Source organism: Panthera pardus, unplaced genomic scaffold (assembly GCF_024362965.1).
Source record: "Panthera pardus isolate Hobbes unplaced genomic scaffold, ASM2436296v1 HiC_scaffold_13, whole genome shotgun sequence".
Lineage (NCBI taxonomy): Eukaryota > Metazoa > Chordata > Mammalia > Carnivora > Felidae > Panthera > Panthera pardus.
This window is the reverse complement of record NW_026526688.1, coordinates 119,033,857-119,178,035: the sequence shown is the minus strand read 5'-3', so window position 1 is coordinate 119,178,035 and position 144,179 is coordinate 119,033,857. Positions and strand designations below refer to the sequence as shown.

Genomic DNA, 144,179 nt, shown 5'->3' with positions numbered 1-144,179 from the left:
TCACAAGATTCAACTGTACTTTAAAGGAAAATTAGAAATAGTTATTGTAATATTGTTGATACAACAAATTACTACAAATTTAGTGGCTTAAAAAAAGTTATCTTAGATATTTGGAGGTCAGAAGTCTGAAATGGGTCCTACTGTTCTAAAATCAAGGTATAAGCAGAGTTGGTTGCTTTCTTGAGATTCTGAGGCAGAATCTCTTTTCTTGCCCTTTCCACCTTCTAGAGGCTGCCGGCACCTTGGTTCATGGTTCCCTTCCATCTTCAAAGCCGGAAGTGGCTGGTTAGTCTTTTTCACATCACATTAATCTGACACACTTGTCTGCCTCCTTTCATTTATAAGGATCTTTATGATTATATTGGGCCTACATGGATAATCGAGGAAAATCTACCTACTTGAAGGCCAGATGATTAGCTACCTTAATTCCATCCACAACCTTAATTCCCCCTTGCTATATAACATAACATATTCAAAGGTTCCAGGGAAACTGGGATGTAAACATCTTCAGTGGGAGTAGAAGATCATGGGGAGGCATTATTCTGGCTACTACAACTATTTATAATTCCTTGGGTACTCAAGTTTAAAAGCAACTTTTCCCTTCCTTCCATCCATTCCTACTTTGTTCTTCTAAATATATTTGACTACTACTCAAAATCTGAAGTGTGAAATGGTACAGGAAGTTAAATATACTAAAGGTTAGGAACTTGTCAACTACATTTTGTCACTGATGACTCAATTTTATTGAGGTAGTGTTGACATAATTTATATTTAAGCGTGTTGTGAAGTGAATGGAAAATGAAAAAGTGCAGAGCATGGCCATGAGAAGAAATTAGAAGATAGAGTATTAGCTTAGAGTAACTCAGGGTCAAAGGAGGATATTTTTTTAGAATGGGAGAGGTTTGAGTATATTTATAGTCTGGAGGAAATCCTGAGAGAGATGAGATGTAGAACAGAGAGATTAATAGATGAAGTCATTTTCTTCACAAGAGATGACTGTGGGTCAAAAAATTGAGTATTTGATTTTGAACAATGGGTAAACATCAGAGTCTAGAGGGAAGAAGATTAGAATGGGTAAAAACAAAGATAATTTTAAATGGAAAGACGCAGGAAGTTAACCATTAATACTCAGTTTTCTCAACTTAATTGGAAGGAGGGCTTTATCCATTCATCTATTGATGAACACTCAGGTGCTTCCATATCTTAGCTATTGTATATAATGCTACAATAAACAGCATTGTGTAATCTTTTCAAATTAGTGTTTTTATTTTCCTGAGTAAATACCCAGAAGTGGAATTACTGCATCATATGGTATTTCTATTTTTAATTTTTGGAGAAATCTCCATACTGTTTTCCATAGTTGTTGTACCAATTTACATTCCCACCAAGAAAATGGTTCCCTGTGGTGCCTGGGTGGCTCTGTCAGTTAAGCATCCGACTCATGGTTTCAGCTGAGGTCATGATCTTGAGGTTCGTGAGTTCGAGTCCCACATCAGACTCTAAGTGTCTGTGTGGAGTCTGTTTGGGATTCTCTCTCTACTTTCTCTCTGCCCGCCCCCCCCCCCCGCCCCCGCCACTCGCAGAGTACCAACAAGATTATAAACCTAAACCTGTCTCTCTCAAAATCAAATTAACTTTAAAAATCCTTAAAAAATTTAAAAAAAGAAATCCGTCCCCTTTTTTCCACATTTTTGCCAACGCTTAGTATTTCTTGTCTTTTTGATACTAGCCATTCTGACTGCTATGAGTTGATGTCTTACTGTGGTTTTGATTTGCATTTCCTTGATGATTATTGATGTTGATCATCTTTTCATATGTCTATTGGCCATCTGTATGTCTTCAGCAAAGTGCCTATTCAGGTCCTCTATTTTTAAATTTTATTATTATTATTACTATTATTATTATGTTGAATTGTTTGTGTTCTTTTTACATTTTGGATATTAACTCCTTCGCAGATATGTCCTTTACAAATATCTTCTCTCATTCAGTAGGTTGCCTTTTTGTCTTCTTGGTGGTTTCCTTTGCTTTACAAAAGCTTTTTAGTTTGATGTAGTACAAGTTGTTTATTTTTGCTTTTGTTTCTCTTGCCTGAGGAGACAGATCCAGAAAAATATTGTTTAAGTCCGAGTTTACTACCTATGGTTTCTTTTAGGAATTTTATGATTTCAGGTCTTATGTTTAAGTCTTTAATCCATTTTGCATTATTTTTGTGTATATTGTTAAGAAAGTGGTCCAGTTCCATTCTTTTGCATTTAACTGTCCAGGTTTCCCAACACCATTTATTGAAGAGACTATCTTTTCCCCAGTGTATATTTTTGCCTCCTTTGTTTTAGATTAATTAACCATATAAGCGTGGATTTATTTCTGGGCTCTATTCCTCTCTATTGATTCTCTGTGTTCATTTTTGTGCTAGTACCATATTCTTTTGATTATTATAGCTTTGTAGTACAGTTTGAAACTGGGATTGTGATACCTCTGGCTTTGTTCTTTTTTCTCAAGATTACTTTGGCTATTTGAGGTCTTTTGTGGTTACACCCAAATTTAAGGATTGTTTGTTCTAGTTCTGTAAAAAATACTGCTGGTATTTTGATAGAGATTTCATTGAATCTGTAGATTGCTTTGGAAAGTATGGGCATTTTAAGAATATTAATTCTTCCAATCCATGAGCACAGAACATCTTTCTATTTATTTGTGCCTTATCCATATAATTTGCAGAGTACGCTTCTTTTATCTCCTTGGTTAAATTCATTCATAGGTATTTTATTCTTTTTTTTTGATGCAGTTGTCAGTGGGATTGTTTTCTTAATTTGTCTTTCTCATGGTTTGTTCTAAGTGTATAGAAATGTGGCAGATTTCTGTATATTGTTTCTGTATCCAGCAACTTTACTGACTCCATTCATTAGTTCTAATAGCGTTTTGGTGAAGTCTTTAGGGTTTTCAATATGTAGTGTCAGGTCATCTGCAAATAGTGAAAGTTTTACTTCTTCCTTACCAATTTGGATACCTTTTATTTATTTTTCTTATCTGATTGCTGTGGCTAGGACTTGTAGTATTATGTTGAATAAATGTGGTGAGAGTGGACATCCTTGTCTTGTTCCTGATCTTAGAGGAACGCTTTTAGCCTTTCACTGCTGAATATGATGTTAGATGTGGATTTTTCCAATATGGCATTTATTTTGTTGATGTATGTTCTCTCTAAACTCACTTTGTTGAGAGTGTTTATAATGAATAGATGTTGAGTTTTGACCAGGGCTTTTTCTGCATTTTTTGAAATGATCATGATTTTTATCCTTCATATTGTTAATGTGGCATATCATGTTGATTGATTTGCAGGTATTGAACCTGTAATCCCCAACATAAATCCTACTTGATTGTGGTGAATGATCCTTTTAACATATTGTTGAATTTGGTTTGTTAAATTTTGTTGAGGATTTTTGCATCTATGTTCATTAGGAATATTGGTCTGTACTTCTTTTTTTGTAGTGTCTTTGGTTTTGTTACCAGGATAATTGTTGCTTCATAGAATAAATTTGGAAGCATTCAATCCTCATCTATATTTTGGAATAGTTTGAGAAGGATAGGCATCAGTTCTTTGAATGTTTCGTAGAATTCAGGGCACCTGGGTGGCTCAGTAGGTTAAGCGTCTGACTCTTGGTTTTGGCTCAGGTCATGATCTCACTGTTCATTAGTTTAAGCCCCACATCGGGCTTAGTGCCGACAGGGCAGAACCTGCTTGGGATTGTTTCTCTCCCTCTCCGCCCCTTCCCCACTCGTGTGCACATGTGCGTATGTGCTGTCTCTCTTTCAAAATAAATAAATAAATAAACTTTAAATGTTTGGTAGAATTCACCTGTGAAGCCATTTGATCCTGGACTTTTGTTTGTTGGGAATTTTTTTTATTACTGATCCCATTTTCTTAGTAGTAATCAGATTTTCTCCTCCTTCAGTCTCAGGAGACTGTATGTTTCTAGTAATTTATCCATTTCTTCTAGGTTGTCCAATTTGTTGGCATATAATTTTTCATAGTAGTCTCAATCCTTTGTAGTTCTGTGGTGTCAGTTGAAACATCCCCTTTGTTTCTCATATTGAGTTCTTTCTCTTTTTTTCTTGATGAGTCTGGCTAAAGGTTTTTAGCTTTTCAGAGAACCAGCTCTTTCTTCTTTTTTTAAAAAAAATTTTTTTTTTGACATTTATTTATTTTGAGACAGAGACAGAGCATGAATGGGGGAGGGTCAGAGAGAGAGGGAGACACAGAATCTGAAGCAGGCTCCAGGCTCTGAGCTGTCAGCACAGAGCCCGACGCGGGGCTCAAACTCACGGACCACGAGATCATGACCTGAGCTGAAGTCAGACGCTTAACCAACTGAGCCACCCAGGCGCCCCCAGCTCTTTCTTTATAATTGATCTACTACCATTACTATGTGTTTGTTTTTACAAGTGGAATTTTTTCCTTTTACAATTTTCTTCTAGTTGTGGCCTTTTCTTATTTGCTTATGGAATTCCCTTTAACATTTCTTGTAAGGCTGGTTTAGTGGTGCTGAACTTTAACTTTTGTTTATCTGAGAAACTCTTTATCTCTCCTTCAATTCTGAATGATAACCTTGCCCAGTAGAGTCTTCATGGTTATAGGTTTTTTCCTTTGAGCACTTTGAATATATAGTGCTGCTCCCTTCTGGCCTGCAAATTTTTGCTGACAAGCCAAGTAATAGCCTTATGAGATTTCCCTGGTATGTAACTATTTGCTTTTCTCTTGCTGCTTTTAAGATTCTCTGTTTTTAATTTTGGACATTTTATTTATTTATTTGAGAGAGAGTGCATGCATGTGCCTGAGTGGGTGAGGAACAGAGGAAGAGGGAGACAGAGAATATTAAGCAGGCTCCATGCCAGCATATAGTCCAGTGCAGGGCTCAGTCTCATAACTCTGAGATCATGATCTGAGCTGACATCAAGAGTCAGACGCTTAACTTACTGAGCCACCCAGGTGTCCCAAATTTTGGACATTTTAATTATGTGTCTTGGTGTGGACTGCCTTGCGCTCACTTGTTTGAGGTTTTCTGTATAGCCTAGACCTGGGTGTCTGTTTTCATCCCCCTTAAACTTAAGGAGGCTTTCAGCTGTTGTTTTCTCAAATTGTTTTCTGCCCCTTTCTCTTTTTCTGGGGCCTGTATAATATGAATGTTAGTATACTTGATGTTGTCCTAGAAGTCCATTAACCTATCTTTTTTTTTTTTTTTCCTTAAATCTCTTTTGTTTTTACTGTTCGGCTTGGGTGCTTTCCATTACTCTGTCTTCCAGATCACTGATCCATTTTTCTGTATTCTCTAATCTGCTGTTGATTTCCTCTAGTGTATTTTTCATTTCAGTTATTGTATTCTTTAGCTCTGATTGATTTTTTTGAAGTTTTTGTTAAAGTTCTCACTGAGCTCATATACTTCTCTCAAATCTGGTTAGCATCTTTATGAGCATTATTTTGAACTCTTTATCAGATAGATTCCTTATCTCTATTTTGTTTAGTTCTCTTTCTCAGGTTTTGCCTTATTCTTTTGTTTGGAACATATTCCTCTATCTCCTGATCTTGAAAGTAGTGGCCTTATGTTGAAGGTGTCCTGTGGGGCCCAGTAGCACAATCCTCTCTGGTCACCAGAACCAGGTAATCCAAGGATGTCTCCTCTGTGGACTGCATTCACCCTCCTGTTGTGACTTGGCATGACTGCCGCAGGCATGCTAGTGGGCAGGTCTGGCCTCCAGCCTGGCTGGCTGCAGTGATTAGCCATGACTACTTATGGGTGTACTGGTGGGTAGGGGTGGACCCCTGTGCAGTTATGAGATCTGGCTGTAGTGGGTGTGCTGGTAGATAGGGTTAGTTCCAGTGTAGAAGTCTAAGAGTCTCACCTCCACCTTTGGTGGGCATGCTGGTGGGTGGGGCTAGCACTCCACCTCCCTGGGGCAGAAGTTGCTCTGGAAGGGCATTGGTAGTTGGTGGAGCATGTGACTTGACCTAGGGGTTGTGAGTTCAAGCCCCATGTTGGGTATAGAGTTACCCAAATAAAATCTTAAAAACCAACCACAAACCAACCAACCAATTAACAAACCCCAAAAAACAACTGAGGCTGCTTGCCAGATGTGGTGCAGATTGGACCGGACAGGTCTGTAGGGAAATGCTGGGGAGGAGCAAGTAGTTTTCTCAGGACAGATGGAGAGTATCAGAACTGGCTCACACAACCGTCTGTCCAGCTAAGCGGAAAGAGGGCAAGAAAAATGGTGCCCACCAGTACTGCCCTGCCCCTCCAGAACACCCTAAAATTAGATTTCCTTCATGTATAACCCAGGTGCTTTCCAAACTGCTGCCCCTGTGCTGGGTCTCAGACTAAGTGATCTAGTGCTCTGGCCTTATGAGTGGCGTCTTTGTTTCTTATTGCCTTCTGGCTCTCTTAGAGTTATGGTGGTCCTACTGATCTTCAAAGGCAGATTTTATGGGGATTTATCTTCCCTGTGCAGGTCCCCACAGCCAGAGGTGCCTGATGTGGAGCCTGATCTCTTCGTTCCTTAGAGAGGAACTCCTATGATATCTTATGATATCCCTCCTACTTGTGGGTTGCCAGGTCAGGGGTTTTGGTTCTTGACTGAGTCTCTGCCCCTCCTACTGTAATGAATGTGGCTTTTTCTTTATATCAGTAGCTGTGGAAAAGTTGTTCTGCTAGTCTTCAGGTCGTTTTCAGAGTGAGTTATATTAAATGTAGTTGCAGTGTGGGTGTGTCTGGCGGGGGTGGGGGGTGGAGGTGAGCTCAGGATCCTTCTGTTCTTCCATCTTCCTTGCAATCGGTACCTTTCTTAGTGTAAAATCAATAGCAGTTCTCAAAAATTAATACTTCCACCTCAAGAAACTCAGATGACAGAATAAATGTTTATGTGCCACATGAGAGGGAGTGCAGAAAGAAGCGAGAGTGCATTTTATTTATTATTTTTATTCCTTTAGATATTTTTTGTTTTTGAGGGAGAGAGAAAGCACAAGCCAGGGAAGGGCAGAGAGAGAGAGAGAGAGAGAGAATCTGAAGCAGACTCCAGGCTCTCTGAGCTGTCAGTACAGAGCTGGACGAGGGGCTGGAACCCACAAACCATCATAAGATCATAACCTGAGCTGAAGTTGGACCCTTAACTGACCGAGCCACCCGGTGCCCCATAAAAGAATCATTTTAAATTTAATCAAGATCCGTTTGGCAGATATTTATTGAGCAACTGCTATGCATTAGCTTCTGGCCTTAGCTTGTAGAAAACTTAAGAGGTGATTTTCATACTTTTTCCCCTCAGGAGCCCTTAAGTCTATAAAACAAAGAAGCTGCCTGACTTGGAGGCTGGAGCCTTGCCTACTGAGGATCTTTATCATTTTCCCCGCATTTCCAATCCTCACACCCACTCAGGATACCTCAGATGGTTCTGTGAGTATCCCTCCCTAGTGTTCACTAAACAGAATCTGAAAAACCAATTGTCTAATAAATATTAATACCAAAGCCTCACTATAATAGTTATGAGAAATAAATAATATAAAATATAGCAGAGATAAGTATAAAATGTGTAAAGAAGTGTAAAGTGTAAAGATGAAGAGAATCTGGCTTAACAGCAGACATGTGATAAAAACATGAGCATTTCAGTTGCTCAACATCTCAGTATAAGCCAGCAATGTGGTCAGGGCTTGCCTAAAGAACCTATACAGTTTTACTCCCAAAGATAGAAATGTATTGTCCAGCACAAAGCAGTTGCCTTTTCCTCATCTTCATTGGCCAGACCATAGTTTTAAAAATTTTTATGGGGGCGCCTGGGTGGCTTAGTCGGTTAAGCGTCCAACTTTGGCTCAGGTCATGATCTTGCGGTTCGTGAGTTTCAGCTCTGTGTCAGGCTCTGCTGACAGCTCAGAGCCTGGAACCTGCTTCAGATTCTGTGTCTCCCTCTTTCTCTGCCCCTCCCCTGCTCACGCTCAGCTCACAGCTGTCTCTGGCTGTCAAAAATAAATAAATGTTAAAAAAAATTAAAAAAAAATTTCTTATAGCTTTATTGAAATATAATTGACATACAGTATATCACATATATTTAAAGTACACAATTTGGTAATTTGACATATGTATACACCCATGAAACAATCACCAAAATCAAGATAATAAACATATGCCTCACTACAAGTGTCTGTGTAGTCCTTTGTAAACCCTTTCTGTTCCCCCAACCCAACTCCTCTTCCTTGCACCCACTTGAAGCCAATGATCATTTTGTCCTATAGCTTAGTTGGCATTTTCTATAATTTTATTTAAATAGAATCAAACGGCATGCCCTCCGTGACTTTTTTCACTCAGCATAATTAATTTTGAGATTTACCTATGTTGTGTCACTCAACAGTTTTTTGTTTTTTGTTTTTTACTACTGAGTAGTATTCTTTGTATGGATATGCCACAATTTCTATATCCATTCACCCATCGGTGGACATTCTGGTTGCTTCCAGTTTTTGTATATAACAAATACTCTTGTATAAGCGTTTGTATGGACATAGGTTTTCTTTTTGGCAAATAGGTAGGAATGGAATAGGTGGATTATGATAGGTATACATTTACCTTTTTAAGAAACTGCCAAGCTGTTTTCCAAGTGGTTGTACCATTTTACATTCTCACTAGTTATATACTGAGAATTCCAATTCCCCCTGACCTGTTATGACCAGTCTTTTTAATCAGCCATTCTAATAGGTATGTAGTGGTATAGCTCATTGTTATTTTAATTTGCATTTACCTAGTGACTAATGATGTTCAGCATCTTTTCATGTGCTGTTTTGCTGTCTATATTTCTTCCTTGAGGAAATGTCTCTATTTTTTCCCATTGTTTATGGAGTTCCTTTTGTTTGTGTTTATTTACAAGTGACAAATTAAACATTTACAGCTGGCTCAGAAGATTTTAAAGAGTAATAAAGTCATAACAAGGTATCATATACATGGAGGAATATGAAAAAGGCATGAAGGATTCAACTCATATTAGCTATTGCCTAAGTCACTTCCAAAACTAAGAGTGCAGAAAGCAGTATATGCTAGAGCTGGCTTATACTGCTTTATGAGTACATTTAAACATTTTTAGAAATTTTGCAGGCTGTTAAACACAGCCTTTATGAAGAATTAACTATGCAAGCTGACAATTATGTTAAAATCCAATATATAAGAATAATAAATATTCAAAATTCATTTCCTCATTTTACTATTATCCATGTTTTTGTGGTTATGGTGATCATATCCGTATTATAGAAATATTATAGTTTGATAATATATACCTTCTTCTAATTCTGTGTTCTGTGATGTCCTGTGGTAGCCTGAAATGAGCCACAGTGGGATATTTACCCCAAGAAATTTGCAAACACCATAATCAAAGCTTTTTTTTTTTTTTCTTTCCTGGTGAGCTAGTTGTCAAACATTTACTAGGTCACCTGTAATGACAAGGACCTTCAAACTGCACTGGGTTACTGTCCACGATGAATAATTGAAGCCTTAGTCACATGGAGAACTCACCTTTGTGAAGCACTTAATTCCTTAAGAACAGATTGATATTTTTGCTGCAGGATAAAGCTTACCGATTTTCCTTGCTGCTCTGTTTTTTTTTTGTTGTTGTTGTTGTTGCTTTTTTCACTTCCAGATTTGGGCATGCCAAAATCTACTGGATAAGAGAGGATGCCAATACATTATTTCTGTAGTCCCAAGTAAAAAATACAAAATATTTTATTTGGAGTAGAACTAGAAGGGCTGTTAAATACAGAAAACTGTAATGGGCAAAAAAAAGCAGGAAAGGCAAACAGCTCTGTATAACCAAATTTATACTCATGTAAGAATAGGGGAAACTAAACAAAAATGAGAGGGAACAAATGAGGATGTAAGAGGAATGTTTGGTCTAAACCCCCAATCAGCTTTCTAATGGTGGACAAAGCATTTTTTTAAAGTCTATAAACTTACTGAAGATGTTGGATGTTACTGGAAATGTAAAGTTACAGATTCAGTAACATACTACAGAAATCCAGAGATAATCAAATTATGGGGGACAAATTCCTGGGGCACAACATAAAGCTACTGTTATGGTTGAGTGTCCATTACAATTTAATTTTAAAAACAATTAGGAGAAACTAAGGATTTCAGAAGGAACAGAAACCATCTTAAAAGTTCACAGTCTAAATTAAAGGCATATACATTTAAAATATAAAAGAAACAAACATGGCATATGACTTTCAGTAAGACATTTGTTATGTCTCACATGAAATTCAAATTGAAGTTAAAGTGTTTGCCTGACATGAAAAGATGCTCAACATCACTCCTCATCAGGGAAATACAAATCAAAACCACACTCAGACATCCCCTCATGCCAGTCAGAGTGGCCAAAATGAACAAATCAGGAGACTATAGATGCTGGAGAGGATGTGGAGAAATGGGAACCCTCTTGCACTGTTGGTGGGAATGCAAACTGGTGCAGCCACTCTGGAAAACAGTGTGGAGGTTCCTCAAAAAATTAAAAATAAACCTACCCTATGACCTAACAATAGCACTGCTAGGAATTTACCCAAGGGATTCAGGAGTACTGATGCATAGGGGCACTTGTACCCCAATGTTTATAGCAGCACTCTCAACAATAGCCAAATTATGGAAAGAGCCTAAATGTCCATCAACTGATGAATGGATAAAGAAATTGTGGTTTATATACACAATGGAGTACTACGTGGCAATGAGAAAGAATGAAATATGGCCCTTTGTAGCAACGTGGATGGAACTGGAGAGTGTGATGCTAAGTGAAATAAGCCATATAGAGAAAGACAGATACCATATGTTTTCACTCTTATGTGGATCCTGAGAAACTTAACAGAAACCCATGGGGGAGGGGAAGGAAAAAAAAAACAAAAAAAAGAGGTTAGAGTGGGAGAGAGCCAAAGCATAAGAGACTGTTAAAAACTGAGCACAAACTGAGGGTTGCTGGGGGGTGGGAGGGAGGGGAGGGTGGGTGATGGGTATTGAGGAGGGCACCTTTTGGGATGAGCACTGGGTGTTGTATGGAAACCAATCTGACAGTAAATTTCATATATTGAAAAAAAAATAAAGTGCCTGGATTTTAGTAAGGTACAGTACCTTAAAGTACTAATAGTGATAAAGATTTAGAGTGATACACACTGAAGAATAGCAGTTTGGTATTAAAATTGGAAGGAACAAATAATCCTTAAACCAGGCAGTACCCCAGGTAATCACTTTACTAATAAACTGGACAAAAATAAATGGAACTTTTATCAAACCAGCAGGTACATGCTTTATTTTTTTTAATAAATTAAAATTAAATTAAAAATGAGGTGCCTGGGTGGCTCAGTCGGTTAAGTGTCTGACTCTTGATTTTGCCTGGGGTCATGATCTCTGGGTTCCTGAATCCGCAGCCTGCCTAGGGCTCTGTGCCAGGTCAGCGCAGAGCCTGTTAGGATTTTCTCCCTTTTTCTCTGCCCCTACCCTGTTTGTACTCTCTTCTCTCCCAAAATAAACACATAAACTAAAAAAAAAAAAATGAGGAAATACATATTCCCAAGGAGATATCTTCTTTCTCTATCCCCAAACTTAAAATTTTATAAAGGAAATTGAGTAATCTCACATGAAAATACCTAAGAATATTTGAAATTAATAGATACAATAGAGAAGTGCCTGCTAAACATTTCCACAATTAAAAAGAAATAAATCACTGTTTTTTCCCTCGTCCTGATTCCCAAAATCAGTTCCTCTTTTTGAGAGAGAGAGAGGAAGGGGGTGTAGAGGGGCAGAAGGAGAGAATCCCAAGCAGTCTCCTCACTGTCGGCGCAGAGCCTGACACACAGCTTGATCCCAAACTGAGATCACGGTCTGAGCTGAGATCAAGAGTTAGATGCCTAACTGACTGAGCCACCCAGGCACCCCATCAGTTCCTCTTTTGACTGACTTATGTAAGTGATTCCATTTTCTAGTCACCAGGATTCACTATACTTGAATAATCTTTTTCTTTCACTCTTCTCTTTCCTTATCAGTCTCCACTTTTATTTCTTCAGATCTTCAAATGCATATTACACCTTAAATTTTATAATATGCATTTTAAAAGGTTTTTATCATCATTATATTTGTATAACCACTCTGTGAGTTAAGCAAAAGTTATTAACATTTCATCATTCTATTAAAGGCCTCCAAGGTGACTGGCATGTAAATAAGCAGAATCACACAGGTTAAATGACTTGCCCAAGTTGACAGGACCAGTAATTACAAGTCCTGTGATTCTAATGTCAACATTCTTTTCATTACACCATGATGTCTCTCATCAACAGCTCATATTTGGTCCATTACTAAAGATTCCTAGTGGGTTTCTCTGCCTGTATTCTTACTTCTTCAGTCTATCTTGCATGTCACTACCGTATTGAACACAGTTTTTATGAAAAGATACCACAATAGGGGTAGCTCAGTCAGTTGAGTGTCTGACTTCCGCTCAGGTCATGATCTCATGGTTTGTGAGTTTGAGCCTCGCTGTGGGCCCTGTGCTGACAGCTCAGAGCCTGGAGCCTGCTTCAGATTCTGTGTCTCCCTCTCTCTCTCTGCCCCTCCTCTGCTCACACTCTGTGTCTCTCTCTCCCTCAAAAATAAAAAAAAATTAAAAAAAATTTTAAAGATACCACAATAAAGAAATTTCCAATGGTTTCCTATTATATAGAGAATAAAAGTCAGACCTTTATCCCTGCTTTCATACATCAAGTCTCTTAATCAAACTGGGCTCATGTTCCTTCAAATATCCTTCTAACTTTCCTGAGACTATGCCTTTGCTTCTAGCAGTGTTTCCCTTGAGTTACAAATCCCTGAGTAATAGTTATTACAGGGGACTTGGACATAATGATGTGTCTGTTTTTCTTATATATTTATTTATAGTTTATATGCTAAACATGTATGACTAGTACCTTGTGTGTTTTGATAGAGAGGGGGCAGGAGCATCCAGTAAAATTTTTGACATTAAAAATGTCACAAGTCACCAAGGACTTGGTGTGTCTGGTTGGCTCAGTTGGTGGAGCAGGGAGCATATGACTCTTCATATCGGGGTTGTGAGTTTGAGCTTCACATTGGGTGTAGAGATTACTTTAAAAAAAATGAGTTGTCTGCAGTTCCACTTCTAATAATAAAGAACTAGGTGGGTTTTGATTATGCTTTAGCTGAGAATAACTAGCAACTAGAAAAGTGGGCCAAGAAAAAGAAAACCACATTTCTTTAAAGGCACTAAAAAGCTACCAAACTGGTGAAGATTGCAGGGCCAAGATCTAGGAGAGGGAGACACATCGGAGAGATACTTGAGTATTTAGGGCTCCCTTTCTGCTAGAGACATCTGACTCTATCAAAAGCAACTGAGAAAGTGAACACAGATTTTTGCAAACTCACAGGCCCAGGAGGGGGCAGGGAGGTTGAAAACTGGAGTTTAGGGCTCACAAGGAAGAAATAAACACCTCAGTCTTTCAGCTGAGGGTAGACTTTCACAGTGGGTAGACTTAGTAGTCAGTTATATGGAGTTGAGGACAAAATTAGGGAATTGGACAAAGTTCAGAAGAAAATATGCAGACAGATTTACAGAGACAAAAGGAAGAAAATGTGTAAATTTTTAAAGGTGGAAGAGACTTACAGTGTAGAATTTTAAAAAGTCTAATATAGTTGAGACCCAGAAGGAAAGGAGAGACCATAAAAAAGTGATACTTGAAGAGATGTCTAAAATAAGTAAAAGGCATCATGCCTCAGATTTAAGCAGCACTATAAACCTTAAGCAAGAAAAAGGCAAGGAAAATCACACCTAAGCACATCATCGTAAAATTGTTGAAAACCAAAGAGGAAAAATTTACGCATCCAGAGGAAAAAGACAAATTACTTTATCAAAACGAATGACAGTAAGACAGCTGCTTTGCAACCAAAATGATGCTATCTTTAGAGTACCAAAGGAAAATACTGTCAACTTAGAATTTACATTCAAACAATATAACTTTCAAATAGGCAAAATAAAGTTTTTTCAAACAAACAGAAATTGAGAATTTGACACCAGCATTTCTCCCCTGTAAAAAAGAGTGGACTTTGGGCAGAGAGAAATGATCTCAGATAGCCACTCTCACATTCTGGAAGAGATGAAGAGCAATGAAAAGGAAAAATACATAGGTAAATCCCAATAAATAGTAAGTTTACAAAACAATGCTAATATATCATGTTGTTAAAAACATACAGATTTAAAACATAATAACACAGTAATTGAGAGGCAAAGGAAAATAGTCTTAAAGTGGTCTAAGGTAATCACATTGTCTAGGAAGTGGAAAAAGTACTAATATATACTAGGCTTTTAAAAGTCATGGATGCACATTCTCATTTCTAGAGTAACTAAGAATATTAAAAGAACATAAAACCACAAAAAATCAAAAGAAAAAGATGAAATAGAAAAAACACTTGAACAATCCCAAAGAAAGTACAGAAAAAAGAACAAAGAATAGGTGAGACAAAAAACAGCAGGATGGCAGCTTTAAAGCCTGTATATAATAATTATACTAAATGTAAATTGATTATCCCAATTAAAAGACAAAGACTTGGATTTATAAAGGTACACTTTTAACCTGTTTTCAAGAGACAAATCTTAAATATGAGAATGCAGAAAAGCTTAAAGTAAAAAGGTATATCATGCAAAAACTAATAAAGATTGTGCAGCTATGCTAAATCCAAGTAGATTTTAGACAAGAAGCAATTCAAGAGATAAAAAGTTCATGTGTCCAGGGGCGCCTGGCTGGCTCAGTCAATAGAACATAGGACTCTTGATCTCGGGGTTGTGAGTTCAAGCCCCATGTTGGGCATGGTGCCTACTTAATTAAAAAAAAAAAAAAGTTCATGTGTCCAAGAGTCCTAATAGGAAACAAATGATACATTCAGGAGCATTTAAAGAAGGTTTATTTACAAAGGGACTAATTACAAATGTGTGTGTGTAGCATATAAGAGAATTACAAGAATAGGTTCCAAGAGACAGAAGAACTTAATCAGAGTCTGGAGGGAGAGAGAATTGTGAAGAGTTCACTGTGAGACGAGTAATGACCTGTGGTCAAAGTATAAATCCAGTTCAAGGTAACCTCTAGTGGAGGGGAAGAAAAGATATGCTCACCTCACTCTTTTCCACTAAGCAATCTCTTCCCATCAGTTACAAACTCATCATGGGGTGGTGTAAATCAGCTCTGGAACCATAAACATTATTAGCACCCTAGAATTCTTCATATATGGTAGGGGAGAAAAGAAGTTACAAAACATAATCATAGTCTCTTAAAACCTGCTTTTTTAAGCTGGTCATGAGGCCTAGATTCATAAACATAGCTGTTTTCTTTCACCATCCATTCTTTTTTTTTTTTTACTTTTTTTTTTTAATGTTTATTTTTGAGAGAGAGAAAGAGGGAGTGAGAGACAGAGAAGAGCATGAGGGCAGATAGAGGGAGAGAGAGAATCCGAAGCAGGCTCCACGCTGTCAGCACAGAGCCTGATGGCTCAAACCCACAAACCATGAGATCATGACCTGAGCTGAAATCAGATGCTTAACCAATTGAGCTATCCAGGTGCCCTATTCACCATCCATTCTTGGTTTCTCTCACTTTTTGTTTGTACCTCGCCTGGATGGGATTCTTACCGGGTGGGGTACTCCCAACAGTCATTCTTGTAAGATGAGTCCTAGCAGAGGTCCTTTTTGGGTTACCCTAGTTTTTTACTGGACTATTGGCTAAGAGAATACAAACAAGCTTCTCAGAGAATACTGTTACAGTCCATATACAGTCATATTTATTCTGCTGTATAGCAGCAATGCAATTTCCCCCTGTTAAAAGGGATCCCTCACCCTGCCAGTAGAGTGATTTCCTTCTCTCTTGTTGGTTAGTGACAGAAAAAGCCCAAACCTGCCAGTGAACAGTGTCCACTTCTAATTCGTTGAAGTATTAGGAAGCATTCCTCTCTTTAGTACCAAGACTACCAAAACCACTAAGTCCAAAGTTTCAGGGACCAAAAAATTCTTCAAGTGGGTTTTTAGGCATAATAGAGAACCTAACAAAAATGCATACATGTGTACCCCAAAAGACATACAAAAGAATGTTCATAGCATCAGTCTTTATAATAGCCCTAAATGGAAACATCGCCAATATCTATCAACGGTAGAATGGATAAGTAAATGGCAATATATTCATTCATTGTATAACAATGAAAATAAATGAACAACCGATCCAGGTAACAACATGGATAAACCTCACAATATTTTCTTTAACGATTTTTTTTAATGTTTATTTATTTTTGAGAGAGTGAGAGATGAGTGAGCAGGGGAGGGGCAGAGAGATGAACCTCACAATATTAAACAAAGGAAGCCAGACACAAGAGAATACAGTTATGTATTCAATATATATAAAAGTTAACCATTGGCAAACCTAATCTTTGGTGTTAGAATTTGGGAAAGTGATTACCTTTGGGAAGAAAGAAGAATAATGACTAAGAAGGGGGCATGTTAGTGTTGTAGCTATGGATGTGGGTGTTGATTACACAGTTATCTTTACTTTGTGATAAGTTGTGCTAAATAATTATATTTGTGTACTTTTCTACATGTGTGTTATGGTTCCATTAAAAAACTTTTAAAAATTCATATAATAGCCCTCCTGTGTGTGATGTGCACTTTTTCTGAATGCTTTTAAGATATTTTCTCTTAGTTTTGTCAGTTTGACAATAACACACATTGGTAATTTTCCTACCTGTGCTTCACTGAGCTTTGTGGATCTGTAATTTCATGTTTTTCACCAAATTCAGAAAACATGCTCCCAGTATTTAAAAAAAATAGACATATAGAAAATAGAGGGACCAAGCTCATCTCCACTATACATACCTTCTGGGAAAGATGGCACTACATATTGGTTACTGCATTTAAGCATAATACTTTATTCTGAAGTCCGCATCCTAAATTTGGAGGTTATTGTCTCCTGGTTGGCTCCATAAACTGAACAACTTTTCTAATTTGTTCTAAGTTCTTGTCCAGCCTGTCAACTCATAAGCCACTCACAATGAACCACTCTATACCCTTACCTCAGGCCACGTCTCCTAAAGTTCTCAAGGAAAGGATTTCCCTGTACTGTTGTGATTCAGGGCCACTATTGAGCGATGGTGTTGTATAGTGACCACTCACACCCAGCTATTGCCAGCTCGTTGCAGACCCTTTTGTGAATTAACAAGACCTAAACTTTTTTCTTTCATTAATTGGTCAGAGGGAACCTCCTTTGAAGCCAGTGTATATGGATTGAGGGAGAAGTGCTGAAGGAATAGGGGCAGATACTAATAACAGTAGTCTGAGTCACCTGCTTATTCAGTTTAGTTGTGGCCATGTACCCAGTTTTGTAGGGAGTGAACTGCTGTTATGCCCATCCAGTTGTATGATTGGTGAATCAGATAACACCAGTTCATGACGAGTAGTAGTTCGATCATTCACATAGTCACTTATGTCCCATGGTCAGGAGTTCCATCTCTATCAGGTACCAGCAGCAAACCAGGAGCTGCTTTTCAAAGAAACAAAACAAAACATTGGTTGAGGAAGATAGATCTTTACTCAAAAACCAAGGAATCTTGTAATTCTCCTATTGGCACTTACCCTCAGAGGCTTCATATAACATCTCTACCACATGAACTTCCAATACCATTGTATCTGCCTAACCATAAGGCCCAACTGGCAAGACGGTTTGCTCTGGGCCCCACTCAAAATTACAGTTACCCATAAAACAGGTTAGGTTACCCAAAAGTACTATTTTGTTGTCTACAGAACCTAAAAAGGCCTGCCACACATTTTGCCTTTTTCTTTACTGTGGTGGTGAAAAACACAACAGACTGTCACTCACTTGAATGGATAACCTAACAGGTCTCTGGCCATTGAATCCCATGTGGCAGGTCCCTGAAGTTTTACAGGGTTTTTCTTGCACCTTCTGCTAAGCCTATGTCTTACAAAAGCATGTAGAGTGTTTACTACTTCCTGCTCTTTGGGCTCATTTAACGTTCATTTCTATAATAGACCAGTGTGATATTCTATCGCATAGCAAGATGATCAAGGTCCCTTCAGCACAGAATAGAAAGGTGGCACAGTGCTGAGACAAGACAGTAAGGGCTTACTGTTGTCTCTGTCAGTTAAACACAATCTACTTCTGATTTCCCTCAATAACTGGAATGGGAAGTGAGGGGGCACTTCCAGAGCAATACCTATATATCATATCAAAGTCTCTATTCATTTCCTCCAATGAAAATACCACACCTATAACAGCAACTACAATTGGCATCTTTGCCTGATAAAATCTTGCAGTAATCCAGTCATTCTTTACTACCCATCTGGTTTTTATACTGTCATTCCCTATGACCCATCTGGTGACCACAAAGGGAAGTTAAGTGGGAATGTGGTATGAATCACTATGCCAGCATGGTGGCACTAATTTCTACAAGTTCCCCAGGGATGCAGTACTGCTTTGGTGAGAGACAAGCAGTTATGAACTTCTACATAGCCCTTCCTACCATAATAGCATTCACTCCATTGGACAGGAAACCAAAATGAAGACTGCTTCAGTTATTAAAATATGTCTATTCTTACTACACATTAAGACTGGAGAAATAACCCCAATATGGGTCTCTCTGGACTCACTGTTAACCCAGATGCAGGCCAAGACTCCATCTGTCACTTAAGTTTCCTAGGCCTCCTATTTTAACCAGTTGTCCAGGATTAGGTTCTGGGTCTCTAGGTATTAATATAAGTTAAGAGACAGTATCTAATAAGCCTCAGGAGGTCTGGTATTTTCCTTTCTCCATGAAATGGCCACTAGAGAAGAATTAGGGCAGTGATCCCGGAATTTGCTCACCAGGGGAGCTTCAAAAAATATCAATGCCTGGGTCTCACTCTCTGAAATTATGGTTTAATTGGCCTGGATGTTCTTGAGAATTCTACGGTGGCCTAAAGTACAGACAGGTTTGGGAAGCATGGGATTAGGGGAAGGTTCATGGTTATACACCTGTGGCAGCATTGCAGGGTTTTTCTTCAAAGGGACCCAATCTTTCTCCATCATCAAAGAGTTCCAGGTCTGTGAACTGGATGAGATGCTTCAAATTTCATTATGACAACACAAGTTAGTTTAGAATTTTCCCACCTATATATGTCAAGCAGCAAATTAGTAGGCTACTTAATCTATTAATCTGCTTCCTTTCTTGTTGTCCTTTAACCATTACCACCTTTCCCTGAAAGTCAAAACACTCTGAATAACTTTCTCTTCTTTGGATTATTATGGTAATTGTGCCCACCATGTCTCTGATGGTTATATGCCATCACGTGGCCTCTACCAATTTGAGATTATCTTATTCTGAGATCAGGAAACTCAGTTCTACCACAGCATTTATCACCATCAATCTGACAGAGGGCAGCCACTTCAGAGCTCTTTAGGGATGCTTATACTTCTATCACTAATGCATCCTTAATGACTTGGTAAAAATGGAGAATGTCTAAGGAGCCCTTGTTTTCTCTTCTCTACAGTATGCCAGAGTATTTCTGGGATTCTGAAATTATTACTTCAAATTTCATTTGTAGGTCATTTATTATTTGTAGACTGTTATTGAGCTCATGCCTCATCCTAGCAAACTATTAATGCCAATATATGAGATGTTGATTCTCAGGTGAGTGCACCCATGCCAATAAATTTGCCATGATAAAACCTTGTACTGATTCCCCCTTGGTGTAACATCCTTAGAACCCACTTCTATATATACTCCTCAGGTTTCTGCTGATCAAAATGGTAAGGTCTTTAACTCCTGTGTAGGTTATCTCATGCCAGAGCAGGCCACATACTTCTCTGATTAGGTGATCTTGAGATTTATCTAGGGATACTGTGAGGTGATGAAGGTACGTTCTGAGAACAGATACCAGCCTATGAGAGAGCTGTTCCCAGTGCAGTCACCGAAAGCCTCTATGCAGAGGAGGCTAGTTTCCCCAGAGAGCCAAGGAAGTTTGGGGGATATGCAGGTTCAGCATTCTCATCTTCATTCTTGTCTGTTCAAAAGTCTCCATTCTGTCTTAGGGCCCCACATCTTTCTCACCAATGCTCTACCCTTAGACTAAGAAAACTGGAAGAACTGAGTATTTTATTGGTACTACAAATCTACCTTTTCTGCCCACTGCTTATAGGAGATGAAGGACTCCTTCAAAGCTGTGGTGGAGGAGTTCTGACACTCTCTATGCATCCTCAGCTACACAGTCATAGTTTTTACATTTTTCTTTTTCCTGTCTACATTCTGTTGAGGTTCATAAGAGAGGCCTGGTGGATCCACAATCTTAAATCACTATGGTTACCACAGTGATACATTCTCACCTTCACTCCATCCCATGCTATTAATAGTAAGTATAACAGTACCTTAAGCCATGGATCACTTGTGGTCCCTTTGTCTATAGCTATGAAGTTATCCCTGTGACTGATTTTACATGTGTGTGTGTATTTAATTCAACCTCAAAGGGTCCATCTCCTGTAACAGCTCTGGTACTAATTACTCTTTCAGTCAGGGTTATAAAAAAAATTGAAGGCACATGTGAAATAATTTAAGAATGAAAAAGATTGGTGAAAATAAATTACACTAAAATCAGGAACTTTGTTTTTTCAAAAGATGCTACTGAGAAAATGAAAAGACAAACCACACTATGAGAAAGGATATTTGGTTATATATGTGTGTTCAAGAACTCATATCCAGGATAAAGAAGTCCTAAAAATCAGTCAGAAAATGACTGACAACCCAACAGAAATATGGGCAAGTGACTTGAACAAGCACTTCAAACCAGAGGATCTCTAAATGGCAAATAACATAAAATGGTGCTCAGTCTCAATAATCACCAGTAACATGCAAATTAAAGCTAAAATGAAATGCCACTACACACCCATCAGAATGGCTAACGTTAAAAACAGTGATGATACCAAGTGTTGCTGAGGGTGTGGAGACTGTGAAACTTTCATATACTTTTGGTGGGGATATAAATAACATAAACTTTGGAAAACTGTCATTCTTTATACAGTGTGAACATACCTCGAGACCAAGGAATTTTAATCCTAAGTATTCTCTCAAAAGAAGTCTTCCCATTCACACCGAGAGACACATAAGAGAATGTTTATGGCATCATTATTGGTTAATAGCCCCAGGGGAGAAAAACCCAAGTATCCACAACAGGATGGATAAATATATTTGGTGTAGTCATACAATGGAATATAGCAATGAATGTGAACTTTTACAAACAATACAGAACAATCTCATATACATATGAAATGCACACTTAATATCATTTATGTAAGGTTGAAAGTGAGGCAAAATTGGTCTATGGTTAGAAACTGGAAGAATGATGACATTGGGGAGAAAGGCAGGATAGTTATTGAGAGGTTGCATACTATGTAAACAGTAATACTCTATTTTCTGAGTGGTGGATACAGTGATATTTTTACTTTATGATAGATACTTCATTTATTTCCGTAGTATTCTATATTTTGATTTTTTAAAAGGTGGGCCTAAAAAGACTGGAACTATTTGTTTATGCCTCCATGCCCCTCTCCATTAATTCAAATACTTCTTCCTTCAAGGTCCAGTTCAGATTCCGTATCTTACATGAAGTCCAACCACTCCAGATAGAGGCAATTTATCTTTCTATATGGTTTTTATTACATCCCCAGAGAGGCACTATAACAATAGAAATAGTATGGGCAAAGGGGTTTGGGCTTCAATCTGTAAGGCAAATAAAAGTAGGATAGTGACATGGTCATATTTGTATCTGCATACCATAAACGTGTTTAACCAACTTTACTTATACAGATTTCTTTGAATATGTGGGCAAATATAAAACTTTATATATACCTGTAAGTATGTAATATGCTACACTGTTATAATATTTGTTCCCAATGAATAATTCTTCTTTGGTTTATGCCTTTTTGCAATATGCCTTTGGAGGAATAGATAATTTGGGGGGGGGGGAGGAGGAAGTCTCTTTCTCTTGTTACCTAGCTCACCAATTAATCTAGTCTCTCAATGTCCTTTCTTCTTCCTTCAGTATTAGAATGCCCAAGTTTTAGCTTTGTACATTGCCACATAGTTAAGGACTATATTTCCTAGCCTCCCTTGAAAGTGTGGCCATATGACTATATTTTGGCCCATGACTTATAAGTGGAAATGACGGCTGCAACTCCTATGGCATTCCCTTAAGAAAAGGTAGCTAGAACAAAGGTATTTGTCATTTAAAATATTTTAACACAGATTGCCAGAGTGCTTTGTAAATAGGTTGAAAAGTTCACGTGTATACCAGCAATGTAAAACAATACCCTTTTACTTGGATCCTCACTAGCAAGAGGGAATTTAAAATTTTGCCCACTCTGAAAAGATGTTTCATCATACTCATAACAGGAGAAAAACATAATAAACTAATACTGATATTAAACATTTTCACTTTTCAATCTCAAATCCAAAAGTCTGATAACATATTCTAATGACAGTGCTATATGTTCTCAACTGTTCTTTATACAACACTTATGGAGGAAAATTCGGCAATATCATCAAAATTACACACACACACATATGCACAACTTGATCTAACAATCTTATTTCTGTAAATTTATACCACAGATATCTTGAACATGTGAGACAAAACTATGAACAGGATTTTTCATTACTACATTGTTTTTAAGAGCAAAAGACTGAAAACAATGCAAATATCCATCACAGAAGTTTGCAAAATAAATTCTGGCTTTTTTTTTTTTTTTTTTTTTTTGAGAGAGAGACAAAGAGAGTGTGAGTGGGGGAGAGTAGGAGAGGGGCAAAAGAGAGAGGGAGAGGGAGGGGAAGAGAGGGAGAGAGAGAGAGAGACACACACACACAGAGAATCCTAAGCAGGCTCCATGCTCAGCATGGAGCTCAACCTGGGGCTCCATCCCATGTCCCTGGGATCATGACCTGAACTGAAATCAAGGGTTGGATGCTCAACTGACTGAACCACCCAGCTGCCCCAATTCTGGCATTCTTGTAGTACAAATACTACGTGGCTGTTAAAGAATGAGTAATCTTATTATGCAGCTGATTAAATACCTCTAAGATGTATTGCAACCAAAAAAGTGAGATGTGGAACATAGTGTACATTATGATAAATTGTTTTTTAAAAAGGAGAATATAAATTTGTATAAGAAAGCTCTGGGAATGACTTCAAATCTATTAGAATGGCTGTTATCAAAAAGACAAGAAGTAACAAATGTTGGTGAGGATGTGGAGAAAAGAGAATTTTTGTGCACTGTTCGTGGAATTATGTATTGGAATAGCCACTATGGCAAACAGTGTGGAAGTTCCTCAAAAACTTAAAACTAGAACTACCATATGACTTGGCAATTCCACATCTGGGTATTTATTCAAAGACAATGAGAATGCTCCAAAGGATATATGCACACCCATGTTCATTGAACATGGGTGGCTATTTACAATAGCCAAGATATGGAAACAACCTAAATATACATTGAAAGATGAATGGATAAAGAAAATGTAGTAGATATGGAGTAAGTCATGGAAATAAAAGCCACAGCATAAAGAATATAATCAATGATATTGTAAGTGTTGTATGGTGACAGATAGTAGCTACACTTGTGATGAGCATAGCATAATGTACAAATTGGTCAAATTAGTATGTTGTACATATGAACTAATATAACATTGTGTGTCAACTACACTCAAAAAAAAAAAAAAAAAGAAAAATTCATGATCGAAGTTTAGAGGGAAAAAAAAGAAAAACGTCATATATATTTAGAATGGAATATCATTCAACCATAAAAAATAATGAAATCTTGCCATTTGCAACAACATAGACCATGTGGGCATAATGCTAAGTGAAATAAGTCAGATTGAGAAAGACAAATACCACATGATCTCACTTGTATGTGGAATATAAAAACAACCAACCAACCAGCCAAGCTCAGAGATAGAGAACAGACTGGTGGTTGCCAGGGGTGGGGTGGGCAAAATGGGTGAAGGGGGTCAAGAGGTACAAACTTCCAGTAATAAATAAGTCATGAGGATGGAATGTACAGAAGGTAACTATAATTAATAATACTGTTTTGCATATTTGAAAGTTGCTGAGTAAATCTTAAAAAGTCCTCACCATAAGAAAAAAAATTCTGTAAGTGTATGGTAACTAGACTTATTGTGATGATCATTTCACAATATTTACAAATATCAAATCATGCTGTACACCTGTACATATAAAGTTTTATGTCAATTATACCTCAATTGAAAAAAAAGAATACCATGACAAGAAAGACTGCAAAAGAAAGGGAAAAGAAAAAGAAAAAATAAGCTCTAGGAAGATACATGAGAAAATTGTAAAAGTAGTTGTGAGATGGATGGATAGATAGCTGTGGCATGAGAAATGGTGGAGGGGATATACATGTGGGAAATTTCAAAACATAAGTCTATTTATACACACGTGCACACACACACCATTTGAATGAATTACCTACTCAAAAAGAAAAGAAGTTTCCATATGGTGAATTCCCTAGTTTCCTTTATGTGATTTTTGTCAAGTCCATTTACCCATCTGATTCTTTCTTCTACTGCAAATCAGGGGTAAGATACACTTCATAGTACTTTGTGAGCACTTATATGTGTGCATAGCTCAGTGCTGGTTACATAATCAGCATTTAATGTTAGTTGAATTAAAACAATAGTTTGATAGTCTGTTAGGCCTAACTGGCATCTCATTATTATTTTACTTTGCATGCTCCTGATTTCTCCTGATTTTGAGCATCTTTTCACATTTGGAGTTACTCTTTGCTGAGTTCATATTCTTTGCTACCCAATTTTCTGTTGAACTACATGTTCCCTTAATGTGAATTTCTAAGAGGGCTTTGTGTATTACAGATGTTAAACCTCCTTATGAATATTTTTCAAAATTTATTGCACATCTATTAACCTTAATTATAACTTTTCTATGCAGGCTACTTTTTAATAATGACAAGTGTCTATCTTTTTTGAGAAGAATGTGTATTCTGCTCTTTTGGGGTGAAGTATTCTATAAATGTCAATTAGATCTAATTGACCGATGGTAATACACAGTTCAACTGTATCCTCACTGATTTTCTGCCTGCTAGATCTATCAATTACCATAAGAGGGGTGTTGAAATCTCCAACCATAATAGTGATTTGTCTATTTCTCTTTGTAGTTCTGTCTACTTTTGCCTTAGCTATTTTAATGCTTTGTTGTGAGATATGCACATTAAAGTTTATATCTTTTTGAAGAATGGACACCTTTATCATTATGTAATGCTCCTCTCTATCCCTGATAATTTTCCTTGTTCTAAAGTCTGTTTTCCCTGAACATAGCAACTATAGCTTTCTTTTGATTAGTATGAGATTGGTGGGTCTTTCTCCATTCTTTTGCTTTTAACCCGTATCTTTATATGTAAAGTAGATTTCTTACATGATTCCTGAGAAAATGGGGCACTACTAATGGCTGTGGGCTTCCTCCCTCCAAACAAACCCTAGGTAACTACAGAAATAAGGGAGCAAGGGCTTGAGGAATAAGATAAAAAAACTGAGAAAACCCTGGTAAGGGTCAGGAGTAAGTTTTTAAGTATTGTTCCTGGCACTTCCCTTCACTGCTTTGGGACAATCAGTCCAGACAACTGACTGCTACAGATATCATTAGCAACAACTTCCCAGTATAGAATAATACAAAGGGTCTGTTGAAGCGAGTTGCTGATGAAAAAAAGTGTGGGCTGAACAGATACTCTAGAAAATTGAGACATTCACTCTCCAACTCCTTCTCCAAACCTCTAGGGTTTTGATGGATGACAAGAGCCTTCTGCTAGATTATGAGTTTCAAGTTAAATCCTCACCAGAGGAGTTTTCAGAGCAAACAGTAGCAACAGAGATAGAACACTATAGCTCCTCTGTGGTGCCTGGAGCTCTCTGCTCTCTAATCCTTAAACTTGTGCGAAGGGATAAAAATTAGGGTCTGCCCTTTTGCTCTTCCTCAATATCCATTATCAGAAAGGGTAGGAAAGAACAGAAGCTTGTGAACCAAGTATCTAGACTCCTAGGAATATGATCACTATGTAACACAACAAGTTACACAACATATACCAACTGAAGCAGAATTATAGGAATAAATGTAGACATTTAATTTAAAAATTTTTAAAGAATTAAACAATTAGTCATTCAACAAAAAGTTTACTGAGCACCTACTAGTGTCAGGCACCGAGGATCCATCATGAACAAGATAGACAAAAATCTTTATTCTTGTACATTTTATTTTCTAGTGGTGGGAAATGGCATGAGGGACAGAGACAAAAGCATACAAACAACTTATTATCTAACTAAGGAATAAGCCATTTTAGAAGGTAATATTTGCTATAAAAATAAGGCTGATTGGGATTGTGAAAAGGGTCACAATTTCAAAATGAAACTAAACCTAAAATAGGAGTGAAGAGGATGTTGAGTGGGAGGTCAGTAATGTTTGAAGAAACAAGAAATCATAAAAAAGCCGTATGAGAATATTAGGTATGGAAACAAAAGAGTTTAAAGAACATCATAAATAAATTAAAATTAAATTAAATTAAAAAAAGGAACATCATAGATGGATAAACAGGGTTGATCAGATTTTAAGTTGCTTTTGAGGTACAGAATTTTAATATTTTTATGTAGTTAAAACCTCTAGATTTTTTACCCTTGTGGTTTCCTGTGTTTTCATGTTTGAAACACCTTCATCCAGAGATTTTTTTTTAGCTTTATAATTGCAATATTTTAAATTATAAAATAGTATTTGTATATGGTAAGAAATTCAAACAAAATAGAAGGAAAGTAGAGAGTAAAAGACCTCATTAACTCTCCTCCATTATCCTTTCCATAGAGGTAATCATTTTTCTATGTATCTTTTCAGAAATTCTTTCTCTATGTATAATCAAATATGTATACATACATGGTTTAAAAAATTTATAGCAGCTTGCTTTTTCATTTCCCAATATGGATTGACTCCAGAGACTGAGGTTTTAAATGACAGTAGAATTTCATTTAGGAGGCATGATTACAGAGATAATAAAACGATCACTGGGTGGTCAGTGGTTGGGGGACAGTAGGGATGAACAGGTGGAGAAACACAGGGCATTTTTAGGGCAGTGAAACTATTCTGTATACTATAATGCTGGATACATGACATTATGCATTTGTCAAAACCTACAGAACTGTACAAAACAGAGTGAACCTTAATGCAAACTATGGACTTTAGTTAATATTAATGTATCAATATTGGTTTATCAATGGTAACAAATAAATATACCACACTAATACAAGATGTTAACAATAGGAGAAACTGAGTGTGTGTGTGTGTGAGATGTGGGAATTCTGTATCTTCTGTCCAGTTTTTCTGTAAACTTAGAACTGCTCCAAAAACAATCTATTAAAAAAACCTCATTTAGAAAAACTATTTTGTAAACTATTTTTGTAAAGCTTTGTATAGGGTACTTTAGAGATGGAGGCTAGAGGTCAAATATCAGGCAGGTTGTTGCTATGGTCCAAGCTTAAAATGATTAGTACTAAGGTAGCAAATGAAATTAGTTTGAAAAGATTTGCTAATATTTAAGAAAACTGCATCTGAGAAGTCTTTTTTTTTTAAAGTAATTTTTTGAGAAAGTGTGTGCACATGCATGAGTGGGGGAGGGGCAGAGGGTGAGCGAGCGAGCGAGTAAGAGAATCTTAAGCAGGCTCCACACCCAGTGTGGAGCTCAACGTGGGGCTTGATCTCATGACCATGAGATCATAGCCTGAGCCTAAATTAAGCATTGGATGCTTAACCAACTGAGCCACCCAGGTGCCCCTGCATTCTTAGAAATTTTAAGTAGAATTTAAAGTTTGTGATTTAAAGAGGTAATCTGTCAAAAATATTATGTTAATCAGGAACAGCAAAAAAACCCCACCAATATAGGCAAGAATTATGAGAACAAAAAAATATGGCTGAAAAGATGTGAATAGCCATGACTGACATGTTGACTATTTTTTACCTTAACACGACATGGAGGAATAAGGAAGTTATTCATCCATTACACTTGGTGTTACTCATGTTCTTAAATTGTTCATTTCCATATTTTTATAACTTACCTTTAATTTCTTTAACAAATCAGTCATTAACAAGACATTATTGGATGCTTTCAATCTAAATAGCACTATTTCATACAAAATGCAGCTATCAAATTTATTCTATGCACAACACAAAGCATTAGATTCCTGCTTTCTTTAATGCCTAATTCATCACACTTGGGAGTAGGCCAGTTCCATAAATTTCTGAGTTAAATAAGAATCTGTTCTAATATTTTGAATGATTACATATGAAGATTATAGTAAGTATGGCATTTCTAAGGCAAAAAGGTAGCTTCCAAAAAAGAAAAGGAAATTTCAAAGATCTACAGAAGCTTTTTGTTATGTATGTATGCACGTATCTATGTACGTATTTACTTCTTAACTGTAATATTTTTCTAGTCAATGACTGCAAAAGTGGCATCTCAATATAGATGGTCCCTTGTGATGGTTTGACTCATGATTTTTCAACTGCATGATGGTGAGAAAGCAATATGCATTCAGTAGAAACTGTACTTCAAATTTTGAATTAGGGTTTTCTTTTGGGCTAGTGATATACAGTATGATACTCTCTAGTGATCCTGGGCAGTGGCAGCAGTCACAGCTCCCAGCCAGCCATGAAATCACCAGCATAAACAACCAATACATTTACAACCATTCCGTAACAATACAACTCTTCTGGTTTTCACTTTCAATACAGTATTCAATACATTAGGTGAGATATTATACACTAGGTTTTGTGTAAGATGATCTTGCCCAACTATAGGCTAATGTAAGTATTCTAAGCATGTTTAAGGTAGGCTAGACTAAGCTATGATGTTCGTTATATTAGCTTTATTAAAGGTGTTTTTGACTTAATATATTTTCAACTTATGATGGGTTTATTGAGGCATAACCTCATTGTAAACTGAGGAAGAACTGTATACACTCATAGAATTATGGGGTAGAGGGGCTGTTTCAAAGCTCACTCTATTCCACTACATGTCTCTAGAAATTTCCTACTAGGCAATTCTATATACTGCTTGTTTTTAGTACCAGAAGTATTACGGAAAATGATTTTAAAATAGCTTTACCATATGTTATTAATTCACCAATACCAGTTTTGTTTCTCCAATTTTGCTTTTATTTCCAGTTTGCTGCATTTCCTCTTAAAGCTGTGGGTAAGGCAAGGCAGTTAAAATATGGTTCCTCATAAAGAAAGGGGAAGTATAATGTGAGAACACCAAACACCAAAATCAAAATACTCTTTTTAGTAAATTTGTTTATCCCCTTAAAAATGTTTTAATAAATAAGTTGATAGGTTTAATAAAAGTTCTTTTTAAACATCTGCTTAGTTTCTCATGTAATGATCATTCATTCAACCCCAATCTATAGCCCAGGAGGGTAAGCCTGCAAATAACTTTCAGACATACAGGCATACCTAAGAGATATTTTGGGTTCAGCTCCAGACCACCACAATAAAGCAAGTATCTCAATAAAGTGAGTCAAATAAATTTTTTGGCTTCCCAGTGCATGTAAGTTATTTTATACTATACTGTAACCTATTAAATGTACAACAGCATTATGTCTAAAAAACCCAATGTACAAACCTTAATTAAAATCCTTTATTACTTGGGAATGCAAGCTGGTGCAGCCACTCTGGAAAGCAGTATGGAGGTTCCTCAAAAAACTAAAAATAGAATTACCCTACGACCCAGCAATTGCACTACTAGGCATTTATCCAAGGGATATAGGTGTGCTGTTTCGAAGGGACACATGCACCCCCATGTTTATAGCAGCACTATCAACAATAGCCAAAGTATGGAAAGAGCCCAAATGTCCACTGATGGATGAATGGATAAAGCAAATGTGGCATATATATACAATGCAGTATTACTCGGCAATCAAAAAGAATGAAATCTTGCCATTTGCAACTACGTGGATGGAACTAGACGGTATTATGCTAAGTGAAATTAGTCAGAGAAAGACAAAAATCATATGACTTCACTCATATGAGGACTTTAAGATACGAAACAGATGAGCATAAGGGAAGGGAAACAAAAATAATAAAAATAGGGAGGGGGCCAAAACAGAAGAGACTCACAAATACCGAGAACAAACTGAGAGTTACGGGAGGGGTTGTGGGAGAAGGGATGGGCTAAATGGGTAAGGGACACTAAAGAATTTACTCCTGAAATCACTGTTGCACTATATGCTAACTAATTTGGATGTAAATTTAAAAAAATAAAAAATAAAACAAGTTAAAATAAAAAAAATCCTTTATTACTAAAAATGCTAACCATCATTTGAGCTTTCAGTGAGTCACAGATCACCAAAACAAATAATGAAAAAGTGTGAAATATTGTGAGAATTACCAAAGTGTGACACAAAGACACAAAGAGAGCAAAAGCTGTTGGAAAATGGTGCCAACAGACTTGCTCTGCACAGGGTTGCCACAAACCTTCAGTTTGTAAAAAATGCATTATCTGCGAAGCACAATAAACAAAGCTATGCCTGTGTTAGGTGTTCCATTAATTTCATCTTACTGTTTCAATTCATCAGTCCGCAACTCCTTTACCTCTTTTTTAGTATGGGTTTCATATTTCCTTAATCACATGCCCTACTTTTTCTTGGTTTAATCCTAACTTAGGTTGTACACATTCTCCATTAGCTTCTTAAGATGTACAAAATGTGTATTTTCTGAGACCTTTTAGGTTTGAAAATAACTTTATTCTAGCCCCATAATTAAGTTACAGGTTGGCTTATTCAGAATTCTAAATTACAATTAATTTTTCATCAGAATTTTCAAGCACTGCTCTATTATCCTTTTGTTTGCAGAGTTGCTACTCAGAAGTGCAGCACATTAACCTTTGTGTACATCACATGAAACCTGTTTTTTTTCTCTCCATAAACTTGTACAATCTACTCTTTGTTTCTGAAGAAGTCCAGAAATCTGTGTGGGGTCCCCTTAAGCATTTTATATTTACAGCAATCTTAATAAGATACCCAAGAGCCACATGTGATTAGCACTGACACACTGCACTATCAAACTGACCATGCAGCCCTACAGCAACCACTGTGAAAAACAAAACAAAATACAGCTATAATAAAAAGATGTGCTAATAGTGATATAAATAATTATGACAATGATAAAAGATTAACACAACTGTGCATGTATATATGCCAGGTGAGTTTAGTTGCTTTATATGTTTTAATCCACTAAATTTCTACATACAGTACAACCTTAAGAGGTAGGTTCTATCTATCTATCTATCTATCTATCTATCTATCTATCTATCTATCTAGGTTCTATCTATCCATCCATCCATCCATCCATCCATCCATCTATATTTCTTAAACTAGCTTAAAGAAATTTTTTTTAATGTTTACTTATTTTTGAGAAAGAGACACAGAGACAAGAGTGTGAGCAGGGGAGGGGCAGAGAGAAAGAGAGACAGAATCTGAAGCAGGCTCCAGGCTCTGAGCGGTCAGCACAGAGACCGACGTGGGGCTCGAACTCACGAACCACGAGATCATGACCTGAGCCAAAGTCGGACACTTAATTGACTGGGCCGCCCAGGCACCCCAATACTATCTACATTTTGAAAGGTTACATAATTTACCTTGGCAGAGCCAGAATTCTAGTCCAAACAGTCCAGTTCCAGAGTCAGTGGTCTTAACTGTTACGATATACTACCTTCCAGTAGTAAGGGGCAGAGGGTTTTTTTTTTTTGTTTTGTTTTTAAACGTTTATTTATTTTTGAGACAATGCAAGAGACAGAGTGCAAGCAGCAGAGGGGCAGACAGAGGGAGACACAGAATCCGAAGCGGGCTCCAGGCTCTGAGCTGTCGTGTTGAACTCACGAACTGTAAGATCATGACCTGGGCTGAAGTCGGACGCTTAACTGACTGAGCCACTCAGGCACCCCTAATGGCAGAGGTTTTTTTGTTGTTTGTTATATTGCTTTTATTTTTTTTTCAAGTTTATTTATTTTGAGAGAGAGAGAGGAGAGAGAGGGAAAGAGAATCTCAAGCAGGGGATTTGACGTGGGGCTTGATCTCATGAAAAGTGAGATCAATAACCTGAGTGAAACCATGAGTTGGATGCTTAATGGACTGAGCCACCCAGGCACTCCTTAAATTTATTATTATTATTGTTATTATTATTATTATTATTATTATTATTATTATTTTAGAGAGGGAGCGAGAATGCAAGCAGGGAGAGAGAGTCAGAAAGAGAGAGAATCCCAAATAGGCTCCACATTCAGCACAGAGCCCGATGCAGGGCTCGATTCCACTACCCTGGGATCATGACCTGAGCCGAAATCAAGAGTGACTCTCAACTGACTGGGCCAACCCAGGGCGTGCTGTTATATTGCTTTTAAATATATTTTCTTGACAAAATAAAAAGTTGGGGAACCTACATTTTCGCAATTATAAAACTTAATAGTTGGTGAAATCTAAAGGCCTGAAGATCATCAGGTTCTGTGGCCAGTAGAGATCAAGAAAAATGAAAATCTGAGGAAATAACTGATGAAGCAAAATCTTGGAGGATGAGCTCCAGAACACAGGGTGCAGAAGACTAGGCGAGAAGGACTGACGCTAGTTATAGGAGGAATTATATAGCTATCTTCAGAGGTGCTGGTGAGGAGAGCTTATCTGTTAACTAGAATTCAAGGTCATCGAAGCTCAAAATAAGTCTGGTAGTAACAATTAGAAAGCTTAATAAATAAATAATGTAAAATAGTGAAGATTTGGAGGAATGGAAAAAGTAAATAAATCCAGGAATGGACTAACAGACTAGAATAACAGAGATGGTTTCAACACTAAATATCTTTAAGTCAAAGAATAAGTTTCATAGGAGTAAGGGAGTAGAAGATGTATAAACAAATATACAAGGTTGTGGTCAGAAGGTAGTATTTCTGAATTTAAGATCTCAAAGCCAGAGTAAAGACTCATTCATTGATGATGATACTAACCATTCATTATACACACAAAACAATTATACCTAGTCATAACAACCATTAATAAATATCTTATTACAGGGGTGCATGGGTGGCTCTGTTGGTTAAGCATTTGACTCTTGGTTTTGACTCAGGTCATAATCTCATGGTTCATCATGGTTCACAACCCTACATCAGGTTCTGTGTTGGCAGTGTGGAGCCTGCTTGGGATTCTCTCTTTCCCTCTCTCTCTGCCCCTCCCCAACTTGTGTACATACACACTCTCTCTTTCTCAAAATATTTCTCAAAATAAACTTAAAATATAAATGAAACAAGATTTAAATTTTATTTTTCAAGATTTAGATGTATTTTTTAAAAAACGTTTATGTTTGAGAGAGAGAGAGCACATGCATAGGAGTTGGGGAGGGGAAGAGAGAGAGAGAGGGACACACAGAATCTGAAGCAGACTGCAGGCTCTGAGCTGTCAGCATAGAGCCCAATGTAGGGCTTGAACTCACAAACTGCAAGATCATGACCTGAGCCAAAATTGGATGCTCAACTGACTGAGCCACCCAAGTGTCCCTAAATTTATTTGGTTTTTTTAATGTTTATTTATTTATTTTGAGACAGCGAGAGAGAGCGTGCACACGTGCCAACTGGCGACAGAGAATCCCAAGCAGGTCTGAACTGTGGGGCCGGATCCCATCAACTGTGATCATGACCCGAGCCAAAATTAAGAGTCAGACATTTAACCTTCTGTGCCACCCAGGAGTCCCATAAGATTAAAATTTTGTTTTTTTTGTTTTGTTTTGTTTTTTAAATTTTTTTTTCAACGTTTTTTATTTATTTTTGGGACAGAGAGAGACAGAGCATGAACGGGGGAGGGGCAGAGAGAGAGGGAGACACAGAATCGGAAACAGGCTCCAGGCTCCGAGCCATCAGCCCAGAGCATGACGCGGGGCTCGAACTCACGGACCGCGAGATCGTGACCTGGCCGAAGTCGGACGCTTAACCGACTGCGCCACCCAGGCGCCCCTAAAATTTTGTTTTTTAATGGTTATTTATTTTTGAGAGAGAGAAAGAGAGAGACAGAGCGTGAGAGGTAGAGGGGCAGAGAGAGAAGGAGTCACAGAATCCGAAGCAGGCTCCAGGCTCTGAGATTTCAGCACAGAGCCCGACGTGGGGCTTGAACTCACAGACTGTGAGATCATGACCTGAGCTGAAGTCAGACGCTTAACCGACTGAGCCACCCAGGTGCCCCAAGATTTAAATTTTAAGGTAAAAAGAATCTAAGAAACTATTCCCTATAATACACAGTAAGAATTTTTATTGATTCGGTTAGGAACTATCTCCTTTTATACATGAATGTAGTTCATGTAATGCATCTTCTCTAAATTTTAAGATGAAAGAAAGAAAGGAAGAAGAAAGAAAAAAGAGGAAGGAAGGAAGGAAGGAGGAAGGAAAAAGGAAGGAAGAAGAAAGGAAGATCAATGGATGAGAGACTTCTACTTACTGTATTTCTTCTACTTGGAAATAGCAAATCAGCTATCTACATCAACTGCTCAGGGAACCCAGTCACAGAAGAACTACATACTGTATAATTCCTTTTATATGAAGTTAAAGAACATTCAAAGCAAGGCAGAATAGCGGTGGTGGCAGCAGCGGCGGCGGTGGTGGTGGTACGGGGACCAACCATGGTTGGAAGGACCAAAAGAAGCTCTATTGCTTAGGTGTTGGATACATTATTCTCTCTATATTTATCTGTGCAGTGGTCACACCAAATTGTACCTTCGGCACCTCAGCATTTTACTATGCTGTATGTCTTAAATGAAGTATTTATTTTTTAATTCCTTTAAAGAAAAACTTCAGAAGCCTAAAGAATCTCACTCAACATAGCTTGTTTTGCCCTTGTCAAGACCACAGAGCCTTTAATTGAGAAAATTTAGTGGCTGTCTCCAAGCCTTTCCTCCCTTTATTTCCCTCACTCCCAACACACTCCTACCGCAATCATCTCCCCAAGGGTATTTCTACATATGACCAGCAGAGATTATTAAAGATAACCCCTAACAGAACAGTCCAGAAGACAAGGATGTTTGAGAATATTAAATTCAGAATAAACAAACTTCAGGGTCCTTCTTTCACTAAACCAAAAGTAAGTTCCCAAAAAGAATGGAAAGGAAATACTAATGTAAACAACCTTTCGATCATCACTTTGTATATAACGTTCTATATTGCTCTAGCTCATGAACCTGTATCTAAGCATTTTCATAGAATTTCCAATGTAATTGGATTTTGAACAAGGTAAAACAATAGGAAATTGGTTTATCTAGATCTGAATTCAACTAACTCTCATACGGTTATTTATTTTTTTAGTGAAAACCATCACAGATATTAAAAATCAAAGAGTCTAGAGAACGAAAAGTTACTTTAAAAAATGTCTTCCTTTCCTCGCTTTAAAATGAAAATAACAAGGGAAAAAATAAAGAATAAAACGTATTTATTACAACTAGCTGTTAACATTAAGTCACACAAAACGAAATACCGGACCATGATCAGTTCGTTGGTATTATGTTAATAGTCAGGTGGAGCTCAGAACTGTAAGGAGGCACCTTATTAAGATATCACACCACATACACAACACGCAGTCACCAAGGGCATTACTAGGGATATTTCACTTTGGTAAAAATAGGAAACAAAGTCATGTCAAGGCAGGTGTTGCAAGGAAGTGAAGCGGTCTCCTTCCACTCTTCAGTTTTTAAAAAGATATTAATAAAAATAAAATCTAAAGATCTTCACGGATACTTTAGCTTATAGTAGAAATCCTGCACCATAAAAGTCGCTTTAAAGGTTTATATTCCTTTACACTTTCCTAGTTTTAGTTAACCGAAAAAAGAACTGATCATCTGCAGAAGGAACTGAAAGTATCGAAAGAAGGAATATCACGGGTCTTATCTAAGCTGCAAAAAAAAACACAAAAAAAACAAAAAACCCTCAGAGTTGCACAAAACTGCCGAGTGGCAAAGCTTAATTTAAGCAGTTCGTAGCTCAGGTATTTTAACTTAAAAAAAAAAAAAACAAAAAAAAAAACCTGGCTTGCAGGGGCGAGGGAACGGAGTTGGGCACCGCAGGGTAGACGGGGAGGGTGCTCTTAGATGAGTATGCAAGGCTAGGGCCAAGGTACCCAACCAGTTCCAGGAAGAAGGGGTCGGGACGAGAGCGGCCGAAGTAAAAAGCGACGAGAGGAGCAACTCACTTTTGAAAGGCACTTTCCGGTTACAAAGCACTCTCACATGCTTTACCTCATCGCACACAGTATCCTTTCTCCTGGCCTCCACCGTCTACAGATATGAAGGGCCCAGCGTGTACGCAGGCCCTCTTCAAAACCGTGTTACCACGGAGGGCGGCCCTACTCATCCATTCCCGCGGCTCCGCACCTCGCGGCCGCGCGCGCCCCCTCGGCGTCCGCGGGGCGCGCACGTCATTCGCCCGCTGCCAATCGGCGCCCAGCAGGTCACCTCTCCCCCGGGGGCCCCCAGCGCCGCCCCCTCCTGCAGGCCGCGGGACCCAGGCCGCAACGCCCGCCGGCCGCTTCTCCTCTCGGCGCAGGCGCGGCAGCTTGGCCGGAGAGCGGCGCGGTCTCAGAGGGGAGTGGACGCTGCTCGCGAGGATGGTGCTGGAGAGCGTGGCCCGTATCGTGAAGGTGCAGCTCCCCGCCTATCTAAAGCGGCTCCCTGTCCCCGAGAGCATTACCGGGTTCGCCCGTCTCACAGGTAACCCTCGCCTTCCGTCAGTCCCTGTCCTTGCAAGTTTCTCAAGGTGGGAGTCGGGGGTGGTCTAAACATCCTCGGGCTAAGGGACGGGGCGGGGCTTGGCGAGTGGCACGTTACCCCGTGACCCTGCGCGCAGAGGGCGGGGGCGAGCGCTGGCGCAGCCGCCGTGGAGCGCGAGTGATTCCTCCTGTGGGTTCTTGGGGGCTTCCGTCCTTCCGTCCTTGTCCTGGTGGCTCTGCCGTGTTCTTCTGTGACGGGGGACCAGGGTTTTGCAGAGGAGGTGCTGAATTTGTGGCGGGCCCATATTTTTCATCTCCATCGGGTCACTGCAGTGTGCTTTTTATTTTAAAGTCATAGCTATCTAAGGTGCTGTGAATTAGGCATTTCCAGCTCTCGGCGCTGTTTTACTCACAGGTTGTGTGTGCGTGGGAGAGAAACAGGCACGCAATATGTGTATGGCAGTTTTATTTGGTAACAAAATTGGAGAGTAGCCTCCATTCCCATAGGGAAGACTTGAACTACCCCGGGGCATTTTAGGCCAACTCCGTTACTATGGGCCTGGAGGCAACTTGAGGAAAGATCAGTTAGCCAAAAGGTGTTCAAAGGCTAGTATGATGGACCAGATTTTAGAAAGTGAAATTTAATGAATATATATAACTTTCTGTACTTAGATCCTTCCTCTACAAGAAAAGAACCCACAATTCAGGATTTCACATCAAAAGGACGAAAATTTCTAGAATGCAGTCAACACTTGGGAGACATTGTTGGGAGTGTTACGTTGTAAGTGGAATATTTGTAAACCAGACTGAGACTGATCAGGGTGGTGAGAGAAAAAAACAAAAACCATATTGATTCGGCAAACTTTGAACTCATACGTCTCAGTGTCAGGGAATGAAACATGATTCATGAAGACAATTTTGAGATAGAGTTGTTTAGCCTGGAGCAGTCTGGAGTTTTATGGTAGCTGAAGGTTTACTGGTGGAAGAATAACATTTATTCTGTGTAGACCAAAAGACAGAACTAGGACCAAATCAGTGAAGATTATTGGGAGATGAATTTAACCTCCTAATACAGGGAAGGTGTTTGTTTGGTTGTTTTTTAAGAGAATACTATCCCTAAAAAAGGATAGTATTTAAAAAATGAGGTAGTCCAGTAATAGATTTAGATGGGGTGAACTGGGTGACATTCCAACGGTTTGATCGGAAGCATGTATTTTTTTTTTTTTTTTTAGGTTTATTTCAAGGGGGAGAGGGAAGGGGAAAGAGAACCAGAAGCAGGATCCACACTGACCTTAGCCAGATGTGGGGCTTGAACTCACAAACTGTGAGATCATGACCTGAGCCAAAGTCGGATGCTTAACTACTTAACCAACTGAGGCACCCAGGTGCCCCTGAAAGCATGTAATTAAATAGAAAGTATAGTAACCGAATAATTAACGGTTATTAAGAAGAAATATCTAAACATCCAAAGCCGCATAAAAATAACATAAAGTGAAAAAAATGTGTCAAATCAAGTATTTATAAACATCAAAGTCTTCTTTTGATCCTATTCTGATGGATTTTCATCAGTTGTATACAATTTTGGCTTTTTTAAACCCTGTATCATTGCTTTTACTTTAGAACTTTATATATTTTAACGTGTTCATCTTCTTTCTAACAACTGTATAGTTTTCTTTTAGAGTAACATGGTAGGCTTAACCATTCCCCTGCAGTTGGAAATTTGGAATGTTTGCGTGTATATATATATTATTTGTAATATTCAGTGGTTAAGTAGCCCTATACCAATTGTTAGTTTTTCTCCTTTTATTATACCCTTGAATGTATGCACCAAAGTGGTAATAAAGAATATGATCATTTTGTGACATTTGGTTTTATATTAGTTTCAATTTTTTGTGAATAGAATATAGTTGGAGCAGATAGAAAGTATGATGTTTTATTTAGTGGCTAGATTTTAGAAGTTTTCTTTGTTTTTATTTTTGCCTTAAAGATTTCCGCTGTCAACAAATATTTAATTTCTATTAAAGGCATTAAGGAAACTCAAAAACCTTTTCCCCCTTAAATCAATAATACATAGTAACTTCTTCAAAGCTGTTAAATATTTAAAGTGAGGACTGATTCTCAGAAATAGTGATAACTCTGATAAGTATCTTAAAAACATATATTTAAGTTCCATTACAATGTGTCTACACTTTAGTTCTCATTGTATTGTTTATTAGGAAACATTAACATGTTTGTAATAATTGCTCTATGAAAAATTGAGATAGTCTGTTTCATACTGGACGGTGACAATATAATAGTTGCAGAATCTGTTTTGGAGCACTATGGAAGAAAATTTCCAATGACCAATTTCCACTCTTTGTCTCCCCTTCAGAGTAGATTTTAGTAGCTAATTACATCTGTCTTGATTGAGCTACTTACAGAATCCATACTTAGACTTCTGTTGAGTCAAAAACCTGAAAGATAACTTTTCAGCAATTGTTAAAATGTCTAGGAGACCAGGGGTGCCTTGGTGGCTTAGTCAATTGAGTGTTGGACTTCGGCTCAGGTCATAAGCTCATGATTGGTGGGTTCGAGCCCTACATCGGGCTCTGTGCTGACAGCTCTGAGCCTGGAGCCTGCTTGGGATTCTGTGTCTCCCTCTCTCTCTCTGACCCTCCCCCACTCACACTCTGTCTCTCTCAAAAATAAATAAACATTAAAATTTTTTTTAAAAAATGTCTAGGAGACCAAAAGTGTTTGCATTTTCTATCTGTGAAAACTAGAGCAAACAAAGTTACAGTTTATATTATTTTTGCCTGTTTTTTCTTCCCTATTTAGATCTAGTGGTTTTTTAAAGCAATAGACTGTCTCATGATGACTCTGCATTCTTAGTAAACACTTGGAGATCCTTAATCACCATACACTATTTACAGACAGTCCTTATCTATCAGAAACAACTTATCTATTTTTATTTAGGTCACATTTTTAACAGTGAGGCTTTTAAAGTAAGTTTGTATATTGCTTGGAAGTATAGTCTATTCCAATACTTTGACCTTTAAAAAAAACTTTCCCTGTTGTGTAAACTTTTAAAGCATGACAACAACAATAAAATCTTCCTATTCGAAAGTCAGAAACAGTTTGCTTCTGGATTTAAAAGCTTGCTATGAAACTTTGAACATATAGCTTTGCCCTTCTTGACCCTGTTTGGTTCTTTGAAAAATAATGGTTTTGCTCCTAAAGACAAGGCAGTGACTCCCAAGACCATCATAATATTCTTTCCAGAGTAACACAAACATGTCAGAGCTGACAGCATCAAAAGCATTAGCTCTGTTTATCCAGAAAGGGCCACTTTTGAACAAAGAATTTACAAGTGGAACAGAGTTGAAAACCTATATCCACAAGAACACTTCTACAAGCATGTTTTATAGTAGCCTTATTTATAATAGTTCCAAACTGGAAGCAACCCGAATATCTGACAACAAGAGAGTGGATAAACAAATTATAGTATACTCAAAGTGGAATACTGGTTAGCAATAAAAAGGAATGAATTACTGTTCCACTGGATGAATCTCAAAAACTTTATGTTGAGTGAAAAAGCTTTAGTGATAGACATCAGTGGTGGAAGGATAGACTTCTAAGGGCAGAAGAATACTTTCTTGGGTGATGGAGGATTTTGCATGTTTTTACATATTTTCAGTAGAGGCTGCTGGGGTATGTTTGTCACAACTGAAGAGCTAAACACCTGAGATCTGTTTATTTTCTTGTATGTAAAATGTATCTCTTTTTTTTTTTTTTAAAGAAATGAACAAAAGGTGAGGTTTCTCAGTAGGAATGTATAAGAAATAAGTTCAAACTAGAAAGTTGCATTTATTAATAATAACGTAAATAATAAAAGTTATTTCTAAAAGATTAAAGAATTTTATTTTAGGAAACTGTTTTTGAGAATTTGGGAAGATATTTACATAGTTACTATAAGTTACAAAAGTTTTTTCCCCTCTTCCTAGTTAGACCAACTATATTTAAAAGTTAGTGTAATTAAAGATTTAAAGATTATACTAGGCTTTGTGGGGAACAATTTCAGCCTCATTAAAACATTTTCTGCCATCTAACTACCTTGCAGTGTAAATTTTCTCAGGTCATCAGGTATTTATTGAGGACTTGGTCCAGGAAATGTTCTGGACACTGAGACACTGTTCTATTCATAATAATGAATGGAAAAAAGATTTTTAAATTGATCATTAATTTCATTCTATTGGATTTTGGTCCTGAACAGTCTGTATTAGGTTTTGAGTGGTAATAGTAAAACCATCCATTGAAAAGATTTTACTTTTCTCTTTTTACAGTCCAGAAATAGAAATCGTTTCTGTGTCTTAACCTATAAACGGTACACAAGAAAATCTGTTATTAAAGTATCAGCAGCCAAGTTGCCAATATTATTTTTATAATATCATTATATGCCACATTTTGAGAAGGGAAAAAAGTCTGTCCTAGTTTCTTAGAATATAGTTCCTCATCGAGAGCCATGTGTATCTATATTGTACTTTTACAAATGTTTTTATCATAGTATTTGATTATATATCTTGGTCAGGAATAGGGTGTAATAGGGTTTATTTTCAGAGAGAGTGTATGCAAGTGGGGGAGGGGCACAGAGAGGGAGAGAGAGAATCTTAAGCAGGCTCAGTTCCCAGCGCGGAGCCCTACATGGGTTTCAGTCTCATGACAGCAAGATCATGACCTGAGCCGAAATCAACAGTCTGATGCTTAACCAGCTGAGCCACCCAGGAGCCCCTGTAGCCTGTCTTGAATCTGCCCTGTCTTAAGCCACATTCTTTTTCTCTAAGGAGATACTATACCTTCTTTTAACAGCATTTAAACTTAAAAAAAATTTATGTTAAAATTGCTTGCTACTCAGGTTGCTTTGAAATGTTCTTTTCTGTGTATGTTTTGTTTGTCTGATGGTACTGGTTCTTTTACTCTACCTTCTTAGTCTATTTGTTGTTTATCTTAATAGTGGGAAATAGAATATTGCAAAATGCATATTAGAATCCTGCTTGGTATTTTAGTATTAGTGTGGTTTTTTTAAAATGTTTTATTAATTATTTTTGAGAGAGAGACAGAGACAGAACATGAGTGGGCAAGGGACAGAGAGAGAATGAGGCACAGAATCTGAAGCAGGCTCTAGGCTCTGAGCGATCAGTACAGAGCCTGACGTGGGGCTTGAACTCACAGATGGCGAGATCATGAACTGAGCCAAAGTCAGATACTTAACCGACTCAGCCACCCGGGCACCCCTAATTTTTGTTTTTAACTTAGAAACAGGTGATTTAAAAAAATTGGAAATAGGAGAAATTCACTGGTAGAGGAAGAAAATCTTTCTGAAGTGAAAAATTTGAAGTAAAGGAAAAAATTTAAGGAAATTCAAGCCTTTTACATTCAAATGAATAATCAAAATGTTGCCTAACTGGGTATGTTTTTAGTGGATTGAATGTTGAGGTCAGCCATCTCCTTGATTTAATTACAGCCAAAAATACTTACCCCATCCCATAACCCCTGATCTTCTCTCACACTGTTATCTTCTACTCCTGGCTTGTCTACTTTTTTTATTAAAAAACTTTTTTTTAATTTTTTTTTTTTTTTTTTTTTTTTTTTTTGAGAGAGAGCACAAGCAGGGGAGGGGCAGAGAGAGAGGGAGACACAGAATCTGAAGCAGGCTCCAGGCTCTGAGCTGTCAGCACAGAGCCCGACGTGGGGCTCGAACACATGAACCGTGAGATTGTGACCTGAGCCAAAGTCTGACACTTAACAGACTGAGCCACCCAGGTGCTCCCTAGCTTGTCTACTTGATAATTTTTCATATATGTACCTCCTTACCCTAAATGAAACAAAGCTATCCCTTAGTAAACCACTTCCCTTGTAGGTCTCTCAGTGATATCTTTTCTTTATCTTTCTTGTCTTTCTGGCAGAGCAGAGAGAGTTGGCATCTTTTTTTTTTTTTTTTTTTAATGTTTGTTTATTTTTTTTTATTTTTTTTTTTAATTTTTTTTTTCCAACGTTTTTTATTTATTTTTGGGACAGAGAGAGACAGAGCATGAACGGGGGAGGGTCAGAGAGAGAGGGAGACACAGAATCGGAAACAGGCTCCAGGCTCCGAGCCATCAGCCCAGAGCCTGACGCGGGGCTCGAACTCACGGACCGCGAGATCGTGACCTGGCTGAAGTCGGACGCTTAACCGACTGCGCCACCCAGGCGCCCCAATGTTTGTTTATTTTTGAGAGAGCAAGAGAGAGAGGTAGGGGTAGAGAGAGGGAGACAGAATCCCAGGCAGGCTCTGTGCTGTCAGTGCAGAGCATGACATGGGGCTCAATCCCACAAACTGTGAGATCATGACCTGAGCTGAAATCAAGAGTTGGATGCTTAATCAACTGAGCCACCCAGGTGCCCCGAGAGATGGCATCTTTTAGGCTCTGAAGAGCAACTTCCACATTAGACTATTTCACTGTTTCAAAGAAAGCTATGACTTATGCAATCCTTCAGTATTCCTAATTTTTTGCTTTTAACTGTTGACCTTTAGTCTCTCCCTTATATTCTTTAAGGAATATTTTCCTTCATATTTTTCCCTTTCTTCTACAACACTTCACTGGTCTCTTGCTGCTTAAAACTGCCCTTGTTATGTTCTGTTTTGTTTTGTTTTTGAATTAGAGACCAGTATCTCCATTCATCCAGATAATGAAACCAGAAATCTGGGAATCATGAAGGACCCTCACCTCCTCCATTTATGCTCCATACTTGATCACTCACCTAATCCTATTGATTTTACTACTTGAGTTAATGGTTCTTAAGTTTCAAGGTATGTGAAGATTGATCACAGACCTGCTCTGTGATCCCAGTAAAAGCATCAGACTGTCTGCTCAAAAAATGCATGCACACATACACCGTTCAGGCAGTTTTGGGGGTTCCATTTGTCCTCTGCTTTAATGGCTACTGCCTTAGTTTAAACTTGCATTATTTTGGGGGGAATTATTTCAGTGGAATTCTAACAGATTGTCTTGCCTCTTGCCCTCCCACTAACATCCCCCTCTGCCCTTCCCTCTGTCTCTCCACTAGTCCATCGTCCATCTGATACCTTAATTCCATCTGATTTCATAAATGAACAGCTTTCCAGTTACATTAATAGGCAGTGATATTCTTAATATCGGTGGTTTACCTTTTATGTACAGGGTAGATTATTACCTACCTATTGATTTTTATCATCTGGCACCTGACCACTTCTACAGTCCCTCTCCTATTTCATCATATTCCAGCAATATTGTTGTGCTTACTTCCCCCAACTTTTTATGCACATTGTATCTTTGTGCCTTTGCTTATGCTGTTTCTTCTGTGTGAAAGGTAGCTCCCCCTCCCATAAGCCTATGGACTCCTATAGTCTTTTTAAAAAATTTTTTCTTTGATGTTTATTTTTGAGAGAGAGGAATGCACGCAAGTGGGAAAGGGGGGAAAGATAGAGACACAGAATCCAAAGCAGGCTCCAGGCTCTGAGCGGTCAGCATAGTGGACTCCTATAGTCTTATTCATCTTTCAGAAACCTGGTTAGGTGCCAACCTCTATGTAAAAGCCTTTGCTCATCCCTGCAGAGTTAATCATGTCTTCTGTCTTATTTATAATTGCACATACCATACAGTACTTAATTCTTTTCTTATAGATCTGTAGTCCATACTAGGTGAAAAGCTTCTTCGGGGTAGGAACTGTGTCTTGTAATTTTTGTATCTTCACCTGTCTTATCACCTGATCTGTCTATGAGGTTTATATTTCTTGAGGGTGCTTAAAGTTTTTTTCTTAAATATTTTAAACAGAATTCTTATTTGTCACCTTACACTGTTATCATTCATAGGCCTTGAATAAAGGCAAACAAGTGCATACCTAGTAGGAGTTATCTTAAATGTCAGTGTAATGGAGTACAGACTCAATTCAGTTAAAATTAATTGAAGTCTTGGTTTATATAAGTCTCTGTTAGAGGACCAGGAGTTGGGGAGGAGACAGATATTTACATAACTGTAGTTTCAGGGCAGAATGTATTAGTAGCTTTCTTTCACATAGTGTTCTGTACTTTTTCTAGTGGTTTCCAACTTCATTCACTCCTCCCAACAATCCTGTGAAATTGGAAGCTTCTTTTACATGTACTCTTGTGCCTTGAAAGTTTTTTTCTCAAGTCTTTGAGCCCCCCACCTTCTTGTCTTTAGGTCTTGACTTAAAGATCTGTTTTTCCTTCCTGACTTCCTTACGGAAAGTTGGAGTCAACCTATCCTGCTTGGTCCTTAGGATAATCTTTTTCTTTCTTTTATCATTCTGTTTGTTTCCTTCATAGCTCTTATTATAATCTAAAATTATCTTGGGGCATCTGGATGGATCAGTCAGTTAAGCATCCAGCTCTTGATTTCTGCACAGGTGATGATCTCCCAGTTGGTGATATCAAGCCCCACATTGCATCAGGCTCTGTTCTGACAGCGCGGAACCTGCTTGGGATTTTCTCTCTCTCCCTCTCTCTCTTGCACGTGTACTTGCAATAAATAAATAAACATTAAAAATTAAAATTTTTTTCTTTAATAGTTAAGTGTAAGAACAATTATATTATAGTCTTACCAAGAGAAGGACAGATGAAATTTTAAATTTGTTGGATTTTATTTATCATGATTGAGAACTAGACTGGATTTATTGTCCTGGACTAAACCTCCTTATGGAGCTGCAGTTTACCCACATGAAAATGGGAATAATAGTGGTACCCTCCAAATACAGCTGTTTTAAGCTAACACAGCTTAACAGAGTTAAATAAGATAATACAGTGGTACTCTTAGCATAGTCTATTACTAACATTAATTAGCATGCCTTGGCACATCTTTAGTTTTTCTCTCTTTCTTGACTAAGCGATTTTTACATAGTGCTGAGCAAGATATCAGGTAAGTACTCAGTGAAGATTGTCAAATGATCACATTTAAGAACAGAAAGGATTCTCTACAGAGACCCGAAGAGGGAGGGCACTAACCAACATTTGATGAGTGCATGCTGAAATGTTTATCTTGGTTTCCTTATGTGTTTGTCTTCATAGACATAGGGACCATTTTATTTATATTACTTAATATTCCCTGACCCTGCCCTCCAAGAAGGTACTGAGTGCTCCACAAGGCATTTAATGAACACTTAGGGAATAAGAGGTATCTAATAATGAGAACATTCAGTGTATGAAAATTTTAATTAGTTCTTTAAAATAGTAGCTTTTAGATAACATTTCTTTAGGAATTACTGTGTCTTACCAAAAATGTAAATTAAAGCATTGAAGACATGTTCTGTCTGAAATTCTAAATCAACGGTAAAATATTCTTGGGTATTCCGGGGTGCCTGGGTGGCTCAGTTGGTTGAGCATCCAACTTCAGTGCAAGTCATGATCTTGTGGTCCATGAGTTCAAGCCCCACATCAGGCTCTATGCTGACAGCTCAGAGCTGCTTCAGATTCTGTGTCTCCCTCTCTCTCCTCCACCTCTCACGCTTTGTCTCTCCCTCTCAAAAATAAATAAACATTAAAAAAATATTCTTGGGTATTCTGTTGTATGATTTTAGACATGGTGGAAATGTTTTCTAAACCTATAAAATACATCACACATTGAATTTTGTTTGTAATTATGATGATTGTTATTCCTGAAATAAAAATAAAGATAAGCACAAATATACTTGGTGTTCTCATTGTTAGATGCCTCTTATTCCCTAAGTGTTCATTAAATGCCTTGTGGAGCACTCAGTACTGTCTTGGAGGGCGGGGTCAGGGATAATGAAATAGGATACTTGATATAAGATACATTTCTCAAAACTTTGTGTTCCAGTTTCACAACTCTTCAGTTAGCTGACAAATCAAACATAGTGGTCTTAGATATAGGTGGCTTGACTTTGTTATTTGTTCATAGACTTATAGATAAGAAATTAATGTGAGAAGTAAAGCATAGGTAAAGAATAACTTAAGCATGACACGTGCTGTTTGAGTTCTATTACAAGAGTGCTGCAGACTGTTAAATCTGTACGTGTTTAGTTTCAGAATGGCTTCGGTTATTGCCTTTCCTTGGTGTACTTGCACTACTTGGCTACCTTGCAGTTCGTCCATTCCTCCCGAAGAAGAAACAACAGAAGGATAGCTTGATTAATCTTAAGATACAAAAGGAAAATCCCAAAGTGGTGAATGAAATAAACATTGAAGATTTGTGTCTCACTAAAGCAGCTTATTGTAGGTGTTGGCGGTCTAAGACGGTAAGATGTCCGCTTGCACGTACTCTGAAACTTTGTGCAGTTAGAATTGTTCTGCTTTTTAAATCCTTAGTTTTGAGGTTCTGTGAAATGAAAGATTTTTCCACACTATTCAGTACTGAAAATTTATATTCCTAAATTAAAGTTTGCATTTTATGGTGGATACTTACCTACATTAGAAAAGGAAGAATAGAAATCTGATGTTTTCAAAACTGATGTCTGCCACTTACAGTATGACTTCGGTTGGGCAGGTTACTGAATCTTTAATCTCCGATGTTTTAGGTTTTTGTTTTTTTGTTTTCTGATAATATATCAATATCACAGACATTTTTTAGGATTTAGTAGATGCTATATGTACGGGGCCTTATATATAGATGAGCTAATAAATGGCAGCTATAATTATGGATGATTTTTAATGTGGAAATAATAAAAACAAGTATGGAGTGATGAGTATTATAAGTAGGTGGTGAGATCTGTTTTCTTCGAGTACTTTGATCATAGGTTATTTGAAGTTTTAAGCATAGTAATGTTCATCACAACATTTATTGTAATAGCAAAGTTTTGGAAATAATCTAGGTGTCCGATAATGGGAATGTGATTAAAGAATGGTATAATACAAATTATGGGATATTAGGAAGCCATTATAAGTAATGTTTTTAAAGAATATTTTAATGACAGGAGAGCATGATGTAATTAATAAAAGCACAGTACAGTATGATCCCAGTTTTGTTTTTTAAAAAAGAAATACACATAGTAAATGCAGAGGAAAAATTATATAAAAATCTTGATTATTGTTACTTATGAGTGAATATTTTTAAATTCATTTTAAAATTTTTTCAAAAATTTTACAATATGTGTGAGTTTCATGGTAAGAAAACATGAAATAATGTATTTTGAATTTAAATTACAGTTGACCCTTGAACATGGAGGTTGGGGCACCAACCACCGGCACAGTCAAATCTGGGTATAACTTTTGGCTCCCCCCAAAACTTATTAGCTTACTGTTGGCCAGAAGCCTTAATAATGACATAAACAGTCAACATTTATCTTGCATGTTAGATATATTACATACTTTATTCTTACAATGAAGCTAGAGAAGAAATGTTAGTAAGAAAACAATAAGGAAGAGAAAATTCATTTACAGTACTATACTGTGTTTATCAAAAAAGAAAAAAATCCACAGTTAAGTAGACCCACACAGTTCTAACCTGTATTGTTCAAGGGTCAACTGTACATTCTTTTCAAATTTAAATAAGTGAAGAGGTGAGCTCTAATTTGGAGCTCCACAAAAAACAAGAGATGATTTTGATCCCCCTTTAAGCCTGTTGTATTGACTCTTGGAATAACCAATCCAAAGCTTTTTATTTAAAATATTTATCAAATAATAAATTAACTGTTTAAAGTTGTTAGATTTGCTGTGATATTGGAATGCAGTTAGGTTAGGTGTAGAATATACATTACTTAGGAAAGCTGTCTGGTGATTTGTTTTTCAAAGTAATGTGCTTTCTTTATAAGAGCATTTCACAAATATTTCTACTTATTGAATCATTTTTAAAATAATACTTGTAATTCTTTTTCCTTTCTAGTTTCCTGCCTGTGATGGTTCACATAATAAACACAATGAGTTAACAGGAGATAATGTGGGTCCGCTAATACTGAAGAAGAAAGAAGTATAATAGTAATGAATTAGGATTGAGTTCAGTTGTGTGCTGTAAAATGTCCTAATAATATTTTTTCATTCTTTGTGTATAGAAGATCTTTCAAATGGTGGTCTTAATTATTGCTATTGGTTGAGTAATTATTTCTGCCAATTTATTTTCTTGCTACACTACTGTTTATATTTGATACTTTGTATATTCAAACAATCATTTATATAGAAATTAAATTGTACAACCCTTTCATTCTTACTTCAAAGACTTAATGTTATTTTCCTAAATAAATTAACACTCTTGGTTTTAATTGAGAAAAATCTAAGTTTTTGGCAGTGTGTCCAAAGCTATTCCTTTGAATATCAATATTTTCAACAGAATCTACACTTAGAAATTTTCTCTGTGCACTATTAAATATATTGTTTTCCAGTCCTCTTCTGTGATTTTTCCTCTTTGGCCTTCCACACTCTGTTATTTTTAGGTCAGTAAGAAACATGTTGCTCTCAAGAATTACTTGAGTTTTCAAAGAGATAAATGCTTTGCTTTTATAAAGATTGTGTCTAATAAGTGTGAATATCCCAGTTTCAGAAAAGACTTGAACTGGATAAAGAAAGTTCCAAAAAGGAACAGTTATTTACATTATAAAAAATGTGTTTACTTTACAAAAGTCTTGTTTGTGTCTGTTTAGGTGTGTGTTTTGTATATGTATCTTGAACTCTTTGACTCAATGACAGGATGGGATGGGGTGGCAAGAATACTTATACTAAACTCATGAGCTGCTGCAATTTGAAGGTCAGTTAGAAATAAACATAAAGTATATCTGAATTCATAGTAAAATGATAAACACTTCAGTGTTCAAAATGGTATACATTTTTCTCTTCAAACAGTCTAAGCCAATAAAACATAAAACACAGAAAGTTTGTAAAATAAACTTACTGAAGAATCTTTAAAACTTTTGTAATTTTTCAGCCTAAGAGTCTATTTTGTTTTATTGTATATTACAGTTCTTCTATTAATAGCTATCCTTAAGTCTGTCTATTAAAGGTACAGTCCTGTCAGTTTACTGTGTCTTTTTTATATACAAAGATATGCTAATAGGTAGCACATGTATGTACGTGACATTGCACTAAGTCTGGTACCTAGGTTTGTAATTTATTACTTGTAACGTCAGTAGATTCTATTGTGTGATCTTGCCTCTGTGACCAACAGCAGGGATTTTAAAACCTTTTTTTTTTAAGTTTTATTTTTATTTATTTTGAGAGAGAGAGAGAGCGCGAACAGGAGAGGGGCGGAGAGGGAGGGAGAATTCTAAGCAGACTTCTTGGTATCAGCACATAGCCCCACGTGGGGCTCAAACCCAGCAACCGCGAGATCATGACCTGAACTGAAATCAAGAATCAGACGCTCAACTGACTGAGCCATCCTGGCTCCCCAAAAGCAGGAGTTTTAAAGTTAGGGTTAGAAATGTAGTTGTGGTTTTGAACAGTTTTACAAGGTGTGTGTCCAAAATTGTTAATCTTTCCTCATGTGTGAAGAGGGAGAAGTCTACCACTGCCATCACTATGGCTCTGGGTGTTCTTTCCTAAAACCTTCTCTTCAACATTCTTGAGGGGCTTCACTGTCAAAGTAAACAATTATTTCTCCATAGATGATCACAAGATTTTGGGAAAAATCTTCCTTACCAAAAGTTTGAATATCCATGGTCTGTGGTCGTGAAATGCTTTTCTTTAAAATAATTTACTGCAGCACAGCAACATGTATATTCTAGTGGTTCCCATACTTAAAGTTTCCTAAAAATGTGGAGACTAAAAATGAAATTATCAACTTCAAGTTTTGTCAGCTAAATGTATATAAAGAATTGAAAACTAATTATCTGATAGAAGGTAATTTTAACACCCCAAAAGTATGAGAGCTATACTCTCAGAATAGTTTGTGCTCCCCACATTTTTAAAGAGCTATGTCCAAATATTTTCCTACGTGTGCAAATTTTTCAAAAGGGGCTGAGGCTGGTAGCAAGCTGGTTTTTTAATGACTCCCTTTACATAAGCATTATTATCAGTTGCCGTCACTTCCTCTTGTAAATTTATAGAATTCCATCATGTCTGTTTTAAAAAATGATCTGATAACCAACTGCTTCTGAATTGTTACAACAGAAGATAACAGCTCTTGAAATACATACCTTGGTTTTCTAGAACTTTAAAGAAAAAACTCTCATTGTCACGTGATTGTTTTGAGGCTTGCTTCTCCTTACTCATTGCCTTACTCAGCAAATGAGCACACCATTACATAAATATCAGGTATCCAAAACTGTTGAGCAGGCTTGAAGTATTAATGATTCATTCATATGGGTAATTAAGCAAGTGGTATTATGAAAGCACATGACAGTTCAGCTTTGAGTTCAATGCCTCATATGATGATTCATTAAATTGCTTTTGTATTTTGTAACCTAATTTGTTAATAAGTTGATGGGAAGCTACGTAAGCCAGTTGCTGATCTATATAGTTCTGCCTTCCTTATTGCGATTCATATAGTTTTCCATTAGAAACATGCTATCAGACTCTCCCTCTGCAAAGAGAGTTTTAAAATCTGCTGCTCAATAGGGTTCTTAAATTATGGTGGATATTTTGTTAACTACCTACTAGAAACATCTAACTAAGAATTGAGTGCCTCACAATAAAAAAGAATGAAATCTTGCCATTTGCAACTACATGGATGGAACTGGAGGGTATTATGCTAAGCAAAATTAGTAAGTCAGAGAAAGACAAACATATGACTTCATTCATGAGGACTTTTAAGATACAAAACAGATGAATATAAGGGAAGGGAAGCAAAAATAATATAAAAACAGGGAGAGGGACAAAACATAAGACACTCTTAAATATGGAGAGCAAGCAGAGGGTTACTGAGGGGTTGTGGGGGGGGGGATGGGCTAAATGGATAAGGGGCATTAAGGAATCTACTGAAATCATTGTTGCACTATATGCTAACTAACTTGGATGTAAATTTAAAAAATAATTAATTAAAAAAAAAAAGAATCGAGTGCCTCAGGTCCCCATCTTCAGAGTCTGCTTATTACTTCACAACTAATTCTGGTAAGTTTGGTTATCTGATTTATGCTCCTGAAAAAAATTGCAAGTATCAACAGGGTCCTGCTAGTGTCAGGTAAACAATAAAATGTAACAGCTGATAGCAGGGGGAGGAAACTAAAAAGTAAATTTAATGTGAACATTAAAAGTATAGCAGCTTAAAATTTAACGTAGGATCCTGCACACTCGTCCCTGAGAGCATCCCTGTGATCAACTTAATCCAAGTAATGTTACTGATGAATTCGAATCAAGATGGGTAGTATGTGGTATTTAAGAAGGCAGGATATGTGTTGCATTTTGTGATACCAGTTTCCACTTCAAATAGTTAAAAGTTTAGCACTTTGAGTGGTATATCCAGGTGGAAAATTTATGCAGAAAATACCTTGACTCTCTCTTTGATATTTGGAGAGTTCTCATGGGAAGTTTTTCCATTTAATTGAAAGATTTTTCAAGTTTAATGACTGTAATTCACTACATAATTTAATTTGTTAAAGTATGAGGAAAATTAAAGGAACATGGTTTGTCTTGCTAGCCAGGGAATCCCTTTGCATCAGAGGCTGGACTGTAGAAGACTCAATGGCTGTTTTGTTTTGTTTTGTTTTAGCTATACTGCATCATCTGAAGTTGTGATTTAGTTTGTGATGATCTTTTCCTGGAAGCTCACTTTATCTTATCATGTTCAGATAGTGAAAAATTTTTAATTTTTTTTAACGTTTATTCATTTTTGAGAGACAGAGACAGAGCATGAGTGGGGAAGGGGCAGGGAGAGAGGGAGACACAGAATCCGAAGCAGGCTACAGGCTCTGAGCCATCAGCACGGAGCCTGATGCGGGGCTCGAACCCATGAACTGTGAGATCGTGACCTGAGCTGAAGTCGGACGCTCAGCCGACTGAGCCACCCAGGCGCCCCCAGATAGTGAAATTTTTTATCTTCTGGAGAAATCCAGTTTAGTAGAGTCATGTTCTAGCAAGCAGTATTTTAATATAAAAAGTAGAAAATCCATATTGTAAGCAATTGTATTATGTCATTTTATATTAGTTATGATCTTGAAGGACATTGAAAATCTGTTCAGAGAGGCATACCTATGTTGTTAGTCAGAGATGACATCACCCACTAATTGTCCTTTGGTTTAAATATTTCTTTGCTTATAAAAGAGTGTATCTGTGACTCTATTCTCTATTGTCAAATTCAATATTTACTGTTGTCCAATAGATCAGCCACAATGTTAGCAAATTCCTGATCTCTATTATAAGGCTGTAATTTCCCAAAACGATATAGAAATGGGGAAAAGGGTAGTAAACTGCATAATTACGGAGATGATCCCCGTACTAGAGGGAAAATAAAAAATGTCAAGAAATAATTCACTAAATTTTTGAATTTCCTGTAATTTTCCATTAGTATCTGTCATACATTCCTCTGCCTCATAACACTGAAGATAGGGATCAACACCACCCATTCAACAGATTTAAGGAACTCAAAAACTTAGGGGCACCTGGGTGGCTCAGTCAACTAAGCATCCGACTTCGGTTCAAGTAATGATCTCGTGGTCCGTGGTTTCGAGCCCCATGTCAGGCTCTGTGCTGACAGCTTAAAGCCTGGAACTTGCTTCGGATTCTTTGTCTCTCTCTCTCTCTGCCCCTCCCCTGCTCATGCTCTGTCTCTCTCTGTCTTTCAAAAATGAATAAATGTTAAAAGAAAAAACCCTCAAAACTTAGAAGTACAGTCTTCAATTATCTTGAATGCTGCCAAGCAGCGAAATAAGATGAAGATATAGAAAGATATTCACTTTAAAATGCTGCATACAGGGGCATCTGGGTGGCTCAGTCGGTTGAGCGTCAGACTTCCACTCAGGTCATGATCTCATGGTCCGTGAGTTCTAGCCCAGCCTCTGGCTCTGTGCTGTCAGTTCAGGGCCTGGAGATTGCGACCAATTCTGTCTCCCTCTCTCTGTGCCCCTCCCCCACTCAACGCTCTATCTCTATCAAAAAATGAATAAACGTTAAAAAAAAATGCTGCATACAGCTGTATAAGCAACACATTGGAAAACCTAGAGGAAATGGATAATTTCCTAGAAAAACATAAATGACCAAAAATGACCAAAAGCACCCAAGATGAAACTTAAAATGTTAGTAGATTAATTACCAAATGAGAACATAAAAGTGAGGCTTTTAAATTTTATTTATTATATTTTTTGAGTTTTTAAGAGCACACAGGCACATGCACACAAGCAGGGGGAGGGCAGAGAGAGAGAGAGAATCTTAAGCAGGCTCTGCACAGTGGATCTCACAACTGTAAGATCATGACCTGAGCCAAAATCCAGAGTCAGTCACTTAACTGACAGACTGCCAGGCACCCCAAAAGTGAGGTTTTTAAAAACGAGAGTTTTGGGGCACCTGGGTGGCTCAGGTCATGATCTTGCGGTTGTGAGTTAGAGCCCCGCATTGGGCTCTGTGCTGACAGCTCAGAGCCTGGAGCTTGCTTTGGATTCTGTGTCTCCCTCTCTCTGCCCCTCCCCTGCTCATGCTCTGTCTCTCTCTGTGTCAGAAATAAATAAACATTTAAAAAATTTTTCTTTAAATAAAAAGAGTTTTTTAAATTTTTGAAATGTTTATTATATTTATTTGGGGAGAAAGTGTGAGGGAGGGGCAGAAAGAGAGGGAAAGAGAGAATCCCAAGTAGACTCTGTGCTGTGAGCATGGAGCCCAACACAGGACTCGATCCCCCGACCCTGGGATCATGACCTGATTCAAAATAAAGAGGCGGCCACTCAACTGAATGAGCCACCCAGGCGCCCTTCTTAGTACTTTTTAAATTATGGACTTAAAAACTCACTTTAGGAGTGTTTGGGTGAATCAGTCAGCATTTCTATGTAGTAGTGGTAAAAAGCAAGATGCAATATAGCATGTTTAATCCATCTTTGTGTGTATGTATGTATATATACACTCTTATTTGGGGTCATGTATATGTATATAATTTTGCATAAGATCTTATGAGCATGGAGAAAAATGGGGATAAAATCTAATGACGATGACATTTTTTGTCTGGAGAGGGTAGGTGGAGTAAAGATGGGAATTTGAGTGGGAGAAAGGAGAGGATGAGCAAAAAAGGGAAAGTAAAGTATTAAATTCCATGTATGATATCCCATTTTGAATTATGTAAATTACACATGTGTATATGCTATAAGAAAATGTAAAATATTAATTGGAACTGATAACATGAAGGTCATTGATGACCTTACCTAGAGCAATTTTAGTTAAGTGGAAGCAAAGAATGAAGTAAAATTCCTATTACAGCAGTTTTAATAATAAATACGTGGTAAGATAGCAGACTGCAATAAACTGGCACTTCATTAAAATAATGCCAATAAAAATAAACAAACCTAGGGGCGCCTGGATGGCTCAGTGGGTTAAGCGTCCGACTTCGGCTCAGGTCATGATCTCGTGGTCCGTGAGTTTGAGCCCCGCGTCGGGCTCTGTGCTGACAACTCAGAGACTGGAGCCTGTTTCAGATTCTGTGTCTCCCTCTCTCTCTGACCCTCCCCCGTTCATGCTGTCTCTCCCTGTCTCAAAAATAAGTAAATGTTAAAAAAATATTTAAAAAAAATAAACAAACCTAAAAATCAAGTAAAATATAATAAACAGTGAGCAAAAAACAAAAACAAAAACAAAAAACAAACTGATGAGGCAAATGAGGCTTCTGTATATTGGCCCTGGGTTGTTTATTAGCTCAAAAGCCCACTAATACCAAACCAAAATTTTACACATCCATTTGTTTTAAACATAGCTTAATCAGATTTTTAGCTACTTAGAGCTTGACTCCTTAACATACCCTGTGCAACTGTCTAAAATCTGCTTGCCACAGATACAATAAGTCTTGGGCTATAAAGACCCTAACCTGCTGCTGCTCTTTAGAATTCTTCAGTCTGACCCAGAGACTCTCTGCACTCAGATGCTGCTTGCTGAGTGACATCATACAAAAACCACCTAGACACATAAGCCCTCTTTCTGATGCTTTTCTCCTCCAGGAGTTCCCTCACTCTCCTCCTCTTCTGAAGGATGGCCTCCAAGCCTTAAGTCTCTGGAAGGTCTTCCCTTAGGGCTTTCCCCAATATGCAAATCTTCAAAGCATCCCCCAAATAAAGCTTGTGTGTGCTACTGCCACCTCATGGCCATATTTGTCCTCCCACGATCAGCCTTGAAATGCTCAAACTCCTCCCCTTTCACTAGATAATAATAAAAGTAAAAATCCACCAGGAAGATATACCAGTTCTAAAATTATAGATACCTAATAATACATCTTCAAGAGTAAAAAAGGCCAAAATAGAATTATGGAGAGAAATTGATAAATTCACAAATACACTGAGAGATTTTATTTTTATTTTATTTTATTTTACTTTAATTTTTTTTAACGTTTATTTATTTTTGGGACAGAGAGAGACAGAGCATGAACGGGGGAGGGGCAGAGAGAGAGGGAGGCACAGAATCTGAAGCAGGCTCCAGGCTCTGAGCCGTGAGCCCAGAGCCCGACGCGGGGCTTGAACTCACCAACCGCGAGATCGTGACCTGAGCTGAAGTCAGATGCTTAACGGACTGAGCCACCCAGGCGCCCCTACACTGAGAGATTTTAACACATCATTTTTAGTAACTGACTAAATGCACATAAACTTCATAAAGCTATATATATGATATAGAACTATAGTCAACAATTAAAGAATCCCTATTCTTTTCAAGTAAACTTGAAATATTTACAAAAATGGACCAGGTTTTAGGCCTAAAGTCGTAACATTTTATTTTTAAAAATTTTTTAAAGTTTGTTATTTTGAGAGAAAGCATGAGCATGAGTAGGGTAGGGGCACAGAGGAAGGGAGAGAGAATTCTGAACAGGCTCTGTGATGATACAGCATAGAGCCCAATGCAGGGCTCAAACCCATGAACCATGAGACCATCACCTGAGCTGAAATCAAGAGTCAGATGCTCAACTGACTGAGCCACCAAGGCGTCCTTAAAGGTTTGACATTTTAAAATTCAGAGATAGACAAAAAAGCACTAGTATTAGAAATCAATAACAGGGAATGCAAACTGGTGCAGCCACTCTGGAAAACAGTGGAGGTTCCTCAAAAAATTAAAAATAGATCTACCCTATGACCCAGCAATAGCACTGCTAGGAATTTACCCAAGGGATACAGGAGTGCTGATGCGTAGGGGCAATTGTATCCCAATGTTTATACAGCACTTTCAACAATAGCCAAATTATGGAAAGAGCCTAAATGTCCATCAACTGATGAATGGATAAAGAAATTGTGGCTTAAATACACAATATACACAATGGAATACTACGTGGCAATGAGAAAGAATGAAATACGGTCTTTTGTAGCAACGTGGATGGAACTGGAGAGTGTTACCCTAAGTGAAGTAAGTCATACAGAGAAAGACAAATACCATATGTTTTCACTCTTATGTGGATCCTGAGAAACTTAACAGAAGACCATGGGGGAGGGGAAGGAAAAAAAAAAGGTTAGAGAGGGAGGGAGCCAAAACATAAGAGACTCTTAAAAACTGAGAGCAAACTAAGGGTTGATGGGGGATGGGAGGGAGGGAAGGGTGGGTGATGGGTATTGAGGAGGGCACCTGTTGGGATGAGCACTGGGTGTTGTATGGAAACCAATTTGACAATAAATTTCATATTAAAAAAAAGAAATCAATAACAAAAGGTTATTCAAAAGAGATCCATAGATTTTAGAAATTAAAAACAATTCCAAATAATTTATGGAAACAAGAAGCAATTATACTAAAATTAGAACATATTTAAAATTGGATAAAAATGAAAAGATTACAGACCAACAGGTGTGTAATACAGCTGAAGCAGTACTTTAAGGGAAATTTACCAGAAGCAATTCACATGCATGAGAAGGACGAGAACATGCAACATTTACAGTCTTGCCCGAAGTCTATGGTTAGCTTTTCTACCCTCTGTCATAATACAATCCAAAAATACCTGGGCTGTCTGGACATTCTGTAAGAATATCACATTTTTCCATTATATTGATCAGTTAAAACAGACTGGGGGGATAAGAAGTGGCAAGTATGCTGGACATCTGGGACGCATGCATCCCTGAGAGTAAGAGAAAACCCTTTGAAGGTTAAGGGACCTACCACATCAATGGAGATTTTCAGGGCCCATTGGTCTGAGGTAGGTTTAAAATACAGGACAAACTATTGCATCTTATATTCCTACCATGAAGAAGGAAGCGCAATGCCTCATAGACCTATTTGAGTTCTGGAGGTAGCATATTCCAAACTTAGGAATACTTCTCTGACATATTTGCTGAGTGACACAGAAGGCTGCCAGCTTTGACAGGAGCTTAGAATAGGTCCAAGCAGTCCTACCAGTTGGGTCATACAACCAGCAGATTCTGGCATTAAAGATATATGCAGTGATGGGGGAGGGCGCCTGGGTGGCTCATTTGGTTGAGCATCTGACTTCGGCTGAGGTCATGATCTCACGGTTCATGAGTTCCAGCCCCGCATCAGGCTCTCTGCTGACAGCACAGAGCCTGCTTGGACTTCCCCCCCTCCTCTTTCCCCTCCCCCCACTTGTGCTTCTCTCTCTCTCTCAAAAATAAATAAACATTAAAAAGATATATATGTATGCAGTGGGAAACAGGATCATATATGCTTAAAAAAAGATCACATGTCAAAAACTGGATAAAAGGAACATACGGTATTCTGACAGCTATTAGCCTCTTCATATCTCTTTACATAGTTCAGGTAAATGTTGTAGTATCTCAGAGAATAGCTATTTAGCCTTTTGTATTTAGATAGTTGCTTCTAGCCTGATCGTTCTTAGTAGTTTACTACTGGGTGATACAATTTTGAGTTTTGCCAAATTTCTAATTAAAGGCGCTGTAGTGCCACTATGTTCTTGGGAACCGATCTAGTTGTCTGCCACAAATAAAAAGCACTTAGTATCTCTAGTCTCTGAAGCTGAAAGAAAGGAACCCAGTCTTTGTTTAATCACAGCTATGAACAGAAACCAGTTATTTTTTTTCTTGCTTTAAAATACAACTTTTATATACTGGCCTGATCAATTTCTTGGTAGATACATTACACAGCAGTACCTTGTGTGCCTTATTTGTGCTCAATCTGTGTATGTTTACCAACTGTTTAATTATATATGTGCTACACTTGCAAGATAAGACTCTAAAATTTTGGTGATCAGTATGGGTAGGAACCACCTGTGTTACAGCAATGTTATTTTAATGAGGAAGAATATTAAAAGTGAAGAAAATGGGCTTTTGGCAATCCAGTATTAACCATATTTTATTATAGAATTGAGTTTAAATTCTCTACAATAGTGATGCTTAATATTTTAATGTATCTCAACACTATACAAACAATAGAGAAAAAAAGATATATACAGTGGGAAAGACACCATGTGAAGCAAACCACAAGAAGAGGAATCACAACATAGTCCTATGGGGTTCTCTAGCAAGGCCATGCTGTCTGCTGATAATTATACATCATATTGAATAGCATAATTATACACCTTAATAATACTGGATTCACCTGGCAATGGGTATTGAGTTACCATGTGACTAGAACTTCCCATTATGAACTTGGTTTTGTTAGACCTACCGAGTCATAAGGGCAACTTGGTCCAACAGTAGCCTATCACAAGATGGAAGTAGCACATTAAAGATCAGGCATGAGAAGCACTGCAGGTCACAAATAAACAGTATAAGCAGGAGGTTCAGGTTCCCATGTCATCAAAAACTGTTCCACTAGTTTCTCTCCCTCAGCTTGCAACTATGGTTGTGTGGGCATTCCCATGTTGCTTGGGGAGGAAAAAGGTTAAATTTGGTTTATTCAAAGTTTAGCTCAAGATGTGGCTGGAAGCCAAAATTATATGGCTGCTTACTTTAGCTCTGGAAAGGTAACAAAAAGACAAAATCCTCCCAGTAGTCAGAACTCTGGACTGGTTGATTCATTTCACATGTATAGAGAGGTGGCCCAAGGTAAGAGTGTATTCAGATTCATGGCCAAATGGTTTGGTTGGTAGGTAAGGGGCTGAAGGAGAAGGCATGGAAGACTGAAGACAAAGAAATCTGAGAAAGAGGCATATGAATGAACCTATGGGAATAGATACAAGATATGAAGATCTTTGTATCACAGTTAATTCTTACAGAGGGTATCTACCAACAATCAAGGTGACAAAATGATTCAGCCAATTGATGTCAGCCAGCCTCTTCCATTGGCCACCTAAGTACTGGCACAATTGGTGCATAAATGTAGTGGCAGCTATAAAGAGGCCCAAACAGTAGTTCTTACTGCTGCTGCTGAATGTCCAACTTGCTGCTAACAGCAGAGAACAACACTGAGACCTCAATATGGCACCATCCTTCAATGAGACCGTATAGTAACATAGTGGCAAGTTGAAGACATTGAATCCCTCCCATTTAGGTAAGAGAACAATTAATCTTGATTGGAATTGAGACTTATTCTGAGTATCAGTCTGTCTTTCCTGCTCATATGGCCTCAACCAGCACCACTACCCAAGGGCTAACAGAATATTTGATAACCAACAAGGAATCCTGGTTATCATTACATTGGATCAAGGAATACACTTTATAGCACAGTAGTTGGAGCAGTGGACACATGACAATGTGCATCAGTAATCCCATCAAAAATCATATAAGCACAGCAATCAGAACCTGCCAAACTGATGAGAATGATAGAAAAAGCTTTAGAAGACTTTTGAAGCTACAAGGATGGGGTGCCAGAATACACTCTAGATCAATGACCATTACATGGTCCCATGTCTCTAGCAGACAGAAGATCAAGGGTGGAGAAAGAGTAGCACATTTACCATCATTCACAGTGACCTGTTTGGGAAATTTTTGCTTCTAATCTCTCAGTGGTGTTACAAAATGGAAGGAGAGAGGAATGTGGTTGGCACATTCCAAGTGATCCACTGGGGGATCTGTATGCAACAGATATGTAATAAGGGAATCTCTTATTCAATTTTGATGGCTCAATTTAAGTAGACAAGTGTAGTACCATGGCTGAGCGTGGCATTCTATGTTCAGTAGAGGACAAATGATGACCTGGGCTCAAGCACCTCAGGATGATGATTTGGGTCACCTGCCAGGTAAGTGACAGAGACCAGTACAGGTACTAGTTGAGGGTGAGAGAAGTGTAGAACAGATAGTGTGTGGATAGTAGGTGAGAGCGATGATCAGTTGAGGGTGCAAGACCAGCTGCGGAGGTAAGGGGCTATAGTTCATTCCACTAATGTTCCTTTCATAAATTTCCCCAAGAAAAGAAACCAACCAGAATCCTGGAGGAGTTTTTTCCCAGATGGAGTGAAATTATATGAAGCAATAGAGCCAAAGATCCAAATGGCACAAGGGGTGGTGATGTGTAGCCAATATCCCTCTTTCAGGACTGAGGCACTCATTCCCCTGCCTGCCTTGAGTGTTGTCTGTTGAGGGATCACAACTAAGACCTTCCTTAAGAATTGCCCTCATATAGGGGCGCCTGGGTGGCTCAATTGGTTAAATGTTCTAATTCTGCTCTGGTCATGATCTCACAGTTTGTTAATTTGAGCTCCACGTTGGGCTCTATGCTGACAGCTCAGAGCCTGGAGCCTTCTTCAGATTCTGTATCTTCCCTCTTTCTGCACCTCCTTTGCTTGTGCGCGTGCTCTCTCTCTCTCTCTCAAAAATAAATAAACATTAAAAAAGAAGAGAGAGAGAATTGCCCTCAGACAAAAGGAACTATATAGCAGGGCGCCTAGTGGCTCAGTTGGTTAAGTGTCCGACTTTGGCTCCGCTCTTGATCTCACGGTTTGTGGGTTTGAGCCCACACAGGGCTCTCTGCTGTCAATGTAGAGCCTGCTTTGGATCCTCTGTTTCCCTCTCTCTCTGCCCCTCACCTGCATTGTCTTTCACTCTCTCTCAAAAATAAATAAACATTAACAACAACACCAAAAAGGAACTACGTAGCCCAATTACACTACCTCCCTGGGGGCAGTACACATCCAATGACTACTTCATTACTTCATCAGAATCATATTAATTATTGCCAGCAATATTTTAAGTAATATGTTGTGAATGAAAGAAAAAATAAAACTTGAGATGAGCTGAAATGGAGTGGAACTATTAGAAGACTGTTAGTAAGACCAGAGGAAATAATGACGATTTGGCCAGTGTGGGCCACTGATGTTCAGAGGTTTAGTTGAGCAGAAAGCAATGGAGAAAAGGGAGATTTGAGGCCCAGACTTGGACACTGAGCAGTAATAATAAATCTGGGTTTCAGTTTTCTCATCTAGAAGATGAGGAAGGTGGGGTGCCTGGGTGGTTCAGTTGGTTAAGCTTCTGACTTCACAGCTCAGGCATGATCTCATGGTTCATGAGTTCAAGCCCTGCATCAGGCTCTGGGCTGTTAGCGTGGAGCCCGCTTCAGATCTCTCTTTCTCTCTCTCTCTCTCTCTCTCTCTCTCTCTCTCTCTCTGCTACTCCTTTGCTTGCTCTCTCTCTCTCAAAAATAAATTTAAAAATTTATTTCTGTCAAAACTTTAATCTCTCAAAAATTAAAAAAAAATTTTAAAATAAAAGATGAGGGAGGTTAGATTAAATGATCACCAAGTGTCTTCCTGCTCCTGTATTCTGTAATTCTAAACTCCTCTGCCTGACATACAAACAAACAGCACTGGGGGACAATACTTTAAACCTATAACTAGCTTACTAATAGAAGATTAATCTTTAATACATATAACAAATGGTTATCGAAAACCTAGAGATTCCTACACCATGAAGTAATTCTTATGTATACATTCCAATTGATAATAACTTCTATAAATTCCAATTGACAATAACTCCTATAAACAAGCACAACAAAAATATTGTTTTTATTAAAAAATAATATGGCATTAAGAACACTCTCACCAAGGGAGTATAATGTACAGTAGAAATTAATGTAGTATCGAGGGCATTAAATACAACAGTCATTCCTTTCCTTAAACAAATGAAAACCACTTAGACATAGTCTATTCAGTTCTTTCATAAAAAGCATTTATGTTCTCTGATCCACACCCTCCTTCTATGTCTCTCCTTGTGCTGTGAATGTTGGATTGAAAACTTTACCACACATTGCTATACTGTTCTCGAGATGTAGGCAGAGTAATATGCAAGAAATATGTTCTGTATTTACATAGTCATCTTAAAGTTCATAAGGAAAATTTTAAAAAAAGCAAGGAAAGTCCTAGGGAAAAAGGAGCATTAAGGGTAACTAGCTCTACCAGATATTAAAACATAATATAAAGCTTCTAAAATTAAAATATTCTGGTATTAGAAGGTGAATTGATAAATCAATGGAATAGGATAAAACTCCAGAAATAGACTCAAATATATATGGAAATTTAATGTACAATAAAGACATCTTGAATCACAGAAGGAAAATGATAGTTATTTTAATAAATGGTACTTATTACGGGTTGTGTTCCCCCAAAAGATATGTTGAAGTCTTGAACCTTAGTACTTCAGAATTATTTGGAAATAGGGTCACTGCAGATGGAATTAGTTAAGGTGAGGTCATACTAGAGCAGGCTGAGCCCCTAATCCAATATGACTGACACCCTAAGAATAGGAAATTTAGACACAGAAACAGACATGCACAAAGGAAGGATGATGCAGAGACACATCAGGAAAATGCCATCTAAAGGCAGAGTAAGAGACTGGAGTGATGCATTTACAAGCCAAGGAACTACCACCAGCTGGAAGAGGCCAGGAAAAATCCTCCCTGGGAGGCTTTGGAGGGAACATGGCTCTGCTGACACCTTCATTTTGGACTTCTAGTCTTCAGAACTATGAGAAAATAAGTTTCTGTTGTTTAAAACTACTCAGTTTGTGGCAATTTGTTTTGGCAGCTCTAACAAACTAATCCAGGGTCAGATAACTGGAAAACCATTTGGCAAAAGATAACATTCAATCCATACCACACACCATGTAACAGAGTAAATTCCAAATGCATCAGAGAAGTAACAGTGAAAAATGAAACTATACAAGTGGTAAGGGAAAAATGAGTGAATTCCTTTCTAACTGTGTATCTAATAGCATAAAGAAAAAGATTCATATATTCAACTATATGAACAGAAAACTCTTTTACTTAAGGAAAGAAGTACCACTAGCAAAATCAAAAGAAAAATTGGAGAAAAGATCTGTAAGTTACATCACAGACAATTGGCTAGTCTCTCCTATGTAAAGATCTTTTTAAAATAGAAAAGAGAAATACCAAAAATCTGATAGACAAAGGACATGAACAGATAGTTTGCAGAAAAAGGAAGGCAAATGGCCTTTAAATCAATGGAAAAGATGCCCACTCATTCATAATCAAAGAAACTTAAAATTACACTGAAATCTATCTCTCATTTATCAGACTGGAATAATCCTGAGGTTTGAAAATATATGCTCTTGGTGTGATCCTAGAAAAGACTCTGCCCAAGCACACACACGTGCACACACACACACATAATCACACACAAAATATAACCGCATGTGTTCGTTCATTGTGGGATTATTTATAACATCAAAAGATTGGAAAGAACTTTCGTCAATAGAGGAATTCTCAAACTAATGGGACATGGGCATAATATGGTACTATTCAGTGGTTAACAGGAACAAGGACAATTTCTACGCACTGACACTGGACAAAAAAAGTGTACAAATTATGCTCTATTTGTGTAATCGGAGAGGAATAATTTTCAACAATAAATATCCATTTGCTTATATTTACTAAAATATATTTTTTAAAAAAGGAGAAGCCAGAAATTAAATAAAAGAAAAAGAAAATGGGCTCAATTGTTAAGGGACAGGAAAAGAAGCAAGAGTTTCCAAAAATACCTTTTCATATAGTCTTGACTTTTAAACTATATAAATGTTTTATATATTCCGAAATTATATGTAAATCTTATTTAAAGGCAAATCTTGGAACTAAAAGCAAATAGAAGTAAATAAATCTGTATATCAAAGTATATATATTATATAACTATATATATAATTTCAAGGATTATTTCAAGACGCTTTAGAATTTAGTACTTTTAGTGGACGTCTCTGGTGAGACATAGTCTAAGGACAAAAGAACTGCAAAATATCTTAAACTTAGGGGCACATGGGTGGCTCAGTCAGTTGGGCAATTGGCTCTTGATTTGGGCTCAGGTCATGATCTCATGGTTCATGAGCCAAGTGTGGAGACTGCTTGGGATTCTCTCTCCCCCTCTCTCTTCCCTTGCCCCTCTTGCGTTCTCTCTCTCAAAATATATATATGGATATTAAAAAAAAATCTTAGGGACTCAGTTAAGCCTCCAACTCTTGATTTGGGCTCAGGTCATGATCTCACGGTTCATGAGCCAAGTGTGGAGACTGCTTGGGATTCTCTCTCCCCCTCTCTCTGCCCTTGCCCCTCTTGCATTCTCTCTCTCAAAATATATACATGGATATTAAAAAAAAAATCTTAGGGACTCAGTTAAGCCTCCAACTCTTGATTTTGGCTCAGGTCATGACTTCACAGTTCATGAGTTTGAGCACCACATTGGGCTCTGCGCTGAGAGTACGGAGCCTACTTGGGATTCTCTTTCTCACTCTCTTTTTCTCTCTCAAAAATAAATAAACATTAAAAAAAATCTTAAACTTAATTCAGTAGTTTCTTGTAAGTAATAATATTGGTATTGTTCTCTTGAAATTTTTGAATATTGGAAAATAAAGCTAATAAATACTATGCTAAATATTAAAAATAAATAATATGTTAATAATATTAGGAACCAAGATATTAAGTGTAAGTGAAAGAAGACAGAAGTTAGGTAAAATCCCTATAATAGTTATATTTGATTTAGAAATAGGAACTGATCTCATGTTTTTTATAGTTTTATTTTTTAAATGATTCAAAAACTGTGATAACTTAGGAAACTTTATTTCAAATATTTAGTTATCTTATAGAACTTACGTCCTATAGTTACATTGTTTTATATAACATTTACTTTTTCTCCTCATTAATCAGCACTGAAGCAATTTTGACTACATATAATCTATGCTATGAATTGTATTCTAAAATCACCAATAATAGTAAAAACAACACTGTTTTTACTTTAAAACATGTACTTCCTGATTTCTAAAACTTGTATTTTTTAGCAATGCTTACTGAAAAGGTCTAGAAGCAGTGATACTCCTAAGTTATAGTTAGCATTCCTAACCCTTCAGATTTTGGTTTTAATATGCCCATTTTCATGGAAGGATACCAGTGTCTTGTGGAGAATAGCTGCTTCCAGGTCTGGAGTAGGAAAAATGCATATTAATCTGGGACAGCTTGTTAGTCCTGCAAGGAAGAAAGCATTCAAACACTATGGCATCATATCCAGAGAGTACAGAAACGATCGTGAAGGGTACCCAAGGGCCATATTTGGGACAATTTGAGAATCGAAAAACAAATTAAAAAAAATCCTAACTTGACATAAAAAGAACACAGGAGGCTTCTGGCTCTGGTGACAATACAACAGCTAGTATTGTACTTCATCACCAGCTGCAAACAACTACAGTACCTGGATCCACCTCCTTCAGGTCACTTCATGGCAGCTACCCTGTAGACTCAGAACCATGCTGCATACCATCCCCTTCACCAAATTGCTCAACTAAGACCAAGTCCTCACTGGACTGCTCAGGGTTCCAGACCTCATCCATTCCAAAATATGCCTGGTGCTATCTGCCCAGCTGTTCCTAGACTACCATTTAATACTGAGCCTAGCTCCTTTATAGGTTCCACAAGTCATGTCAATGGTGTGTTGGTAACAGCACAGACAGTGGGCCCAACAACCTCAGCAGCTGCTGCTCTAGCTATTCCTACTGTCAGTACTCTTCCACAGTACAAATATGCTGGGGAGTTTGCTATCCTCAACATCTTAATGTAAAGCCACAAGTTACCATGTAGCAGCCTGCTGTTAATGTACAAGGTCAGGAGCCTTTGACTACTTCCATGTTGGCATCTGCACCACCTCAAGTGCAAAAGCAAATTGGGATGAATGGCTGATTCCTTTTATTCAAGCCATGCACCCTACTGTTGCTGATAAAAATCACTGATGTGTTGTTGGAGACTGATAATTCAGAACCTCTTCTTCATAGCCTTGAATCTCCAGAGTCTCTCTGTTCTAAGGTTGGTAAAGTATTGGTGTACCACAAGCCTACCAAGCTAAAAAGGCTGCCCAGGAAGCAATTAACAATGTCATTGTAGTCCCAACTCTTTAAAATTGATCAGGGACCATGAAGAGAAACTCATGTTTCACCAAAGAAAATTATCTAAGCACCCAAAAGCTTAACTATCATGGGGAAAAAACTGCTAAATGTAAAATAAATGCAAAAGAGGAAAAGAAACTATGAGCCTTATGTACTGATCAAATGCCAGGTGTAGCAAACATAATGCTGGTTCTGGATTACTTCCTGATTCAAACACACACACACACAGACACACGCAATATAAAAACTGGTGTGTTTTTTTTTTTTTTTTAATTTTTTTTTTAACGTTTATTTATTTTTGAGACAAAGAGAGACAGAGCATGAACAGGGGAGGGGCAGAGAGAGAGGGAGACACAGAATCCGAAACAGGCTCCAGGCTCTGAGTTGTCAGCACAGAGCCGGACGCGGGGCTCGAACTCACGGACGGTGAGATCATGACCTGAGCCGAAGTCGGACGCTCAACCGACCAAGCCACCCAGGCGCCCCAAAAACTGGTGTTTTATAGATCCTGGGAAAAACGGTTTTCAGCAAAGTACAAAAATTTAAAGCATTTCTTTAATTTTATAATTCTTTACTTTGGAATAGCTCAGAATGTCATTTCAGTTTTAAATAAGAGAAATAATATCTGAACAAGGAAATGTACTTTGGATTACAAAACTCTTCCTTTAATAAAAATTTCTTAAAACAGTAAAAAATATTAATAAGTAAACAAGGACATACTTGATAAGTTTATAAGGAACAATATTCTTGTATTTACTTGTTTAAATACTATAAACACTAGGATATTGTACACATGGTTAACTGGTTGTAATTTTATTTTTTTATTTGAGAGAGAGTGAGAGAGCATGTGCCAGGAGAGGGAAGAGGAGGAGAGAGAATCTTCTATTTTTATTTTTTTTACATTTGTTTATTTTTGAGAGACAGAGAGAGACAGAGTATGAGCAGAGGGGCAGAGAGAGAGGGAGACACAGAATCAAAAGCAGGCTCCAGGCTCCAAGCTGTCAGCACAGAGCCTGACATGGGCCTCAAACCCACGAACTGTGACATCAGGACCTGAACCAAAGTCAGACGCTTAACTGACTGAGCCACCCAGGTGCCCCTTGGAAGAGAGAGAATTTTAAGCAGGCTGCACTCTCAGTATGGAGCCCGATGTGGGGCTTGATCTCTTGACCCTGGGATCATGACCTGAGCTGAAATCAAGAGTTGGTTGCTCAACCAACTGAATCACCCAGGTGCTCCCAGTTGTAATTTTAAAATGACATTAATGAAGTTAGTTTTTACACACAGAAACCTTTAAATTCAAATTAAGTCTGAATGCCTGAAATACTACCTTAAAATGTAGAATGTTTTGGTCTAATGGACATATAAATATTAAATTTAATACTTAAGAAAAAAAATCTATAAATCACAAAAATGATAGTTTTCTTAATTAAAAAAACCCCATAGTTCCTCATTCTGAAAATGATTTATTGTACCTTTATCTTTTATTAAGATCAACTTCCTATTTTAAAATCTAATTATCTTATAAATGTAAAATACTATCTTGTGAATATAAATATATTTTCATTTACTTACTGGTAAAATGGTATGTCCTTATGATTTAAACATTAGTGATAACATTGCAGAAGTTTAGAATTTTAAATTTTTAGAATTTTAGTATTGGAATTTAGTTGAAAATGAGGCACAAAGTCTATGCTGAGTTGTAAAAATGTACAAGAAAATGCTACTAGAACAGTAGTTATTTTATCTCCTCCCAGAGTTATCTAGGTGTGTTTGAAATTTTGACAGTTTTAGTGTTCCATTTTGTGAAAGGTCCCAGTTTTTTTTTTTTTTTTTTTAAGCAATTGCTACGCTTCACATTGGGCTGTACCTCATGTCCCTGAGATCAAGAGTTGCATATTCCTCTTCCTTTCCGCACCCCAAAGGTCCCAGTCTTAATAGGAATAAATGCATAGTTTTGGTTGCCTTATAGTTGCTTCACTTTGCAAATTTATGTGTAAATTTCACATTCTGTGCTATTTTAATACCTTACTTACATAGAAGAGGGAAGAGAGAAACCAAGGAATGACTAGTTCCTGCATTTGGTTTTTGCCAAAGAAGTCTGAATGATTTCTAAGAAGGCTCCACTAAGGCTATTTGAGAAGATTTTACATGACCCTTCCAACTTTAAAATAAAGAATCTTGAAATAAACTGAAACTGCATTTTGCTTGTGATGGGTTCTATATAAGCATAGCTGACTTCATCAGCCAGAATTGAAAGGAGATTCTGTATCACTAAGGAAAAGAAAATCTCACATGGACAAGTCTATCAGTCTTTCATTTCTGTAGGCTGACTTTAATCCTTATTTTATTCTAGTTGAAAAATCATGGTTTATCTCCATTTGTGATTTAATTTTATACCTGTAAATAAATACTACAATATTTCATTTAAAAACTATTAAGAGGTGCCTGGGTGGCTCAGTCGGTTAGGCGTCCGACTCCCGCTCAGGTCATGATCTCACAGTTTGTGGCTTGAGCCCCGCGTCGGGCTCTGTGCTGATAGCTTGGAGCCTGGAGCCTGCTTGGAATTCTGTGTCTTTCTCTCTCTCTGCTCCTCCCCCACTCATGCTCTGTCTCTCTTTCTCCTTCAAAAATAAACAAAAACATTACAAAAATTTAAAACCACTTAAACTTGCAGGGTGCTTGGGTGGCTCAGTTAGTTAAGTGCCTGACTCTTGATTTCGGCTCAGGTCAGGATCTCACAGTTTGTGGGTTGCATGGAGCTCTGCCCTGACAGTGAAGAGGCTGCTTGAGATTCTCTCTCTTCTCTCTCTGCACCCCCTCTCTCAAAATAAATAAACTTAAAAAAAGAAAAAAGATTAAAAAAAAACTATTAAACTTGTCATTTTAAGGATACTGCAGAAGTAATATAAATTTAATTTTTTTTTTTTACTTAATATATCACTTATTCAGATAGTCACTAAAAACAGAATATAGAATACGTATTGTTGACCCACTTAAAGTTGGTAGATTTATTCCTGGTATTTTCCTTTTCTGGTGATCTTTTTAGTGAATGAATTACTAAACTGATGATAAGTTCTACTTCTGTTTGGAAGCTTAGATTCTTACCTTTCTGTCATTAGGTTCATTTAATTTTGTATTGTATTTAGTTTGTAATATAACAGCAGATTCAGCCTGATGGATTGCTTTAAATTTTCCTAGAGTATTTACAGATTTATTTTGTTCTTGAAATACATAAATACTAAGAGGTCATTCTATTTACATTGCTTTTATTAAATTAATCTTGGAATAAAAAATCATAGGAAAGCTCTGTAATGAAATTACACATTTATTAAATCCTTGGTTCTATGTACAATCTCCACACACTTGTATGTTTTAACTTTTCTCTCATGTAAGATAATTTATTAAAAGAAGCAGGCAGGTGATGGCAAATAAACTTTTTAATGAAGATCTAATTTTGTCAATTTCACATTGATTTTGCTTGGATCATGGTGTGCAAGTACTTTGGGACCCAGTATGCCAATAATTAGAGCTCCATTTGGAGCTGTGATCAAGATGGCTAAAAATGCTATTGTCATCACATCCCTTGAATATGGTTCCAAGTGGGGTGCGCTGATGCTTGCTGTTTCTAGAGCCAGGGGACCTAATACAGCCTGCATTTAGAGGGTAAAAAGATGAGGCATAAAGAAAAATGTTAAAATAGTTATTATATGATAAAAGTTAATGCTTCTGTTAAAACAAACGAAACCTAGTGGTAGGCTATCAGAAAAGAGATGAGCCTTAAAGTGCTGAGGAATTTTCATGAATTACTCATCAATTTTATGTTCTCCCTAGTAAATATATCTGGACGAAAAGTGAAATAGTGACAAATCAGCGTGCAGACATTTGGGGGCTGGTTTCGTATTCTTATTATCTCAGCTTTCCCATTTAACTATCTTTTTTGAGTGCTCACATTACTCGCAGAACCTCAGGAGTTTTAAACAAACCAGGGTTTTGCTTATTTGCCTTTATCATGGATGATTAGTTTCTTGGCTGTAACAAGACAACACAAAATACTAAAGTTTCTTATGGTTCTCTAGGATTTTGTTGCTTGTCTTCTCCTTGTTCTTCCTACTTGGGAGGCAGTGTATATTGTAAAACTGACAAGAGGTGTGGAATCTACAAAGTGGGCACTGAGAGATTAGGAAGTAAGTTGCCTAATGTTATAGGCAAGTAACATGGTATTCAAAACAGCCAGTCTTGCCCCATGGACCTGCTTTTTTAATCATGACACAGAAAATTTTGTCGTATGAAAATTCACAACCTTCTGTGGTGGAGTAACAATGGAAGAAAGAATCTCTGGAAATCAAGACATTATGCTGTCACGTTAAAAAGTCTAACAATAAGTAGCAACACCTTTGAGTAGGAACAGAATATCATTAAATCAGAGGGCAAAACTACAAGGTCTCCCTTTTCATTCATTCATTCACTCCTTCATTCATTCACTCACTCATCATTCATTCTTGTAGATAAGTAATGCTTACTGTATACCTCCTGCATGCCAGGCACTGTGTTAAGGGCTGGGGAAAATATAATGGAAACCAGACACTATTCCTTGTCTTTCCCAGATAGTCTGGTGGGGAGATTTAGTCATTAATTAAAACCATACAAATTAAATGCATAATTAAAAATAATATATGTGCATTCATGTATGGTGGAGTGGGTGGCAGGGGTAGGAAAGATATATTTTTAAAAGAATGTGTTTCTACTTTAAAGTTGTAACAGTTAGCTCTACAATATTCAGCAAAATGTAAACATTCCAGTATTCAGATATATTCTTAGTTTATATTTTGGGAACATAGGGAAAAAATGTTTCAGAAGTTTAGGAAGTATTTGTCATTAAAAGTACACTTTTTAACTTCAGAAGAATTGCTTTTAAAACAGATTTTAAAATATTACATCATTTTCAACAAGTAGTTGTGATCAATGAAGCTTTTTAAAAGTAAGGCTAGTAGCCCACATTTTGTGATTAAAGTAACATTATTCATTTAGGATTAAAAAGTCATAAACATTAAAAATTATTAAAATGCCTCAATATGTTCTTACCTGGACTGTAGCTTTGGGGATCCACGATAAAGCAATAAATATTTTCTCCTTAAAACTAAAACCAGCAAAACACATCAATAAAAAAGTACAAGAAATTCGAACCAATAATGCCAAACTCATGGTAATAACACAAATGCCTACAACAAATAAAAACAAACATAAATAATAATATATTTGGGAAGAAGTGGTTCTTTATACCTAGAGATGTGATTTGCAGAAGTACTGAAAGCATTTTAAGACTATTGCCTCTTTATGTCTTCATTTTCTTAAGTTAAAATAATAATCATAAAAAATAAAAATATGATTGAAGCTTCTATGTAAAGTGCAAGAGATGATCTTGCACTTTAGAGGTACCATGAAAGATAAGATAGACTACATTTATTTAATTCTGAGTTAATAGACTTTGAACTTTCACTACAAAATAAAGTATTCAAAAGGTGCTGATAGTATGTAATATTTTTTGTCAGAAATGAATGCCAGCCTGCATTTCCTCAGGTCACTCAGGAAAAGATATTCAGGGCTGTCTTTGGTAGCAAAGAGCACACGGGGTAACATAAGAGCAAATATATGTTATTAACTGTGTCAGTATGAGTTTCTGAAGAAGGTTCTCGTAGCATCCAAAGACATATTGTAAACAAAATAAAAATCATTCATAATTTTCTTAAATATTTTCAAATCTTATATTTTTTGTGCCTCTAATTATTCTTACCAATAGCATTTGATTTAAGAGATGTAACAGATACTTCTGATCCAACCAAGCCAAAAAGAAGGGGTTGAAAAATACACCATACAGTTTTAATAACTCTTTGGACTCTAATCTAGAAAAGAACAATATATTTTTAGTTATTGTAACACATGAAAATGATTACATTTTAGAAATTAAAGTCAATATTTATTGAACTTAAGATATCTTATTTGTAGATGAAATGTTAAAGTTTAATAAAAATTGAGTAGGTGAATTGTTTTAGTCAAACACTTAAGTAGAATTTGGTTAAAAAATCTACAAAGCTGATAGCAACATTATTTACAATAGTCAAGTTATGGAAGCAGACCAAGTGTCCCATCAATTGATGAATGGATAAAGAAGATGTGGTACGTATACACACACACACACACACACACACACACACACACACTGGAATAGTATTCAGCCATAAAAAAGAATGAAATCTTGCCATTTGCAATGACATGGATGAAGCTAGAGAGCATAATGCTAAGTGAAATAAGTCAGAGAAAGACAAATACTGTATAATTTCACTCGTGTGGAATTTAAGAAACAAAGCAAATGAGCAAAGAGAAAAAAGAAAGAGAGAGAGAGAGAGAGAGACAAAGAAACAGACTCTGAATTATAGAGAACAAAGTGATGGTTATCAGAGGGGAGGGGAGTGGGGGGTGGGTGAAATAGGTAATGGGGATTGAGGAGTATACTTGTGATGAACACTGAGTGATATATGGAGTTGTTGAAACAATATATTGTACAACCTGAAACTAATATAACAACTGTATGCTAACTAACTGGAATTAAAATAAAAACTTTAAAAAAAGAAGTAAAATAGAAATAAATGTTCCTTGAAACTGGAAAAAAAATCTACAAAGTTACTCAATAAAAATATTCGGTAATCTTGTCATGAAACAAATAAGGTTTTGGAGTTCCAGACATGTTCTGATGTTTCAGTAAGAACCCTAGCTTTTGTTTGTAAGGTAACTGAACAAATACAGAACTAGCACTACCTCATGCCTGGTAAGAACGTACTCAAGATTATGCAAACATTTCAGCTCTCAAAAGGGAGTTTATAAGGCCTCCACTAACAATTATCTTGGGACCCAAGCCCATGAAAGTGAATCTTGATATGTTCTAAGCTACTAGGCAAAAAATGTCAGTAATCTGTCAGGCCTGCTTCCAAAGGACACATGTTGAAAACTTCAAAGTTATTTTTTCCTGAAAACAAAACCAAACCCATATAATACAGACTCTTATTTGGTTGCCTGCCTGTCTTTCCTTTCTGAGAATGAACCCTTCCCAGGGCTACTTCTCCAGTTATGTGGTTACAACAAAGTCCCCTACTGATGCAATGGTACCCTGGCTCGTTTCAAGGAATCTGGATGAAGAGATTTTAGTTTCAGTCTGGGCTTATCTTTTTTTAAAGACACATAAAACCTTCATATCCTTTGTATTGGGTATAAACTATATTCCTAACTATTCCCCTTATGACTGGGCTTTCTGATTTATAAAAGTAAAGTTTAAAAAAGGAAAAAAAGAAAAACAATTTTACTCTTTCTTCTTGGTGGCACATTATCCTAGTTGTTACTTTTAATGTAACATATTCTTTACTGTTTGATTTCTTTTATCACATAAAAAAGAATTTTAGTAATTTTCTTTTTATTTATTTAATTGTAACTTATTATTAACCATTTAATTTATTTTACAGTTATGATACTATTGCAATACTAAACAAAATGTTAATATAATTTTGGGGTCAGGAACTTCTCAAGCTGATTCTAAAGTTTATCTAAGAAAGAATTTGTGTAAGAGCAGTCAAGAAATACTTTAATCCCATTTACAGTTGCACCAAAAACCATAAAATGCCTAGGAATAAATCTAACCAAAGAGGTGAAAAATCTATACGCTGAAAACTATAGAAAGCTTGTGAAAGAAATTGAAGAAGACACAAAAAAATGGAAAAAATTTCCATGCTCCTGGATAAGAAAAAAAAATATTATTAAAATCCCAATACTACCCAAATCAATCTACATATTCAATGCAATCTCTATCAAAATAACACCAGCATTCTTTAAAGAGCTAGAACAAATAATCCTAAAATTTGTATGGAACCAGAAAAGACCCCGAATAGCCAAAGCAATCTTAAAAAAGAAAACCAAAGTAGGAGGCATCACAATCCCAGACTTCAAGCTATACTACAAAGCTGTAATCATCAAGACAGTATGGTACTGGGACAAGAACAGACACAGATCAATGGAACAGAATAGAGAAACCAGAAATGGACCCTCAAACGTATGGCCAACTAATCTTTGACAAAGCAGGAAAGAATATCCAATGGAATAAAGACAGTCTCTTCAGCAAGTGGTGCTGGGAAAACTGGACAGCGACATGCAGAAGAATGAATTTGAACCACTTTCTTATACCATAAACAAAAATAAACTCAAAATGCACAAAAGACCTAAATGTAAGACAGGAAGCCATCAAAAGCCTCAAGAAGAAAGCAGGCAAAAACCTCTTTGATCTTGGCCCCATCAACTTCTTACTCAACACGTCTCTGGAGGCAAGGGAAACAAAAGCAAAAATGAACTACTGGGACCTCATCAAAATAAAAAGCTTCTGCACAGCAAAGGAAATAATCAGCAAAACTAAAAGGCAACCGACAGAATGGGAGAAGGTATTTGCAAATGACATATCAGATAAATGGTTAGTATCCAAAATCTATAAAGAACTTATCAAACTCAACACCTAAAAAACAAACAATCCAGTGAAGAAATGGGCCAAAGACATGAATAGACACTTCTCCAAAGAAGACATCCAGATGGCCAATCAACACATGAAAAAAATGCTCCACATCACTCATCACCCGGGAACTACAAATCAAAACCACAATGAGATACCACCTCACACCTGTCAGAATGGCTAACATTAATAACTCAGGCAACAACAGATGTTGGCGAGGATGTGGAGAAAGAGGATCTCTTTTGCATTGTTGGTGGCAATGCAAGCTGGTGCAGCCACTCTGGAAAACAGTATGGAGGTTCCTCAAAAAACTAAAAATAGAACTACCCTATGACCCAGCAATTGCACTACTAGTCATTTATCCAAGGGATACAGGTGTGCTGTTTCGAAGGGACACATGCACCCCCATGTTTATAGCAGCACTATCAACAATAGCCAAAGTATGGAAAGAGCCCAATGTCCATTGATGGAAGAATGGATAAAGAAGATATGGTATATATATATACAATGGAGTATTACTCAGCAATCAAAAAGAAGGAAATCTTGCCATTTGCAACTACATGGATGGAACTGGAGGGTATTATGCTAAGTGAAATTAGTCAGATGGGGCGCCTGTGTGGCGCAGTCGGTTAAGCATCCGACTTCAGCCAGGTCACAATCTCGCGGTCCGTGAGTTCGAGCCCCGCATCAGGCTCTGGGCTGATGGCTCGGAGCCTGGAGCCTGTTTCCGATTCTGTGTCTCCCTCTCTCTCTGCCCCTCCCCCGTTCATGCTGTCTCTCTCTGTCCCAAAAATAAAATAAAAAACATTGAAAAAAAATTTAAAAAGAAATTAGTCAGAGAAAGACAAAAATCAGATGACTTCACTCACATGAGGACTTTAAGAGACAAAGCAGATGAACATAGGGAAGGGAAACAAAAATAATATAAAAACAGGGAGGGGGACAAAACAGAAGAAACTCATAAATATTTAGAACAAACTGAGGGTTACTGTAGGGGTTGTGGCAGGGGGGGATGGGTTAAATGGGTAAGGGGCACTAAGGAATCTACTCCTGAAATCATTGTTGCATTATATCCTAACTAATTTGGATGTTAATTTTAAAAAATAAAAAAATTTTTAAAAATTAAAAAAAAAGAAATACTTTAAAAATAAGTACAATGAGAGGGAATCTTCCATATTAGATTTTGAGACATAAAACTATAGTGATTTAAAATAGAGTGGTACTGGCAGAGAACTAGATAAATAGGATTGAATAGATTCCAGAAATGAACTTGTATGTGTGTGTGTATATAATGTGAGAGTTTAGCTCATGGTAAAAGAGGCACTTAAAAATTATTGAATAATTAATGGATCAGTCAGTACATAATTTAGCAAAAAATGCCTGTCCAGTTTGTGTGCATATATATGTGTCCGTAGATACATAGTATATGTATATGTATACATATTTATAAACACACACACATATATCCTTAACAGCATTTAAAAAAATAAATTTCTGATGAATTAAAGAGCCAAATGCAAAAATAAAACAAATAAAAACTAACAAAATATTAGATGATAATATGGAAGATATTGTGTATACAATCTTATAATCTTGGCTGAAGATATCCTTCTTAAACAAGATATAGCATCCAAAACAAAAAAGAAAAATGGACAGGTTTGACTATACAAAATACATAACAAAGTTGAAAATAAGCAAAAATTATATGCAATATATGCGTAACAAAGGATTAGCGGCATTAAGATATAAAGAAACTATAAATTAGGAACAAAAGGCAAATAAATCAATTAAAAATGGTCAAAGAAGATGAATAGGTAGTTAAAAAAGAATATATAAAGAGAAGTTTACTGCACTACTAATGAGAGAAATGTAAACAAAGAATAAGAATGTTGTATCATTTCTTACCCATCAGATTGTTTAAATTCTTTGAAGGAATATTTTGCACTACCCATCAAAATAGAAATATTCCATTTCTAAATTCTGCAATTATGTTTCTAGGAATCTATTTTTATAGAAGTGCTTGCGTATTTGCAAAAGGACACATGAACAGGATTGTTCATGGCAGCACTGTTTATAATAACAAAATGGAAATGATCTAAATGTACAAATAGAGAACAGATTAAAGGAAATGATTAAATCTGGGAAGAGGGGTATGATATTTGGGAGTGGTAGGGGAAAAGGAGTCTTATATTTTATTATATGTGTGGGCCTTTTGTATTGTTTTAATCTTTTATAAGCATTTTTCCTGTATTAACTGTATAACTAAAATTTTAATGAATAAATAATAAAATAAAATAATTATATACATAAATAAAATAACACTAAATTAAGTAATTTAAATAATTTAAATTTAGTTAAAGAAAATAAATTAAATAAATAAAAGTTATATAATCATATCGCATAAAACTTGGGTAAAAGAAAGCAGCCTGATGTGATAGCTCAACTTATGATTTCATTTTACTGTATTTCCAGGTCCCTTTCCTAAATATTTTATTTCCTTGATTGATTTATACACTTTCTTGAAGACACAAACTTCTGGAACATCTTCCAACTAGAACAAAGAGATTTCCTAAATGTCTATTATGATATAAAAAAAAAAACAGTTAATTTATCTTAAAAAATGTGTTAAAAATATTCACCTTTTCCGTGGACCAATTTACCCCAGCAACAAAAGACAACGCTAGTGTGAATAATCCTCCAGCTGCATGTAAACCAATATGATGGCGGAAACACACATACTCAAAATAAGGAATGCTCTCTTCAGTGAAAGTTTTGCCTAGAATTAGATATTTAGAAATTAATTTACATTTAATACATAACACAATATTTACATCTTCTATCATTGATTATTTATCTTTTGATATCATGTCTCTATATGTTATATTAAATAATGTCTAAAATTTTTACATTCTTCACCACCAAATATTTTAGCAGATTTGGTACCAAGTGAAAAAATTTGTAATTATTACATTTTATCCTCTGCCACATCTCTGATACTAATGTCAGTAAAATGGCTATAATACTTTAGCTGTAAGTGAAGAAGAAAGGAAAGAGACCCTTATGTAGTTCTATATATTTTAATATCTCTTTAGCTAAGACAATTGTTAAGGGGAAATTACGATGGAAGTTACAGAAATACAAGAGTAATGGCATATCCTTTGGCAGAGGAAAGGGTTGAGTTTAATAGAGTTGCCTTAGCCAAAGGAAGCGGGAGTGAATTTAAGTTAGAAAACATGCAGAGATAAATGGCAATCTATTTTCCCAAAAATGTTCAATGGAAAATTGGAGGGGAAAATCATTAGGGAAAATTGTCAGGGGTCAACAGGCAATTCAATGAATAAAGGGGTGGTGGAATTGAAAAGGTACTCTGGGTTAAGTACACTTTTCTGATATTCTTATTTGCCAAATTAGGAAGCAGAGACTCTAGTCAAGACCATTGACTTGTATCAATCACAGCTGTGCTCCATTTTAAGCAGAGCGTAGGCATTGGAGGCTATTTTGGGGGAAGGAGAATTAAATGTTACATTTAACTGTTTATGGCTCTTCCAAAAGTTCAAATTTTTAAAAGAAATATCTAATAGTATACTTCTAAAAAATAAACTTTTTATTTACCTGATCTTCACTTGGAAAATATCGAACAAAAATTCCCAAAATAGCTCCTGCCAGCACACCAATAAGTATGTCCCGGAAAGAGGCGAGGATATTTTTAAGTACACTGCCTGTAAGGACACACAATAAAGGAAACATTTCATAGAGAAATATTTTCACATACTTCACATATCAGAGGATCAAATCTAGGTGGTTTCATAAAGAAAGGCACATACTTTCCAGAACAAATATACAAAAATGGACCTTTAATATTCACATACTTGAAAATATATGATTTGTTTGATAAATTATATATTGTCAAATAATTTAATAAATACACACAATTCAGAAATGTTCATTGAAAATATAGGCCAGAAAACAAAGAAGTAATAAGCCATAATGTGGCTCACCTACACATACAATCTGAAAGACCAAGTGAAGTGGAAGAATGGACAGAAATGGACAAAGGAACACCTCTGGCACCTAGCACGTGTTTCTTCTCCAATATACTATTATGACAAAGAAACAAATGACTTAAAAATGTAAAGAAAAGTTTAACAACAACAGAAGATTTATTACAGGATCAATCCTAGGAATATTCGAGTCAGGAGTCAATTGAGTTTCTAATATATTTTTTTTTTTTTTAATTTTTTTTTTAACGTTTATTTATTTTTGAGACAGAGAGAGACAGAGCATGAATGGGGGAGGGTCAGAGAGAGGGAGACACAGAATCTGAAACAGGCTCCAGGCTCTGAGCTGTCAGCACAGAGCCCGACGCGGGGCTCGAACTCACGGACCGCGAGATCATGACCTGAGCCGAAGTCGTCGCTTAACCGACTGAGCCACCCAGGCGCCCCTCTAATATATTTTATGTACTCATATCTGCAGTTTAGAGTAATAAGTTTTAAAAAAGATCCTGAGTCACAAAAAAGTTGTTATGCTATGTGTATTTAGCTCAATAAGGGGTGTGTGTGTGTGTGTGTGTGTGTGTGTATGTATACATTTAGAAATGTTCTTTATTAAAAAATTATAGAAATGCAGGGTGACAACAATAAGATAGTAGATTGGGAAGCCCCAGAACCTTGTTCCCTCACAGAGGCATCAATTTAACAACATACAGTCCAAAAGCCTTAATGGAACTCCACAAACCAATTAAGAAGTTGCAGTAAGAGAAAAGTGACTCATCATGTAGAAGGAAGCTCCTGGAAGATTATCAGAGGATTTCAGAGTGGAAACCTTAAATAGACCAGAAGAGAGTGGGATGATAAATTCAAAGTGCTGAAAGAAAAAAAAACTGCCAATCAAGAATATTATTCTACAAAATTACCTTTCAAAATGAACAAAAAATTAAGACTTAGATAAACAAAAGTTGAAGGAGTTCATCACCACTACACCTGACTTACAAGAAATGTTAGAGGGAATCTTCAAGTGGAAGTAAAAGGATGTTATCAATACAAAAGCACACAAATATAAATCTTTGGTAAAGGTAAATACCATAGATGAATTCAGAATCCTGTAATACTGTAACAGTGGTGAGTTAATCACTTTCAGTTCTGTTATAGAATTTAAGATAAAGACATGAATATAACCGTAAGACTGTTAATGGGTATACAACATAAAATTGTTAATTTGTGACATGGATTACAAAGTGAAGAGGGTGAGATGTAAAGGATTAGAATTTTCATATGTGACTGAAATTAAGTTATCACTTTGAGTTTTTATAAGGATAGAAAAAGATATTCCATGCAAATGGTAAGCAAAAGACAGCAGGGTGGTTATACTTATATCAAACAAAATAAAATTTAAGTCAAATACAAAAAAGTCACAAGAGATAAAGAAGAACATTATATAATGATAAAAAGGCCAACTGACCCAGACCTAATAAGATGAGGTCTCCATATCTATGATATTCCAAAATATAGACGTATTGAAGATCTAACGTAAAAATAAAATCCTGAAAGTCCTTAACATTTTAAGTGACAGTTTATACAGTCATGAGTCAAGAGAAGATTTTCTAAGCATGTAACTGCTTGGTTTTTCACTTTTTCTGTCCTCCTCAAATTCAGTGTGATCTCCTGTAGCATGCTGTGTAGCACCGCATACTATCTACTATTTATCACATTTTGTAATTTTTTGTTTAACACAAACTCCTTGAGAACATGAGCCACATGGACTTCTCTGCTGTGTCAAATAGTATAGAATAGTACTTAAAAGTGTGGGTATGGGGTTGCATCTCAGTGAAAACTGGGTTTCCAGTTTTGGGTCTGTGACTTTGACCAAGTTACTTAACCTCTGTTCCTTGGTTTCCTATTCTGTAAAATGAACATAGTACCATTGTGACTATTAAATGAGTGAAAATATCTATGGAACTTGGAGCAAGTACCAAAGCAATTACTCAACAAAAGCTAATATTGTCGTTCAGTGTTTATCCTCAGTATTTGGCACAGCTATTGGCACAATGGAAGAGGAGCACAAAAAATATTTTTTGAAAGAATTACTGATACTTGTCATGAAGGTAAAGATTTCCAGATTTGACAATAAAAATTTTAAAATTCTGAATTGCAAACAAAAAAAAGATAAAGGTTAAAGTAAAATTACAAATGTCGATAACTATAGAGTATAGGTTATCATTCCTAATTTTATGCAGAATCTTGACAAATCAAAAAGAACGAAAGATGAACACACCTGTAAGACGAAAGCAAAGGATTTCAAGAAAAGCAATGTATAAAACATTCCAAGATGCCAATGGCCAATAAACTTGAATATTTTAAAATATCACTAGTATTCAAACCACTTCATTTAAAGAAGCCTCGCTTTTCAGCTATCAAATTAACAAAGGTATAAAAAACTAGTAATACCTAGTTTTGAAGAAGGTGAAGAGAAAGTAGCAAGGTTTTTTACCCTGCTAGGACATGACATTGTGGTAATATATGTCAGAAAGCTTATAACTATATATACTTTTATCTCAACAATTCCACTTTTGAGATTATGAAAATTTAAGATTAGGTACAACTATTTAGCTATAAGACATTCAACCATGCATTATTTTAACAGTAAATATTGGAGTCAACTTCAATTTTCAACAGGTTAAGTAAGTATGATACAGCCAAAAGAAAACTACACAACCATTTAAAAGGTCATGGAAATATATTTACTGAAAAGAAACTTGTTAGTGATATACAGCAAAGTGCAAAACAACTCCGGTTACAAGAAAGTATGACCAATTCTTATAATTTTATAAGAATATTGGGATGGAAGACAGAGAGAGAAAGAGATAGAGAAAGGGAGAAAGAGAAGTCTGGGTGGATATATATCAAAAGAGTTATTGTAAGTCAGTCAGAGAAAGACAAATATATGATTTCACTCAGGTAGAATTTAAGAAACACAACAGATGAACATAGGGGAAAGGAAGGAAAAATGAGAGAAAAGCAGAGACAGAGGCAAACCATTCGAGACTCTTAAATACAGAGAACAAACAGGGTTGCTGGAGGGAAAGTGGGTGGGGGGGATGGACTAAATGGGTGATGGGCATTAAGGAGGGCACTAGTTGGGATGAGCACTGGGTGTCATATGTAAGTAAGGAATCACTGGGTTCTCCTCCTGAAACCAATACTACACTGTATGTTAACTAACTTGAATTTAAATAAATTAATTTTTTAAAAAGAGTTATTATTCCTGAGGATATGCTGCAGAGTTTATCTTTTCCTTTTTTTCCTTTCTTATTTATTTAGGTCTTGATCTTAAGATAAACTGTACATATTACTTTTCAACTCAAATATTTTGGTGCTTCAATAAAACAGAAGACTGAATTTCAAACATTGCGAATAACTAAAGCATTACTAAACGTGGAAACATTTACTTTCACAATTTGCGCAGAGTGACATTCAAGATCAAATATTACCTTGGGATTCAGAAGTGCTGCAGATCTTGTCCTACCACTACCAAAAAGGCACACAGTTGTCCATACTCTATATATTTAAGATGTCTTAGTAATAGAGCAACCAGCTATTTATAATGATGGCCCAAAAGGTACATTTGAGAAATATATATTAAATATATTAGCAGTACTAATAATATTGCTGCTTAAAAATTTCTATTGAAAACTGATAAAATTTGCAAAGCAACATGAACGGAAAAATGATAATATGGGTTGTCAGATTAATTTAAATCTATGGTTATTAAATAGTGTTTGTGTTAAATAGTGGTTTCTCAATCCATTGAAGTTTCTTCCCTGCTCTAGAGTGAACTTTCTATGAAGAACGAAAAGACGATACATGTAAAAATAAATAAATTTTAATAAGGAGGAAAGCCAGAAGTCTTGTTTAAAAGAACCAGAAAAGGCTGTGAATGATGTGGCAGTTGTATTTTGTTTACCTGAGGAGAAGGCTATGCTCAAGCACGCACTGAATCCAGTGATTGCTATGATGTCATCCAAACTGCTAGCAGCTATTAGTAAGGTTGGAATGCCTTTCTTAATACCATATCCATTTTCTTGCAAAAGTAGCATGGAAGGGACAACAACAGCAGGAGAGACAGCGCCTACTACAAAACTAATAGAAAGACTTTGAAAACCAATTTTAAAACATCATTTTAACAAAAGTGTTTTATATTAAATTTCACAACAAATATATTAGCCTTTACAGATTTACAATAACTTCAAAAGTAAAAATTCTGCTTTTGGGTCAACGTCATTTAATAGTGGTAAAATTTTTCACACATTTTTTAGTGCTGCCTAAAAGTTTATAGAGATTTCATTCACGATGTTGGTTTGGGCACAAATTGTCTCTACCTTCATCCCTAAATCCTTTGAGATGAAGATGTAAAAATAATAGGAAAACTCATAACCTAACTAGAAAGAAAAAAAAAAAAAAAGGAGGAGAATCCTCAATGGACAAGGAAATACGTATAGCCCAGTAAGATAAAAGACAGTTTAAGATTGAAGAAAGAAATTATAAGCCAAGTGTGTGTGAGTAAACATTGCTACAAAAGATATGGTATACTTGAAAAATGTTTTTTAATGCTTACTTATTTTTGAGACAGAGAGAGAGACAGAGCAGGAGCAGGGGAGGGGCAGAGAGAGAGGGAGACACAGAATCTGAAGCAGGCTCCAGGCTCTGAGCTGTCAGCACAGAGTCTGACACAGGGCTCAAACTCACAAACTGTGAGATCATGACCTGAGCCGAAGTTGGATGCTTAACTGACTGAGCCACCCAGGCACCCCGATATGGTATACCTCTAAAAATGCTCCAAGCCCAGAAACGGCAGATGCTAGGAGCAGGAGGGATCTCTGAAGAAATCCAACAGGTGATTATTTGGAATGCCACTGTAACAATGGCCAGACAAATGTACTCTCCATCCTACTTCTAACTCTTGAGCAAGTCAATAAAGAACAGAGATGCCTGCCCCAAAAAAGGAACAATGAGTGTGGATGATAACATGCATGAGGAATGGGGAAACTCCTGCTCAGAACATCTTTGTTGGTATATCCTATTTAGTACTTTACCTCATCTCTGCCACATTAACTTTATAAGGACTGAAATATATACCTTGTGTAGAGATGTTCTTGGTGCCCCAGCAGAAACCGTTTACCAACATCCCCCAGCTGCTGCTGTTGGCTGCTAACCCCCAACACCTGCAGCTTTCTAGCAGCCTTCCCCTGCTTAGAAGAGATTACTTGGGGGTGCTAAGGAGGTTTACCTCCCACTCCTTCTTCCAGACAGCTCCCGTCAATTACTGACTGATGTGAGGGTCTGACAGTTTAGTGCCTTTGCCTCTGACTGTACAGTCTTTCCGAATGAGAGAGCCTAGAATTCTCTGAAAGCTCATTTGCCCAGTTCAGTTGTTTCTGAACTTTCCCGCACATTTGAATCACCTGGTATATTATTTATCTGTAGCTGCTTAACAAATTATCCCCAAATTTCATTGCTTAAAACAACAAACACTTATTATCACACTTCTGTGGGTCAGGAATCTGGGTGTGGCTTAGCTGGATGCCTCTGCATCAAGGTCCTCATGAAATGTGTAGAAGATCTGCTTTCAATTTTACTCACATGGCTGTTGGCAGGCTTTCAATCTTTTGTTATGGGAGCTTCTTAACAGGCTACTCACAGTATGGCAGCTGCTTTCCCCCACGATAAGCAATTAAAGAGAATGGAAGAGATAACATGCAAAGTAGAAGCCATGGTCTTCGCATGACCTAATTTTAGAATTGACATCCTATCATTTCCATTGTATTTTGTCCATTAGAAGCAAGTCAGGTAAGTCCAGCCCATATTCAAGAAGAGGGTATTACACAAAGGTGTAAAATATTAGATAGCAGGGATCACTGGGAATAATCTTAGAAGTTGCCTACTATGTACTTGGGTACTTTTAAAAACACTGATGCCTGGCTCTCATTTTTTTTTCTTTGTTTATTTTGAGAGAGGTTGCACAGGTGAGCCGGCTGGGGGGGCAGAGAGAGGAGAAAGAGAATTCGTGCTGTCTGCACAAGCCTGATGAAATGATTCACGTGGGGCTTGATCCCATGAACTGTGTGATCATGACCTGAGGCAAAATCAAGAAGTGGCAATTAACTGACTGAGCCACCCAGGTGCCCCTGCCTGGATCCCATTCTAAGACATACTAATCTAAGATCAGTCTTTGACCTGAGTACTAGGATTAAAAAAATGTTTTTAATTGTGGCAAGAAACACATAAAATTTACCCTCTAAACTATTTTTAAGGCACAGTTCAGTACTGTTGACTATATTCACATTGTTGTATAACGGATCTCCAGAACTTTTTTGTCTTACAAAACTAAAACTTTATATCCATTAAATAACTCCCCTTCCTTTCTCCCCCACCCAAGCCCCCGGCAACCATCATACTACTATCTGTTACCAGGATTTTGACTACTCTAAATAGATCAGTGGAATCATACAGCATTTGTCCTGGCTTATCTATCTCAGCATAATGTCCTCAAGGTTCATTTATGATGTAGAATGTGACAGGATTTCTATCTATATTTTACAGGTAAATAATATTCCATTTTAGGTATATACCACATTTTCTTCATCCATTCAACTGTCAGTGTGGGCTGCTTCCACTTCTTGACTTTGTGAATAATGTTCCAATAAACATGGATGTGGAAATATCTCTTTAAGATCTTGCTTTCAATTCTTTTGTATATATACCCAAAAGTGGGATTACTGGATTAGATGGTAATTCTATTTTTGTTTTTTTTTAAGGAACTTCCAACCTGTTTTCCATAGCAACTGCTTGTTTTATATTTCCAACAACAGAGCACAATGGTTCTCATTTTTCCACATCTGTGCCAATCTTTATTTTGTGTTATTTTCTGTTTTTTTTTTTTTTTTTTAAGATTTTAAGTAATCTCTACACCCATTATGGGGTTTGAACTTACATCACCAAGATAAGGGTTGCATGCTCTTCTGACTGAGCCAGACAGGTGCCCCTATTTTGTTTTTGTTTTTTGATAATGATCATCCTAATAGGTGTGAGCTTATATCTCATTGTGGTTTTGATTTGCATTTCTCTAATGACTACAGATATTGAGTACTTTCATATGCTTGTTAGCTATTTGTATATTTTCTTTGGAGAAATTTCTATTCAAGTCCATTGCCCACTATTAAGTCCATTTTTTAAATTATTATTGTTGAGTTGTAGGAGTTGTTTATATATTCTGAACATTGACCTTTTCAGATATAGTTTGCAATTATTTTCTCCCATTCCGTGTACTCTTTCCATTTTGTTTCCTTTTCTGTGTTGAAATTCTTAAGTTTCATGCAGTCTCATCTATTTTCATATTTGTTGCCTGTGCTTTTTGTGTCATATTCAAGAAATAATTGCCAAATTTAATGTCATAAAAGTTTTACATGTGGTTTGCTGAATATAGTATTCTTGATTGGCAGGTTTTTTCTTTCAGCATTTTGAATATATCATCTCATTCTCTTCTGGTATAAAAGGTTTCTGCTGAGAAATCCTATTTTATGGGTGATCTTGCTTTTCTCTTGACACTTTAAGATTCTCTGTCTTTTTTCCCCTCTTTATGTATTTTTTGACAGCTTGAGTATGTGTCTCAGTGTGGGTTTCTTTAGTCTTATTCTAGTGGAAATTCTTTGAGCTTCTTGAATTTGCATATCTATTTCCTTACTCAAATTTGGAAGTTTTGGCAATTATTTCTTTAAGTAGGTTTTCTGAACATCTCTCTCTCTCTTCTCCTGGAGCTCTCATAATGTGTAGATTAGTCCATTTAATAGTATCCCTTAAATCTCTTAGGATCTCTTCACTTCTCTTTTGCTTTTTGCTTCTCTGACTTGTAATTTCAAGTGACCAATCTTTTAGTTCACAGGCTCTTTCTTCTGCTTGACACAGTGTGATTTTGATCCTCTCTAGTAAAATTTTCAATTTAGTTATGTATTCTACAGCTCCAGAATTTTTACTTTTGTTTGCTTTTTACAGATTCTTCATCTTTGTTGGTATTCTCATTTTGTTTATGCATCATTTACCTGATTTATTTTAGACTTTCTGTGTTCTCTTTGAACTCATTAAGCATCTTTATGATGGTTATTTTGAATTATTTGTTGGGTAATTCATACATTTCCATTTGTTTAGGGTTGATTTCTGGAGTTTCATTTCATTCCTTTGTTGGAGCCATCATTTGGATACTTGAAAAAACAGTCACTTCTTCCTGTCTTTATGAACTGTTTTCACTAGAGAAAGTTCTTCACAAATCAGCTCGGCTAGAGATTCTAGGGGTCTCTCAAACATTTCTGGGATGCAGCTTCTCAGGGTTGGGTACATTATCTCCAGCTGAAAAGTTTTGCCTTTTTCTGCTCCAGAACACCCCTAAGGTCTGTCTGCAGTACTGCAATATCTCAGGAGCTAGAGCAACCCACAGGACTCACCTTTGTTTTCAATGTGCCTCAGTATCCAAAGTGTGCCACTCTTTTTCTGTCAGCACTCTGAGTTAGGTGAGACAGAAACCTGTCCCTTGACTCAAAATGCCAGAATGTAGACACATGTCCCAGTTTCTTTCTTTCCTTCCTGATGGATAAGCCAGGGGTTGGGAGTTTTCTCTTGATTTCCTCTGCTGTGCAGGGAGGGGATGAGGTACGGTGGGTAAATACAATGAAATGTCTTAACTACTCCAATGTGTCTCTTCTTGACCTTGCACTTGGACAGGATGCTGCAACCTCTCAAGTGGTTTCTGGATTTCTCACAAAGGTAATTTGGTTCTTATGTTTTTAAGTCAGTAATGTGGGAGAAGAAGAGCCTGGGGCTTCGTATTCTGCTATCTTGCTGACATTACTCTTCTGATTGTTGGGATTTTCAAAAGCTCCCAAGGTGATTTTAATGTACAGCAAAGTTCGGGAACCACTGATTTATCCCATAGTCTCTCTGGCTTTCTTCACTCAGAAGTTTCAACTGAGACCTCCCTCAGTACATTACTGCGTAAGAATCTTAATCTCAGCCTGAGCTTCTAGACACCTTGCTTGGTAACATTATTGGGCTATTCCCTGCAAGAAGGCAAAAGCCAATAGATAAAGCAATAACAAGCTAATAGGAAGTGTAAAACACAAAAATGAGCCCCCATTAAAGTATTACAAAATATTTGGGGAATCTATCACTTTGAATTGAGGAACCATGTTCATTAAGTGGAAAAAAATTTATACCTGAGAAAAGAGATATACTAGGAAGAAAGCAACCAAAACATGATGTCAGAATAACTATAAATATCCTCTGAATCATGAAAGTATATTGCATCTATCCATAAAGTTTTGATGATAGTTCCTAGAAATTAACAATAAATTCTCCAAATTAAAAAAAATAGGTATAAACATAGCTAAAGAGTGACTTAATAAGCTAGAGAACTGTGCAGAGAAAAATTTTCCAGTGTGTACTGCAAAAAGGTAAGCATATAAAAAGTATAAAGAATGCTTAATAGGTATGGAGGAGGGAATTACAAAAGGACATAATACAAGAGAACTGAGGAAAGATAAAAGATATAATCAAGACCTGGAAAAAAATAGATACATATTCCTCTGATTGAAACATCACACCAAATATTGAGTAGAACATGTTAAGACTCATCTGATTACATTAAGGGATTGTTGTTAATTTAGCTAGAAAAATGCTGTTAACTTTTAGAAATGCATTCTGTAGGATATAGGGGTGAAATACCATTATGCATGTAATTTACTTTAGGATTCCTTAGGGGCTATTAAGTTTAAATTAAGGATATTTGGACGTTTGTTATTTTGTTATTATTCTCTCTACTCTTGTACATATTTGAAAAATTTCACTAAGGAAAAAAGACTTATCTGAGACTGTTCTTTTAGAACTTTAATATGAAAAAAATAACATAAGAATCTCATTAAAATGCAGATTAATTTCAAAAGGCCTGGGATAAGGCCCAGGAGTCTACATTTCTAACAAGCTTTTAGGTGATACTAATGTTGCTGTCCAAGGAATGTACTTTGTATAGCAAGAAGATTTTAATTGGAAAAATTCAGGAAACCAAGCCTCCAAAGGGGAAAAAAAATGATTGGGTTAGATTGCCTAGGAAAGAAATTAATAATTAGCTTTATAGAATATTCCTCATGGGCAAAACTAATACAAAGAGATAACACTGGTCTCTTTAAAGTACTGAGGGAAAATAATTTTGAATCTAAAATTCAATACTGAGTCACACAGAATTTATTTTCAGACTTTCCAGGATTCAGTTTATCATCCACTGATCAGTTTGAAAAGAACTAGAAGATCAACTCATCAGGAAAAATATTTAGTACAAAATAAAGGGGTTTAAAAAAAATAAGAGAGTATAGGCAGCATAGTGTAGACATTAAGAATAAAGGCTCAAAAAAAAGACTCTTAATAAAAAAGGAGGGTACACCTGAGGTGGCTCAGTTGGTTGAATGTCCAACTCTTGATTTTGGCTCAGGTCATGATCTCATGGTTCATAGGATCTAGCCTTGCATCAGGCTCTGGCCTGATTGCGTGGAGCCTGCTTGGGATTCTCTCTCTCTCTCTCTCTCTCTCTCTCTCTCTCTCTCTCTCTTTCTCTGCCCTTCCCCTGCTTATGTTCTCTCTCTCTCTCTCAAAATAAATAAAAATAAACATTTAGAAAAGTTGCTAAAAAAATAAATTCTCTAGACATAGTAAAAGTTCTGGATCTATCTATTTAGTCATCTGATGTTAGGAAAACCATGTACATCTCTTTGTCTCAGTTTGTATGCAAAACAAAAAAATGGGAATAATAATACCTATTTCACAGGACTATGTGAAGATTAAATTATTAATTATAAAATACTACACAAAGTGCCTGACACATGGCAAGCACTATATAAATGTTTGCTATTATAATTATTATATTAATTATTATTATATTATTATAATTATAATCACAAGACATAATGATGAGCAGTGAAAATCATTGTTAAATCTATAGAAGTACTCATTGTAAAGAAAACTTATAAATAATCTTAGACGAAAATTCTAGATTATATCAACTGGTGGGGAAATATATGAGGGAGTGGAGAAAACTGAAAACATGCTATAATTTTAAGTATGCTTTTTACAAAATTATAGGTAATCACTAGGAGAATGAGTTTGTAATTTCTAAATATTAAAGGAATAAATGAAAGTGTAACAAAGAAAATGCTGGTAATCCAACAAAAAGTAGGAAAAGTGAAAAAAGAATAAAATTTACAGGAATGTGTAATATTTTAAAAGGTGAAATAAAAGCAAGGTTAAGTCAAAATTGACCTACAAGGAATCGGTTGGATGGACCTGTTAAGACATAGCTTTTCTGACTGAGTTTTAAAAATTTAGTTCTGGGGTGCCTGGGTGGCTCAGTCAGTCAGGTGTCCAACTTCAGCTCAGGTCACGATCTCACAGTTCACAAGTTTGGGCCCTGCATGGGGCTCTGTGCTGACAGCTCAGCCTGGAGCCTGCTTCTGATTCTGTCTCCCTCTCTCTCTCTGCCCCTCCCCCACTTGTGCTCTGTCTCTCTCTCAAAAATAAAGAAAAACATTTTTTAAAAAAATTAAAATTTATTTCTGAGTTGTTAGTAAGAAATATACCTAAGACAAATGGTACAAAGAAGTTGAAAATTATAAGTATGATGAATAAATTGAATCAATTTCATAAATGAAAATTTGGTTTACATTAGAAAGTTAATCAACATAATTCACTAGAATAGAATTAACAATTCATAGTATTTCAATAGAAGCAAAACAATTATTTGATAAAATTTGACACCCAATTACAATAAAAACTTAGCAAACTAAGAATGTAGGGAAACTTCATTAATCTAATTAAGGGTAGCTACAAAAAACTTAATGACAAATACAGAATCAAGACAAAGATGTCTACTATCACCACTTCTAATCACCATTATATTGAAGAGCCTAATAAGTACCATAAAGAAAGAAAAATAAATGGTTTACTTATTGGAAAGAAAGAAGTACAACTGTCATTATTCACAGATGACACAGCTGTACATGTAGAAAAACCAAGGCAACCTATAGATAAATTTGAACTGATGAGCACAGCAAGGTTGCTAGAGACAAAAGCAATATGGAAAATAAATAATATTTCTAAATACCAGTAACAAATATTATTAAAAATGTAAAAGTACTATTTATAATTGTATCAAAAACCATCAAATGCCTAGGAATAAATCTAATTAAATATATACAGGAACTCTATGTAGGAAATAAAAACACCTTGATTAAGAAAAATTAGGGGTGCCTCAGTGACTCAGTTGGTTGGGCATCTGACTTCAGCTCAGGTCATGATCTCTCAGTTCGTGAGTTTGAGCCCCTGGCTGTGCTCTCTGCTGACAGCTCAGGGTGTGGAGCCTGCTTCGAATTCTGTGTCTCCCTCTCTCTCTCTGCCCCTCCCCTGCTCACGCTCCTGAGAAACTTAACAGAAGACCATGCGGGAGGGGAAGGGGAAAAAGAAAAATTAGAGAGGGAGGGAGGCAAACCATGAGACTCTTAAAAACTGAGAATAAACTGAGGGTCGATGGGGGGTGTGAGGGAGGGGAAAGTGGGTGATAGGCATTGAGGAGGGCACCTGTTGGGATGAGCACTGGGTATTGTATGGAAACCAATTTGACAATAAATTTCATATTAAAAAAATAAATAAACATCAAAAAATTAAAAAGAAAAATTAGAGAATACCTAAATAAATGGAGGGGAAGACCATGAGCATGAATTGAATAACTCAATATTATAAAGGTATCAGTCATCTCCTAATTGATAGAACAATACAATTTCAATCAGAATTTTTTGGTAAAAATTGACAAACTGGTTCTAAATTTGTATGGAAATACGAAGTGTTATGAATCATAAAAGTGATTTGGAGATCATAAAAGTGAGAGTTTTGTTCTACAAGATACAAAGACTTATTATAAAACCATAGTAATTAACACAGAAGATAGACCATTGGTTAAGAATAGAGAGTCCAGAAACAGAGCCATACTTATCTGGACACATTATTTATGACACAGGTTACACTATAGAGCAATGTGACTGGAAGAAGTGGCTTTTTAAATCCATTGTGCTGGGTCATTTGGATATTCCTAAGTTGACTGTAGAGAAGCGGGGAGAAAGAAGAAACCTGACCCTATATCGTACTAGACATAAAAATCAATTTAAGGTAGATTATGGATTTAAATGTAAAAGGTAAAATAGTAAAATTACTAGAAAATAATATACAGAATATCTTTATGACTTTGAATATGGAATGACTTCTTAAACAAAAAGTATTAAGAATGAAGAAAAAGAATGACAGATTGGGCTACATTAAAATGAAGAATTTCTACCATTAAAAGAGAGAATGGGTAGTTGATGAATGAAAAAACATATTTGTAACATATTTAACACAGGACTAGTATCAGAATATGTTGAACTCTTACCAATAAATCAGAAAAAAACAACCACCAAAAACCCATTAGAAATATGGGAAATAACAGGTACTCTTCAGCCTTATTAGAAATCAGGGTAATAGAAATAAAAATCCCAATGAGATATCACAACATACCCATATGAATGGTTCAAATAAAAAAGACTGATGATTCCAAATGTTGGCAGGGTTTGGAATAAGAGGAACTCTTACATACTACTGGTAGAAATGTAAATTCGGAATTCTCAAAAAATATTTTGACATAATCCAAAGTTTTAAACATATAGTTACCCCATGAACCAACAATTCAACTCATAGTTAAGTACCTTTAGAAAACTGTGTACCAAGAGTTATTTACAAGAATGTAAGAGCATTAGTAATAACAACCCCAACTAGGAACTATGCAAATTCCCACTGATAATAGAATGCACAAATAAACTAGTATATTCATACAATGATATACTATACAAAAAAGAAAGTAAACTATGTTCACACACAATAACATGGATGAATCTCAAATATAATGTTGAGTTAAAGAGCAGACACAAAAGAATATATACTATACGGTTTCATTTACATAAAGTACAACTACATGCAAATTAAATTATAGTGTAAGAAATTAGTATAGTGGTTATCTGTGGAGAGGATGGAGAGAAGTGATTAGGAGAGAGCATGAGGACACTTCTGGGGTATTGGCAGTGCTATACTTCTTTACTTGGGTGATGGTTACATGAATATTCACTTTTTAAGTATTCAAGGAACTGTACATTCATGTCCTTTACACTTTCTGTATCTGAGTTAGACTTCAATAAAAAGTTTAACAATTCAAGGATGGAGAAATTCATTCCAAATAGGGTACCCACAACAAAGCAGGAAGAGAAATATTAATATCTGACAAAGTAGAATTCAAGATAGATAAGGATTACAATGAGTGAGAAGGATATGCTGAGTGTAGAGATTACTTAAAAATAAAATCTTGAAAAAAAGAATAGCAGTAGATGTGCCATTATATAAATGATAAATATAAATATATGAAATTAGAAAAGATGGCATACTCAAAAAAATAATGAAAGTAAATTTCCCTTAATTAAAGACAAATGACCTTAAATCTAAATAAAAGGTCACACAGGAAACAGAATAACCCATGTCTAAATAATTTATAGTAATATTTAAGAAAATTAAAACAGGAAATTCTAAAAACATCCAGCGAGAAAGGTTATCAACAAAAGAATAAGAATTAGTTTGACACCAGACTTTTCAATAGCAAGGTTAGATACAAGGAAAAAGCAGAACAATTTTTAAAAGTTCAAGGAAAATAATTTTGAATATTTATTTATTTATTCATTCATTTATTTATTTAAGATTTTTTTTTAAAGTAATCTCTATGCCAAACATGGGGCCTGAACTCATGACACCAAGATCAAGAGTCGCATGCTCTGCTAACTAAACCGGCCAGCCAGTCCAGATGCCCCCATTTTGGACATTTTAAAGTCAGTCCAATAGTCATTCAAATATGAAGGTTTTATAATACTGTGAAAATATTCACAAGCATACAAAGCTTCAAAAGATTTGTCACACAAAGACCCACGTTCACAATCATTTTGGTGAAAGTACTCAAATGGGAGGAAAAATGAATCCAGAAGTTGTTGCAACAGAAATACAAATTAAGGATATTCACATATCTTAGTAACTTCTACACTTATCTTTATTTTAAAAGGAAAAAAAACTACGATGAAAGAAAAGAAAATTTATATTGATTATTTAACTTGCATTAAAATGCTAGGTATCAACATGAAGGGATTTGAGGCAGTCATAGCAAAATAATAACATGATCATAAATAAGGCAAAGATAGGTAGGGGTTGAGGTAGAAAAAATAAAAATAAGGCAAAGATAGCATAAGAAAATAAGCCACAGTTTAGTTTCATTTATGATCCTAAATAGGAGCAAACTGAATACATCAGTTTATTAAAAGAATAAAAATGCTGACCAAGTCTGTAAACGTATGGATGGTTCTGCATTAAGAAACTCTGCCAGTATAATTCATAACGTCAGATTGAAGGGAAAAAAAAATGATAGTATTTTTTTTTTTTTTTTTTTATTAAGAGGCAACCTCTTGACAAACAAGATTCAGGAAACTTTCCTTAGCCTAATAAACCGCATCTACTAACACCCTACAGTAAACATCATATTAATGACAAAGCATTAGAATTCTCATTAAAATTATTTTAAAAATAGAAACATCTATTTTTTTCCATTACTAATATTCACATTGATGGGATACTCAATTGGACACAGTAAAATAGAGATAACAGTATAAACACTGGTAAAGGAAGCGACAAAAGTTTAATTATTTGAAGACAGGAAGTTTATATAAGAACTAAAAGTACCGATATGAACATTCATCAGGATAGTCATATATAAAATCAACCTTTAAAAATCAGAAGTAAGACATCTGCTTACAGCTGTAAAAGAATATAGGTTCTGCAATTACTCTCCTGCTGAAAGCACCTGGAAAACCAGACAACAAATTTCAGACACTGAACAACAGTACAGAACTGTTACAAATGAGAAAAGGGAAACAAATGAATTAAACTTCACCATTGCCCAGGTTTTCTGCTTGGGAACAATTTCAAGGCTGTGGTGGAGAGAAAACAAACAAAGCCCAACAAATTTGCTGAGTTGAGGAGAAAAAAGTTTAGGGAAGCCAAGGCAGCTAAAATTTTCAGAGCAGAGTACCTGAGGGAAGGAAAGACATAAAGAAATTTCCAGAAATTGGCATGAAGGGTTCCCTGTCTTTGGTTGAATACTACTGAGAGCAGGCATAGAGTAAAACCCACAAATGTGGACAAGTACAACTCATAAAGAAAGATTACTGACCATCAGTAAGATGAATAATTTCTAGAGCTCACAGAAAACTGGGAAAACCTTTGGGTTCCCACCAACTAGAGTGGAGATACCTCATCAAACACATAGGGCATTCAGTAGACTCAGAAGGGCCACATCTTAGAAGCCCTACAGTAAGGCTACTCTAGATAATCCCTAAAAGATCTTAAAACCAAGACTTGAAAGCATCAACTAACTCACAAATAATTTAATGCTGCCTTCTGGGACAAAGTCTAACACTCTAAAGAAAAATTACAAAATCCAGATTTCAACAATGTAAAACCTACAAAACCCAGCATCTGATCACTAGACACATGAATAGGTAGGATAATGTAACCTACAACAGGGGGAAAAATCAATTAATACATATAGATCCACAAATGACAGCAACGAGGGAACTGGTAGATTAATATATTGTCACAGTTGTTATAAATATGTTACATATGGAACGTATAAATATGTTCCTTAAGAATCTAAAGGAAAACATGAACATAATGGGGGGAAAGCAGCAGACAGAATAAAGAACCAAATGGAACTTTTGGAAATAAAAAATGTAGTATCTGATGGAAACAACCTAAGTTTCTGTCAATGGATGCATGAATAAAGATGTGGTATGTATATGTGTGTGTGTATGTGTGTATGGTATATATATGTGTGCAATATATATGCAATGGACAAGTATTCAGTCATGAGAAAGAAAGAAATCCTGCCATTTACAATATGGATGGACCTTGAGGACATTATGCTAAGTGAAATAAGTCAGACAGAGAAAGACAAATACTGCATGACCTCACTTATGTGTGGAATTTAAAAAAGCTGAACTCATAGAAATAGAGTAAAATGGTGGTTACTAGGGTCTGGTACATGGGAGAAATGGGGAAATTTTGGTCAAAAGAGTATAAACTTGCAATTATAAGATAAGTAAGTTTTGGGGATCTAATGTACAGCATGGTGATTACAATTAATAATACTGTATTATATACTTGAAAGTTGCTAAGGGAGATGATCTTAAAAGTTCTCATCACACACACAGAAAAAGGCAAGTATGTGATAAGATGGAGGTGTTAACTAATGCTATGTTGGTAATCATTTTGCAATATATAAGTGTATCAAATCAACACGTTGTATACCTTAAACTTACAAAATGTTATATGTGAATCATTATCTCAATAAAGCTGGAAAGAAATGTAAGATGGCTTATGACCAAAGAAATGCAATATCTGAATTATTAAAAAAATTCACTGGATAGGATTGATAGAAGGTTAAACACTGCAGAAGAAAAGATCAATGAACTTGAAGACACAGCAGTGGAATATATCCAAAATGAAGTATAAGCAGTCCAAATGTCCATCATTAGATGAATGGAGAAAGATGTGATATATATACATATACACATATATGTATATATGTGATATATATACATATATATGTGTATGTGTACATATACACATGGAATATTGTTCAGCAATAAAAAGAGAATGAAATCTTCCCATTTGGAACAACATGGATAGAGCTAGAGAGTACAGTGCTAAGCAAAATAACTCAGCCAGTGAAAGACAATACCATGTGATCTCACTCATATGTGGAATTTAAGAAAGAAAGAAAGAAACAAAAAAGGAGCAAAGAAGAGAGAGAGAGAGAGAGAGACAAACCAAGAAACAGACTCTTAACAGAGAGCAAACTGATGGATTATCAGAGGGAGGTGGGAAGGGGGGCTGGGTGAAATAGGTGATGGGGACTAAAGAATAAACTTACCATGATGAAAACAAAACAAAACAACAAAAACAAACAGAAAAGGGCAAATATGGAAACAATAGACATGGAGCAAAACATGAGTTAGGTCCAGGGTAATGCTCTTTCTCTTTTGGGGGGTGGTGGTGGCGGAGGGGTGATTTAGAATGGTAATTTTTAATGCTTTTTGATGATTCAACATTTGAAATCCCAAATTATATATACAAAAAAGCAAATCATCTATGGCACCATCATTGAAAAGCCATTAGGTACAAAAAAGAAAATGCAAAATGCTCAAAATATACTTCCTAACAGGGACATAAAGCACTCTAGTAGTAACCTATTAAAAGCCAGCTTCTCTTAAACAAATAGTGCTCTGTTTATATAAAATGGGAATAAAATCAGATGCTGTTATCTTATGTAATTACATATGTTTGCCTATTTAAAGAATAAAAGAATTCATATTTTTATACAGAGTCCAATATACTTAGGTCTATAAACAAAATGCTAATAAAGAAGTATTCTGAGGAAAAAGACGCAAAATTAAGTACAGAGAGTAACATGAGTAAAACAAGTTAATAGAGTACCAGGGACCTACATAATAATATCTAGCAGTCTAACACATGTGTAGTTGTAGTTATAGAATAAGAAAGAGGGGCAAAATACTTAAATAACGGCTGAAAAATTCTAAATTTGATGAAAAACTATAAAACCACAACTTTATTGTTTTTCTCAAGTTTTTATTAAGATTCCAGTTGGTTAAGATACAGTGAATATTAGTTTCAGGTGTAGAATTTAATAGTTCATGACTTACATACAGCGCTCTGTGCTTATCACTACCAGTACACCCTCCATAACCCATCATGCATTTAACCCACCCCCATACCTACTCCCCCTTCATCAATCCTCAGTTTGTTCTCGATAGTTAACAGTCTGTTTTATGGTTTCTTTTTTTCCCCCATGTTCACGTGTTTTGTTTTTTACATTCCACATGAGTGAAATCATATGGTATCTGTTTTTCTCTGACTTATTTCACTTAACATTAATACTCTCTAGCTCCATCCATGTCATTGCACATGGCAAGATTTCATTCTTTTTTTATGGTTCATATTCCATTGTATATGTGTATGTGTGTGTGTGCCCCATACTGTTTTCCACAGTAGTTGTACCAGTTTTCATTCCCACTAACAGTGCACAAGGATTCTTTTTTCTTTGTATCCTTGCCAACACCTATTGTTTCTTGTGTTGTTGATTTTAGCCATTCTGATTGGTGTGAGGTGATAACTCACTTTTGTTTTGATTTCTATTTCTCTGATGATGAGTGATAGTAAGCATCTTTTCATCAGTCTTCTAGCCATTTTTGGAAAAAGTCTATTCATGTCTTCTGCCCATTTTTTAACTGGATTATTTGTTTTTTGGGTGTTGAGTTTTATATGTTCTTTATATATTTTGGATACAAACCCTTTATCAGATATGTCATTTGCAAATATATTCTGCCATTCCAAAGGTTGCCTTTTAGCTTTGTTGATTGTTTCCTTTGCTGTGCAGAAGCTTTTTTATCTTGATGAAGTCCCAATTGTTTATTTTTCTTCTGTTTCCCTTGCCTAAAACTATAACTTTGTACCACTACACATACAACTAAAAAATGTTCAATTAAGGAGACACTATGAAGTATTGGAGAGGATGTGGATGGCCTAGAATTTTATACATTATTGGTGGGAATGTAAAATGCTACAATACTTTGGAAAATTTTTGGCACTGTTTATTTATTTACTTATTTTTAAGTAATCTTTACACTCAAATGGGCTCAAATTCACAACCCTGAGATCAAGAGTAGCATGCTCTACTGACTGAGTCAGCTAGGCACCCCATTTTTAAAATAAAATTAAATAATATCTTACCATATGATCTAGCAAATCTACTCTTAGGCATTTCTCTAACAAATGAAAACAAATGTCTTCACGAAGACTTGAATGCAAAAGTTCATAGCAGCTTTGTTTGTAACAACTAAATTGGAAACAATCTAAATATCCATCAACAAGTGAATGAATAAAATTGGTGGTATATTTCATACAATGAAATAATACTCTGCAATAAAATGGAATGAATAATATGGATGCATCTCAAAAACAACTTGCTGACCATATGAAACCGGAAATAAAAGAGTACATACTATATAATTACATTATAAAACTCATTATAAAAAAAACTCATTGAGATGTTCACTAAAAATGAGTGCTTATTCTATGTGAACTATACCTCAATAAAATGTATTTTTAAAAATCAGTAGTTTTCTTATACATCTGCAAAAACTAATTCGAAAATGTTATGAAAAATCTATTAATAACATCAATAAAAAAACATAAAACACCTGAGAACAAAACTATGAAGATAGACCCAGATCTCTCCAAAAATTATAAACATAGAACTTAATATAACACCTAAATAATGGAGAGATATGTCATATTTATGGATAAAAACTCTTCAATATTATAAATGTGTCATCTCTCCTCCAAATTAATTTATTAATTCGTTGCTATGCCAATTAAAATATTCTCAGGATTCTTCATTGAACTTGACTACCTGATTCTAAAATTCATTTGGGAGAATAAGAGCTTAGAATGAAAAACCAAGTCGATGTAAAAATGAAGATACTGTTTTAGTAAAGGCAAGATAGTTAAAACCATGTAATAATGACATAGAAATAGACAAAATGGATTGGAAGAAAAACAGAACACAAGTATAAAAACAAATCTCTGTGGTGTCTGGGTGTCTCACTCGGTTAAGTGTCCCACTTAGGCTTAGGTCACAATCTTGCAGTTCTGTGCTGTCAGCTCAGAGCCTGGAGCCTGCTTCAGATTCTGTGTCTCCCTCTCTCTCTGCCCCTCCCCAGCTCACACTCTTGTCCTCTCTCTCTCAAAAAAATAAACATTAAAAAAATTATAAAAAAACACAAATCTCTGGGGTTTGTTACATGACAAAATCAACATTTCAAATCAAGGGGGAAAAAAAAGAACTTTTCCATAAATGGTGCTGAGGCAACAACCTATTCATGTGGAAAAAGAATGTAGCTAGATCCCCACACATAATAAACTCTACTGTTTTAAAAGAATTTTTTAAAATGCACTTAAAAGTAATAATAATAATATATAGAAGAATATATTTATGACCATAGATATATGGGTAAAAAGGATCTTTGGAATGACACATAGAAAGGCATTAAACAGAAACAGAAGTATTGATCAATTTGATTACATAAAAAAGCCCTTTGCTATATCAAAAGCAGCTATATTCTTCCTCCCCACGCCCTGGTTTTTCTTTTTGATTTTCAAGGTCAAGGAATGGTTTTATGTATTTGCTCTTCTATCTGTTGGAAATAATAAAATACCATTTTTAGATTAAAAAAAAAAAGTCATCATAAGCAAAGTTAAATATCTAGTGGTATGTTAGGACATGTATTTGCAATACTTGTACCAAAGCATTGATATAATCAATAAGAAAGAAAAGAATAACTCAACAGAAAAATAGAAAAAGGTCTGAACAGGCTCATATAAAAATACTGAAGCTCATTAATAATCACATACATGCATATTAAAACAACAAAGAAATAATCAATTTTTGTTCACCAGATTGGAAGATATCATAAAGTTTGATAATATCAAGACTTGATATTATAATTTGCAAGGATTTGAAAGAATAACAACCATTTTTTTACGTTTATTTATTTTTGAGACAGAGAGAGACAGAGCATGAAGGGGGGAGGGGCAGAGAGAGAAAGGGAGACACAGAATCGGAAGCAGGCTCCAGGCTCCGAGCCATCCACCCAGAGCCTGACGCGGGGCTCGAACTCACGGACCGCGAGATCATGACCTGAGCTGAAGTCGGACGCTTAACCGACTGCGCCACCCAGGCGCCCCAAATAACAGCCATTTTCATACCCTGCTGGTGATAGGGCAAATTGGTACGTGTTAAAGGCACTTTGATAGTATCCATCAAAACTGAAAATGCGCGTAACTTAGGTAACTATTCTAGGAAAACTCACATTTACGCAAAGTGAGACAAACAAAATGCTATTTGTTGGAACACTGTAAGTAAAATCTGGTATTATCATACAATATAACACTATACAACAATTAAAAAATGAGCTACATATTTCTAAGTGTATAAATCTCAAGAATACTGTTGAGTAAAAGAGAGAAAATCGCAAACATAGTGATACACTCTTTGATATTATTTATATATTATATATGTATACAGTAGATAAATCCTTGGAAAAACAGAATATTATTTTATCTATTTTCATATAAATATATATATTATATATATTACATATATATAATATATATTCTTTAGAAGTCTGGACTGTTATTTTTAAAGGTCTATGGAATAATAACATAAAACTCATAAAAATTGTTACTTTGGGTACGGGTATGGGCACTAGGATTTGAAGGCATGGTTAAAAGACTTCTTAGTTTTATCTGTAAAGTTCTAATTTTTCAAAAGTAAAATGCATTTGGGTATTACTTTTATAATAAAAAAGAAATTTTAAAAAATCCATTGGATTTGGCAGTAAGTATATAATGGGTGAACTTTACATTCAAATGGAGGCAAAAGGTAAATATATTGAAAAATGAAAAGGGGTTGAGCATCTAGAGAGAGTGATTATGGACTACTGTTTTGAGGAATTTGGACATGAAGAGAAAATGGATAGTGGGTAAAAATAGATGGGACATTGGGTACAGGGAAAGAGTGTTTTGGTTATAATATCTATATGTAAAATCTCATATATATGTATATAATATATACATACAATTTATAAGGAAGAGGCCACTGGATGGGTTAAAACATAGAAATGGAAAATGACATAGGAGAGAAGGAGTAAATTGATGAATTATCTTGCACTAAACATTCAGGGACTGCATGTTTGCTAAGGATATGGTAGATTTAGGATATGGCTCTGCTTCTGACCAACACATTTCCAAGGTTTTCTACCAGTGTGAAAAGAATTTTTTTAATGTTTATTTATATTTGAGAGAGACAGCACATGAGCAGGGGAGGGGCAGAGGGGAGGGTGGCAGAGGATCCCAAGGGGGCTCCGTACTAATAGCAGAGAGCCCGATGTGGGGCTCGAATTCACAAACCATGAGATCATGACCTGAACCAAAATCAAGAGTCGGACCCTTAACCAACTGAGCCATTGAGGTACCCCAAATGACTTTTTTTTAAGTTTATTTATTCATTTATTTTGAGAGAGAGAGAGAGAGAGAACATGAGGTGGGAAAGGGCAGAGAGAGAATCCCAAGCAGACTCCATGCTGTGAGCAAGGTGCTCCACGTGGGGCTTGAACTCAAACCGTAAGATCATGACCTGAGCGAAAGTCAAGAGTGGGATGCTAAACTGAGTCATCCAGGTACCCCTACTGTGAAAAGAAGTTTAATGAGAAGCTTGTCTATATAATATTCTGAATATTTTGATAATTTCAAACCAAGCATTCTTAACCGAATATTTTCATAGAGAAAAATGAGAAAAAGTTACCCCAAAAGAAATCCCCATTGCCAGGGAAAATTCATAAGGAAGTGGGAAATAACAGCAGTTGAACATGCCTCTATGAGGCATGGACCTAGAGCCAATCTTAAACAAACTCTCTTCAAATGCTTCAAAGCCTGAAATATAAAAATAGTCACATTTAGACAACTTACAATGGTGAACAAGAAAGTTATTTAAGTAAATTTTGAGATAGTTTTTTTTTTTTTTAAGTAATTAGCTTTTATTAAGCTAAATCTTCCAGATTGTCTCACTGGGCTTGAAATGCTAATACAGCTCATTTTATATGTCATCACAGATTGGGTTATATATAAAGTACTTCACATTTTATAAAATACTGTTGTACCTAAATTATTTCAAAATATCCATTTCTCTGTAATTAAATAACTATTTCTACCTTCCTTAATTTTTCTTATAAAGAGTATAATAAAAGTATGACCTATAGGTTTATTTCCATCAGTTAACTTTTAGAAATGACCTGTTTGGTTAATTTAATAATTATAATAGAAAATATCAATGTACCAAAAGAGAAAAATCACTTAAAAATAGCATAATTCACTAAAAAGGAGAACTTTAGAATTTTCTCATTGGTTCAAATTTTCTACTGGAGCTTATAATAAGTTGTCACTGTCTTTATGCTTTTGAGATATTTTCACTAAACTCATACATTTGTTGTTTCAGTAGCTGTTATATTTATTCATGGAGAGTCACCTTTTTAAAACCCAAATAGATTTATGATTCCTAGATTGTGATCTTTTAAAAGATTAGCTTCTACAATAATGCACAGATAATCAGGAATATAACATCTGTGGGGGAAGAAAGTCATTAAATAAAAATGTTACTGAAATTCTTAATCTCTTTGAAAAACAAAACAAAAGTAAAAACCTTTTAGGAGTGGACCTTACCCTTTGTTTATTTTTTAAAGTTTATTAATTTATTTTTGAGAGAGAGAGAACAGGGTAGGGGCAAGGAAAGAGGGAGAGTCAGAGAGGGAATCCCAAGCGGACTCTGTGCCGATGTGGGGCTGAATCTCATGAACTGTGAGATCATGACCTGAGCCAAAATCAGGAGTCAGACACTTAACCAACTGAGCCACCCAAGCACCACAAGTTTACTATTAACTGAAAAGTAAATAGTTATCCATAGAAAAGCCACAGGTCCCAAACAAAACAAATGCTGTACAAGGGACATTTATCTCTATGAAAATAATTAAAGATGATTTCTAATAGAGATCTTACATCACACTGATTTCTCTTCATATCAGTAATAATGATGACCAGAAGTAGAAATTATAAGATGCCAATATTTCTGCAAAATCTTTGTTCTTTACCTTAGTTTTGCTTACAGACCACTTGGAGTCTTTTTGCCTCTTTTTCTTTTCTACCAGCCTCTAATATTTAAAATATCTTTATTCAAGATATAGTTGCAAATCTACCTGTGGATCGAGTCCAAGCCCAGCTTGTATTAGGATAACGGTAAGGGCAGTGTTTCTTAAAGTTGAAGACCATGTGTTATTAATATGGATGTAATCACTGAGGAATGGAACATTCCTGATGGTAAAACCTGCCAGTAACATCCCTTTAAAAAAAAAGAAAAGAAAACATGTCTGATTCAGTTCATTTTTCTAAGTTAGAAAAGAGAAATGTTTAATTTTCCTTCTCTAAACACACTACATCATTACTTTGGTGAAGGACAGATTACATACAAGTAGAGAAGGCAGCATAAGTAAAGGGCTGGCGATAAGAAATGACATATCTCAAAGGGCTAAAACAGGTAATTCAGTGTTGTTAAACAAAAAAAGGGCAAGGACTGAGTGAGAGAATGGGCAGGAGAGGCCAGATAATATAAAGCTAACCCCCCTGCAGCCTCCAGTCCCACCGCTTGCTTTTCCAGAGTAATGTACCATAGGAAAAGTTTTAGGAGGGAGAGACATAGTGCATCTTGTATTTTCTATGTGATGGTTTTGATGAGTTAGATAGACATAAAACTAGAGGAGAGAACAATTAAAAGGCTCTGCCAAAGTCCATGGAAGACTTGGAAAACAAATAGCCTAAGCTAGGGTAAGAGTAGAAGTTTTGGAGAGAAAAAAAAAAAAGATTCAGTGAATACTTAGCAAGCGCTAAAAGGGTGTTGTGGACATAGAAAGGGTATTAGCAATAGGATGGAGCAATTATCTCTACTCACAGTGTACGGAATATTTGGGTGTATTGAATACTTAGAAGATATGAGACACCACTGATAGAAGTTCTTCCACTAATTTTCCTCTGTCCAAATGGAGAGTTATATAATAATGGTAATGAAGAAAGAGGATATAATACTGGTTAGGCAGATGACGCACCCATGAATATACATAGTGGAGATGCCCAAACAGCTTAAACCATAAAACTTTCTGGTGCCCTAGTCACTACAGTATTTGAATCTTATCATTGTATTTGAGTTAGGTTATCTACAGAAAAATTCAGTCTTTTCCAAATGTTTCATTTTCTATAATATATTTAAAATTAATTTTAAAATGTCCTATTAAACAATAAAGCAACAGGAATCATATATTGAGTATATTTAAATTGTTTCAAAAATATTTCAGAAAAAATATCTGTGTGCTTGTATACAAAGAGAATAAATACTTCTATAAATGAACTATATCCACACGTATATAGTAAATATAAAAAGAAGCTATAAAGATCATATTACATTGAAATATTTCTATATTATATGTATTCTGACTAGAGTATGTTCATAATTTGCATACAGCAAAAACAAAGAAATAAGAGCTAACTGTACACTTACCAAGAAGAGGTGGAAGTTGAGGCACTGAAGGTACTCGCATGAGTTCCAAAATTTTACCCCCAATCATGGCACTATAAAAAATAATTAATAATCCAAATAAATTTCCACCAGGGAGAACTTCGGGGCCTGAGAATGACCAGGCTACACACCATAACATAAAAAGTGCAACTCCTGAAATATAAAAAAAGCATATATCTATATATCTACATAGACATAGATATATACATACAAAAGATGATTCTATTTTATCAAATATCATATTAATAGCCAGGCCTATATAATGATACATAACATAGACTAATGTTGCTTGCTAGTATGGTTGAAGAAATATCTGTTTAACATATATTCCAAAGTCCCTGTCAATTTATGGCACAAGTTTTTAACAAAGTATTAGTATTTTAAAAAATATTTTAAGGGGTTCCTGGGTGGCTGAGTCAGTAGAGCATCTTACTCTTGATTTTGGCTCAGATCATTATCCCAGGGTCATGGGATCAAGCCGTGCATCAGGCTCTACACTGAGCATGGAGCTTGCTTAAGGTTCTCTCTCTCTGTCTTTCTCTTTCTCTCTCTCTCCTTCTGGCCCTCTCCTGCTCACACATGCTCAGTCTCTCTCTCTTTCTAAAAATAAAAATTAAAAAAAAATTAGAAGTATATGTGAATCCTTTAAAGTGCTAAACATTTCTCACAATATATGACATTTAAAAAATTCCATGGCAATATGATGAGCTTTACTTCATTTTATATTTTAGAGTAGCCTTTGCATCATGAATAAAAAGATAATTGGTTGTGATAAGAATTCTAAAATTTATAGTAGATCAGAGTGGTAGAGTGCCAACTTTTTAAAACAGGACCAGAATAAATCTTTGTGCTGGAAGGATACTTCAGTTGATATTTGGCATAAATTATTAAAGGGATTTAATGGCTAGAAAAAAAGTGAACTTGGTCTTTGGGAGAATATAATGTATCTTAGGTTATATGTAGGAAGTACAGGTAAATAGTGTGAGAAGGATAAGTTAGTAGATATCTTCTTTCTGGCAACTAGATTCTCAGGAAAGGCCCTACTCACCAGGGAATCCATAAGTTTCTGCAAAGGACAAATGATTACACTGTAAATTGCCACCTGCATATTAAACATTTAACATATTTTACTATAAATCATAGTTCCTAATACTTAGAACAACTTAAGTGCATTTTTTAGCTGTGACCCCTTTTTGGCTCCATAAAACTGGCAGGATAGAAGAGGAGGATTTTGATAAACTCAAGGCAAAAAGTTAGAACTAAGATTCTTGTTCCTCTGCTCTGACTGTTGCCATCCACAAAACTGGAACACTTGAAAGACTAAACTCTTACTAAATGGACCAGAAGATACTATTCTACTGACAAAGGGAAAAGACAGGGCAGTTTGTTTGTCTTAGCTGGTCTCTAGTTGGCAAAATCACCTCTGGGAATTCATATATAAAATTAGGCCTCAACTACCTTAAGGCTAAGTCTCAAATTTACATGATTTGCTTGGTTTGGGAATCCCCAAATCCTAAATACAGCATAAAAAGTATCTTCCCATGGAACTAGGCCTTGAGCAATTAGTAGATTCTAGTTCAAAATATCCCCAATAGACACTCCTGATTCCAAACTGTATAAACCCCACTGAATCTGAATTTAAGATAAAAATTTATAAAATAAGAAGTAATTCCCAATGATTTGGACACAGGAAGCAAAATGATTAAATTATTCTAGGATTAAATTAAAATAGATACTTAGACATAATGTTGAGAAACCACAGACCACCAAAGACAAAAATAAGGTCTTAAAGATTCCAGAGAGAGAAAGATAATCATAAAAAAATAAACATTGGAGCAGATTCTCAATTCTCAATAGCAATAATGGAACGTGGACAATAATAAAGTCTTCAAAGTACAGAGATAAAATATTCAATGTTGAATTCTGTAGCCAGTTAAACTATCATTCAAACAAAAAACAAATTAAAGATATTGTCAAGTTAATATATATCTAAGAACATACTCCATTTTCACTGAAAACAAAAACTATTGAAAGATATGTTTTAGGAATAAGGACATAAGAACAAAAAGAAAGATGTACAAAGAAATTTGCAAACATGTAGGTTAGTCTAACCAATTTTAGAACACATTACTAATCAAAATGGCTAACCAGGGGATATAAAAGTAAGTGGGGAAGGGGTTGTCAATAATGATGACCTGAAGAGATAGGCAATTTATCTCAACAAAAAAATCCCTCCATGTAAAGCTATAAACAACAATAACAACAACAACAACAACAACAACAAACCAATAATTGTAGGATCCTGAAAACTGACTAATGACAGTTACCAAATTGAGAAGCATTTATTAAAAAAAAAAAAAGATGCTAGGGTTTTATGTAGGACTGGTTAAAGTCTGAGGCCTTCCTGCCTGGGACTGCTATCATTCCTCCCTCATTTCCCCACTTACTTCATTTAGGAAACACTGTAGTTTTACCATCATGGAGCTAGCTTAAAAACCAGCCACTTTGTTGTGAGGGGAGGTGGGATAGATATGGAGTGGAGGGAGAAAACCCATGACTTTGCTGGGTAGAAGTGGCAGATTGGTTTCAGAATAGGCAGAGGAAATATGCTGTGGTGCCAGTTTGAGGTTGCAGCTCAAGTTGAGGTGAGTGGCAGATATGGTAAAAATTTAACTGGGAAATGCTGGATATGACAGAATCACAGAAAGGTTGAGGTAAGTTCTCCACATATGCGTGGCTGATTGGATGTACGTGTATGCAACCACAGAGAAGACTCCTGAGAGTATGGCAAAAAGTAAAAACTGATGTGAGACTTGACTACCAGCAGCAATTCTGAATGCATTCTTCAACCCACTTATAGGATCACTTGGCAGAGGGTGGAAGCCTAACTGGCTTGAACACAATGTCTCCCCCAAATCATTAGGTGACTCTTAAGCTATGCAGACAAATTAGAAACCCCTAGGAAGATAGGCTAAAAACAAATAAACAAAAAGTAAGACACCAGGTGCTGCAAAACCATGGCACAGAATGATTCCACAGTTTAAGTACATGCAAATTACCCAAACAACAACAATGAAAACCTTAAAAAAATAAAACTGAATTCAAAGTTGCCATATGTGTAACTAAAATGTTTAATTTTCAGCCCAAACTTACCAGATATGGAAAGAAATGGGAAAATACAACCCACATTCAGGACAAAAAAGCAGTCAATAGAGACTGAGTGAATAAGTCCAGTTGCTAGATTTCCAAAGTTTTCAAAACAGCTATTATAAATATATTCAAATAATGAAAATAGGACAATGTGTCAATTAACAGGGAATATCAATAAAGAGATAAAATTTATTTGAAAATGAAAATCTGGAAATGAAATGTACAAGACTTGAAATGAAAAGTTGACTAGAGAGGCTCAACAGCATATTTGATCTTGTGAAAGAAAATATCAGTGAACTTGAATATAGATCAATAGATATTAATCAATCTGACAAGCAAGGAAAAAAAGAATAAAGAAAAATGAACAGAGCCTCAGGCACCTATAGGATACCACCAAGAGTACTAACATATGCATAAAAGAAGTCCCAGGAAGAGAAGAGAAAGACATAAAAGGGCAGAAAAATACTTGAAAATATAATGTCTGAAAACCTCTCAAAGTTAATAAAAAACATTAACTTATAGATTAAGAAGCCCAACAAATCCCAAATAGAATAAGCACAAAAGATCCACACCTAGAGACATCATCACCATCATCAAATTTCTGACAACAAAATACAAAAGAAAATCTTGGAAGTAGTAAGAAAATGACTCATTATGTACAGGGCAACAATAATGCAACTAACAGCAGCATTTTCATCAGAAAAAATAAAGGCCCAAAGGCAGTGGGGTGACATTTCAAAAATGTAGAAAAAAACCTGTCAATTAAGAATTCAATATCTAGTAAAACCATTCTTCAGGAGTGCCTGCATGGCTCAGTTGGTTAACTGTCTGACTCTTGATTTCAGCTCACAGTTGTGAGACTGAGCCCTGTGCTGGGCTCTGCATTGGGCATGGAGCCTGCTTGAGATCCTCTCTCTCTCTCTCTCTCTCTCTCTCTCTCTCTCTCTCTCTCTCACCCCCCCATTACCCCCAGCCCCTGTGTGTGCACTCTCTCTCTAAAAAACAAATAAACAAACACCTATTCTTCAAAGTAAAGTTGAAATAAAGACATTCTCAGACAGATGAAAATAGAAAAATTCACCCCTAATGAAATACTAAAGAAAATGCTTTAAGTTGAAAGGAAATGACACAAGATGGTAATTTGGACCAATAAGAAGCAATAAAGTATACTGGATATGGTAAATAAATACCTAAGTATAAAAGATTATAAATATATTCTCATTTCACCTCTTCATTTAAAAAAACTAAGATTATTAAGAGCAGTAAGAATAACAAAATATTGTTGAGTTTATGGCATATAGAGGTCTATTGGCTGAAAGCTGCTATATAACACAGGAATTAAGTGTTGGAGATGATTATTAGAATTCCCAGAGAAACCACTAAAACTAAAACCTCTAAAACACAGCTAAGAAGTCAATAGGGAAATTTAAATAGTGCTCTAACAATACTTCGTTAGCACAAAAGAAGCATGAACAGAAAAACAAAAGACATGACACTTATAGAAAACAAGGAACAAAACAGCAGGCATAAACACAACCATATCAGTATTTATGTTAAACTTGAATGGTTTAAATTCAAAAGGACTGTCATACTGGATTTTTTTTAAAAAAAAAAAGATCCAACCATATGGTTTCTATAAGAAAGATACTTTGTATGAAACAGATAAGCTGAATATAAAAAGATGAAAAAGATATATCATGCAAATAGTAATCATGAATCAAAGAAGTAATAACAAGAGAAATATATCTTAATGAAAACAAAGCATTTCAGTATTAATGGGATGTGTTGTTCCGCACAGACGGAAATGTATAAGCTTTAAAAAATATTAGAAAGAAAGAATTATCTAAAGTTAACAATAAAAACTTCCACCTTAACAACTTAGAAAAACATAAATAAATCAAACCAAAAGATAGTAGGATGTATGAAACAAAAAATAAGTGGAAAACAATTAAATAGAAAAGAGAAAAACATTAGAGAAAGTCAATAAAATAAAAAAATTGATTGTCTTTAGCTAGACTGACAAAGGAAAAAGAGAGAAGGTACAAATTACCAAAATCAGGAATTAAAGAGGAAACATTACTTTAGACCTTACAAAAATTAAAATGATGCTAAAGAAATATTATAAATAATTTCAAGCTAAAAAATTAGACAAAGAGATAAAATAGACAAATTCCTAGAAAGAATTTCTGGCAACCAGAAGGGGGGGTTGGCAAAATGGGTAAAGGGGGTCAAAAGTTACAAACTCCCAGTTATAAAATAAATAAGTTATTGGATATAATGTACAGCTTGGTGACGATAGTTAAGGCTACTGCATTATATATTTGAAAGTTGCTAAGAGAGTAGAACTTAAAATTTTCATTACAAGAAAAAAAGGTTTCTATGTATGATGATGGATATTCACTAGACTTATTATGTTGATTTTGATCATTTTGCAATATACACAAATATAGAATCATTATATTGTGCACCTGAAACTAATATAAGGTTATATGTCTGTTATACCTCTATTAAAATTTCTTTTAAAAAGACAATTTCAGACAAATAAAAGCTAAAAAGAATGCTAGAAGACTTTTACTACAAAAACAAAACAAAACAACAACAACAACAAAAACTACAAGTTTTTTAGAGTGAAGGGAAAGAATTCCACATGGGAACCCAGAATGCCAAAAAGAAATGGAGAGAACCAAAGAATGTAAATATGTGGAGAAATATGAGAATTTTTTTAATGAACAAAAAGACTTTTGGCTTTTTTTAAAGCAAATGTAGCAGTAAAAAAAAAAAATTATATATATATATATATATATATAAATGTAGAAGCAAAAATAAGAATGTAGAAGTAAAAATAAGTACAATTGCAGAAGTAAAATAAGAATGTAGAAGTAAAGAACATATATATAAATCTAGCACAGAGGGCAGAGGAGGAATAAATAAAGTCATACTGCTGCAAGACTCTTCTACATTATCTTGATGTGAGGGATGGTTACAGAGCTGTATACATTTGTCAAAATTCATTGAGCTGCACATTTAAGCCTTAAGTTAACATTGTGGTATGTTAACTATATTATAATTCAATAAGGCACAGTCAATAACAAAAAAAAGTTTATAAGATGATGGAGAGGTTTGGGGGAAAAAAACAGGGCAAGTGTTAACACACAAAAATTGGCAATTATGAACAAAACTGCTATAAACACCTATGTGCAGGTTTTTGTGTGTATAAATTTTCACCTTATTTTGGTAAATACTGCCAAGGAGCATGGTTGCTGGAGCATACGGTAAGAGTATGTTTAGTTTTGTAAGAAACTGTGGAACTGCTATCCAAAGTGTCTGTACTATTGGCATTCTTACTAGCAATAAATGAGAGTTCCTGTTGCTTTACATCCTCACCAGCATTTGGTGTCAGTGTTTTGGAATTTGGGCATTTTAATAGGTATATAGTGGTTTCTTATTGTTGCTTTAATTTGCAATTTTCTAAAGACATATGATGCTGAGAATATTTTCATATGCTTATTCGTCATCTTCTTTGGTGAGGTGTCAAAGTCTTTTGCCCATTTTAAAATCAGAGTCTTTCTTCCATTGCATTGCCTTTTCTCCTTTATCAAAGATCAATTGACTGTCTTTATGTGGGTCTATTTCTGGGCCCTCTATTCTGTTCCATTAGTATATGTGTCTGGTCTTGCACCAACATCACACACTCTTGTTTATTGTAGGTTTATAGTAAATCTTGTAATGTTTATTTATTTTTGACAGAGAGAGACAGAGAGAGAGAGACAGAAAGAATGAGGGGGGAGGGGCAGAGACAAAGGGAGACACAGAATCTGAAGTAGGCTCCAGGCTCTGAGATGTCAGCACAGAGCCTGATGCAGGGCTTGAACTCACAGGACCATGAGATCATGACCTGGGCCGAAGTCGGATGCTCAACCGACTGAGCCACCCAGGTGCCCCGATAGTAAATTTTGTACTTGGGTAGTATTAGCTCTCCAACTTTTAACTCAGTCTTTTGCCTCTCTATATAAACTTCAGAATGAGTTTATTGGTATTCACAAAGTAACTTGCTGGGATTTTGACTGGGGTTGTGTTGAATCTATGGATCAAGTTGGGAATGAGGTTTCTTTGTCAAGTTGAGGAAGTTTCCCTCAATTCATAAATTGCTGAGAGTTTTTATTATGATGGATGTTGGATTTTATCAAATGTTTATGCTACATCTATTGTTATTATCATGTGATTTTTTCTTCTTTAGCCCACTGGTGTTATGGATTACAAGAATTTGTTTTCAAATATAAGTCAACCTTGCATATCTAGAGTAAATTCCACATGGTTGTGATGTATAGTTCTTTTTATACATTGCTAAGTTTTATTTACTAACATTTTGTTGAGAATTTTTGCTTCTGTGTTTATCAGAGATATTGGTCTGTATTTTTCTTTCCTTGTAATGTCTTTGCTTTCAGTATGAGGCTAATGCTGACCTCATAGAATGAGTTGGGAACTATCCCTTTGCTTCTATCTTCAGGAAGGACAGTATAGAGAATTGGTATAATTTCTTCCTTAAATGTTTGATAAGATTCACCAGTGAAGCCATCTAGGTCTGGTGCTTTTTGTTATGGGAGGTGATTAAGTATTGACTCAGTTTATTTAATGGATATGCCTATTCAGATTGTCTATGTCTTCTTGTGAGTATTTTGGCATATTGTGTTTTTCAAGGAATTTCTTCTTGGCTATCAAATTTGTGGGCAAAAACTTGTTCACAGTATTCCTTTACTATCTTTTTAATGGGATCTGTAGTGATGTCTCCTCTTTCATTTCTGATATTATTGATTTGTGTCTTTTTTTTTTTAATTAGCCTAGCTAGAGGCTTACTGATTTTACTGATCTTATCAAAGAACCAGCTTTTGATTTCATTGATTTTTCTCTCTCGTTTTCAGTTTCAATGATATCTGCTCTGATTTTTGTTATGTCTTTTCTTCTGCTTACTTTGGGTTTAATTTGCTCCTTTTTCAGGTTTCCTAATGTGTAAGTTTAGAAGATTGATTTAAGATCTTTATTCTTTTCTAAAATATTCATTCAATGTTATAAATTATCCTCTAATTTCACTACTTTCACTGCATCTCACAAATTTTGATAAGCTGTATTTTCATTTTTATTGAGTTCCAAACATTTAAAAATACTACTTGAGGTTCTTTCTTTGGCCCATGTGTTATTTAGAAGTATATTGTTTAATCTCCAAGTATTTTAGGATTTTCCAGCTACTTTTCTTTTGAATTGTAGTTTAAATCATTTGTGGTCTGAGGGCATCCATTGTGTGATTTTTATTCTTGTATGTTTATTAAAGTGTTTTTGTATGTGTATGACAGAATGTGGTCTATCTTAGTGAATGTTCCATGTCATCTTGAGAATAATGCGTGTTATGCTATTATTAGATGAAGTAGTCTATAATTGTTCATTACATCCTGTTGATTGATGATATTGTTGAGTTCATGTCCTTATTAATTTTCTGCCTGCTGGATCTGTCCATTTCTGAGAGATTGTTTAAGTTTCTAACTATATTTGTGGATTCATATATTTCTTCTTGCAGTTCTTCCAGTTTTTGCTTCATGTTAACTCCATGACACATGTCAACATGTCTGTTGTCAGACACATATACATTAAGGATTATCATATGATCTTGGGAACTGACCCCTTTATCATTATGTAATACCCTTCTTTATCTCTGATAATATTACTTACTCTGAAGCCTGCTGTCTGAAATTAATATTTCATCTTTCTTTTGATTAGTGTTTACATGGTATACCTTCTCCATCCCTTTATGTCTAATTTATGTGTGCCTTTATATTTAAAGGTGGCTTCTTATAGTTCTTGGTCTTTTGATACACTCTGACAATCCGTCTTTTACTGGTGTATTTAGACCATTCACATTTAAAGCTATTATTAATATACTTAGATTAAAATCCACCATGTTTGTACTGTTTGCTATTTATTGCCCCTGCACTTTGTTTCTATTTTTGTCTTCCCTACTTTTTTTCCCTTTTGTGGCATTAACTAACCATTTTATTTTATTAAAAAAAATTTTTTTTTAAACGTTTATTTATTTTTGAGACAGAGAGAGACAAAGCATGAATAGGGGAGGGTCAGAGAGAGAGAGGGAGACACAGAATCGGAAACAGGCTCCAGGCTCTGAGCTGTCAGCACAGAGCCTGACGCGGGGCTTGAACTCACGAACTGCGAGATCATGACCTGAGCCGAAGTCAGACGCTTAACCGACTGAGCCACCCCGGCGCCCCCAACCATTTTATTATATACTTCTATTTTCTTTCCTTTATTAGTATATCAGTTATATTTATTTTTTTCATTTTCTTTTTAGTGGTTGCCCTAGAGTTTGCCACTAATCCAACTCCACTTTCAAATAATACTGTACCACTTCATGGATAGTGCAAGTACCTCATAAAAACACAATATTCCTGATTCCTTCCTCCTGTTCTTGTATCATTGCTTTCATTCATTTCACTTATACATTAGCTATCATTAGTGAATATATTTTTGCTATTACTGTGAACTGGTATCTGTTCAATAATTTAAGAATATTAAAAACATTTTTGTTTTACCTTCACTTATTCCTTCTCTGATGCCCTTCCTTCTTTATGTAGATCTGGGTTCCTGACCTATATCATTTTCTTCTGTCTGAATTTCTTTTAACATTTTGCAAGGCAGGTTTACTGACTCAATTTTTGTTGGTCTAAGAAAGTCTTTATTTATCCTTTACTTTTGATGATGATTTTTTAGGATACAGAATTAGAGTCTGGTGTGTTCTTGTTGGTTTTTGTATTAACACTTTAAATACTTCATTTCACTCTCTTTTTGCTTGCATTGTTTCTGAGGGTAAGTCAGACATAATTTTTATCTTTTCTCCTCAATAAGTAAGGTGCTGTCTTCCCCTCTGGCTTCTTCAATATTTTTTTTAATCTTTGATTTTCTGTAGTTTGAATATGATATACTTAGGTGTGGTTTGTGTGTGTGTGTATGTGTGTGTGTGTGTATGGTATTTATCCTGCTTGGAATTCTCTGGCTTCCTGGATCTGTGGTTTTCTATCTGAAATTAATTTGGGGGAAATTGTCAATCACTTGCTTCAAATATTTCTTCTGCTGCTTTTTCTCTTCTCCTTTTGCTATTCCCATTTCTTTTTGTAGTTGTCCCACAGTTCTTGTATTTTCTTTTTTTCAATATTTTTCTCCTCTTTACTTTTCAGTTTTTGAAGTTCCTATTGACATATCCACAAGCTCAGAGATTCTTTCTTCAGCTATGTACAGTCTAGTAATGAATCCATCAAAGCCAGCATTTCCATTAGGGTTTTTAATTTCTAGCATTTCTTTTTGGTTCTTAGAACTTCTATCTCTCTGCTTACATTACCTGTCTGTTCTTACACGTTTACCTTTCATTGGAGCCCTGAGTATTTTAGTCATAGTTGTTTTAAAATCATAGTCTGATAGTTCCAACATCCCTGTAATATCTGGGTCTAGTTCTGATGCTTTGTCTCTTCATGTTGTGTGGGTTTTTTTTTTTTGTCCTATTTTTGCTTAAAAGTGAATATGATGTCCTAGGTAAAAAGGCCTTTAGTAATATAGTGGTAAGTTGTGAGGGGAGGAAAAGAGTTCTTTAGAATTCTTAACCAGTCTTTAGTGAGCCTGTGCTTCTGGGCTGTGAACCTCACAATTGCCTCTCAGGTTTTTTTTCCCTACCCCATTAGGTTATATAGGATGGCTAGTGGAGGTTATATTAGAGGGGGCAGGAGTTGGTTCTCTTTTCCCAGATCAATTTGGCTCTGATAAAATCCTCATAAGTTAGGTTCTGACAAAACAGTTTCTTTTGAGGGACAATATAAGAAGAACAGAAAACTGTTATACTGCACATGATTACTTTCCCCCTCCCCTTGCCAGATGGCTCCTGGAGGTAAAACTCATGAAAGTGTGTCTCCCACACCATGACTGGCCTCCCTCAGACTTATCCACACTGAGTTTCTAGCCAATTTGTCAATAACAATATTGGTTTTCCTATCCTAGCACTGGTTCCTGCTGAGGTTTCTACTCTGATAAGCTATGATTCTCTGTATCCACATTCCTGTTTCCAATTTTAGGGACAGTTATTTGCCCTGTGACCTTACTTCTTTGATAGAACTAAGAACAGTTGTCAATTTTTAAGTTTGCTTAGCTTTTTATACGTTGGTAAGATGGAGTGATGATGGTGGACCAGAAACTGGAAGTGTCTAGGATATTATTTTTCAGCTCTAAACTTTCAAGACTGCTTCCTTCAAAAAACTGATGATAAGATTTTAATGGAGAAATTCTGGCCCTCAGATTATTTGAAAATCATAGCTGGATGTATAATCAAGCTTTTCTTTCATTTATTTAAAGGCAAAACAACTTCATAAAAATAGTTATAAAGTAGCTATTATTGAAAATAAGGTATCTTTATTGAAAGTAAACCTAAAAGAAACAAAAATGGAGTAATAACCTAAAACCTAAACTATTTCCATACAATATCCATTTCTTTGGAACTAGGCAAGCTACCACCTGAGTAGAAGACATAAACTTGATTAAAAGTGATGAGACTGATTTTTGCATGTGGTTGAGAGTTTAGATTTCTTACTTAATTTAACTTATATACACTATGGGATTGGTGAATTAAATATGATTTGTAGAGAAACTGTAGCTCCATCTCTATTATCTAGAATATATGCTATTATCTAAAATATTATCTAGAATATATATGTTTTAAGAGTTTCTTTAGTGAATGTTAGGGTGAGAGAGAGAGAGAGAGTGAGAGAGAGGGAGACAGTGAGAAAGAGACACACACACACATAAGACACAGACAGATAGACATGGAGACAGAGAGACAGAGACAGAGAGACAGGAAAAGAGAATATAAGAATATACATTCCCCAAGATAGAAACATGGAGGAAGATCATTTTCCTATAGTTTACTCTAAATTTGAAAACTCAAAAATTAAAGAAAACAAAGGGGAAAACTGGTTATAGATCTAAGTATGTACGTTTGCAGTCTCAATACTGGTATTTATAAAACTCCTAAGTTAGTTCCTGAGCAAACTGCAGTCCTCAATCTCAATGGAAAATCTTTGGTGACCAATACGTTTTCCACTCTTCACTGCCCCTGACCCTACTCCTAACAAGTGCTGTATAGACACTGCTCATGATATAAGGTATAAGGCCATGGGAATGTGTATGTAAGATCTATGTGTAGAAATTATATTTACAAAGGAGTCCAATCACTTATACTATCAGATGTTCAAATTTAGATTCAGAACCTTAAAAATACTGATGTTAATCTCAAACTTTAGCCTGTACTACAAAGCTATAATCATCAAGACAATATGGTATTGGCACAAAAACAGACACATACACCAATGGAACAGAATAGAGAACCTAGAATTGGACCCACAAATGTATGGCCAACTAATCTTTGACAAAGCTGGAATGAGTATACAATGGAAAAAAGTCTCTCTAGCAAAGGGTGCTAGGAGAACTGGATAGCAACATGCAAAAGAATGAAACTGGACCACTTTCTTACACCATACACAAAAATAAACTCAAAATGGATGAAAGACCTAAATGTGAAACAGGAAACCATCAAAATCCTAGAAGAGAAAACAGGCAACAACCTCTTTGACTTCAGCTGCAGCAATTTCTTACTCAACACATCCCCAAAAGTAAGGGAATTAAAAGCAAAAATGAACTATTGGGACCTCATCAAGATAAAAACCTTCTGCACAACAAAGGAAATAATCAACAAAACTAAAAGACAACCAACAGAATGGAAGAAGATACTTGCAAATGACATAGCAGATAAAGGGTTAGTATGCAAAATCTATAAAGAACTTACCAACCTCAACACCCGAAAAACAAATAATCCAGTGAAGATATAGGTAGAAGACATGAATAGACACTTCTCCAAAGAAGACATCTAGGTGGCTAACAGACACATGAAAAGATGCTCAACATTGCTATGTTACATAAACTTTTTATAATTCTTATATCATATAAAAATTATATGATAATGAGATGCTTTGAAATTTTAATGGGAAAGAAAGTTTTATACACTTCTTTACAAGGCAGTAGTTGTTTTAAAATTGGGGTCCTAATTTTATTAAGAACCTTAATATTGCTAGGAGTATAATATTCCTTCCAGCTGAATTAAAATTAAATATCAAAAGTATGTTTTAAATAAAAATCTTTAATCAATGCTGTTTCTAATCCTCAAGATTTAACATAAAAAGTCATGAAAAACATTAAAATATATACCTGTTAAGCAATTATTACTATTTTTTGACAGAGTTAAGGAAATATTTCCTCTTTGTCCACATATTGTTTGTAATAGAGCTGAAGTATACAGCCAATTTGATCTGGTTTATATGGATTAAGCAGTGGCTTTGTTGGTTTGTGTTTTAATGTTTATCAAATATACCTCTCATTTTCTCTCCACTTACATTTCTTATTTCACATACCATTTGTAATAACTTTATTCAAATTTCCTTGTGGAAGACAAGAATACTTCTTTTCCTTCTGTGGTTTTGTTTCCTCTGTTTGTGACAAGACACTTTCCTTAGTTTCTTCATGTTCACGAATACTACTATCTTTGAGGATCTGAAGTAAAACAAGGAAATCTTTTAAGACATATACTTTCCATACTATTTTATGAATGTACAAAACCACCGAATCTCATAATTAAGTTCATATTATTACTGTCATCATGGAGAGTTACACATATAAAAGAATATTCATGCATTATGTCATTAGGTATTTGGGGATGTCACAGGAGTGCACTTTGTAGAGCACCTTAATTTAGCTTTTATAGACTTGTCCCTGCCATTTTCATTTGTGGTTTATGCATACTGGATAAGTGAGCCTATAGTATAAGCAGAATAATTAAAAGTGTCCCTCTTCAGTCTTACTTCCAAAGATTATTCCATAAAACTTTTGTAGAATGAAAATACAACTGAGTTGGAAAGAAGGTGAAATATAATTCTACTTGGACTCATTTCATTTGAAAAATTATATAACTGGAAAAAAATGAAAAAAAAAGATCAAGCTTTCAGAAATTCAAGGCTCATGCTTCCACTGTTAATCATAGATAACATCCTTAGGTAGTTCATGAGTTTAGATACATCTTCCAGGCTTTAAATGCTGGTTAGTCTAACTATGAAACTGCTGATTTAGAAAAAAAAAAAAAAGGACACTGTAGTTTGTGAGAATATTAAAAGGCTTCTTCCAAGGTAAACAAAACAAGACAAACAAACAAACAAACAAACAAAACAGAATAGAGTTAACCCTAAAATAAAGATCTTCAAATTTGCTTTACTGTCATTATGGTGTCTATGTGTGTGTGTGTGTGTGTGTGTGTGTGTGTGTACGCATGTATTCGCATGTGCACAAACAGGCCAACACTGTAAGTGTATTGTTAATACTCTGAGTGCAGTGGAGAGAGATGTGAGCTTATAGTGTAAGCAGACGTGTCTCTCTCCACTGCACTCAAATGAAGAGAGTGCACTGTCACAAGAAATGGTAACAAAGGCTAGAGGCATGGACAGATTAAGGAAGGGAAGAGGAAAGAAACATTTAGTAACTAGGGAGACAGAGGCACCACAGCAGCTGATGTAAATGAATTATGTGGTTCTTTAATAGCAAACTTCTTTAAAATTAATCATAATTAATCTGTTGGAGTTCTGGTATAGAGACTTTTTGGAAAGTCTGTCACTATACAAAAGGGCCAAGAATAGACACAAAGGTGAATTTTGATTAGTTTGGGTGAAAGTGCATATACAGTAAGACCATATTATTTTAAGTTTTATTATTTCAGAATGTATAATAAATTGACATAGACCAGGATGAAGTCTTTACAGATAAATAAAATAGTTAGAATCAATGACAAATGTTTTATATATTTAAAAGAAGATTTTTTGAGCCCTTAAGAACTATAGAAACCTCTTCCTATTTTAAAAAGTAAGCAATTTTTAAAAAGTAAATAATTTATAGTTCTAATTGTGAGCAATTACTATGTAGTAAAACTAGACCAACAAAACGTCTATTACTTACTCTATACACTTGGGAAAATAAAAACTTGGTTCTCTTCAAATATACAGCACAGTGTTTTAGTTAATTTAGATTTGTCTTTACCTCTTGTAGTTTAAATTACTGAGTTTTTCCTAGACGTGGCAAAAAATAATAAAACATATTTCCATTATTCCTAAAACCTGCCTTTTTTAGCCCCAAAATAATCTTTAGTCACCCCTTTCCATCTTTTCGTTCATTTTTCTCATTTCTTAGGACTTATTTAAATTAGTTATTTTCAGGGGTGCTTGGGTGGCTTTGTCGGTTAAGCGTCCAACTTCGTCTCAGGTCATGATCTCATGGTCCGTGAGTTCGAGCCCCATATCGGGCTCTGTGCTGACAGCTCAGAGCTTGGAGCCTGCTTCAGAGTCTGTGTCTACCTCTCTCTCTGTCCCTCCTTCGCTCTCACTCTGTCTCTGTCTCTCCAAAATAAATAAAGATTAAAAAATCTTTTAAATTACTTTTAAATGACCACTTCTCATTTTTTAACCAGACATACAATAGAAACTTAATAAGTAAACTTTAAAAATAAAATCTAAGATCAGATTGATTTTTATGTCTCATATTACAAAATAGTTTTAGGTTTTTACCTGAGGAGTTGTAGATGATGGGGTGTTTTTATCCTCCAAATGTTCATTTTGTGGTTCTGTGGTGTACATGCTAATATTTAAAAGAAAAATAATTTGAAAAAAAAGTACTATAAATCCATCTGAAACAAACATGGTTAAGCGGGATTAATTTTTTAATGATTTTTTATCATAAACTTGTATCACAGTCAAGTCAAATACCTTTATAGCTAAGACAGATCCAAATATTCATTGTAAAGTTATTAAGCAAAATCATGTGCATAAGTTTTAAAAACTTATTTATCACACAGAAATTTCAAAATTCTCAGTGGTTCATAATGTTGGGTCATATCTTAAGAGCAATACATAAGAAAACTCAGTTCTTTATTTTATGCACTGAAATAATTTCCACCATTGATTTACTCTATGTTCAGTCACATTCCTGTCAGAAGAGAGTACAAAAGTTTTTAAAATATGATCAACTACATTAATACTTACATCTATAAGTTACTGATACAGACTGTCTTTATATGCGGTCCATTTGAAAGATCATCCTTTACCCATTGCATTCCAGTGTCACCTTTGTTGTAAATCAGGTGACCACGTATATGTGAATTTATTTTTGGATTCTGTTCTGTTCCACCAGTCTATTTCTCTATCCTTATGCCAACACTACACTAGTAGTTGTATAATAGGAATTGTTATCTGGTGGTGTAAGCTCTCTAGCTTTGTTCTCCTTCAGAGTAGGATTGACTCTTTGTCTCTTTGTGTTTCCACATAAATTTTATTTATTTTTTTAAAAAAATTACTTTATTTATGTATTTATGTATGTATGTATGTATGTATGTATGTATGTATGTATGTATGTATTTATTTATTTTGGAGGAGCGGTGGAGAGAGAACCTTAAGCAGGCTTCATGCTCAGTGGGGAGCCCGATATGGGGCTGGATCCCACTGCCCTTGGATCAGGACCCGAGCTGAAATCAAAAGTTTGGTACTCAATCTACTGAGCCACCCAGGTGCCCCTCCACATAAATTTTAGAATGAAGTTGTACATTCATACACATACACATACACATACACACTCTCTATATCTGGTGGAATTTTGACTAAAACTGCATTGATTCTGTAGATCAATTTGGGGAGAACTGACATCTTAACAATATTGAGTCTTGTAATACTTACACATTGTATACATCTCTCCATTTATTTAGATTTTCTTTAGTTTACCCTAATATTTGTAGTTTTCAGTGTAGAGGTCTTACATATCTTTCATTAGACTTATTCTTACATAGGCTTATTTCTAGGTAATGATGTTTTTTGAGATGTACCAAAAACAGTACCATTAAAAAAAAACCTGTTGCTTGTTTTTTGCTGGTATACAGAAATACAAGTAATTTTTATTTATTTACCTTGAACCTAGACCTTAATAAATTCACTTTATTCTAATAGTCTGTAGATTGTTTTGGATTTTCTAACTATACAAGCATGTCGTCAGCAAATATTTTTTAATTTCTTCCTTTCTCAATTTTATACATTTTTTAAAAGTTTATTTATTTTGAGAGAGAGAAAGCACGAGCAGTGGAGGGGCAGAGAGAGGGGGAGAGAGAGAGAATCTTAAGCAGGCTCGGCACTATCAGCACAGAGGCTGAAGCGGGGCTTGATCTCACGAACCATGAGATCATGACTTGAGCTGAAATCAAGAGTCGGAGGCTTAACCAATTAAGCCTTTTTGTTTGTTTGTTTTTAACATGAAATTTATTGTCAAATTGGTTTCCATACAACACCCAGTGCTCATCCCAACAGGTGCCCTCCTCAATGCCCATCACCCACTTTGCCCTCCCCCCATCAACCCTCAGTTTATTCTCAGTTTTGAAGAGTCTCTTATGGTTTGCCTCCCTCCCTCTTGAACTTTTCCCCCCCCCTTCTGCTCCCCCATGGTCTTCTGTTAAGTTTCTCAGGATCCACGTAAGAGTGAAAACATGTGGTATCTGTCTTTCTCTGTATGGCTTGTTTCACTTAGCATAACACTCTCCAGTTCCATCCATGTTCCTACAAAAGGCCATATTTCATTCTTTCTCATTGCCAAGTAGTATTCCATTGTATATATAAACCACAATTTCTTTATCCATTCATCAGTTGATGGACATTTAGGCTCTTTCCATAATTTAGCTATTGTTGAAAGTGCTGCTATAAACATTGGGGTACAAGTGTCCCTATGCATCAGCAATCCTGTATCCCTTGGGCAAATTCCTAGCAGTACCAGGGCTAGTATCCAAAATCTATAAAGAACTCACCAATTTTTTTCTTTCTTTACTGCACTGGTTGTTAACCTGTATTTACAGTTGTTTTATATCCTTGCTGACCTTGGTATTGTCTGTATTTGTTTTAACATAGTTCTGTTGGTAATAAATTCCTTCATTATTTGTTTACCTTAAATGTATTTCACCTTCACTTTTGAAAGGGATTCTCACTGAATACAGAATTCCATATTAGAAGTTATTTTCTTTAAGAATTTTAAAGATGTCTTCTGGCTCCCATAACTTCTGTTGAGAATTTAATTGTCATTCTTACTATGGTTCCTTTGAAGATGATATGTCTTTGGCTGATATTAATTATAGTTGTTATTTTTTTTCATTGTGGTAAAATATACATAACAAAACTTTACCATTTTAAAGTACACAGTTCACTGACATTAAGTACATTCACATTATTAAGCAACCATCACCACTATCCATCTCCAGAACTTTTTCACCATTCCAAACTGAAATTCTGCATCCAACTCCCCATTCTCTTTTCTCCTAATCCCCTGGCAACCACATTTTACCTTTCATCTCTATGAATTAGACTACCTCAAGTACCTCCAATAAATGGATTCACAATATTTGTCCTTTTGCATCTGGTTTATTTCACTTAGCATAAGGTCTTAAAAACTCATCCATTTTGTATCATGTATCAGAATTTCCTTCCTCTTTATGGATGAAAAACATCCCATTGGATGTATATATCACATTTTGTTTATTCATTCATTCACTTATGGATATTTGTGTTGTTTCTACCTTTTGGCTATTGTGAACAATCCTAAGAACATGGGTGTGCAAATATCTGTTCAAGTCTCTGCCTGAAAGCTGCTAGATCATATGGTAATTGTTTCCTTTTTGAAGGAACTGCCTTACTGTTTTCCACAGTGAGTATGGCTATACCATCTTATATTCATACCAGCAATGCACAAAGGTTCCAATTTCTATGTATACTTGTCAGCACCTGTTATGTTGTTTTTTGATAATAGCCATCTTAATGGGTTTGAAATGGTATCTCATTGTGGTTTTCATTTCCATTCTCCTAATGATTACTGAGCATCTTTCATGTGCTTATTGACCATTTGTATATCTTCTTTAGAAAATATCTGTTCTAGTCTTTGCCCAGTTATTAATTGGGTTATTTATTTTTTGTTTTCAAGTTGTAAGGGTTTTTTATATATTCTGTGTATTAATCACTTACCTGATACATTATTTACAAATATTTTGTCACTGTGGGTTGCCTTTTCTCTCTGTTAATGGTGTTTTTCAATACACAAAAGTTTTTAATTTTGATGTAGTCCAATTTCTTTCTTTTATTGCCTGTGCTTTGGCTATCTTATCCAAGAAACCATTGCCAAATTCAATATCATGAAGTTTACTCCCATATTTTAAGAGTTTTATAGTTCTAGTTCTTGCAGTCATAGTCATTTTAACATCTTTGTTTGCTAACTGCTAACTAAAAATTCTGAGTCACCTTTGAATCTGTTCCTATTTTCAATTTTCTATCTTGGCTGGTAGTCATATAGTATTGTCTAATAGCTAGCATGGCTAATAAGTTGTATTGAAAACTTGACATTGTGTATAAAAATTCAGTCTCTAGATAATATCTTGCTCCAGACAGAAATATGTGGAGTGGGGACAGTGTTAATCACTAAGCAAAATCAGAGCTTGGTTGAGACAGCTTTGCAACTTTCAGTTTTTACCTCAATGTGTCCCAATTTCTGGGGAATAGTTCTCTAAGAATTTTGCCTTAGATGATGTACTCCCCAAATTATGGTAGCCTCACCTATTTTCCACAGATCAGGATACCTTACCACTTCCCCTTTGGTTTACTCCTTTTGTTCTTGCTTTACTATCCCAGAATAGCTGAATAAACTTCTCCACGGTGACATAGCTATAAATAAGGAGTTAGGTGGGGCCAGAATCAGGCAGCTGGTTCCAGAGCCTACACTTTTTTTTTTTAAATATAATTTATTGTAAAATTTGTTTCCATACAACACCCAGTGCTCATCGTGACAAGTGCCCTTCTCAATGCCCATCACCCACTTTCCCCTCTCCCCCACCCCCCATCAACCCTCAGTTTGTTCTCAGTATTTAAGAGTTTTTTATGGCTTGCCTCCCTCCCTCTCTGTAACTTTTTCCCCCTTTGCCCCTTCCCTTCCCCCTCCCCCATGGTCTTCTGTTAAGTTTCTCAAGATCCACACATGAGTGAAAACATATGGTATCTGTCATTCTTTGGCCTGACTTATTTCACTTAGCATAATACCCTCCAGTTCCATCCATGTTGCTGCAAATGGCCAGATTTCATTCTTTCTCATTGCCAATTAGTATTCCATTGTGTATATAAACCACAATTTCTTTATCCACTCATCAGTTGATGGACATTTAGGCTCTTTCCATAATTTGGCTATTGTTGAAAGTGCTGCTTAAATATTCGGGTACATGTGCCCCTATGCATCAGCACTCCTGTATCCTTGGGTAAATTCCTAGCAGTGCTATTGCTGGGTCATAGGATAGTTCTATTTTTAATTTTTTGAGGAACCTCCACACTGTTTTCCAGAGCAGCTGCACCAGTTTGCATTCCCACCAATAGTGCAAGAGGGTTCCCATTTCTCCACATCCTCACCAGCATCTATAGTCTCCTGATTTGTTCATTTTAGCCACTCTGACTGGTGTGAGTTGGTATCTCAGTGTAGCTTTCATTTGTATTTCCCTGATGATGAATGTTGTTGAGCATCTTTTCACGTGTCTGTGGCCATCTGATGTCTTCTTTAGAGAAGTGTCTATTCATGTCTTCTGCCCATTTCTTCACTGGATTATTTGTTTTTTGGGTGTGGAGTTTGGTGAGTTCTTTACATATTTTAGATACTAACTCTTTGTCCAATATGTCATTTGCAAATATCTTTTCCCATTCTGTCGGTTGCCTTTTAGTTTTGTTGATTGTTTCTTTTGCAGTGCAGAAGGTTTTTATCTTGATGAGGTCCCAATAGTTCATTTTTGCTTTTAATTCCCTTGCCTTTGGGGATGTGTCAAGTAAGAAATTGCTGTGGCTAAGGTCAAAGAGGTTTTTTCCTGCTTTCTCCTCTAGGGTTTTGATGGTTTCCTGTCTCACATTCAGGTCCTTTATCCATTTTGAGTTTATTTTTGTGTATGGTGTAAGAAAGGAGTCTAGTTTCATTCTTCTGCATGTTGCTGTCCAGTTCTCCCAGCACCATTTGTTAAAGAGGCTGTCTTTTTTCCATTGGATACTCATTCCAGTTTTGTCAAAGATTAGTTGGCCATACATTTGTGGGCCCAATTCTAGGGTCTGTGTTCTATTCCATTGGTCTATGTGTCTGTTTTTATGCCAATACCATACTATATTGATGATCACAGCTTTGTAGTAGAGGCTAAGGTCTGGGATTGTGATGCCTCCCGCTTTGGTTTTCTTCTTCAGTATTACTTTGGCTATTCGGGGTCTTTTGTGGTTCCATACAAATTTTAGGATTGTTTGTTCTAGCTTTGAGAAGAATGCTGGTGCAATTTTGAGTGGGATTGCATTGAATGTGTAGATTGCTTTGGGTAGTATTGACATTTTAACAATATTTATTCTTCCAATCCATGAGCATGGAATGTTTTTCCATTTCTTTGCATCTTTTTCAATTTCCTTCATAAGCTTTCTGTAGTTTTCAGCATACAGATCTTTTACATCTTTGGTTAGGTTTATTCTTAGGTATTTTATGGTTCTTGGTGCAACTGTAAATGAGATCAGTTTCTTTATTTCTCTTTCTATTGCTTCATTATTGGTGTGTAAAAATGCAACTGATGTCTGTACATTAATTTTGTACCCTGCAACTTTGCTGAATTCATGTATCAGTTCTAGCAGACTTTTGGTGGAGTCTTTTGGGTTTTCCATGTAGTGTAACATGTCGTCTGTGAAAAGTGAAAGTTTGACTTTATGTTTGCCAATTTTGATGCCTTTGATTTCATTTTGTTATCTGATTGCTAATTCTAGGACTTCCAACACTATGTTAAACGACAGTGGTGAGAGTGGACATCCCTGTTGTGTTCCTGATCTCAGGGGGATAGCTCTCAGTGTTTCCCCATTAAGGATGATATTAGCTGTGGGCTTTTCATAAATGGCTTCTATAATGTTCAAGTATGTTCCTTCTATCCCGACATTCTTGAGGGTTTTCATCGAGAAAGGATGATGTGTTTTGTCAAATGCTTTTTCTGAATCTATTGACAGGATCATATGGTTCTTAATCTTTTCTTTTATTAATGTGATGTATCACATTGATTGATTTGAGAATATTGAACCAACCCTGCAGCCCAGGAATGAATCCCACTTGATCATGGTGAATAATTCTTTTTATAGGCTGTTGAATTCGATTTGTCAGTATCTTGAGAATTGTTGCATCCACATTCATCAGGGATATTGGCCTGTAGTTCTCTTTTTTTGCTGGGTCTCTGTGTGGTTTAGGAATCAAAGTAATACTGACTTCATAGAATGAGTCCAGAAGTTTTCCTTCCCTTTCTATTTTTTGCAACAGCTTGAGAAGAATAGGTATCAACTCTCCTTTAAATGTCTGGTAGAATTCCCCTGGGAATCCATCTGGTCCAGGACTCTTATTTTTGGGAGATTTTTGATGACTGATTCAATTTCCTCACTAGTTATGGGTCTGTTCAAATTTTCTATTTCTTCCTGTTTGAGTTTTGGTAGTGTGTGGGTGCTTAGGAATTTGTCCATTCCTTCCAGGTTGTCCAGTTTGTTGGCATATAATTTTTCATAGTATTCCCTAATAATTGCTTGTATTTCTGAGGGATTGGTTGTAATAAATCCATTTTCATTTGTGATTTTATCTATTTGCATCCTCTCTCTTTTTTTTGAGAAGCCTGGCTAGAGGTTTATCAATTTTGTTTATTTTTTCAAAAAAACAACTCTTGGTTTCATTCATCTGTTCTACTGTGTTTTGTATTCTATGTTGTTTATTCCTGCAGAGCCTACACTTTTAAAATTAAAGTTCCTATAATATGCCAGAAACTCTGCCAGACACAGATGAAAATTTTCACAAGGAAATGGCAATAATAAATCCATTTTCAAAAAGAGAGAAGAAAAATCTATCAAATATCTAACTTTTTGGCTTTTCCATTTTAGAAAAGAAACTATTAAAAATAAGGGCCCTAGAAAAACTTCAAAATAGAGCATAATGAGTAAGTTATAGGGACGCCTGGGTGGCTCAGTCAGTTAAGTTTCTGACTCTTGATTTTGGGTCAGGTCATAATCTCACAGTTCATGAGATTGGATTCTGCGTGGGGCTCTGTACTGACAGCGCAGAGCTTGCTTGGGATTCTCTCTCTTTCTCTCAAGTAAATAAATATTTTAAAGAATAGTAACAGAAGGCTAACATTATTTAGAAATAGCTCATAGGAAATCAATTTATAAAAGTGTTACAATCCCTAGCCATCATTTCATTGCCTGTCATCCTGCCTTCTACATGCCCCTCACCTCCCAAGCCCCTTCACTGAGTACTCTGGAACTTCTGCTAGACTATTATCAAACTCTCAGCCTCTTACATTTTCAACCTATTTTCAGAGCATTTTCTCAAATTCTGTGTTCTATCTGAAACCAAGCACTTCCCTTAAGGACACTTCTTTCCCTATGGTTCTCTTACATAATATCTGTTTATTTGCTACCATTCTTTCTGACACCCTACTGCTATTTCTAAACATTATTATTATTAAAAAATTTTTTTAAATGTTTATTTATTTTTGAGAGACAGAGCATGAGCAGGGGAGGGGCAGAGAGAGAGGAAGACACAGAATCCGAAGCAGGCTCCAGGCTCCAAGCTGTCAGCACAGAGCCTGATATGGGGCTCAAACTCATGAACTGAGAGATCACGACCTGAGCCGAAGTCGGACACTCAACCAACTGAGCCACTCAGGTGCCCCACTAAACATTAATTTTAAAAACCTTGCTGCTTTGAAACTTGTGTAATTTGACAACACCACCTTCTCTCTCTTCTAATCTCTGTAATTTACTGACCTCATCTTGGTCCCTTTCCATTATTCACCAAAAGCATGAGCACCTCAAATTTGTAATGCTTGTGAGTCTTAAACATACACTTGGATAATTCAGCTACTACCTTGGTTCCTCAGTTCTTTACTTCCTTTCCAATAAAGGAAAGGCCATACTAGACCCTTCCATAATCTGAAATGTTCTATAATCAATAATCACTAATTCAAACATCTACTTGTAAAAATATTACCTTACCTTCTTTCAGTTTGCTTGTTCAATTGCATTTGCTTCATCCCTACCAATTAATCTTTAACATCAGGATGTGTAGTGCAATGATACTTTTAGTTCAGACTTTAGCCCTTTCCCTCATTACTTCCTTTTGTATTTGATGTGTGATCTACCATCTCCAAAATATTACTAATATCCTAGTCTCCTGAAATATGGTTACTATTGTACCTTTTTAGAAAAATTTTGATCCTGCACTGACCTTATTATCTCATATTTTGATTCACTTATATGAGCAACTGAATACTGCCATAGAAAGTTACACTAGAGAAACCTGGCATCACTATAAATTCATAACCAACAGCCTCTAGTGGGCCTTTAAAATGGACCAAACCCAACATATACATTCTGTCAACTCATTTTCCCCAACGACTATTCCAAACCTTTTCCACTCTTCTCAAACCATAGATCCTCCACATATTCCCCTTAATTCTCAGTAGATAACCTTACCTCCAATTTCCATATATAAATCTAGCTTCCTCTCTTCTTAAAGGAAGTGTCCCTCTTCCTAAGGCAATCAGAGCATGTGCATTTTAGATTATATTCCTTCCTATATTCTCAAGAATTTTATACTATCAATGATCCTTCTCTGCCTGTACCAACTATCTCTCCCCTTGTACTTCCTTTTAACCAGATCCTTCCCAATGACTTTTAAATGAGTTCATCTTAATAAAAGTTTCCCAGAAACCCATCTGCCCATTTAGTTACTGCCCCGTCTGTCTCTGTTCCTTTACCAATAAACTTTTTGGAGAGTCAGCAGTTCTCAGTCTTTTTTTCTCCATGAACTACTCACCCCTCATTGTTCTCTAGTTGAAGATTCTATTCCTTTCACTCCAAAAAAACAGTTCTAGCAAAAATCATTAGTAATCTCCAAGTGACCACATGACATGATAAAACACTCTTCTTTTGGTTCTTGTTAAACCACTCTCTCATATCTCCCCCTCCCCGCCCCCATACCTTTCTTCTTATTCCTTCCCTGTCTCCTTTACAGGATCATCCTTCTCAATTGTTAAAAGTTGGGAATCCTGAAGTTTCCATCTCTCAATCCTCTACCAGTTCACTGGCTTTAGGATATAGACAAAAATACTTAACACAATTGTCTTAGTTCAGATTACCACAACAAAGCACCACAGACTGGGTGGCTTATAAATAACAGAAATTTATTCCTCACAATTCTGGAGGTTGCACATCCAAAATCAGGGTCTCAGCAAGTAGGGTGGAAAGTCTTCTTCCAGGTAACAGACTGCCAACTTCTGTTATATCCTCCCATGGCAAAACGTGAGGCAGAGAGCTCCCTGGGGTTGGTTGCTTTTATAAGGGTATTAATCCCTTTATAAGGAATCTACTTTCATGGAACTTCCAAAGGTCCCACCTCCTAATACTATCATATTGAGGGTTAAGATTTCAATATATGGGCACATCTGGCTGGCTCAGTTGGTTAAGCATCCAATTTTTGATTTTGGCTCAGGTCATGACCTCATGGTTCTTAAGATCAAGCCTTGATTAGGGCTCTGCGCTCACAGCAAGGAACCTGCTTGGGATTCTCCCTCTCCCTCTTTCTGTCTCTACCCTGCTCACATGCTCTCTCTCTCCAAAAATAAATAAACTTTAAAAAAGTTTCAATATATGAATTTGGGGAGAGACACATTCGGTCCATTGCAATGACCTATAGGATTCTGCACAATGTGGTCCCTGGCTCCCTCTCTAGCCTAATTCATACCATTGCCCATCCATTTTCCCCCCACTCTTAGCCACTCTGTTTTTTTCAGTTCCCTGAAATTGCTAGGTTCCTTCTGTAGGGCCTTAACACTTACTTTTCTCTCTAATTTGAAACACTCTCTACCACCATCTCCCTTTCATTTGGTTAACTCCTTTTCATCCTTCTGCTCAAGGAACATATCCTCAGAGAAATATTTATGACATCGCCTCTGCCCCTAGCTAAGTCAGGTCCAGTTATTATATGCTCTTACAGTATCTTGATCATTTTCTTCAGAACATTTATCTCAGTTTGTAATTGTGTATCCATTAGTGATTGTTTAATGTGTTAGCCTCATTAGGCTATAGACTCCATAATAGTGCCCATTTTATTTTTCAATTTTCTTCTCATTTTGTTTTTCAATCTCTTTATCCCATTCTCTTCCTCAGATAAGATAGTTTCTATTTATCTATCAAGTTCACTGATTTTCCCTCATTCATTTCCATTCTGCTGTTGAGTCTATCCAGTTAATTTTTATTTCAGATACTGTATTTTTTAGTTTGAAACTTTTTGTTTCTTTAGTTTCTATTTTTCTGCTATTAATGTGTATCTTCCCATTCATTACAATCATAGTTTACCACAACGAAACAGTTACAATAATAGCTGCTTTAACCTCTGTCTGATAATTCCAATATCTGTGTCATTTTGGATTGGCATCTATTGATTTTCTTTTCTCGTAAGACATTCATTTCCTAGTTCTTCATATGTCAAGTACTTTTGGAGTATATCCTTGACATTTTGCTGTGTAGACTCTGGGTCCTGTTAAAATCCTATGAAAAATAGTTAAATTTGTTTGTCTCAGTAGGTAATCAACTTGTTCAGGTGCAGATCATAAGCTCTCTCTTACTTTCTGTGGGCACTGGTTCCAATCTCATTTGTTTTCAAAGCCTTTGCTTTGCGGTTTTGGGTGTGTTCCAGCATGAACCACTCAGGGGTTATTCTGTGACTTGAGCAGTGTTTTTTCCCTCCATATTTATTTTAAATTAAAAATTCTTTATCTTACTTTAGTTCTTAAAGCCCTTGCAATGCTGCTTTAGGCCTGTCTCCTGCATGCACAGCTGGAGGTGACCCAAGGCATCTTGTTGTCTTCATATACAGAACTAAGGAACCTCATTCTCCAGCTTTTCCCTCTCCTAAATCTGTACCCTGCTATATCTCTCAAAGTCTCTTTCCCTGGTTTCTCTGGTCAGAAGATGGGGTTTTTTCCTCTGAGTTATAGCTGCCCATAATGTCATAGGGAAAAAAACCACAAAAGGAAAACAACAACAACAACAACAAGGATTCTTCACATTCTCTTTAAATGATAGAGTCCATTTTCCCAGATCTTCAGGCCATAAAAATAGGTTTCCTATTGTACTTTTAACCTTCTGTGCTGTCCTTGCATGGTTTTATCACTGAAGCCTGTCTTCAGGTCAAAGCTGCAAGAGCAAAAGAAATTCACCGTGTGGTTTTGACTCTCCACAATCCACCTCCTTTTGTTTACTTTTCGATCTCAGGTAGTTGCTCTTCACATTTTGCCCAGAGTTTTTTTATTGTGAGCAGTAAAAAAAAAGAGGTTGCAGTAGACCTATTACATCTTGGAGGGAACTGGAAGGCTATATGCTCCACAAGAGAGAGGGACAATATCTGGTTTTACCCTTGATCTACATAGTGCCTACCACATGGTAGGCCCTCAAGAAATATGTGTGGAATAAATATTGAGTGAACTGAGAATTTTAAATGCCAGATATTCAAAATGACAACAAAACCAAAAATATTTCTGGATGTTAACAAAAAAAGGCATCTTTTGTAGAAGAGTAAGATTGCCAACACCAAGAACAGGCTTTACAAATACATTATGAAAAAGGAAGCAAATTATAGAATGACGAAGATCCTTAATGATTATGCTGCAAAGACAGGCAGGAAATCAACAGGACAACTTAGTAAAAGGTTCTGTTCCTATAGAAAAAGACTAAAGAGTAGAAGTTTTGAAGAACTAGGTAGGACCCTGGCTAGGATAGATTTTCGATACAAAAATGGAGGAAGGTAAGGAAGAATATCCAGATACTTGAGTAATGTAGGGATCAGAAGCAGGCTAGGCAGGGTATTTAACCCTTAACTCTCTCCCTATTGCCCTCTTCTCTCTCTCTCTTTTTTTTTTTTTTTAACACTGTGCTTATCTCCTTTCCTCTTTGATCTAGATATCTCCTTCTATTTTCCTTTGGACTTCTTGCTTCCCCTAGGACCTCTTTATCTATTACATAATCAAATTTTCAAAAGTCGATTTCCTTAATATAACACAAATTTTATAATTTAAAATGTAGTTCTCCTAATAACATTCTTAGGAGTCAATTTATTGACAGAAAAAATCTTGTCAACAGCTCTGTGCAATTATGTGAAATAAATTTGATATAAGCAAAAGCCTACCTGTATATATCAGAAGTAATTGTGGTAATCCAGGTGTCTAAGGATTACAGTGACTGTATTCTGGTACGAGTCCTCTCATTATACGTCTGGATAGCTGGCATAATGGAAAGAATGAGGGCTTTGAAATCAGAAATACACTAGTTGTACGATCTTGGGGAAATTATAGTATCTTGTCATCTTTTAATGAGCATACTACTATCTACTTTTCTTACTTTACACTTACAGCTAGAGAAAGCAGGATACAATTTGAGACAAGTCCATCAAGTTTGATTTTACTAGACATCAGGGCATGCTTTTTGTACACTAACAAACAGAAGACTTCAAAGTGGTTTATATTTTAGTATCTTATATTTATGATCACCTCAATTTCTTTTTAAATTTTTAGGCTATTATTTATTTCAATAAGGTTCTTAAAAATCTCATTTGGAATAAGGCAGAAATAAATAAATATGTGCCACATATCTTGCTATCATGGGGATAAAGTAAGATATTTGTATAGTTCATAGCAAAAGCTATGGTAATCAATTAATAATTTTTATTATAAATAGGAACTGTTGTCATATTGCTAAACTTTGCTTTTACAGTAGTGGAAAATTTGGGGTGCCTGGGTTTCTCAGTTGGTTAAGTGTCTGACTCTTGATTTTGGCTCAGATCATGATCTCACTTTGTGAGCTCAAGCCCTGCATTGGGTTCTGCACTGACAGTGCAGAGACTGCTTAGGATTCTCTCTCTCCTTCTCTTTCTGCCCCTTCCCAATCATGTGCTCTCTCTCTCTCTCTCTCTCTCTCTCTCTCACTATCTCAAAGTAAATAAATAAACTTAAAAAAAAAAACCACACAAATTAAAAAAAAATAGAGCAGTGGAAAATTTTGATGGATTTAGAAGTCCTAGTTTTATTAGAATGTTTCTTTGACTGTAAATATTAGTAATAGAAACAGTGTTGTATTATAGAATTGGGAATTCTAAGCTTCCTGCTTTTAATCTGCCACATAGCACTGAGTAAATTTCTTGTCACTTCATCTCCCTGTACCTCATTTTCAAATTTATAAAATGAGGTAGAGACGAAAGATGTTAGATGATCTAAGGTTTTTATCAGTTTTCTTTCTTGCTTTCTATTCTCTTATGGACCTACTAAGAAACGGCGTGAAAGAATACCAACACATGTTGCTTGGGAATTACACATCTTATATAAATATCATGTATGTATGTGTGTGTGTATGTATGTATATCACATAACAGAAATTAATTGTCTTTCTCTGGTGTGTGCTCTTGTTACTATACACTGTTCTTTGGGTTTATCATTTTGAAGCAATGTTGTGCAATGGCGACATCTAGTGAATATATCATATATCATTCAGCAAAATTTATGGCCAAAGAATAGTCCTTAAATATGGATAATTCACGCAGTGGTTTAGCTACATACTTTAAAATCATTTCTCATCTCTCTCCCCAGAAGATTTAAGAAATAACAATTAAGTTTGATAGTAGTGTTAAAATTGGATACATAACTGGAATTTCTTTCAAAAATCAGAATACTTACAGAGGTAAGTATAAACTATTCTAAGTGAGATTGCAACTTGTTTCCTTCCATTGAAAGCAGAGCTGGGATTTGAATTCATGTGTGTTTCAATATGTAGTCCATGCTCCGAGCCACTATGCATTACTGACATATAATGGTCATTTAACGTGTATTTAATACATGAATGTTTGGTAAAACATATGCATCATTATCTGCTTATATGTATTGCTTTAGGATCTTTGGAACTCGTGTTGTCCTTCATACAAAGAAGTCTTTGTGAGTGTATATCAAAGACCATTAAGTAAAAACTATAATGTAAGCCTTTCCAAACAGATGAATTTGAAAGCTATATCCACAAGGAGAATATTCTTTATACAGAGCATTCAAATTAGATCAGGGTTTTTTTTGCTTGGCTTTTTTTTTTTTTTTTTTTTTTTTAAAGATAATGACTAGCTGGCATATTATTTAATCAGGACAATACAAATCTGGGCTAAACTAGTACTCCAATTCAAATCGACTTTGCCACTGTTAAAATTCCTATGGGAGTTAGTGTTTGTTCTCATAAATCAGGTGTTATCTTGAATTTTTATTCTTTTCAGATGCCTAGATCTTGTTTCCACAATAAAATAGTAAGGTATTCCAGGGTTCAGAGCATGATTTATATCCTTGACTTTTTGTTAGCCCCACTACAATGGTTTTTCTCACCAAATAATAAAGTTACCAACAACTTACCCAGAATCCATGGTTTTCCACAAAATGGCATCAAACCATCATGGCTTTCTCTCTAGTCCTCTTGACCCTACATTTCAGTCATACTGAACTACTAATTGTTCTCCTGTGCATTTTTGTTTTCTTTGCTTGGAATACCTTCCCACTGCATTTCTTCTTTGTAAATCATACCTATTGCTTAAGGGTCATTCCAATAGAACTTCCTGCAAGGTACAGCACAAAACTAGAAGTCGTCTTCCCTTTTTGAATTCTTACATCACTTTGTCACTTGTTCTACCTTCATTCTCTCTCTCTGGTTGTCCTTGGTCTTCTTTTCATCTATCCATCCTTTGAAAGTTGGGGTTGCTCAGCATTCTTCCCTATGCCCTCTTCTCACTCTATATACATTTCTTAAGAGACTTCTTTTACTCTCATGGCTCCAATTATGACCAATATGCTGATGAGTCTGGCCTAGAGAAGCTCTGTTGAGATTCTAAGTAGTGTATTTAACAACTTATTGGATATCTCTACTTCATGGTCTTTACAAGCATCTTAAACTCAATATATGTACAACTGAACTCAAGAGCTTCCCCCACTAAATCTATTCCTTCTTCAGAGAATTTCCTATCTCAGAGAATGAAACCACCATCCACCTACTTGCTGAAATTAGAAACTGAGAACTCATTCCTTCTCTTTCCCTACTGACATTGTGAGTTACTAAATCATGTTAATACAAGCTCCTAAATAATTGAAAATTTTGTCCACTTTCTCTCAGTATAAATTGCCACTGTGCCAGCCCAGGCCATAAGCACTTTTTCACATACACCCTGTAACGGCCTTCCAACTGTTCTCCCCATGTCCAGTCTTGGTCCTCTGCTTGTAATCTCCACAATGCAGCATAAACTAAAATGTAGCATGATTACGGCAACTTCCTGCCTAACATTCTTCAATGGCTTCCCATAGAAGAAAAAAGTCCAAGCTCCTTAAACTCATATTACAGAGCTCCCTTTAATAAGGGCTAACCTTGTTCCTGTCTATCTCCTCATTTTTTAAACTTCAGCCATGCTATTTTAGTTCTTAAAACTTGCCAAGCCTCATATCTCTGAGACTATACATTTTGTATGCTGTTTTCCAACCCTAAACCCCCATTTTTTGCACAACTAACTCTATCAGTTTAGAAGTCCTTCCTTTAGAAGTTTCTCTAAGATGCATCCTTATCATAGCATCCATCCCTTATCACAGCCTGTATCCCACTATTATAATTACTGGTTTAACCTTCATCATTTTTTATTTGACAAATATTCAGCAAGAGCCCATCATATAACTGGTACTGTATTCATTTTCTTTTGTATATAGAATTTAGTCGATACCGGGTATTGTGGAAGCAATTATTGATTTAACTATTTTAATTATAATTATAAATACTGGTTTAACTATTATAATTATATTATTATATTTATAATTACTGGTTTAACTATCATCATTCTTTTATTTGACAAATATTCAGCAAGAGCCCACCATATAACTGGTACTGTATTCATTTTCCTTTGTATATAGAATTTAGTCGATACAGGGTATTGTGGAAGCATATATAGTATGTTGGAAAGGGCCCAAGAAATGCTACTTAGTGACTTGCATTTCCATGCATTTCCCTACTGGATTAAATCAGTGCTGATTTTGTAATCATTTCTGAGTTCTCTACCTAACACAGTAGATGGCAGGTAATTATCTAATCTCATTAACTGTTGAATTTTAAACACAAACAAAAAGTTTTTAAACTGTAAAAGGCCTCTAGCCAGCCATTACTTTCTACCTAGCAGAGTTTTTTGTTTTTTGGATATCACTTTGGATATAATAGAGTGTAAAAAGCAAAGAAACAAACCACTATAGTAAAAAAAACAACAACCAAAAAACCCAAAAAACAAACAAAAAACAACCATGGGATTTTTGTCAGAACTCTGTGGTTAATAATTCTGCCACTTACTCGGTATGTGGCCTTGGTCAAGACCCTTAACCTCTTTGAGCCTCAGTTTCCTCATCTGAAAAAGGTAGTTATAAAATCAAATGAGATACGAGAAAATAAAAACATAGCACAAAATGTAAAAGGTTACCCCAATGCTATTATTATCATTATTATTATTATTATTATTAGCGTGAATACAGATCAATCAGGTTTCCCTATTACTGGTCATCCCAGCTCTACAGGCAACAGGATTTCCAAATTTTATCTTTCATCTTTACTTTCCCACTTAAGAGGTAGGCTTTTGCAATTTAATAAACACATATTGATGGAAGTGGTTAAAAAAAATTCACAAAGAAAACAAGCCAAAAAAATTAAATATTAAAGGAATAAGAGAGACAAAAGCAGCAGCCTATCTAGAATTTGGATATACGGATCAAAAAATAAATCAGATCACAATTTTTTATTTTTATTTTTTTATGTCAACTGGAAGGATAAGTGGCACAAAAGAGCAATGCTATGAGCTATTTCTCAGGAAAACTGTAACCTACTGAGTGGGCAGTCAGGATATTTAGGTTGAAGATCTCACTTAGCCACTAGAATATCCAGGTAAGCCAATCCTTATGGTCTTATGGCTCCTTGATCTCCTTGGCTCCTATGATCTTTTCCTCCACCCTATCTCAGCTACCCACTTACAAGGCTACAAATCTCAAATGGGCACTTGATCCTGCCTAGCTATGCTACTATGCTTCTGTAGTATTGCTATAGATGAATATTTGTGTCCCCTCACAACTCATATGTTGAAATCCTATCCTCCAATGTGATGGCATTAGGAGGTAGGGGGTCTTTGGTAGATGATTATGTCATGAGGACAGAACCCTTAGGAATGGGATTAGTGCTCTTAATAAGAGTTCTTGGGAGCTCTCTAATCCCTTTTGGCTTTCTATTAATCAGAAATAGGGCTCTCACCAGACACTGAATCTTCCAGCACCTTGATCTCAGACTTCCCAGCCTCCACAACTATGAGAAATAAAATTGCTTATAAGCCACCTAGTCTATGCTATTTTGTTGCAGCAGCCCAAACAGACTAAGACAAATGATTTCCTTCCATTCTCTAAAATGACTATTTTATTCCTTCTCTTCCTACCCAAACATTCTTTCTTCTCTCTCCTTACTGATCTTGCCTCAGACTTTCTATTTCATTGAGAAAAAGAGAATCACTATCAGGCAGAAACTCTTTCCTGAGATCACTAGATCTACTCATCTATCTGCATCTCTACCTATACTCACTGCCTTTCTTCTTATTACTACAAATTTTATGTTCATGTTCCTGAGCCAACACTGCTACATATTCCCTGGATCCCATTCCCTCTTGTTTTCTCAAAGACTTCACTCCTAAAATATACACATTCTCTCTTATACTATAATTTTTTTCTTCTCTGCTGAATAATTCCCATTAGCCTAGAAACATACTTAAGTGTCCCTATCTTTGAGAATTCTACTTTGACTCCACATACTCCTCTATTATCTACATTTCTCAGCTCTTCTTCCTGAAGTATCTTGAGATGTCTATAGTGCTGTATCTATTCTTCACATTACATTTTCTCTTCATCGTTCTTGTCAAGACACATAACCACTACATGTTGTCAAAATCCAATGATCAGATATCTTTATTTGACTTTTCAACGTGTTTCAATAGCACTGGCCGTGCTTTGTTGTCTTGACTTTTAAGTCACCGCACTCTTTGGATTTTCTTCCTACTTCACTGGCTACTCCTTACCCAATTCCTTTGCTTGCTTCTTTTCTTCTGCTTTACCTCTAATCATTGGAATCCTCTCTATGAATACACTTTATCCAGATAGTTTTTTCTACATGCTGATGTTCCTCAATTTTGTATCTTTGGTTCCTTACACAGAACTCAAGACACCAGATTTACTTTAGATTTCTAATAAGCATAGATCAAATTTTAGGTGAACAAAATAAAAACAGCCCCTTCCCAATGTACATAAACACACACACACACAGGTACTTTTTCTTCTTTAGTCTTTTTCATTTGGTAAATGTCACAACCATCCACTCAAATTCAAGACAAAAACATAGGAGATTCTCTTTTTTTCTCATCCCCTACATTCATAACATCACCAAATCTGTAGGTTCTGCCCCAAATATACCTTATATCCATCCACTTCTATACTATGTTAGCCCAAACTATTGTCATTCCTTCCTGGATCACAGTCGTCTTCTGCTACTAATCTTGTCACCAACCCTATGATCAATTAACCACATAACAGGCAGAACACATCTATTTTCAATGAAAATCAGATTATATTACTCCCTTCCAGGAGAACTTCCTGCTGGTTTATCATCATGCTTTAAATGAATTCCAAACTTATTCTATGGGTAGATCCTCATGACCTATTCAAAGCCCTGTATGATTTGGCCCCTATCTCTTCAAGGTCAAGTTGTACCACTTAATCCACACTGAAGCTAGAGCAGTCTTTATGGTGTTCCTTGAAAGAGTCAAGCTCTTTCCTACTGTAGGATTTTTGCAATTGGAATTCCATTTAACTTCAATGCTTTGATCCTACTATTTCTGTGGTTTTTTTTTTTTTTTTTTTTTTTTTTTTAGATCACTGAGGTGTTAGCACATGTCAGGTCTTCAGAGAGCCCTTCCTTAACCAATCAATCTAAGACGACCTCTTCCCCAGTCTCTCTCACTTCATACTGTTTTACTTCTTGACTACACTTAACATTATCCAAAATTTCTGCATTCCTATCTCGTTGCTTTGCTCACTAAATCTTAAGTTCCATGAGAATAGGAATCTTGCCAGTCTTTCTTACCATTGTATTCAGAATAACTGGCAAAACAGATTTCCTAGAGATATTTAATGAATGCCTGTTCCTGAGTGAATCACTCACTCTATCTGATCTCTCATATTTGCAGACTTGCTAGTGCTAGACTTAGCTCTGGGTGCAGGGAATACAAAAACGAATAAGGCATGGCTCCTTGAGGATCTCATCCATTCGTCTCTTCAACAAATATTTACTGAATGTATATTATACTAAGCTCCAGGTACTATTAAATCTGTTTAGTGAAAATATGAAAATAATGTACAACATGAGATGTACCATAAACATGTTACTTTAGATGGTACTATTATTGCACTTGCCTCTTCCCTCTTGTTAGGTAACGGGCAGGAGCTCATGACAAGAGACAGCCAACTGATAAAAATGGCTAATATACATTTTGGTATTCACAGAAGGCAATAAATAGGAATGCGCTCTTCATAAGCACATAGTGACTAAACCCTTTGGGGTCATGAATTCTTTAGCTGAGATAGTAACAAGTGTTAACTTTCCACACTGCTCTTGCACAAATTACAATTTTATTTACGCTTATGGAGAATTAGGGAATACCCACGTCAATTGCTCCTCTCCATCTAATTTTTCAGGGACCTGGTATGGGCCTGCAGCGCTCTTGTAACTCCTGAATGCTGTATACTGGACACATGGTACCTGTACAACAGTTGCTCTTAGTCTCTTCAAAAGCATTGAGCTAAAGGGCTTGTCCAGTGTAATAAAGCCAACAGAAACAGGCTGGGGAGGGGGAACTGAGAGGTGGGTAGGTTAGGGAGGAAAGCCTTCCCAGGATCAGCTACCAATCCTGGAACACACGTCCGGTCACAGGAGCACGTTAAAGTTCATTTGCACATATTCACCCTTTGGACAACAGTCTACCCTTAATAAAACTAATTTTGCAGTCAGTCTTGACTGACAGATCTTTTTTCTTGCGAGTTATCTGTAAAATGAAAGGAACAGAGAAGGAAGGGAGAGAATAAAGAAGACAGCGATGTGGGATGAGGGAGTAAAGAAACGAGTCAGGGGGAGGAGAGAAAAAAGGTCTGTGGCTGTTTCCCCAGCTTCTGACAAAGGAGCCCACGTCTGCTCCTGAAGCGGGAGGAAAGGAGCTCCACGGGCCTACAGGAAGGGAAGGACAGCACAGGATGAGGGGCCAGTGCCTAAGGGCCTGGAAAGGGTGAGAGTTGTTGAGAAAAATGGACCATACCTACAATTCCTTCAGCATCCCTCGCTACCCCGGGAGCGGTCCTGGCGCCCAGCAACTGCCGCGTCGACCACGCGCTGCTCTGGGGGAAAAGCCGCCAGGGCACGAACTCCGCGCGGGTGCTGGGGCCAGACTAATGGCCGCCGGCTCAGCCAAGGGCAGCGGGGCGGGGTCTGGGTGGGGACTGGGCGGGGCTGGCAGCAGCAGGGCGGGGCTAATGGAGGCCCCGCGTTTAAGCGGACTGCCGGCTGCTCTGCCCTGCGAAGGCTTGGGTTTGGGGGTTCCCGGCGACGGCGTGGTGTGCTTTCAGTCTATTCGACCCTTTCCTTCCCACGTCTCTTGTGAATGATGACTTATTGCGTTGTCAAAGTCCAGGTACAGAGTTGACATCACAGGGTCTTTAAGCCAAAAAGCAGCGCCAGGGGCTGCACGTGTCAGAAATGACTTGTCAACTCACATCAGTGTCCCCTTAAGTCAACTTAAATATAATACAGTTGTAAAAGAGAATAGTCTCTGGGGTTAAGACTGGACTCAAATGTCAGCACTGCCACTTTATAGCTACGGAACTACAGGCAAATACATAGCTTCCCTGAGCTGCAGTTTTCTCTTCTGTAAAGGACATGGTTGGCGGTGGTGCGACTACATGACAAGTGTCTGGAACAGGGCTCGGTACAAATAAACACTCAAATGTCCTGTTATCAGCATAAAACCTTTGTGTTTTTTTCCACATGAGCTCTTATGTGGAGACCTTCATATGAAACAAATAAAAGCAGTTGAGAGTGGGCCCCCAGAAGCTTTGGGTTCTTAGTTCTGAGGCTCCTCTAATGGACTCTGCAAGCTTCTTAAATAATAGACGAAAAACAACTCTTATTTCTCCAATAAGAATTATAAACGTCTTATAGAGACAAACTGCCCTTTTCTAACTTTGCTCCCCATACCGCAAACAACTTTGGTCCTTGCACACACCGTATCCTTTTTTGCCTGTGTGGTTTTTTCTCAAGTTTTTGGTTAGGACTGTTTTCTTTCTCCTTTTCTTATTGCTCAGGATATGATTTAAATTACAACTCTTTCTTGGGTGATCAAATAAAAAAACTCTCCTTCACCTTTAGCATGATGTAGACATCTCAAAAAAGATTCAAAGTTATTTTCTGCCTTGTTTCAGGAGAGTAGGTAAGATTTCTGTGATTGTAGGGTTAGGGAAATGCTTTGTT

At 36.1% G+C, this 144,179-nt stretch overlaps 2 protein-coding genes and 1 long non-coding RNA gene across 6 annotated transcripts in view; 1 reads left to right on the top strand and 2 right to left on the bottom strand.

Annotated features, from left to right (window-relative positions):
• The window catches only part of LOC109247519 (uncharacterized), a 43,837-nt gene extending 7,239 nt beyond the window's left edge, over positions 1 to 36,598 (bottom strand). Inside the window, exons 1-4 of one of the 4 annotated variants that reach the window (XR_008421722.1) lie at positions 36,348 to 36,598; positions 17,375 to 17,569; positions 9,596 to 9,678; positions 7,214 to 7,993 (exon numbers count right to left, since the gene is read on the bottom strand). This is a non-coding gene — a long non-coding RNA (uncharacterized LOC109247519). Of the gene's footprint in view, positions 1 to 7,213; positions 7,994 to 8,029; positions 9,679 to 17,374; positions 17,573 to 36,347 lie in introns of those variants that run through there. The other 3 variants (XR_002071769.2, XR_002071767.2, XR_002071764.2) reach the window with 3 other exon arrangements.
• Positions 36,599 to 36,755: 157 nt separating this feature from the next.
• On the top strand, positions 36,756 to 49,207 carry CISD2 (CDGSH iron sulfur domain 2). Its single transcript, XM_019416103.2, has 3 exons — positions 36,756 to 36,864; positions 46,915 to 47,129; positions 48,713 to 49,207. The coding sequence occupies exons 1-3, from the start codon at positions 36,762 to 36,764 to the stop codon at positions 48,800 to 48,802; spliced, it is 408 nt and encodes a 135-aa protein (XP_019271648.1). The 5' UTR covers positions 36,756 to 36,761; the 3' UTR covers positions 48,803 to 49,207.
• A 21,242-nt stretch (positions 49,208 to 70,449) lies between these two features.
• Positions 70,450 to 143,095, bottom strand: SLC9B1 (solute carrier family 9 member B1). The gene is given in 14 exon segments (XM_019416092.2): positions 70,450 to 70,792; positions 72,225 to 72,361; positions 72,934 to 73,042; positions 78,324 to 78,403; positions 78,406 to 78,460; positions 79,297 to 79,403; positions 83,647 to 83,822; positions 103,333 to 103,460; positions 104,777 to 104,919; positions 106,129 to 106,299; positions 119,805 to 119,943; positions 121,998 to 122,067; positions 134,719 to 134,812; positions 142,972 to 143,095. Coding segments are annotated over 12 exon segments (1,527 nt in total). The 5' UTR covers position 122,067; positions 134,719 to 134,812; positions 142,972 to 143,095; the 3' UTR covers positions 70,450 to 70,579.
• Between the last annotated feature and the right edge of the window lie 1,084 nt (positions 143,096 to 144,179).

Coding starts and splice junctions, on each gene's coding strand:
- CISD2 (XM_019416103.2), top strand. CDS start 36,762: ATGGTGCTGGAGAGCGTGGCCCGTATCGTGAAGGTGCAGCTCCCCGCC. Junction 36,865..46,914: donor CGGGTTCGCCCGTCTCACAG/GTAACCCTCGCC, acceptor GTACGTGTTTAG/TTTCAGAATGGCTTCGGTTA. Junction 47,130..48,712: donor GGTGTTGGCGGTCTAAGACG/GTAAGATGTCCG, acceptor TTTCCTTTCTAG/TTTCCTGCCTGTGATGGTTC.